This window comes from Artemia franciscana, unplaced genomic scaffold (assembly GCF_032884065.1).
Source record: "Artemia franciscana unplaced genomic scaffold, ASM3288406v1 PGA_scaffold_67, whole genome shotgun sequence".
Taxonomy (NCBI): Eukaryota; Metazoa; Arthropoda; class Branchiopoda; order Anostraca; family Artemiidae; genus Artemia; species Artemia franciscana.
The window spans coordinates 1,184,336-1,314,521 of NW_027062705.1; the positions used below are offsets into that span (position 1 = coordinate 1,184,336).

The 130,186-nt window shown below is 35.7% G+C and overlaps 2 protein-coding genes and 1 long non-coding RNA gene across 5 annotated transcripts in view; all 3 read left to right on the forward strand.

Annotated features, from left to right (window-relative positions):
* The first annotated feature begins 32,961 nt into the window (after window positions 1-32,961).
* LOC136042122 (protein phosphatase inhibitor 2-like) lies at window positions 32,962-65,107 on the forward strand. 2 transcript variants are annotated; one of them, XM_065727025.1, is made up of 4 exons: window positions 32,962-33,099; window positions 51,529-51,699; window positions 52,245-52,342; window positions 60,488-65,107. In XM_065727025.1, the coding sequence occupies exons 1-4, from the start codon at window positions 33,017-33,019 to the stop codon at window positions 60,673-60,675; spliced, it is 540 nt and encodes a 179-aa protein (XP_065583097.1). In that variant the 5' UTR covers window positions 32,962-33,016; the 3' UTR covers window positions 60,676-65,107. The 2 variants fall into 2 exon arrangements, with proteins under 2 accessions (XP_065583097.1, XP_065583098.1); XM_065727026.1 differs by having other exon boundaries at window positions 32,979-33,096.
* A 4,803-nt stretch (window positions 65,108-69,910) lies between these two features.
* Window positions 69,911-107,612, forward strand: LOC136042129 (zinc finger protein 211-like). Of its 2 annotated transcripts, none has more exons than XM_065727040.1 (5): window positions 69,911-69,981; window positions 79,418-79,647; window positions 85,220-85,440; window positions 90,324-90,742; window positions 106,431-107,612. In XM_065727040.1, the coding sequence occupies exons 2-5, from the start codon at window positions 79,531-79,533 to the stop codon at window positions 107,522-107,524; spliced, it is 1,851 nt and encodes a 616-aa protein (XP_065583112.1). In that variant the 5' UTR covers window positions 69,911-69,981; window positions 79,418-79,530; the 3' UTR covers window positions 107,525-107,612. The 2 variants fall into 2 exon arrangements, with proteins under 2 accessions (XP_065583112.1, XP_065583111.1); XM_065727039.1 differs by having other exon boundaries at window positions 69,912-69,995.
* Window positions 107,613-122,477: 14,865 nt separating this feature from the next.
* LOC136042106 (uncharacterized) overlaps window positions 122,478-130,186 on the forward strand; it is a 9,309-nt gene continuing 1,600 nt past the window's right edge. Inside the window, exon 1 of the long non-coding RNA XR_010621175.1 lies at window positions 122,478-123,627. This is a non-coding gene — a long non-coding RNA (uncharacterized LOC136042106). The remainder of the gene's footprint in view (window positions 123,628-130,186) is intronic.

Below are 130,186 nucleotides of genomic sequence, written 5' to 3' on the forward strand. Positions count from 1 at the left end.
CACCATCAAATTTACCGTATTCGAAAACCCTATTGAAGAAGTTTCAAGCTCCCATCTACAAAAGTGTGTAATTTTGTATTTTTTGCCAGAAGAAAGATCACGGATGCGTTTTTTTTTTTTTTTTTTTTTCAGGGATGATCGCATCAAACCAACAGTCCTAAAATATCAGGAAAGGGCTCATTCGAACGTAAATTAATTGTTCTAGTGCCCTTTTTAGACAACCATAAAGATTGGAGGGCTACTATTCCCTCTTCCATCCCTTATTTCCTCAAAGTTGTCCTACCAAAATTTTGATATAACCATTTTGTTCAGCATAGGTTTAAAAGTCCAGTAACTATGCCTTTGGGGATAACTTTACCACTCACAGTCCCTTGCAAAAGGTCTGGGTGTCAACTCGCACATTGTTTACGTACCGTATAGTATTCGTTATTGAGAAGTATACAGATTTTTTCCAGTGGGGGAATTCTTCTAGGGGGAATTTACACGGTGGGATTATCCATGGGAAAGGAAATTTCGTGGTTTAAATTTCCAGGGAAAATTTTACACTGGGGGGGGGGATTTTGCCCGAAATCCCACACGAAATCCTTTTTATTTGTCTTACTAATCTTTGCCGACTCAATTTTACATGTGGAGATGTTAAATGGAATTGTCCGGGGGGGATTTTAACGGATTGGAATTGTCTAGAGTATATTTTCTGTAGAGGGGATTTTCTCCTAGTGGGTTGGGGGGGGGGGTATTTGGGGAAAATTTTTCCACGGAGGATTTCCAGCCTGATTTTAAAAACGATCAGAAATTAAAGTATTGTTCAAATGAAAGTGTGCTTAAAAAAAATTCACACGGAATCTTCCGTAAGAAATTTTCCGGGGGGTTGATTTTCAGCTAGAATGAAATTAATTTGGGGCAATTATCCTGAAGGGGGGAGGTATTCCGCTTGTGAAGATTTCCGTGGAATGATTTTCTGGGGGGAGGAGGTTTCTGTGGAGGGGAGTCGGCTTTCCTGGTATTATTTAAAAACGACCAGAAATTGAATAAAAACAACAATTTTTTTCAACTGAAAGTAAGGAACAACATCAAAAATTAAAACATACAGAACTTATTACGCATATAAGAGGGTTGCCCCTTTCTCAACACGTCACTCTCCACGCTAAAGCTTGACTTTTTGTTTCAATTCTTTCAGAACGACTCCTTAAACTCAAGGGCCGTTGAATTAAAATTGCAAGCTATTTTAAAAGTTTCAAAAACAACTTTAGCGTAAAGAGCAAGATATTGAGCAGATGGGCAAACTTCTCAAATGCATAGTAGTTTCTATTCGTTTTACATTTTAATATCACTACTTACTTTTAGCTGAAAAACTTATATATATATATATATATATATATATATATATATATATATATATATATATATATATATATACATATATATATATATATATATATATTAACTTAGAAACTATCGTATTGAACACCAGTGAGTCTATGGAACAGTTTCAGAAGTTTGTCCCTGAGCCCAAATAAGATTTCTAGGGCTTTTCAGTGAAATAACCGTTCGTAAAATCTGAGTTTTGAACAATTTGATACCGATGTGTAAGTTTTATTCGTGGTATTTGTAACCAGCCTTCTAAAAAAAGGGCTTTGATAAAAATACATCATGGGTAGAGCAAACAACGGCCCATAGTAACCAGCAGTTTGAAATTGCATTTTGAGAAAAAAAATTGTTAAGCTAGCAAAAATTATTAATTGTAGTGGATTCAGGAATGATAGCTATTATTTCGATTAATCCTAGAGGTAAAAATTTATAGTGAGAACAAACTTACGCTAATTTTGAAAAAGATCTTGAAACCCCTCAAAAAGAGTTTCAGGTCAAAATGTAAGATACACACTTCGAACTACCATGGGCACTACCCTGCAGAGGGTAATTAGAGTCCCCACCTTGAGCAACAAGGAATAGAAGTCACTGCTATGGCTCCCTTTTATTACTTCATCTTTTTATTCCCCACATTAATCGTACCGTAAAAGTTGTATAATGTTGGGAGAGGCCTTACTTGAAAAAAAAAATGCAAATAAAAAGATCGTGCCACAGGCAAGTGGCATTTCTGCCATTTTGTGCAATCAAAAATAATTTTTTCTGCGAAAATAAGAGAACGGAAATCTTAACAAGACCAATCAATTTTTACCTGAAGCCCCAAAAATGGCTGTTTAGGCCCCTCCCCTTAATTAAGCCAGCCATAGCAAATTGATATTCGCTGCCATTTTGAGCCACAATACATCAATTTTGACCAAAAGATGTTAAAATCCAAGAGAGTATAAATACTAATAAATCCAATAGGTTTTTCGTCGTCTATATACCGAAACAGGAGGTTTTGAGCCCTATATTTTGACAAATGGTCGCAGTGTATTTTTTTTGTCAGTTTTTGCCACGAAACATGATTTTTTTTTTCCCAGAAAGAGCCTATATACAAGGTAATACAAATTATAATAGAATCAATTGATTTATAAAGAAAAAAATAAAATAAAAATAAAACAATTTTTTTTTTTTTAAGAATCAATGGATTGATCTAAAAGGAAAGTTAGAGGCTTAATGCCGGTTGGATTTGAAGTAAGAGATCTTAAACACGAGGTCCTTCCAAATATCAAAATTCATTAAAATCGGATCACCCACTCAAAAGTTAAAAATGCCTCATTTTTTCTAATTTTTCCTCTCCTTCAGCCCCCCAGATGGTTGAATCCGGGAAAATGACTTTATAAAGTCAATTTGTGCAGGTCCCTGACACGCCTACCAATTGTCATCGTCCTAGCACGTCCAAAAGCACCAAATTCGCCAATGCTTGGGACCCCCCCCCCCCCTAACTCCCCCAAAGAGAGCGGATCCAGTCTGGCTATGACAATGACGTATCTACGACATTTGCTTATTCTACCCACCAAGTTTTTCCAAAGTTTCCCGTTTCCCCTCCAACTCCTCCAAATTTCACCAGATCTGGTAAATATTTAAAAAAAAGAGCTCTGAGACACGAGTCCCTTTTAAATATCAAATTTCGTTGAGATCCGGTCACCCGTTCTTGGGTTAAAAATACCTCAGTTTTTTCAATTTTTTTTAATTAAAGCCCCCCCCCCCCTCAACTCCTCTAAAGAGAGCGAATACTTTCCAATTATGTCAATCACGTATCTAGAACTTGTGCTTATTCTTCCTATCAAGTTTCATCCAATTTCTCCACTCTAAGCGTTTTCCAAGATGTCCGGTTTCCAAGATTTCCGTTTCCCCTTTCCAGCCCCTATATTCCCAGATCATATTCAAATTGAAAATGGAGCATCTGAGACATAAACTCTTTCTATATATCAAGTTTCATTAAGATCCGATCATCCATTCATAAGACAAAGATACATCAGTTTTCACGTTTTCCAAGACTTCCGGTTTCCCCCTCCAACTTCCCCCAATGTCACCGGATCTGATCGAGATTTGAAATAAAAGCTCTGAAGCACAAGATCCTACTAAATATGAAATTTTAGTCAGATCTGATCACCCGTTCGCAAGTTAGAAATACCTCATTTTTTCTAATTTTTCCGGATTACCCCCCCCCATCTCCCCTAAAGAGAGCGGATCCAATCCAGTTGTGTCAGATACGTATTTTGGACTTGTGCTTATTTTTCCACCAAGTTTCATCCCGATCCCTCAACTCTAAGCGTTTTCCAAGATTTTAGGTCTCCCCCTCCAATTCCCCCTAATGTCACCAGATCTATTCGGAATTCAGAGTAACATTTCTGAGACACAATATCCTTCTAAATGTCAAACTTTATTGAGATCCGATCCCACGTTCGTAGGTTAAAAATACCTTATTTTTCCTAGTTTTTCCGAATTAACCGTCTACTACCCCCCCCCCCCAGATGATCAAATCGAAAAGACTATTTCTAATTTAATCTGGTCTTGTCCCTGATACGTCTGCCGAATTTCATCGTCCTAGCTTATCTGGAAGTGCATAAACTAGCATAACCGGGACAGACAGACGGACAAACGGACCGACCGAATTTGCAATCACTATATGTCACTTGGTTAATAACAAGTGCCATTAAAGCGGCTTTAAAGCATAAAATGAATACAAAAGTAAATTTCGTTTTTATTCCTAAATCGTCTGCTTATAATGACATGAAAGGGGCAGTAATTACCAAGCTTTTTGATAAATTGTCTGAAAAGGATGCCTATTAAGGTATTTAATTAAAAAAAAATAAATCCCACGAAACAAGTTTTACAAAAAAAGTAAAGAACTTCATTAGACTAAAAATGAGCAAAAATAAAATCCAATAATTTACCAAGCTTAAAACTACCACGAATCAGCATTGATAAGTAAATGAAACACAAACGGAGCAGAAAGTACAATAAATAACCAAGTCAAACACAAAACGAGCAGAAATTAACATAACTAGGGCTCAAAACCCTTATGCCTTCCTAAGACCAGAACATAATTAACACTTTACTGAAAAAATTCAGTGAATACGCATTGTCAGTTTAATATGCATATGCTAATATTAATTCTTTATAATGTTAATAGTATTTTATTTATCAAATTTATAACAGTGAAAACATTTATTTTTTATTATATTATATTTTATTATATTATATATTATTTGTATTATATTATATTTTTATTATCATGTTTTATTATATTATATTATATCATATTATTATATATATTTATTTATTATAGCTTAGCATCGTCACCCTGAGGCTCTAGTGGCTTGTATCAACCCCAAAAGCCTTGTGATATGATCTTTGGACTATTTGGATAAAAGGACTATCTCAAATTTTCTATTGAAGTTATCTCGAGAACATACAACGTTTTGATGGGTGGGAGGTAACAGGACTATGACCTTGATAAAACTTCTTAGGCCCCAGATAGCTTTTGACGCGGAAAAAGGAACTAGAAGTTCCAATTTTCAACTAAATAAGCCTGTTCTAAAGTTGAACAACCATCCCTTCCATAAAAAACCTAATGCCCCGTGGCATAAATAACAACCCTCGCCTCCTGGCTCTGGTGATTTGTATCAGCCAGAAAAGCCTTGTTATATGATCTTTGGAGTATTTTGAAAAAATGACTGTCTTAAAATTTGTATTGAATGTTTTTCGGGAAAACACGACGGGCGGTGGAAGGGGTAGCTGCGCTATGATCACTTTCACTATTAAAAAGGACACTATAAATTTGGATTACCAATCCAATGAGTTCCCTCCGAAGTATATATGAGCACCCTTTCTTTAAAAACTTATATGCCCTCGGGGCACAACTAATAACCCTTGCCTTGAGACCTGTAAGGGCGGGACTGTCTTCCTCAAAGACATAATTTTCGGACCCTTCAACGACAATCAACAAAATTACTATCGCCAAACTTTGATTGGATGTATTTGGGGAAATGATGAGCGTGGGAGAGGGGGGCTAGTTGCTCTCAAACCACTTTTGACTCTTAAAAGGGCACTGTAAATTCTATTTCAAGTCAAACGAGCCCCATATGAAGCTTATACGACCACTCCACCCTTATACGACCATTCCATAAGAACATTTTATGCCCCCAGGGCATGACTTAAAACCCTATCCATAGGGCACTGGAGGGTTATGTCAACCCTAGAAGCATTATTACATGTTTTTGGACTGTTTTTAGCAAAATTGCAATATCACAATTTTAGCCAGATTCGTTTGGTGAAGAGGGGTAGTGGGTGGGGAGGGGGGTCTAGCTGGCATCCATCACCTTTGAATGTTAAAAGGTAACTAGAACTTCCAATTTTTAACCAAATGAACATCCTCTTAAGTTTATACTGCCACTCCTTCCATAGGAACCTTAAATGCCCCAGGGAAATTACTTACAACCCTGTCCAACGGCTCTGGGAGTTTGTTTCAACCCCAAAAGCCTTGTTATAACATATTTGGATTAGTTTATATAAAATGGCTATCTCAAAACTTTTTTTAGATGCATCACGGGACAATACGACGTGCATGTACGGGGAGGGGTAGGTACCCTCAGATCACTTTGACTCTTCCAAATGGCATTATAACTTCTGATTACCAGTTCAATGAGCCCTCTCCGAAGTTTATATGACCATTCTTTCTATAAGAACCTTATACGCCTCTGGGCATTACTTACAACCCTTGCCCTGAGCGCTGAGTTTGTCATCCTGAAAGACATAGCTTCCCGACCTTTGAACTACGTTGTACAAACTAACTATCTCAAAACTTTGATCAGAAGTGTTTGGGGAAATGATGGGCGTTGCGGGGAGGGGTGTTGGTTGCCCATTTTCCTGCTCCGTAATGTAGAATGGGCATTATTCTCGATAAAAAGCCCTTTTATGTAACGACAAATCTTTTATTCCCATTACATTATTCCGGAAAATTGTAAACATTGCTGCTCTTCCCCGGTTTAACGTTTCCTTTAATTAAGAATTCCATCTTCCATTACTTTGAAAATATATATCTAAAACACTTAATTTTGTACACAACTTGTATATCCTCCCCTTAAACCAAAATTTACTTTCATATTTTTCATTCCTCTTGTTAAATATATTCATTTTTGATTTCGGAACATTTACCTGCAGACACTCCATCTTTAGAAAATCATCTGTTAAATCCAGGAGCTTCTGTAAATTATTTGCGGATCGCTACTAGAGCAACTGATAAATTTTTATTACCTAATCTCACTGTTGGAGCCCATTTTTTTGCCAAAAATTCAACAATGTCATTAATAAAAAGACCAAAAAGTCGAGGTGACAATGCGTTTCCCTGCTTTACTTCTTTCTTAACTTTAAAAGGCCTTGAAATACCCGACCCACATACTCTTACTATTGCACTAGTTTCAAAATATATATTTACAATGAAACGAATGAAACAAGAAGGTAGCACCGGATCAGGTAGGCATTTTAAGCAGAACTCTATTGACATTATCAATCGCTTTTTTTAAGTCCAAAAATCCAACATATGACTTATTTTTTCCTGACCCATACTTTTCAATTAATCCATTTAAAATAAACATTCTATCCGTAGTACTATAACATTTTCTTAAACCTCCCTGTTCTTCTTTCATAACTCCTATTCCTTTAAAAGGCCTTGAAATACCCGACCCACATACTCTTACTATTGCACTAGTTTCAAAATATATATTTACAATGAAACGAATGAAACAAGAAGGTAGCATCGGATCAGGTAGGCTTTTTAAGCAGAACTCTATTGACATTATCAATCGCTTTTTTTAAGTTCAAAAATCCAACATATAACTTATTTTTTCTTGACCCATACTTTTCAATTAATCCATTTAAAATAAACATTCTATCCGTAGTACTATAACCTTTTCTTAAACCTCCCTGTTCTTCTTTCACAATTCCTATTCCCTCTAGCCAATTATTTAACCGGCTATCTAAAATTTTCTCTAGGATTTTGCTAAATATAGGAGCTAAGGCTATTAGCCCATAACTTTCATGATCCCTGGCATTCCCCCTTTAAATATAGGTGCCATAATAGATGCCGTCCACGTAGAAGGCCTTACTCCATCACTAATAATTCTATTAAATATGTAAACTAACACAGGTATTATCACATTAAGTGACCTCTTTATCAAAATTGCTGATGTTCCATCTGCTCCTGGTTCAGACCTTCCTTTCATATTCCTGACAACTTTCCTAATTTCTTCAGAAGAAACTTCTCTTACCAAATCATAATCCTTTTTCTCAATGGGAACAACACAAAATCGCTCCAATTTTCATTACTTAATTCTATACATTCCCCTTCTTTATTCTAAATAACTTGACCAAGTATCGGCAGCTGGAATAACTGATAGGGCCTTTGTTTTATTATAATTTGATTTCATTTTTGACCAGAAATCTTTTGTATTACCTAGATTAAAAGCTTGCTTAAGCTCCTTCTGTTCTTCTCTAAGCTTCTGCCATTTTTTTCTTTTTATCGACCTTTTATATTCTCTTCTTTTTTCTTACTTACAACTTACAGGGGAATTACTTACCGCCCGCCCAACGGCTCTGGGGGTTGTTTCAACCCCAAAAGCCTTGTTGTAATATATTTGGATTAGTTTGAATAAAATGACTATCTATAAACTTCTGTTAGATGCATTACGGGACAATACGACGTGTGTGTGCGGGGAAGGGTAGGTACCCTCAGATCACTTTGACTCTTAAAAAGAGCATTATAATTTCTGATTACCAGTTCAGTGAGCCCTCTCCGAAGTTTATATGACCATTCGTTCTATAAGAACCTTATATGCCTCCGGGCATTACTTACAACCCTTGCCTTGAGGGCTGAGTTTGTCATCCTTAAAGACAAAGTTTCCCGACCTTTGAAATACGTCGTACAAACTAGCTATCTCAAAACTTCGATCGGAAGTGTTTGAGGAAATGATGGGATTTGGGGGGAGGGGTGTTGATTGCCCTCTCAACTAGCCCTCTCAATTTTTAATTGTATGAGCCGTTTTTAAGTTTCTATGATAACTCCTTCTATACGAAGATAACTTAACTAATACAAAGGCACTAGTCGTCTCAATTTCCAATCGAATGAGTCCTTTTTGAAGTTTCTACACCAACACTTACTGTAAAACCTTATGTGTCCCAAGAGCACAGCTTAAAACCCTTGCCCTGAGGGCTGAGGGGGTTCATCCTTAAAGACATAATTTCTGGACCTTTAAGCTACGTTGATCAATACGGCTTTATCAAAATCTTGGTCGGAAGAATTCAGGGAAATGATACGCGTGGCGGGGGGGGGTGGCACTTGTCCTCCCGTCACTTTCAACTATTAAAAACAACACTAGCTCTCACAACATCCGATAGAATGAGCTGGTTTTGAAGTTTCTACGGCAACGCTTTCTATAAAAAACTTTATATGCCCCCGGAGCATAACTGACAACCTTTACCCTGAGGGCTGTGGGTGGGTTGTAATCCTAAAAGAAATAATTTCCGGACATTTCAACTACGTTGAATAAAATGGTCTTCTCAAAATTCTGATCGCAAGGGTTTGGGGAAATGATGGGGATGGGGGATATTTTTCCTCCTATCATTGTTGACTATTAAAAATACACAATCAGTTTTCAATCGAATGATCACTTTTTGAAGTTTCTATGACAGCTCCATATGTACGAAGTGCCCTGGTATAAAACGAACCAAAAATATAAAACAAAATAAATAAATAATACATTGTGTCAACATCGTTCTTTACTTACTCAGCGCAATTGCGCTGCTTATGATAAAAGGGATTGTACCACGTTTGCTGCCATTTCGTGTCGTCGAACAACAACTTTTTCTCTTAGATGGTTATTATGACCAGATTTGCAAATTCTAATATAGCTAATCAATTTATCGCTCTCTAAAACTCTCAATTCGAGGATCTCAGTCCCCTAGTGGGAAAAAGAAGGAAAACCTGTATTTTGCATCGTTAGCAAGCACCTGGTTCTCTTGTTCTGATTTTTTCTACGCCAAGAATTTTTAATTCTTTGTTCTGCCAGGTATAGCATGTTACTGCAAGGTCGAAGAGAATTGTTTAAGGCAGGACGGGCTCTCAAGGAATCTTCCTATACCTCCCGTGTTAAATATTAAATCGCTCTTTACACTTAAATCGCTCTTTACGTTTTAAGTTTTAATGTCGCTCCTTACTTTCAGTTAAGAAAACTTGTTTTTTTTTTTGTTTTTTTTTTTTTTTATTTAATTTCTGAATGTTTTTATTTTGGCTCCCCGCACATAAATAATTAAAACGAAATTTGCATTTTAATTTTTTTGGATAAATGGTTTTCTCATAGTTTCAATCGGAAGATTTTGAGAAACAAGGAGCGGGTGAGGAGGCCTAGTTGCCTTCCAATTTATTGATTACTTAAAAAGGAAACTAGAACTTTAAATTTTTTACGAACGTTTATTAGTAAAAAATATACGTAACTTACGAATTAACTTACGTAACAAACTTCTATATTCGTATGTTTTTATTACGTATATGAGGGGGTTCACCCCCTTGTCAATACCTTGCTCTTTACACTAAAGCTTAAATTTTGTCCCAATTCCTTAAGAATGACCCCCTGAATCACAAAGGCCATAGAATAAATAGTTGAAGGTACAAAGAATACTTTAGCGTAAAGAGCGAAGTATTACGAGGAGGCGAGCCCCTCATATGCGTAATAAATTCTGTTCGTTTTGAGCTTTAATGCTGCTCCTTACTTTCAGTTGAAAAAACTTTTCATATTTATTTTTTCATTGTTTTTCTAAATAATGCTAGAAAATCCTGCGCCCCCTTCATTGAAATTTTCTTCCCCCATGACGAATTACTCCATGGAAAGATCCTCCCACGTAACCCCCACTCTCCTCAACTTCTCCCCCAAAAAAAAACAAAAAATCCTCCTGAAAACGTCTGTACACTTCTCAATAACCATTACTATATGTAAAGACTTGTCAAAGTTTGTAACTTGCAGCCCTTCCCACGGGGATTTTGGGGAAGTAAGTCTTCCCCAAAGACATAGTAATTAGGTTTTTCGACTATGGTGAATAAAATGGCTATCTCAGAAATTTGATCCAGTGACTTTTGGGAAAAATGAGCGTGGGAGGGGGCCTAGGTGCCCTCCAATTTTTTTGGTCACTTAAAAAGGGCACTAGAACTTTTAATTCACATTAGAATAGGCCTTGATGGTTCATTTAAATCCTACTGTCTCTGTACGGATTCTTACGCGGCCTTTCTCGAATGGGAAGACTGGAATTTAGATTTATTATTTTCAATATAAAAGATCTTTAACGGGGTGTTCAAATCCATCCTCTCATATAATCCCCTTTGTGAAAACGGATTATTTTTGTGAAAACGGATAGCAAATTGTATTGTGAAAAAGCAGTTTCAATTCAATTTCATTTCCTTGAAATTTATTGGATTTTCTAGATTCAAATTTCCAAAGATATTGGTGATAAAATACCCCTTGGACGCTTTGTTTGTTTGTTTAGTGTAGTAAGTAAAGTCTATATTTAACATAATATTATAGTAAACAAATAAAATAAAACACATTAACTTAATTCTTCTTATTGCATGTAATAAGTTTCAGCATGTAATTCTTCTTATTGCATGTAAACGAAGATCTTTCTGTACCTTTTTTATTGTGCGTTAAAAAAATTTAAACGAGTGAAAATTGATTTTTTTTTTTTTTTTTTTTTTTTTTTAATCTTACCTAGCTAAATTGCAAAGCTGAAACTTAAAACGAACAAGTTGTATCACTACTGCTTGGGTATGTAGGCGTGCTGTAATTGATGTTAAAGATATAGACCACCATCTAGGAGTGTCTAGGTTTTTTTTTTTTTTCAACTGAAAACTTAGAGGTCATACACCTCCCAGAAAGTTATGATGCTGGTAGACTCCAAGATGAGAATTTGAGAGAAACCTTCCAGGAACATTTGAATTCTAAATTAGAAAGTTCAAAATATGACATCTTGGAAGATGGACGAAATAATTTTAGGAAAACAATTTTCAAAGCTACTGATGGTGTCTTAGGAAAGAAAATTAGGAATGCAGTTAAGGATATTAATGAAAAATCTTTAATTTAATAGAGGGGAGAAGGGGCTTTTAAAAAATTATCTGAGTGATCTATCATTTGAACACAAGAGGAATGTAAATCAAATCGAGAGAGCATCAAAACATTAACTAAAGAGTTGTGAGTTAGACGCTATGGATAAAACTGCCAAGGACTGGAAGATGCAGGTAGACAGCAAAATAGTTAAATATTATAGTGGTATGTTCAAAAATTAAGAGTGATCAGTCAATCATGATGTGTCCCAGTTAAATATAGGAGCGGGGACACGATAAATAATGAAAGAGAGTTAAGAAGAGATGGGGAGAACATTTTGAGAATGACCTGAACCGGCATAGAGTTCTGGATCACCTTATAGCTCTAAATACCTTGTATTATTTGAATAATCTAAATCTACTTCATTTTTTCTTTCCAATTTCATACCTTGATTTCCATCATCTGCCACCCTTTTCCCTTGGACAAGGTCCATTAAATAATTCAAATAATCGGTAAAAGGGCACAATCCTGATTAACTCCTGATAACATGTCGAACCAGCTACTAAATCATATTTCCATCTAAAAGCAGTTATATTAGTAGTGTACGCCAAATTCATTCGCTGACAGCTGTAGCCGCTACTCTTTTCTTCTAGATCGAAGAAAACTTTAACGGAGAGATCTGAATTCAAAGATGAATAATCTAAATCTCTTTCAATGTTGCTCTCCATTCCATACCATGCTTTCCATTAGCCACCACCGTTTTTCCTTGAACGTAGTCCATTAAAATAAACTACATAATATGTGAAAGGACACAATCCTGATTAACTCCTGGTATATAGTGAACCAGCTACTAAATAAAATTTCCACAAAAAAGCAGTAATATTAGTAGTATGGGCCTAATCTATTCGATTACATTCATAGCCGCTACTCTTTTCCTCTAGATTGTTAATAGGGAAGAAATATAACGGCGATTCCCTCAAGACACATGTTTTATTAATTTTCTTCAAGATGCAGGTATTTTTAACGCAATAGGGAATGTTTTTCTTCGATTCTCACGTAATAGGATTTTTTTCTTTAATTGTTACGTAGTAGTACCCAAGTAGTAGTGAGGCACAGATTGGATTAACCATGACCATTAACGCTATTCTTTTCTTTTATACAAGTTTCAGATCCCAAAGAAGTTTAACGGCGACTCTCTCAATTCAATACTTTGGCATTATATATAAGACGCTCCTGTTTGTGGGGTAATAAGAGATTGTATAAAATTGTAAAATCATTGGGGTAAGCTTTCATGTAACTAGTTTCTTTTTAATCTTAAGGTCAGCTTACCTCAATATTATATGCGCATTGGAAAAATAAAAATAATATATATCTTATTTTAAAAAGTGAAGATGGAATATTTCAAGAAGGCATGTGTACATGATAGTGCTGTAGTAGCATTGAATGTTTACAAGGAGACATATTTTAACTATGAAACAAGTGCTAATGATAACACTATGGGATATGTATGCTTGAGTTTTTATAACAGTAAGAGATTAAATTTCTTTTGAGAATCGAAAAAATTCAAGCGGTATAGCGATGGGTATTTGAGAGTGACATCGCCAAAGAAGCGAAAGAGATTGTAAACATATAAATAGTATTTGATAGTAAGGGCCGATTTTTTACTTGTGATGCTGTCGGTAACACGCTACCAGCTAATTAGCCTTCTCACTGTCTTTGGGTATTCGCTTTCAACGAAAAGTAAAAAAATTGTGTACTCCCGCAACAATATCATTCGGCATGCCTTATCAACATGTGAAAATTTCAAACTATTTAAAAATAATTTGGTAATAGACAGAGAAATCACTGACAAAAGAAAAAGGGCACTGGTAGACAACCAAGAAATATAAAGATGAATTGATGAAAAATGAACCCCCCATAAACGTTACTTTACAATTTACCTTCAGATATATTCATTGAACCATGAATAACTATGTAAGGAAAAAAAATATCTTGAAGCCAGGATCTTTTTTATTATTAGATATTATGTTTGGTTACAACTCTTATCTCTAATGCACCAATGGGTGACCAATGGGTGACAATATTTATTTTTGGATGAAGGTTGGCAATAACCTTTTGTTTTGAAGGCACCCAGTGCATACCCCCAGCCTCTACTGCAGAAATATTAAAAGGACTCAGTGAATTCCTACGTAATGGTCTGAATATGTATATGACAACAAAATCCATTACCGAATCACGAAGTTCAATTTCTAAGAAAAAGTCCCTTCGGTCTAGCCTCCTGAAAAGGGGCAATGTCGGGTAAACTTCCAATTTTTCACCAGTGAGTCGTCCAGTCAGGCTAGTCTCCAGGATATGATCTTCGTGGAAAACACACTCTTACCGTGTTGTTCTTTCTATAAATAAATGCTGATCCGTGACAATAATTAACCTTGTTTTCTCTTTAGTTATTTTAAGAATCAAATCCATTACAAAATGAGAAATGGACAAATAACAACCCAAATCCAACCCGAATTCCTAATAAATTGTATCCGTGTTTTTACAAACAATGTACAACAACTTCAATACATGACTTGCCAGGTAAAGTTTGCAGTAATCCTCCTCACTTTTACACCCTCCTTTGGCCCAAACTTTCTTTGAAAATTCATAGTCGGCAGTGGTACATTGACGATCGTGAAGTGAATCATAAGACGCTTTGATGTCTAGTGCAATCGGATGATGGTCAACTTTTCCACACAAAAATGAAATTTTTGAACTTTTATCTCTTGTGTGTAAAGTAAATGAAATTCTACTCTGCAATTAATCATTTAAAATAACCTGTACGACCCTATATAAGTTGTCAATGCAATCTCAGATTAAGACTTGGGACTATTTGAAAATGGTATAACCGAGGCAAAGTTTTCGAAAACTCATGGTATCATTGTACTGGATTTGTCTAGAACTCAAGATATGAGTATTGTCCGAACTGGCACTCTACCTTTCGATTCTATCTTTGCCAAGCTTTTAGCGGAGAGTATAAATGGAAGATAAGGGTAGGAAGGTAATGAAGTAGCAGACTCGGGTAGATTTTACGGAGGAAAACCGTTTGAGAAAATTGTTCGAAAGTGAACAGATGCAGAAAATGGCGGAGGAATGCAGATATACTGGGAGAAGGGAATTTATAAGAAGCCGTGGAAGAAATATCAGAGGAAGTATCTCAGAAATCCAGTGGAATATCAAATAAGAAGGAGATGGTGAGAAATACAAACTAATTATTTGATGAGGATTGTCGGAGGCTGAAAGTAAACCTTGTTCAACTTCTCAGGAAAGTGAAAGGAGCACTAAATGACCAGGAAATGAATAAACACTTATCGGAGTACCGAACAGAGAGAAAAATCTACAAGAGGCTAATAAAAAAGAGAGAAAAACAAGTAGAAGAGATTAGGGCCGTAAAGATCAGCGAGGAATATTTGTCAAAAGACCCAAAACAGTTTTGGAGGGAAGTAAGGCGGGGATTCAAGGCCAACGACAAACACATACCTCCAGCTGAGTCGTGGAAAACATACCTGGAGCGGGACGCTAGCAAAAGGGAGCAATATGGAGACGGTATAGGGAGGTTAGCAGAGGAGCTACGAGAGCAGAATGGTATCCCCTTAAGACAAGAGGATTATAGTCTATTAGAACCGATCAAGGTAGAGGAAGTTTGGGCAAGCCTAAAAGGAATGAGGGATCTTCGGCGCCGGGGGTGGATGGAATACCAGCAAAGATTTGGAAAATAGGGAAAACAGTTCTAGTACCAGCTTTAGCAGCAGTTTTCAGTTTTGTGACTGAAAAAAGGAAATGGCCTGATCAGTGGAATGTGTCAGTAGGAATACCAATTTTTAAAAAAGGTAACAGGCAGGATCATAGTAATTATAGAATAATTAGTTTAGGAAATGTGATGAGTAAGATTTTCTGCAAGGTTATAGAATCAAGATTAGGGAAGTGGTTGGATGTAAAGGAACTGTTATCCCCTTTTCAGGTAGGGTTTAGAAAAATACATAGTGCAGTAGATCATATTTTTACTTTTGGTAGAGAATTTTGGTAGAGAAGTATAGGAAAGGAAAAGGGGGAAGGTTATTTGCAGCTTTCTTAGACCTAAAAGGAGCATATGGTAATGTGGATAGGAACCTGTTAATGTTAAACATGTTATCATTAGGACTACCTCACTATTTTGTATTGTTGCTGTGCGAAATGTATAAGTACGTGAAGTTAGTAGTGAGAGTGGCGGGAAAGTGCTAAACTCCAGTGCAATCTTTATTGGGACTAAAGCAGGGATGTGTGTTGTTACTGAAATTGTTTAGCCTTTATTTAAATGGTGCCAATGAATTTTTCGTTAAGAACAATGCACCAATGATATCGATAGATTTGCTTAAACTGTGCTAACTACTGTTTGCTGACGATATCGTATTACTGGCTGAAACAAAGGAGAAACTGCAACAACTATTAGAGATTACGGAGGTTTATTTGGAAGAGAAGAAGTTAATCCTGAACACATCGAAGTCAGTGGTGATGGTATTTGGTCGTAAAGCCATGGAAAGTGAAGATGTGAATTTTTTCTTTAAAGGTGAAACTATACCAGTGAATAATGAATTTGTTTATCTTGGGGTAAAGTTTGCTAGTAATGGGAAATTCAGTGGGCATCTGGATCTAGTGAATGCAAGGGGGGGTATATTAGCGGTGAAATAGCGAGGAGTAGTCTCAGACGGGTGAGAGATATTAGAGTACATAAGAGGATTTGGACTAGTAAGATAGTACCGGCGATGCATTATGGACCAGAGATCTGGGGCTATCGGAAAGGTCCAAAACTTGAGGTGGTTATGATGAGATCTTATAAGATGATGTTAGGACTATGGGATTCGTTTAGTAATTTGGTAATCCAGGGGGATTTAGGGCTAGTATCGCTGCGATCTATGAGGCAAGTGACCATGGTGAGATATTGGGTTAGGATACTGGGTATGCAGAGATTTACAGTAGCAAAGGCAGCATACTTAGAGGCGTTGAAACAGAATAGTAAAACAGGGTGGCCGGCGGAGATTAAGCATATCTTAGGTAAGTGTGGATTAGGGGAATGGTGGAATGAAGGAAGGGGAATTAAGGGTATGCAGGAAATAGTAATAAGGGAGGTACAAGAGAGGTTGAAGAACCAAGAAATACAGATATGGTGGGCAAGTCTGGATCGTTCAGGGTCGCTAAAATTGTATAGACAGATAAAGGGTAGTTGGGGGGAGGAGGTATTTTGGAAGGCTGGGTTAATTAGAGAGGATTTGAAGGCTTATTTGGATTGGAGGGGAAATGGATTTTTGATTGGGGAGAAAAGAAAGTATCAAGGGAGAAAAGGGGAGAAGGTATAATCTATTGCTTGTCCTATGTGTGGATCTCAGAATGAAAGTTTAATACATTTTTTGGGTGAATATGTCGAATTGAATGATTGGAGGCGAGAGATGTATGGTAAAGAAAAATTGAATGAGATATGGATGGTAGATAGAATGAAAGAGACAAATTTCCTGAGTATTAAAAGGATAGCAAGATTTGTAAGGATTGCTGCGGCACATCGGGAGCGTTTTCTTTAAATAGTATTAATTTAATTTATTTAATTTTTTGTTTGTTTTTTGTTATGTAAATTTCCTATGGCCCCCGGGCTTTTTCTGGAATAAATTATTATTATTATTATTATTATTATAGCATTAACATTGCCAAATCAATTTGAAACCAACTGGGAGCCTATCCCTAATGGCAGTGTTTTATTAGACTTGGCACCATTAGCACAAGTCAAATAATCAGCGTATTCAATTTGGATCCGTACTTCTCCGAGTACAAAACCAATTGCAAACCGTCGGATTTCCTTGCACATATTCAAACAGTGAACAATAATGGAATCATTGTTAAAAGTAGTCCATCAACGATAAAGACCGGCTATTGGCTAAATGTCTTTCAAAAAGAGACAAATTTAGAACATTTCAACCTTTTTGGTAGACTGTGCTTTCGACACACCTCTCATCAAAAACTTTCTTGAGCAAAGTGGAAAATTTATTATTCAAAGTCGGATGCGAGTAAAAGATTGATCGAATCAAAGTTGTGGTTTTTTATATCACTGTATAGAATTTGTCGATTTCAAGGCTATACATTTCTCAGCATTTACGTAGCCAACCCTCAATTGAACGACTTTATATTTAAAAATACCCCTTCCTATCTATTTAATATAGGTTCAAGACCCTGAGAGTAAAACACTTGAATAACATTTGTGAATTCATTGGGATCGAATCACGCTGCAGGAATGCACTGCAGGGCCGACGCAGGGACCTTAGCAGTCAAGAAGCGTCGTTAATTCTTAAATAAATAAATATTATAAAACATGTATATACGATAAAAATTGTCATTCTTTAGAGTTTTTCTTCCAGATATAGGTAACCAACGGCAACGATAAGTGGTAGCAGCTCGTCTCACGATTTGGCTTGACATTAAATATATCATCAATCCTTTATTGATTTAATATTCTCTTCTGAACCAACAATCTTTGAAGAATATCATTTTAAATAAAGCACTTTTCCAAAGTTAAGAGATCTTCAATAAAATTTTGTCCATCAACTGCATTCATATTTTAATCCTGACACTCTCACTGTCTATTATAGACTAACCAAAGCTAAAGAATGAACTTTCTTTCTATCTTCTTGTTATCATCCTATAGTCCGAATACCCGGTAGAGCTGGCCACCCATTGGTGCCTTAGAGATAAGAATGGTAACCAAACATAATATCTAATAACAAAAACGTTTTTGGTTTCGAAATATTTTTTTTATTACACAGTGGTTCATGGTTCAATGATTATATCTGATGGTAAACTATCAATGGCGCTAGTAACGGTTATGGGGGGATTATTTTTCATCAATTGATCTTTATGTTTCTTTGTTGTCTGTCAGTTTCCTTTTCGTTTGCCAGTGATTTCTCTGTCTATTACCAAATTATTTTTAAATAGATTGAAGTTTTGACATGTTGATAAGATATTGTTGTGGGAGTACACAATTCTATTTTTACTTTTTGTTGAATAGGAATACCCAAAGACAGTGAAAAGGTTAAATAGCTGGTAGCGTGTGACCGAGAGCATCACAAGCAAAAAGTTGGCCCTATCTATCAAATACTATTTATATGTTTGCCTTCTCTTTCAGCACTAGATTCTTTGGCGATGTCACTCTCAGATACCCATCGCTATACAACTTGAATTTTTTCGATTCTCAAAGAAACTTAATCTCTTACTGTTATAAAAACACACGCGAACATATCCAATAGTGTTACCATTAGGACTTGTTTCATAGTTAAAATCTTTCTCATTGTAAACATTCAATGCTGCTAAAGCACTATCATGTACACATGCCTTCTTGAAATATTCCAATTTACATTTGAATACAATCTCTTATTACCTCACAAACACCTGCGTCTTATCAATAATACCGATGTCTTGAAGTGAGAGAGTCGCCGTTACACTTTTACGGGATCTGAAATTAGTATAGAAGAAAAGACTAGCGTCTTTGGACATAGTTTCATGGTTAAACCTATCTGTGCCTCACTACTAGTTGGGTACTACTGCACAACAATTAAAAAATAAAACTCCCTATTACGTAACAATCAAAGAAAAACATTCCTTATTACGTTAAAAATACTTGCATCTTGAAGAAAATTAATAACACATATGTCTTAAGGGAATTGCCGTTAGATTTCTTCCCTATTAACAATCTAGAGGAAAAGAGTACCGGCTATGAACGTCATCGAATAGAGTTGGCCTAAACTACTAATATTAATGCTTTTTTGGTGGAAATTCACTTTAGTAGCTGGTTCGCTGTATTACCAGGAGTTAATCAGGATTGTGTCCTTTCACTGATTATGTGGTTTATTTTAATGGACTATGTTCAAGGAAAAACGGTGGCGGCTAATGGAAAGCATGGTATGAAATGGAAAGCAACATTGAACGAGATTTAGATTATTCAGACTTGAATTCAGATCTCACCGTTAAACTTTTTCTTCGATCTAGAAGAAAAGAGCAGTGGCTATGACTGTCATCGAATAGATTTGGCGTACACTACTAATATAACTGCTTTTTAGGTGGAAATATGATTTAGTAACTAGTTCGCCATGTTATCTAGAGTTAATCAGGATTGTATCCTTTCCCCAATCATCTGAATTATTTAATGGACCTTGTCAAGGGAAAAGGGTGGCAGATAATGGGAAGCAAGGTATAAAATGGGAAAGCAACACTGAACTAGATTTAGGTTATTCAAATAATATAAGTGATTTAAACCTAGAAGGTGATCCAGAACTCTATGCCGGCATAGCTCATTCTCAGAATGTTCTCGCCATCTCTCCTTAACACTCTTTTTCTTAATAATCGTGTCCCCGTTTCCATATTTAACTGGGACACACCGTCAAGTTCTCATCCTGAAGTCTACCAGCATCATAATTTACAGGTAGGTGTATGACCTCTAAGGTTTCAGTTTAAAAAACCTAGACACTCCTAGATGGTGGTCTATATCTTTAACATCAATTACTGGACGCCTATATACCCAAGTAGTAGTTAGGTAGGAATGGGTTTAATCAGGCCCAATGTGGCTAGTCTTTTCTTTTGTATTAGTTTCAGATCCCGATGAAGTTTAACGGTGACTCTCAGGGCAAGACGTTGGTACGAGTGGTAAGCTAACATGATATCAAACGAGAAAAACAATTTTTGGTTTCGAAATTTTTTTTTCCTCACATAGTGATTCATGGCTCAATTAATGCATAGGATGGTAAAATATCAATGGCGCTAATAACGTTTGTAGGGGTTTGTTTGTCTTTAATTCATCTTTATATTTATTGGTTGTCTGGCAGTGCCCCTTTTCTTCTGCCAGTAATTTCTCTGTCTATTACCACGTTTTTTACACAGATTTCATTCTTGACATGTAGATAAGATATGCTGCATGATATTGTTGCAGGAGTATACATTTCTTGTTTTTACTTTTCGTAGAATGCTAATACCATATAGGCGATGATTAGATTATCAGCTGGTAACTTGATACCAGCAGCGGCATAAGCCTGAAATTGGCCCTTGCCATCAACTATTATTTTTATGTTTGAGTTCTCTTTCAACACTAACTGTAACACTTGAATTCTTTCGATTATCCTAAAAAATTTAATCTCTCACTGTTAATAAAATACACGCATACATATCCCAAAGCATTACTACTTAGCACTCGCTTCATAGTTAAAATATTTGGTTTTGTCAGCTCTCAAAGATAATACAACGCTATCCTTTTCACAAGCCCTCTTGAATATTCCATCTTCACTTTTCAAAATAAGATGTAGTTGTTTATTCTTCCAATGCGCAAATAAAGCTGAGGTAAGTGAGTTGTAAGATTAAAAAAAAAACAAGTGACGTGAGTTTACGCCATCCTCAATTAACATGCTTAGGTAAACAATCTCTTATTACCTATTAAAGAGGTGCATCATATCAATAATACCAACTTCTTGCCATCAGAGAGTCGCCATTAAAATTCTTCGCGTTGTGAAACCAGTATAGAAGAAAAGACTAGCGGCAATGGGCTTGGTTGTACCAATTTTTGCCTCTACCCCTATAGATAAAACCACGACAGAATCACGAGCATTAAAATATGAACTAAAAAGGTATGAGGTGGAGGCCGTGGATGAAAATGCCAATAATCTGGAAAATGCAGCTAGACGGCAAAATAGTTAAATATTGTAGTGGTATGTTAAAAAATTAAGAGGGAACAGTCAATCTGGGGACAAAATTAATAATAAGGAAACAGTTAAGGAGAGATGGGGCAACATGTTGAGAATGCGATAAACCGGCATACAGTTCTAGATCACTATCTAGGTCTAAATCACTTGTATTATCTGAATAATCTGGATCTAGTTCAATGTTGCTTTCCCATTTCATAACATACTTCTCATAAACCACCACCGTTTTCACTTTGACAATGTCTATTAGATAATCCACATAATCGGTGAAAGGACACAATCGTGATTAACTCCTGACAAAATGGTAAACCAGATACTAAATCCAAATCCCATCCAAAAATTATTTATATTAGCAGTGTATGCCCCATCTATTTAATGACAGCCATAGCCACTACTGTTTTTCTAGATCGAAGAAAACTTTAACGGCAATTCCTTCAAGACGCATATGTTATTTATTTTCTTCAAGATACAAATGTCGGTTATACAATAGGGATTATCAAATTTAAGATAAAGGTCGTTTTTACGTTTTCCTTAATTGTTGCATAGTAGGGAGTGTTTTTCGTTAATTGTTATGTAGTAATACCCAAGTAGCAGTAAGGCATACATTGGTTTAACCAGGCCCATTGCCCCTAGTCATTTCTTCTATACTAGTTTCAGATCCCGAAGACATTTAACGGCAACAGGTAAGACGTCTATCAGGGCAAGGTGTTGGGGTTATTGATAAGACAAATGGTTTGTTAGGTAATAAGAGAAATTGGAGGGCAAGTAGCCTCCCCGTGTTCTCTTTTCCTAAAATTCGTCTGATCAAAATTTAAGATAACTATTTTAATCACGATAACCCAGAGATAATATAAAAAATTACTGTGGGGTTGACTCATCTCCTTCTCTCACAGCCCATGGGTATAGGTTGTAATCTTTGCCCCTCAATCCCAAGGTTTTAATGAAGTGATTATCATAAAAAAAGTTTCTTATGAAATGGTTGATTGATGTTACATAAAGAGGGTTCCAGGTTTTCTCCAAAGAGAACAAACTAAAGAAACAATCATAGCAAACATACATACAACAAATATTAATATAAATTAATAAATAAATATTCAAACGGGTAAAACTTAAAGTGAATATGCAGATCAAGCTTAAAACAAACACAATCACTTTAAACCAAAGTTTAGCTACTGTCTTCTTCCACGACAACAAGAACTTAGAATGTAAAGACGTTAAAAAATAGCTATGGTATCAATATTTTGACTGACAAACTCAGACGATTCGGACTGGACTTATTAGGAGCACACTAACTTATATCCCAAGAGTAGGAAGCACGTAATTAGGTGATATGGAATTTATTTACTTAGGCAGGAAGGATGGGGTACATAGACAGGGAGTAGGGCCAATGATGAATAAGGAAGCTGCCACGTCTTGTTTAGGCTGGGAAGGTATAAATATTACAATAATAATCTCTTATTTTATAGCTAAAATGTTCCGGATATTAGTTATAGTAGTATATGCTCCTGTAGAATCAACTGACAGAAATAATAGTGACTCAGATAAATTTTTCTTAAAGTTAAAGGAGTAAATAAACTGGGTCCAATAAACGCCCACGTCGATAGAAACAGGGGTAGATATTACTCTAAAATAGTTTAATTTGACGTAAGAAAAGAAAGCAGTAATATCTATAGACTGCTGCAATTTTGTAGTTTGACAATCTGTTCAAAAGCACAGAAAAAAAATTTTGGGGGGGGGGGCCAAACACCAAAAAAAAATTGGTGGTTGGGTTGCATTTTAGGGGGTTTAGGATACCAAACTACGACTTTACCCGGTAGAGAAAAAATTCGCAATCAATTTAGAATCCTTAGAAGCTAATTGATTTAAAAGCATCAATAACTATATTTTAGGCTTCCCAGTTACAAAAGAAGTGATGACACAAGGTGACAGTACTGGGCTCAACCAAGTTGATTCGCTTTGTTTTTAGTGAAAGTAAGATAAGTTCTTTGATTTTAATTGCGTATTAGCTATAATGAGTGGGGGGATGATTCATTGTTTAGATGGGTGTAGGGTAATGGACAAACTGCTTAGTTCTCACGAGGCTTCAGATAAATGTTGAAAGAGGTAAGGGGAAGTAGAAATTGATTAAAATGTTTATCTACACTACAGGTGGAAAAGGCAAGACAGGTCATCATCAGCCCCAGTATTAAATTTCTTTAGTGTGGCAAATACTGCTAGGAATTTAGTTTTCAGCATTCGTAAATGGTGAATCTTTTCTTTTTCTATTTATATGAAGTACATCAATGTATTTTAAAAAAATGTATAATGTATTTATCGATGAGAAAATCATTTTATAGAGGTTGTGATCATTTCCAGGGGGGCCCAAGCTTCCATCACAAAGGGCCCTTTGCCGGCCATAATAATCCATTATGTCCAACATAATCCATTATGTCCAATTGATTTGAAATTACGGCACGCCTATTAACCAAAGAGCGTAATTACTTGACGACCCTTGCGGTAATTACGCTATTTGCTATTAATCATTGTTAACTTTGAAAGTAGGTTAGATACATAATAAAATTCTCGAGTTCTTTCAAATTCCCATTTCCTAGATGATTACGCGACACGAAGTGATTCAGGGGGGGGGGTCAAGATGGAGTTCATGCCCACCCCAAGATTCGGTCCAAATGGCGCCTCTGCTTTGTAGAAGGTTTTCACATTAATTACTATTCATCGCCAATTATTTCAGTATATTCAAATTTCATCCAAAATTGAAGTTGCAAATTTAAACGTAGGACAGTAATAATCAAAGTATAATTATTGATTTACACATTTTAAAAACACCTAACAAAGGATTTAAGGGACCTGTGCCTCAAATTATATCTTGGTTGGGCCTGGGCATGATTTGGAAAACATTAGAAATTAAATACAAAAGACCTTTTCCACTGAAAGCAAGAAAGATATTTGAAACCTATTGGAACAGATTATTATTAGTGTGAAGGGGGCTATCCCCTCCTTATCTCCTTACTTTTTACTGTGAAGTTTGGCTTTTTTCCAAATTTTTAAAGAAAATTTGCAATTAGAAAAAAAAACTTCAAAGCACTAGAAAACTTTTATTTACTGAGCAAGGTGTTCAGAAGGGGACAGTCCCCCTTATATGCAGAGTAATTCATATATGTTTTAGGTTTTAAACTTGTTCCTTACATTAGTTGAAAACCCTTTTCTATCTGTTTAATTACATTTCATGAAAATGGAAAGCTTTATGAATAAAATACTTTTGGTAGCGCAAAATAGCGATCAATATTTTAATGATCTCTGTTTATTTTGATGAATAATCAAACAGTTCGTGGTAACGAACTGTAAGTAAAAAGCAACCCGGCTCAATAGTAACCAAAACTCTAACAAAATTGAATTTTGATACAAATTATATATGAAAACAATTGGTTTATTATGCTGATTCTAATATTATAAGTTTAGTTTTACCCATACAAACTACACGCCGTATAAAATTTATCTGATTTTCCAAAATTGAGAGAAAGACCCCTTGAAGTCATAGAATTCATGCCATTAAATTCAGCGTATCAAAGAACCATACGGTTGAGGTAGCTCATATCTCATATCTGCAAAAATCTGAAATTTAGGAATTTTTGACAGAAGAAAAATCAGGGGGCCAGAAGGTACTCATTTAATGAGCTGAAATGGGAAAGGCTTTTTGAAAGAATATACACAGTAAAATATATATGACACGAGAAAAAGATGTTATTATACCTCCGATAAACCTTTTGATGGGGGAGGGTTAAGTTTTTACGAGTATAGCCTCACCTTTTTACTTCTTTTTAGTGGGGTGGGGGGCATCGCTAAATCTGCATAAACCTAATTTGCAAATAGGCTCAGGCAAAATCTTTTCTAAAAATTCGTCTTGTACTAGCCATCTTGAAACCTAGACTGATGAATTTTTACGTTTGTACCCAGATTTTGTACCCCTCGGACAGCAAAGGGAATTACCCTGTCCTTTACCAGTTGTGAGAATAACATTCTCTTGCATAGCGCTGTTGGAAATCAATAGGTGTCTAGACTCTAGACCATATAACGGGACTTCTTTGCTCTTGTTGGAAAAACAATGCATAACAGGATTCCTTTGCTTATGGTAGCAGCATTGAAAATAAAAGACTTGTATAACACCAAAAAAGCTGTGTAAACATAGGACTAAGAACAGTTTCTCCAACCGATGGTTACCCATTGACTGGCGGTAGCCATGAAGGTTTTTCCTGCACCTTTAGGCTTTTAAACCTTTACATAACAACCAAAGTAGGAAACCTTTGCATAAGTAGACAATTATGCAACAAGCACGTGTAGGTAACCAGTACTGGGAATCGCCGTTACAATTATTCGTAATCTTAAACTAGTTTAGAAGAAAAGATAAGTGGCCACGGGGCCTGTTTAAACTAATCAATGCCTAACTACTCTTAGTAGCTTGTATTGAGCCTGACAGTCTTTGGTTTACAGTAATAAAATCTATAAGGTTTGCTGTCTTACCAACACGTGAATACCATGTTAACTTAAGGGCCATTTTATGGCCAAACGCCGCATTAGTTATAACTAGATTATGGGTGCAAGCAAGTTTAAAACCTAAAACAAATATGAATTACTCTGTATATAACGGGTACTGCCCCCTTCTTAACACCTTGCTCATTAAATAAAAGTTTTTTAGTGCTTTGAATTTTTTTTTTTTTAATTACAAATTTTCTTTAAAAATTTGGAAAAAAGCCAAACTTCACAGTAAAAAGTAAGGAGATAAGGAGGAGATAGCCCCCTTCAAACAAATAATAATCAGTTAAAATAGGTTTCAAATATCTTCCTTGCTTTCAGTTGAAAAGGTCTTTTGTATTTAATTTCTGTTATTTTTTAAATCATGCCCAGGCCCAACCAAGGTATAATTTGAGGCACAGGTCCCTTAAATCCCTGGTTAGGTGCTTTTAAAATGTGTAAATCAATAATTATACGTTGATTATTACTGTCCTACGTTTAAATTTGCAACTTCAATTTTGGATGAAATTTTAATATACTGAAATAATTGGCGATGAACAGTAATTGATGTGAAAAGTCCTTGTTAATATTACTACTAAAGAAATTCGGTTGGATGAAAAGGACTATTATATTTTGTATGGATAGAAATTCTGTGAGACTTTTGATCTTCTACATAGCTGAATCATCACAACCTCTATAAAATTATTTTCTTATCGATAAATACATTATACATTTTTTTAAATACATGAAGTACTTCATATAAATAGAAAAAGAAAAACTTCACCATTTAAGAATTCTGAAAACTAAGTTCCTAGCAGCATTTGCCACACCAAAGAAATTTCATGTTGGGGCTGATGATGACCTGTCTTGCCTTTTCCACCTCTGTGCTGGTAGATATGGGAATGTAACATATTAGCTGTGTAGATGAACATTTCAATTAATTTCTACTTCCCCTTACCTCTTTCAAGCTTTTATCTGAAGCCTCGTGAGAACTAAGCAGTTCGTCTATTAAATTGAATTTTTGTAGGAGTCTACCCTATACCCACCCAAACAATGACTCAGCCCCCCCCCCCGCTCATTATAGCTGATACGTAATTAAAATCAAAGAACTTAGCCTACCTTTACTAAAATTAAAGCAAATCAACTTAATTGAGCCCAGTACTGCCACCTTGTGGCATTACTTCTTTTGTAACTGAGAAGCCTAAAACATAGTTAATGATGCTTTTAAATCAATTAGCTTCTAAGGATTCTAAATTGATTGCAAATTCTTTCCCTACCGGGTAAAGTAGTAGTTTGGTGCCCTAAATCTCCTAAACTGTCACCCAACCACCACTGTTATTTTGGCGTTTGTCCCCCACCCCTCGAGAAATTTTCTTTCGGTGCTTTTGAACTAGATTGTCATACTACAAAATTACAGCAGTCTGTAGAAATTACTGTTTTCTTTTCTTAAGTCAAACTAAACTATGCTAGGATACCATCTATCCCAATTTCTATCGACCTGGGCGTTTATTGGACCCTGTTTATTTGCTCCTGTAACTGTGAGAAAAATTTATCTGAGTCACTATTATCTCTGTCAGTTGGTTCTGAAGGAGCATATACTACTATAACTAATATCCTGAATATTTTAGCTATAAAATAAGAGATTAGCATTCTTTTAAACATACCTTCTCAGCCTAAAAAGACTTAGCAGCTTCCTTATTCATGATGAGCCCATCTCCCTGCCTATGTACCGCATCCTTCCTGCCTAAGTAAAAAAATTCCATATCACCTAATTACATGCTTCCTACCCTTCAGATATGAGTTACTAAACTCCTAATAAATCCAGTCCAAATCGTCTGAATGGGTCAGTTAAAATGTTGATACGATAGCTATTTTTTCAACGTCGTTGCATTCTAAGTTCTTGTTTTCATATTCTTTAAATCTCTGAAATTCAAGAAAATCAATCAAACACTTTATCTAGCTTAGAACTGGACACCAAGAGGTCCCTGTGACCTCCAGTATGAATGGGGAAGTTATGTGATCCTGGGGCCCCTCTTGGTCAAAAAATGGTTTTCAGCAATTGGTGATGCTCTTCTATCAACAAGAGTTGGAATCCTGCAGAGATAGTCTCAAGCCCATTACCTCCTACCCATAATATATCCATGACTACAAATGATGTGCTACTATGGGGAGGCAATCCATAGAAGATTAAATATATAGTAAAAAGTTTTCAGTCCAAAAACGCCAGACGAAACAGACCAAACTCTGAAGAATTATCCGTTAATCAAAATTCGTGCCAATACTCTGTGATTTATTAGACTATAATTTCCTCAAGGGGTGTTAATCCTGAAGTGGGAATACTGTTGATCTTAATATCCCCAGTCTTGCAGGTATTCTGAAAAATTCAATCCAGGCCTTTGCAGAGGCCGTTGCCAATATATCTGGACCTTACACCCTGCCGCATTTGTCCTCCTATAGAGGACCCTGCCATGATGGTGTTCTGCGTCACTATGCAATTTAGCCAAATACTAGAAAAAGTTTTGTAACTCATTGGACGGGTGCACAGACCGGTTTGACCTTTCGAGTGTACATTTGAGGGGTCTTCCTCCTCTTCCACCGGTATTTATGACCCCTGGAGAGGGTCCCACTGGTCAAAGTTCCTTCTTGATCCTTGCCTCCTATACTGGTACCCTACGTATATATAAGGTGTTACCCTATCGTAACCTAACCCCTACTAAGAAGTAGACTCATACATCATAAATATAAAATTTTATATAATTACATTCGCATATATATATATATATATATATATATATATATATATATATATATATATATATATATATATATATATATATATATATATATATATATATATATATATATATATATATATATATATATATAAATATATATATATATCTATATATATAAAAATAAGTTGTCTGTGGATCTGTGGATCTGTGGATCAGGTGACGTCATGTTTCGGCTGACGTCATGAAATTAGTTGCCATCATTTTTGCTTTGAAGGTGACGTCATTCAAGTTATATAAGACATATGTTCGCGTAGAATTCTATTAATGTTTAAGTTTACAATGACTGATGAAGATGCTCAAAGAGTCTATGCCAAAAAACTTGCTGCTGATAGAGAAAGTCAGAAAAGAAAGCGTGCCGAGGAACTACCAGAGCAACGCGAAAGCAGACTTGCTGCTAAAAGAGAAAGTGAAAAAAGAAGGCGTGCCGAGGAATCAAAAGACCAGCAGGGAAACAGGCTTGAGGCTGATAGAGAAAGAAAGAACAGAAAGCATGCCGAGGAACTACCAGAGCAACGCAGAAGCAGACTTGCTGCTAAAAGAGAAAGTGAAAAAAGAAGGCGTGCCGAGGAATCAAAAGACCAGCAGGGAAACAGGCTTGAGGCTGATAGAGAAAGAAAGAACAGAAAGCATGCCGAGGAACTACCAGAGCAACGCAGAAGCAGACTTGCTGCTAAAAGAGAAAGTGAAAAAAGAAGGCGTGCCGAGGAATCAAAAGACCAGCAGGGAAACAGGCTTGCTGCTGATAGAGAAAGAAAGAACAGAAAGCATGCCGAGGAATCACAAGAACAGCAAGAAATCAGGCTTGCTGCTGATAGAGAAAGTAAGAAAAGAAAGCGTGCCGAGGAATTACAAGAACAGCAAGAAATCAGGCTTGCTGCTGATAGAGAAAGTAAGAAAAGAAAGCGTGCCGAGGAATCAGAGCAATCTGAAAGTTATCGCCTGGCATTCAGGTACAACCCAGTCGATGATTATAGCTTGAGTAGATGTGTTCAAATCGGGACAATGTCTAAAATTTGTCCCTATTGCAAGGCCTTGAAATTCAATGGTGAAACAATGGGAATGTGTTGCGCCTCAGGAAAAGTTAAACTTCCTCTATTGGCTGCACCACCAGAGCCATTGAAGACTTTCCTTACTGGAACTACGTCAGAATCTAAGCGCTTTTTGTCAAAAATCAGACAATACAACTCATGTTTCCAAATGACGTCGTTTGGAGCCCAAATCGAAAATCCAGATCAATTTATGTCTACTTTCAAAGTAAAAGGGCAAATTTATCATAAAGCAGGGTCCCTTCTACCATTCTCAGGCGAGAATCATAAATTTTTACAATTGTACTTCATCAGTGATAGAAATTCTGAATTGAATGCACGTTGCGAAATTTCTCCCAACGTTGAAAGGACAATCGTTTCCCAATTGCAACATCTTTCCCACGAAAATAATAATTTAGTGCGTCTGTTCAAAACAGCCATCGATTTGATGCCTACTGATACTCATAAAATTGTTATTTCCGCTGACAAAACGCCTCCTGGCCAACATGTGCGTAGATACAATGCTCCGACTATCGACGAAGTGGCAATCGTTATGGTCGGTGATCAGTTTTTACCTCGAGATATTATTCTACATAAGCGAAACGCTCAGTTGTTAAGAATTGCTTATCTATTGCTCTATCTATCTATCTATCTATATAAAAACGAGTTGTGTGTATGCATGTTTGTTTGTTTGTAAAAAGAGCGTTTGCATATGACGTCATTATTAGTACATACGGCTTTGTATATGGACAGACAATGGGAAAGCCAAGAATGTTGTATATTCGCAATTTTTACGTAGTTTGAAACACATATATAAATCTATCTATATTCACAGGTGGGACACAGGGACACAACTACAATGGCGCGTAACTAATATGGCGCGTAACTAATATGGCGCGTAACGACTTACGCGCGCGGGGGGGCTTGGGGCGCGCGAAGCGCCCCACCAACTAGGTGTTGGGGTGGCGCAAAGTGCCACCCCAACAGCTAGTATATATATATATATATATATATATATATATATATATATATATATATATATATATATATATATATATATATATATATATATATATATATATATATATATATATATATATATATATATATATATATATATATATATATATATATATATATATATACATATATATATATAATATATATATATATATATATATATATATATATACTGATTCCCTAACCCACAGCAAGACAGGCAAATGAGAATAAAACGCGAGACCATTAGCTCTCACCAAACCGCAAAAATATATAATATTCGCTAAGTTTAATATTACCCGTCAAATGCCAACATCCTGAAAAGATTAGCCCAATTTCCAAAATTGAGGGGAAACACCCCCAAGGAGTCAAGGAATTGGAAGGAAAACCCACCACCAGAATCAGCTAATCAGACAGCCAAACCGTAGGAGTTTCAAGCTTAGGCAAAAAAAAATTTAACTTCGCACTGCTTGCCACAAAACACGGATGCGTATTTATTTGTTTTTCTTTTGTTTTTCCCGGGGTGACTGTATCAAACCAACAGTGCCAAAAGTCCACGATATTTTTGTTAACATAACTGTACATATTAAATATTCAGCTTAAATTTATTAGTTCTTTCCAATACTGTTCTTCACCAATCTTGTTTTCATTAAAGCATTAATAGCCTAATAGAATTTAGACCCTTACTGTCGTGAAAGAAGACAGTAGCTAAACTTTGGTTTACAGTGATTGTGTTTGTTTTAAGCTTGATCTGCATATTCACTTTAGGTTTTACTCTTTTGAATATTTATTTATTCCTTTATATTAATATTTGTTGTATGTTTATTTGCTAAGATTGTTTCTTTAATTTATTCTCCTTGGAGAAAACCTGGAACCCTTGTTATTTAACAACAATCAACCCTTTTTTATGATAATCACTTCATTAAAACCTTATATGGAGTGGGGGCAAAAATACAACCCATACCCTTGGGCTCTGAGAGAAGGAGATAAGTCAACCCTACAATCATTGTTATTTTATCTCTGGATTATTTTGACCAAAATAGTTATCTTAAACTTGCTACTTGTCATCTACTTGCCCTATAGTTATAGTTATCTACTTGCCCTCCAATTTCTATTGACCCTTATGGGGAAACTAGAATCTTAAATATCCCTTGAAAACACTCCATATTCATCTTCAACGGCCCTTGTGTTTGAGCATCCTTTCTCAAGGGATTGTGAAAAAAGTCAAATTTGGCATGAGAACATGCTAAGGTTTAGAGAAGGGCAGATCCCGATTTATACAGAATAATTTATGTTATTTTTTTTAAGTTTTGACGTTGTTCCATACTCTCAGCTGAAACAATTTGCTTTTATTTAATTTCTAATGTTTTTTTTTAAATCATGCAAGAAAATCTCTCCCCCCCCCCTCTGTGTAAGATCTCCTATGAAAAATTCTCCTCATGAACTTGCCTCCTCAAGTAAAATTTCCGTAGAAAATACCATCCCAGAAAATCTCTGCGTATTTCCTAATAGTAAAGACTTATGTCTTTACAACCTAGCAAACTAGCAAATAAATGAGTAGCTTACAGCCCTTTCCTTAGAGGCGATAAAAGTTCGTGTAATCCCCAAATATATATTTAATGGGATTTTCAACATTGCAGAATGGAAAGGCTATCTCAAAATTTCGATCAGATGTCTTTAAGGAACAAGTGTGTGAGGGCCAGTTATCCTCATGCTTTTTGGTCACATAAAAATGACTCTAGAACTTCTTTTTTCGTTCTAGTGATACCTTTTCCGATCTTTCTTTGGGCAAAAAAATCAAAACTCCACATTTCTGTAAATAGAAGCCTAAAAAGGTCCCTTTTAGGAGTCACTGATATGCCAAAAATAACATTCTGATCTGCACTAAGACCACAACAATTCCAAAATCAGGCAAATCCTCTCAGGTTCGAAGCTTCCGATGGACAACGCAAAACTCAATGAATCTTCTACTTTGGTATCTGTATAAAAGCCATTTTTTATTTAGCCTATAAACTGTTTTCGAAACTTCCTGAAAAATTACATTTTTCAAGATCAAAGTATAAGGTGTAAGATATTACTTACCATCATAGACGGCCATTTTGATTCCATACGTTTTCTTTTTCTTAAAACGTCTAACAATACTGGCCAGCGGTCAAATATGGCTCAGCAGCATGGGCGCTTCGAAAATTGGATGAAAGTTTACTAGATATTTTGCAATCTGTTGCAGAGTCTTTAAATGTTTGACCACAAATACCTAAAAAATCTTGTTATCTTATTTTAAGTTAAAAAATCAGTTTTATTGTGTATTTCATTGGTTGATTTGCTTCGCCTTTTGTTTGGAAAATACAAAATAAGAAAGCGAAATTCCGTATTATCACAAAATTCCGGTAAAAGATGGCAAATACGCCTTGTATTTAAAAATCTTTCCTCGTTAGACTGTTAAAATCAAACAAATGGCAGACAATCTTGGCAAACTTCCTGTGAAAGGAATACTAAAAAACTCAACTTCTTTTGAAATCAAGGAGGCTAAAAAGTGGTAACTTGGTTGCGTTTATCTTCCAGCCTAGATCCTTTTCTGGGCTGATAGGGCTTGTGTTTATTGCTTCATTTAATCTCAACAAACTTTGAAGTGATCCACAGAAAAAGAAATGGTAAAATTACAGCAGTTCATATAACTGGCTTACCAACATAATGAACATATCACTTGATGCCTTTTTGGTAAAATTCTAGTTTTATGAGTTTGGGTTATCTCAGAATGGGGTTAGGGTAGGAAAATGAAACTTTCAGGAAAGGGTCTACAGGCTAAAGTATGTCCTGGGAAGATATTTTGAAGTACCTACCTTCACTCCCTCTCCCTCTAGATGGTCCTGACCCTTGATGACCATTAAAAGTATGTGTGTTATAAAAGTAAAACCTTGTAAAATAGATCTTCTGCTTGTTTAAAGTACAACAAAATTCTTTTCAGCTTCACAACTTTGCTCAATCTCAATTTATAAGGTTTTAAAGATATGCAAGTACATTTCCTACATTTAGAAAATAATATTGATATGGCTCAGAAATCTACTCAAATAATAGGAATTGCATTATCAGAAATAAATGCAGAGAAAAAGCAACTGGTAACTAAAAATTAAGGTAAAATGTTTTGTCAAAATTTTAATTGGTATAGACTTACTTACTTAGACTTAGGTCCTCCCACACCTGAGGTCACATAAGGCAGCAACAGTGGTTCACCATGATGACCTGTCCTGAGCCCTTGACCAAAGCTCCTCCATCAAAGACCTTGTCAGCTTTGACTCCTTCTCTAACATCCTGCCAATGGTCATTTTGGGTCTCCCTGACTTGTGGAGGCCAGGGGGTGTCCAACACTGTATGTCATGAGGTAGCTTTCCATCACCCATTTGCAACATGTGCCCCCAATACATCCATCATTGCATTCTAATTGCATCAAGGATGGAGGTATGATTTGTCATGATATAAATCTCATCATTTCTTGTTCTCTCTGTCCAATGTACATTCAAAATAGATCTTAGGCAGTTATTATCAAATGCCTGTAGTTGTTTTCCTAGTTATGCAGTGATGCTCCAAGTTTCACAGACATATGTAAGGCTAGAGAGGACATTGCTATTATAAATTCTGAGCTTTAGCTTCTGGGAATATTTGTTGTTTCTCAAAACATTTCTAAGACAATTGAAGGTAGAGCCAGCCAATGCTATTTGGCACAAAATTTCTCTTTCAGGATTAGTATCTTGCATAAGAATGCTGCCAAGATATTTGAACTCTTTCACTACTTCAATTTCCTCATTGTTGACCAAAAGTCCCTCAGCTAAGTCAAGAATGACTGCATTTGACATTGATTTAGTCTTGTTAACATTTATGGTGTTATTTCCAACAGCATTTGCCACATGCCCAAGTTCATTTATATTGTATTATATAGCTTCTGATTTGTGAGTAGAGAGTGCAATATCATCCACAAAAACACCATCATGAAGTGCTCTTAGTGGGTTTAATTGTAGACCCCCACTGAAGCTACATCCATGAAGCACAAGGTCTATGACTATAACAAGTAAGAGTGGCAATAGAATGCAGCCCTGCCTTACACCAGACTGAATAGTGAATCAGTCCATTAGGCCACCCTTGGTTTGTACTGTGCACATAATATCAAGGTATAGCACTTTAATTATATTTACAATTTTGATCAGGATCCCATAATGCATTAAAATTTTCCACATGGTCTCATAGTATAGCAAGTTGAAGGCCTTGAGAAAGTTTAGAAAGACAAATTTCAGGGCCAACATTTCAAAATTTTCTAGCTGTAAAGAAATGATACAGAGTATATGCTTTAGTCAATAAAATTAGCCTAGGTAAGACGGCAGGCATCCAGTCATCATCCTACTCTCTAAAATAGGGTAAAGTTGTCAGTTATTGGAACACTAAGCATTTATATGTGATTTCATGTCTTTTAATTACCCTATATGTTACTGAGTTTTGTACAATTCTAGTTTAGCTACTTTTTGTTAACTTGGAAAGGGGTTAGGTTAGAAAAATGAAATTATGAAGAAAAATAAAATTTTTCAATTAGTCATTGATCAATGGCTAAAAACATATTCTACTAAGGTAAGCTATTGCTAAGGTTTTATGTTAACTCTTCTGATTTTCATGTCCTAGATGTTTGCCTACTTGAAAGGTCTATTACATATTGAAGTTTTGGCACTAGGCACTACAACATTTTCCTTTAATTTTCAGTTATCAGTTTTTTCCTCTGGTTGTAGTTGTGAAAATGCAATTCCTGTTATTTAAGAAACATTTTAAGCCATACCAATTGTTTTTTTTTTTTTTTTTTTTTTTTCTAAATTCATAAAATCTATTTACAGATCTTTGAAACCTTATAAATTGGGATTTAGCCAAGTTGTGAAGCTGAAAACAGTTTGGTTGTACTTCATCTAAGCAGAAGATCTATATTGTATGATTTCCTTCTATAACAAAAAATTTTTTTCAAAGGCTCTCAAAAGCTACTGCCCTCTAAAGGGAGAAGAAGTGGAGGTACGTATTTCAAAATGTCTTCCTGAGACATATTTTAGTGTGCAAACCCATCTCTGAAAGTTTCACTTTTGTAACCTAACCCCTTTCAAGATAGTAAAAAGTAGCCAAACTAGAATTTTTGCCCTAATTTTATAATATAAGTAATAACCTCAGTTATTAGACTAATATGAGCCAAGTTCAAAAATGCATCAGTTTCGTTTTCATCATGTAGAGACAATATACCTAATAGTCAGCTAGCTAATCCACTTTTTAAGTGGATTATTAATCCACTTTTCTAGCTAATCCACTAATCCGCGTATTTTAATCTCCATCATACCACCTAGAAATTGAATTGTTTCACCATAGGATATGTTAAAATCTTTATAACAAGTATATGATTAGCTTCAACATTTTAACCATACACAACACTCACAATTTCAAATTTACTAATAGACAATAGGGGGGCCTAATCTTGGCCACACATTTAAAGCTTAATTTCAGAAAATACTGTGAAATCTTTGACACAGGATCTTAAAGTTAGAATAACATATTCTAATGACAGAGATAGTCAACCTTCTATAGAATTAATCTAAGACTAGTGCTGTGCAAATGAACAATTGTATTTGTATATACTAGAGTATAGAGCTAATTTGTTGGAATTCAAATTTTGAAAGACTGAATGTTTTGTAAGATTATAGTCAGCTAATTTCAACTTGTCTAGTCATAATCATCATGCATTTACAATTATGTGTGACTCAGTACACATAATTTCCAAGATTAGGAGTCTGTTGTCTATGTGTAGAAAATATATTCTTTAAATGATAATCTGACAAAGATTAGATACTGGCTGAGCACTGGGGGGTCTCAGAAAATCTGAGATTCAATATTAAAGAGAGCCAGCCATATTGTTATTAAGTTTTACTTATTATGATGCTTATTTTCATGGAATGTAATATATCTCTAATTTGTAATACAATGGTTAGCTTGTAATATATAATGTCCAATAATTTGTTTCTGTTCCCTTGCATGTTTTTCATTATTTTTTAGTTCTCTTTCACTGTTTTTGAAAATTATTTTTATTGATTACTCTATAGTCACTTCTTCAGAGACATTTTGAATACTTAAGTAAACCATGTTTCTCATAAGAAAGGAAAGTCAATGATTGCCTGACTCATATTAATATAAAGGACCTCATAAGAAATTCTGTAAATATGGACCTAAAAATGGACATTATGGGGCATTAGGTGTTAGAAATTAACACAAATCTGGAGATACTTAGCCCAAAAATTTTTGGAGGCTGGTCTTATTTGTGGCTGCCATGGTTTTTCTCTTGAAAAACAATTGCTCAAGCCAGTGGTCACAGAACACAGCCAAGACTGTCACAATTTCTAGTTAAATTGCTAGGTATAAGTGAATAACCTATAATTCAAAACCCAGTATTGTCTGTGAATTCTTTTGTATTAAAGGTTTTTTGCTGTTAAGGATATGTTAAAAAGCAGTTGTTTAGATAATAGAACTTTCATGAAGTATTTTCATGATCTAAATTAAGTCCAAAAAATGTGCTTTTAGGCTCCTCTCTCTTCCTAAATCCTATTTTAATGTCTTAGAATAGTTATCAGCCATTCCACATAAGGAAATACAATAAAAAAAAAAAAAAAAAAAAAACACTTCTTACTTCATAAGATGTCTAAGAAATGTTGTCAACAGATTATTTATGCATGAAACTCTTTCACCACCCCACACCTTCCTAATGTACAAATAAATAGCCTACTCCAAATAATGTATTTCCCATTTGGCCATTAAGGTTAAATGGTTAACCACTTCTAAAGAAAAAATTATCTCATTGTTTTGGTTGGATGTCTAAGGTAATTTTGAAGACCACACTGCCTTTCCATGATGATAAATAACAGTTTAAATGGTTTCAATCTTTTTTTAGACAATGATAGTAAATATGGTTCAAGAATTAACAAAGATGTTACTGCTTCATTTTCAAGTAATTTGAAAACTTTTTAGCACCCGGCAGGTATATATATATATATATATATATATATATATATATATATATATATATATATATATATATATATATATATATATATATATATTTTTATACATATATATATATATATATATATTATATATATATATATATATATATATATATATATTATATATATATATATATATATATATATATATATATATATATATATATATAAGGTAAAGGATACGGCATTAGACTTTACAGTCCGTACCGGCAGTGCTGATCTCCGTTTCTTGGCCCTTCAGCCAGGAAGTGCAATGGGGGGTTGGGGGCCAGCCATCCTGTGCTTTTGCACACCCTTCCTGTTTACCTTCCCCAGATTTCTCCAGGTACCCATTTAGAGCTGGGTCGACTCTGGCTAAGCTTACAGAGTCACGCCACTGACCCCCGTCCCAAACTGAAGAATTGGGTACACCGGGATTCGAACCCGCGTCCTCTCAGACAAGGGATCCCGAATCCAGTGCACCAACCCACTCGGCCAGGACGGCCCGTAAAACTCCAGCACAGATTCTACCTTCAGAGGCTTTCAGGTATAATCACACGGACGTAGCCTCGCACCATTGGCCGTTCGACCAAGTGCAAAACCAAATGTCCGAACCTGCTTGTGAGATGTTTCAAACAGGCTAAATTGGCTACTTAGGTCTACTTTTGTAGTACTAGAATTGTTTCTAGTAAGTATTCTTCTTAATTTAAATTATCAAAGGTGTTGGCTTGTGAGATGTTTCAAACAGGCTAAATTGGCTACTTAGGTCTACTTTTGTAGTACTAGAATTGTTTCTAGTTAGTTTTCTTCTTAATTGAAATTCTCAAAGGTTTTTCTATAAGGTGTTTGCTTGTGAGATGTTTCAAACAGGCTAAATTGGCTGCTTAGGTCTACTTTTGTAGTACTAGAATTGTTTCTAAAAAGTCTTTTTCTTAATTGAAATTCTCAAAGGTGTTTTCTATAAGGTGTTGGCTTGTGAGATGTTTCAAACAGGCTAAATTAGCTACTTAGGTCTACTTTTGCAGTACTAGAATTGTTTCAATAAGTTTTCTTCTAATTTAATTTCTCAAAGGTGTTTCCTATAAGGTGTTGGCTTGTGAGGTGTTTCAAACAGGCTAAATTGGCTACTTAGGTCTACTTTTGTAGTACTTGAATTGTTTCTAATAAGTTCTCTTCTTAATTTAAATTCTCAAAGGTGTTTTTATAAGGTGTAGCTTGTGAGGTGTTGCAATCAGGCCAAATTGGCTATTTATTAGTTAACATGCTAGGTTTTGGTAGAGAACAATAGGGCTTTTTTATGTTTTCTTTATTTTAGGGTATTAATTAACAGGAAAGTTGCACTTTATTACAAATATTAATTACTTGCAATAGTTAGTTAATGATTAGTTTGCATGCTAGGTTTCAGCAGAGGACAACAGAGCTTGTATATGTTATTTTTATCCTCTACTTTATAGTCTAAATTAAAGTTAAGTTGCAATTTAATGCAACTATTTATTAGTTGCATTTATTAGTTAATTATTAGATAATAATTCTAAGTTTTATGCCCTATAGATAGGTAGAGTAGCTCCTCAGAAGGCTTAGACCAAGTAGGACCTTGTCCCAGGGGGGGTCCATAATAGAAACTGGGCACCCTCTCCTGGGGGTCATAAATACAGGTGGAGGAGGAAGAAAGCCCCCTCAAATGTACACTCAACAGGTCCCACTGCTGTGTTCACACGTCACATGAGTTACAAACCTTATCCCAGTAATGGGTTAAGTTGCATGGTGATGCAGAACACCATTTTGGGAGGATCCTCTATAGGAGGACAACTGTGGCATGGCATAAGATCCAGATTTATGGACAACAGCCTCTGTAAAGGGCTGCCTCGACCCTTTCCGGGTACCTGCAAGACTGGGAAACTTGCGGTCAATTTTTCCCACTTGAGGAGTGGCGCCCCTTGAGGAAATTATAGCCTAGTAAACAACACAGCACTTGTACGGGAATCTGATTATTGGATATTTTTCTGGGCTTGGCTTGTTTTGATGTGTGTTTTCGGGCTGAAAAACCTCTTCCTAGCTAATTTATCTACTATGGGTTGCCTCCCCATAGTAGCATAATGTTTGTAGGCATGAATATATAAAGAGTCGGAGGTAATAGTCTATGAACTGTCTGTGAAGGTCTTAGCACTGTCTGTGAAGGAGTTCGATTCTTGTTGATGGAAGAGCATCGCCAAGTGCTGAAAACCATGTTGTGACCAAGATGGGCCCAGGATTGCACAAAGCCTCCAACTTAATGGAGGTCCCAGGGACTTCTTGGTGTCCGCTTCTAAGCCAGCTTAATCGCTTCGGTGTAGACTGGAGAAGATATGTTGGTCTCCATCCTGCACTGGTATCCGAGATCACCGCTTTTCCTGAGGCCAAAATAATTTTAAAGATTTGAAGAACATGAAAATTGGAACTTGGAATGTTACGACGTTAAAAAATGACTATCGTATCGACATTTTGACTGACGAATTCAGACGGTTTGAACTGGATTTATTAAGAGTTTCAGGAACTCATATCCCAGGGGTAGTAAGCATGAAATTAGGTGATGTAGAATTTGTTTACTCAGGCAGGAAGGATGGGGTACATAGACAGGGAGTAGGGCTCATGATGAATAAGGAAGTTGCTAAGTCTTGTTTAGGCTGGGAAGGTATTAATAATAGAATATCATATTCTATTAAGATATTCTATCATATTATGACTTGCTCATTTTATGACTAAAAAGTTCAGGGTATCATTTACAGTAGTATATGCCCCTGTTGAACCAATTGATGGAGATACTAGTGACTCAGATGAATTTTACTTACAGTTACAGGAGCAAATAGACAGGGTACCAGGTAGAAATATGGTGTTTTTGCTAGGAGATTTTTAATACCCAGGTTGGTAGAAATAGGGATAGATGGTATCCTAGCCTAGATAAATTTGGTGTAGGAAAAAAAAACAGTAATGGCTATAGGCTTTTGCAATTTTGTAGGTATAACAACCTAGTTATAACCATTGGTCACAAAATGTCCCATAAGTTGACATGGTATTTACGTGATGGTAAGACAGCAAACCTTATTGATTATGTTATTGTACACAGAAGATTAGCAGGAGCAATTCAAGATATTGATTAACCTTATTGATTATTTTAATTGATTATATCAGTACAAAATTCTATGGTATATAGGAGTGCTGTAATTGATGTTAAAAGTAAAGATCACTATCTAGTAGTGTTTAAGGTTAATTTAAAGCTGAAATTTCGGAAGGGTAACTACCTCCCAGAAAGTTATGATGTTGTTAGACTCCAGGATGAAAATTTGAGAAAAAAAAGTTCCAGGAACAGTTGAATACTAAACTTGAGAGTTTAAAATTTGATAATGTGGAAGATGGATGGAATAATTTCAGAAAAACAATTTTTGAAGTTGCTGATGGTGTCTTAGGGAAGAGTGCTAGGACTGCAACCAGAAATATTAGTGAAAAAGCTTTAGGTTTAATAGAGAGTAGAAGGGGTCTGTATAAGAATTATCTGAGTGATAGGTCGTATGAAAACAAAAGGATTGTAAAGAAAGTGGAGAAAGCATTAAAATATGAACTAAGGAGATGTGAAGTGGAGACCATGGATAAAATTGCTGAGGATCTGGAAGATGCAGCTACACGTTATAATAGTAAAATATTATACTGGCATGTTATTAAATTGAAAGGGAATAGCCAATTCGGACTAGTCCCAGTTAAAGATAGAAATGGGGCCACAATTAGTGATAAGGATAAAGTTAAAGAAAGATGGGTGGAACATTTTGAGAATGTGCTAAACCACGATACAGTTGCAGGAAAAGATTTAGAGGAAAATGAAAAAGTTTGTGATACCTTGGATGTGAAGGAAGATTTGTTTAGTGAGGAAGTATTAGCGACAGTACTGAAAGGATTAAAAAATAATAAGGCTCCAGGGGCTGATAATATGATTAATGAGTTTCTTAAATATGGTGGCTCTGAGGTTAGGAATAAGCTACTGAAGATTATGAACATGATTTTTGAAAAAGGGGAAGTACCTAATGATTTTAGGAAAACCTTAATTAAACCACTGTATAAGAAAGGCGACAAGAGTGAGTGTCGTAATTATCGAGGCATTAGTCTGGTCTCTGTAGGTAGCAAATTACTGATTAATATGATACTTTTTAGACTGAGAGATGCTGTAGACAAAGTTTTAAGGGAAAAACAATGCGGTTTTAGAAAAGGTAGAGAATGTGTCGACCAAGTTTTCACTCTTAGGTTAGTAATTGAGAAGTCCCTTAGTTGTCAAACACCTTTGGTCCTCAGTTTTATCGATTATGAACAAGCTTTCGACTCTGTTGATAGAAGAGCGTTAACAAGGGTCTTATCGTTATATAGTATACCAGAAAAATACACTAAAGGGATTTGTGCTATGTACAAGAATAATACTGCTGTGGTTAAGGTAGAAAATGAGGTTAGCAACTGGTTTTGTATTAAATCACGAGTTAATTAGCGTTGTGTCCTATCCCCATTTATATGAATCATTTTGATGGACTTCGTCCTAAGGAGCACATGAAAGGCGGTTAGAGACCATGGAATCTAATGGAGAGGAAAAAACGCTCCTGGACTTAGATTATGCTGATGATTTAAGCATATTAGATGAAAGTGTGAGCAAAATGAATGAATTTTTAGAGGTTTTGCGAGTTCAGGGTGCTAAAATAGACTTGAAAATTAATGTTAAGAAGACTAAGTCACTAAGGCTAGGAACAAGTGAAGATGAACAGGTGACATAAGGTTACGAAAAGATTGATCAGGTTGGGAGTTTCAGTTACCTTGGTAGTATTATTAGTAAAGATGGCGGGAGCAGTGAAGATGTTAAAAGTAGAATAGCTAAGGCTCAGGGTGTTTTTTTCACGGTTAAATAAGGTTTCGAAGAATAGAAAGATAAGTCTGCAAACCAAGATTAGAATATTGGAAGCTAAAGTGATGACAGTGGTCAAATATGGCTCTGAAGCATGGGCGCTCCGAAAAGCAGATGAAAATTTACTAGATGTTTTCCAGAGAAATTGCCTACGGATTGTTCGAGGTACCCGGCTGACTGACCGTATTTCAAACAGTAGGTTGTATGAAAAATGTTGTTCAATCCCGCTTTCTAGGACTATAATGAAAGAAAGATTGAGATGGCTAGGCCACGTTCTACGGATGAAGGATGACAGATTACCGAAGACTGTCCTTTTTGGCCAACCGTCTGGGGCTACACGGAAAGCAGGTCATCCTTGTCTGGGCTGGGAGGATGTCAGAAATAAAGATTTAAAGGAAATGGGAACTTCCTGGGAGGGTGTAAAGAGGGAGGCTTTTAATAGATTAGGTTGGAGGAGGAGCGTGTGTAGCTGTGTTGGCCTCAGGCGGCTTGGTGCTGCTTTGAGATATTAGTAGTAGTAGTAGTAGTAATATTTCTCTGGAAAGGTAAAAGTCGTAATTGAATACTCAAGACTCAAAGCTTAGAGTAATAAGGCAAAACTTTCTGGAAATACTCAGGGAGATTTTGAACAAAATCAAAACAAACATTGTGCATGCTGGTTGTCAAAGGGGTATATCAGCAGTATCTCAGGAATGGCTTGTGGTATTCTTTTGAAACTTTTGTATATGTTCAGGGAGAAGTATGGAAAAATCAGCAGAATGCATTCCTAGCCTCGGCTTTCTTGGATTCAGTCCCCCCCCCCCGTTTTCAACACTGACCAAAAATTTGCAATAGCTGCTTCGTTCAAAATCGTCAAAATGCCCAATATCCATGCCTTAGGGGATGACAGCCTGCAGGGCAAGGGTTATAAATTATGTAATATGCCCATTTTTAAAACATAACATTTATTATTTGAAAACGGGGGAATTTTTATCTCTGGGGTCCAAAAAGCCTAAGGTTGTTGTAATATCATGCATGTGGGTTATGTTAATGCCGGCTTGCTTTTGCTTGTATATTAATGCTTGTGTGCTTGCTTGCAGTTGCTTTATTAGGCTTTTGTTATAGGTACCTGGGCTCAATAAATTAATGATCTGGTAGAGTTCCACATGGTTTCAGAAGATGGAGACAAAAGCACCAAGCATTGATTGGGATTCAGCCTCCCTTTGTGATGATTGGAAATGCTTTGAACAACATGCCAAACTCATATTTCTGTAACCCCTGTCAGGGAAGACACAGGAAAGCAAATGCACTTACCTCCTAATCTGAGTTGGAGAAAAATGGCATCAGATATTCCACACTTTTACCCTTGCTGAAGCAGAAACCAACAATATAGAGAGTTACCTGCAGAAAATTCCGTGAATATGCTACATCAATCACAAACAGTGTATTTGCTTGATACATATTCAAGAAACGCTACCAGTGTAAGGGAGAAAGCATTGATAAGTAAATCACAGAACTAAAAATACTGGTGAAAGCTTGCAACTATGCAAGTGCTCACAAGATGGTCCAAGACAAAATAGTAAGTGGCATCAGAGACCTGTTAATGAGAGAAAGACATCTTCTAGAGGGTGATACTCTAACACTTAATCAGCTATTGAAAAGTGTCAAACCTATCAAACAACCCAGGCACAGCTAAGAACATTTGAAGAGCAAGAACCCCACCAAATAAAGACAGAGCTATCCACAAATACAAACATCCATACCAAAAGTCTGAAAGTACAGCAACGCCTAGGAAACCTAAGAAGTGCTATTTTTGTGGAGGAATCTACTCACACAGCCACGATTGTGAAGCAAAAGGCAAAACCTGCTCAAAATAAAAAACTAAACCACTTTGCAGGTGTATGCAAAAGCAGCAAATCCGTAAATGAAGTAACTGAGTTCGAGGATAGCTGAACCAACAACAGTGACAAAAATGACAGTGTCTTTTTATATTCTATAGAAAGCAAAATCCATAATGATAAGGACAAAGCCCTCGTCACATTAGAAGTAAACAACTCCTTGTCTGTAAAATTCTAGCCAGACACAGGAGCACAAGCTAACATCTTACCCATTAAAAACTTTGATGCCTTGCCACGTAAAACGCCTCTAACATGTAGAACCCAGAGACTCACAAGTTACCGTGGATTGAGAATCCCTGTCATAGGTGTGTGCGAGCTGAAGTGTAAGCCCCACTCCAACAAAGCTGGAACCTCACTCTTTTTCATTGTTGAATCTGACTCTATGCCAATTCTTGGATTCTAGTCAAGTATTGACTTGAATTAAATAAAAAAAACATGTTTTTTAAATGAAAGTAAGGAGCAACATTAAAACTTAAAACGAACAGAAATTACTCCGTATATGAAAGGGGCTTTTCCTCCTCAACGCCTCGCTCTTTACGCTAAAATGTGACTCTTTCTCTTAACTCTATTTTCAAACAGTAAGAAACTTTAGCGTAAAGAGCGGGGCGCTGAGGAGGAAAAGCCCCTATCATAAACGGAGTAATTCCTGTTCGTTTTAAGTTTTAATTTTGCTCCTTACTTTCATTTAAAAAAACTTGTTTTTTTTATTTAATTTCTGGACGTTTTTGAATTAATGCATGTTTTGATCTTCAAAATTTGCATATTAATTAATTGCAATTAATCGGAAGCTTTTGAGAAAAAAGGAGCGAGGGAGATGGCCTAGTTGCCCTCCAAGTTTTTGATTACTTAAAAAAGCAACTAGAACTTTTAATTTTTTTTACAAAAGTTTTCATTGGTAAAAAATATATGTAACTTACGAATTAACTTACGTAACGAACTTCTATATTCGTATGTTTTTATTGCATATATGAGGGGGTTCAACCTTTGTCGCTCTTTACACTAAAGCTTAGATTTTGTCCCAATTCCTTAAGAATGACCTCTGAATCACAAAGGCCGTAGAATAAACAGTTGAAATTACTAAAAATACTTTAGCGTAAAGAGTGAGGTATAACGAGGAGTTAAAACCCTCGTATGCGTAATAATTTTTGTTTGTTTTAAGTTTTAGTGCTGCTCCTTACTTTCAGTACAAAAAACTTTTCATATTTATTTTTTTATTGTTTTTTCAAATAATGCTAGAAAATCCTGCGCCCCTTCATTGGAATTCTCTTCCCCAATGAGAAGTTTCTTCATGGAAATATCCTCCCACGTAACCCCCTCCTCGACCCTGCCCCCTCAACAAAAAAAATCCCCCTGAAAACGTCTGTACACTTCCTAGTAACCATTACTATATGTAAACACAGGTCAAAGTTTGCAACTTGCAGCCCCTCCCACGGGGACTGCGGGGGAGTAAGTCGTCCCTAAAGACGTAGTTATTAGGTTTTTTGACTACGCTGAATAAAATGGCTATCTCAGAATTTTGATTCGCTGACTTTTGGGGAAAAATGAGCGTGGGAGGGGGCCTTGGTGCCCCCCAATTTTTGGTCACTTAAAAAGGGCACTAGAACTTTTAATTTCCGTTAGAATGAGCCCTCTCGCGACATTTTAGGACTACTCAGTCGCTACGGTCACCCCTGGAAAAAAAAACAAATAAACACGCATCCGTGATCTGTCTTCTGGCAAAAAACGCGAATTTCCACATTTTTGTAGATAGGAGCTTGAAACCTCTACAACAAGGTTCTCTGATACGCTGAATCTGATGGTGTGATTTTCGTTAAGATTGTATGACTTTTAGGGGGTGTTTCTCCCTATTTTCTAAAATGAGGCAAAGTTTCTCAGGTTCATAACTTTTGATGGGTATAAATGATCTTGATGAAAATTATATATTTAAAACAGCATTAAAATGCGATTCTTTTGATGTAACTATTGGTTTCAAAATTCCATTTTTTAGAGTTTTGGTTACTATTGAGCCGGGTCGCTCCTTACTACAGTTCGTTACCACGAACTGTTTGATTTAGTCAAACTAGTTCTGAACGTCAGTAAGGCTGATGAGATTCCATGTAGTCAACAGAACAGAAGTGAATAAAATAATCAACAGCTACAACAACGTCTTTCAAGGAATAGGAAAACTTGATGGAGAATGCCACTCATACCTGAAGGATGGTGCAACCCCAACTGTATACCCAGCAAGAAGACTCCTATCATCACTCCAAGACAAATTGGAAGCCAAACTATATCGCATGGAAGTCGAGTGAATAATCGAAAAGATCTCCAGACCTACTGACTGGGTCAATTCAATGGTAGCAGTAGAAAAAAGGATAACAGTTTACGAATATGCATAGACCCTGTCAATTTGAACAAATCCATCAAAAGACCGTTCTACCCAATCCCTTTCCTTGAAGATATAACATCAAAACTCCATGGAGTGAAGTTTCTGAGCAAATTGGATGCAGTATTTGGGTATTGGTCTTGGATGATGAATCTGCAGACCTAACAACATTCCACACAATTTTCTGGTAAATACCGTTTCAAATGGATGCCATTTGGTATCATATCAGCCTAGGATAAATTTCAAAGACGAATGGAAGAGGCCCTTGAAGGATTAGATAGATTTTCTGTCATCATTGATGGTCTTCCTGTTTTTGGATCATCCCTTGAAGAACATAACAAGAGATTGAAAGCTGTACTGCAGAGAGCAAGAGAAAAGGGTATCGGACTCAACAAACGGAAATATCACTTCTGTGTTCCCAGTGTGACTTATTTTGGACATGTCATCAGGGAACAAGGATTGCAACCGGATCCTGAAAAAATCAAAGCTATTAACAAGATTCCCACACCATCAAACCCAGGAGAGCTTGCAACTCTGTTTGGGATGCTAAATTACCTCACAAAATACATTCCAAACTTGTCAACAAAACACAGAGTCTTTCATGACTTCAGTAAATCTATAAACTTCAAGTGGGCCAAGGACCATGACAAAGCCGCGAGAAGTAACAAAAACTCAACAGTCATAAATCTAGCCTATTTTGACCACTCAAGCAAGTCCATGGATCTCACTGTTGATGCATCATCACATGGTTTAGGAGCATTTATTTCATCAAATGGTAAAGTAATCACTTACGCCTCACGTTCTCTCGGCCAAGCAGAACCGAAATACTTGCAACTGGAGAAGTAGTTATATGCAATAGTTTTTGGTTGCAAGGACTTCCATCACTTCGTATACTGCAGGCATGTAAGAGTAACCACTGTCCACTTGAGACTATCCGCTTGAAAAAGCCCCTACTAGAGCGCAACGATTGATGCTGCAAATTTAACCATATGATCTCGAGTTAGTTTACAGACCAGGGACAGAAATTGCAGTTGCTGACACACTATCAAGACTACACCTCCCTGACATTGATGAGAAGCTTCTTAGAGAGATTGGAGACTTGGGAAATAAAAGACTATACAGAGAAAGATGAACAAGTGGCCCTCCTTAAGGAAGGCATCCGAAGTGGATGGTCTAACATTAGAAAGCAATCTGCTACTGATCTCCTGGCATACTGGAATTGGCAGCATGAACTGTCATATCAGAATGGCATCATTTTTAAGGGTGAAAGGATAGTTATCCCCTTGAAACTGCAATAAAAAATTCTGAAGCAGCTCTGTATCTCTCACCTTGGCATGGAAAAAGCGAAACAGCGCGCCAGGATGTTCTTCTACTGGCCAAGGATGAACAGTGACATTGAAGCTCTTATCACAAACTGCCCCACCTGCCAAAAATTCAGCCACAATAGCCAGAAAGTACCTCTCATCATCTCCCAGATTCCCTTACTTCCATGGCCGCAGGTGGCTTCAGATATTTTTGACTAGAATAAAGGAAAATATCTTATAACAGTCGACTACCACACCCGCTATTTCAAAGTTGACAAGCTATGAAACCTAACTTCCAAGGAAATAATCGTCACACTAAAACCAAACTTTGATCAGCATGGCATTCCTAACAAGTCATGTCAGACTATGGGACACAATACGCATCCTATGAATTTAAACAGTTTGTGGAAGACTGGGGGATAAGTCACAAGACATCCAGTCCTATATACCCCAAATCCAACGGATTGGTAGGAAATGCACTGCAAACATGCAAGAACATATTCTTTAAAGCAACTGAGAGTGGGGACGACCCATATCAAAGTCTCTTGGAATACACCTGTAGACAGCTATGCCTCTCCCGCTCAACTGCTCATGAGCCACCAGCTACATTCCGCCCTACCTTGCACACCAAAAAATCTCCGAAAACAGGTTTTCTCAACTAATACATATCTGTAGAAATGGAAAGAGGCCCAGTCAAGACGAAACAATACTTCGACAATCATGCTAAGCCTCGACCCACACTCCACGCAGGTGACACCATGTGTTACCAGAAGCAACCGCAGAGTCAGTGGGGCACTGCAAACATTAGAGCATCAGCAGGTTACCCAAGATCATTCCATATCACAACTGAAGATGGAACTATACTACAAAGAAATAGAAAGCACCTATCAAATGCATTGCTCTCGACACCTACAGAACAGACAGCATAGAGAACGTGATATATTAACGACACCTACGAACAATCCAAAGTCTATCACACCCTATGCAGATGCATCAGCGCTTACTACATCGTCCAGCACACCTTCACCAAATAAATCCATCATCAGTACCCCTGATGGCCCACCCCAGATGAAGACATCAAGTCAGAAGAAAAGTCGGTGACCAAAACCAGCTATGGGCGGCAAACCAAGCCACCAAATAAGCTAATACTGTGAGCTTCTGAATGTGTGAAAATAGTGTAAATAGTACCCCCCCCCCAGTTTCTCTCAGTTCCATGCTCAAGCAGTGCCACAGTGGAGCCCATCATACACACGTTATTGGCTATGTGGATGATATATTATAGAATGCCGATAAGCAAGCCTAGCACCTTCTTTGTGGGTTCTTTCATAATTAGTAATAATAAGTGACAGTGCTCCAATACAGAAGAAGGAGGATTTAATATCATGCATGTGGGTTATGCTAATGCCGGCTTGCTTTTGTTATAGGTGCCTGGGTTCAATAAATTAATGATGTGGTATAATTTCACAGTTATTAAGTTGAAATTTCACAGAATATTGAACTAAAGCAAAACACACTATGTGCATCCAGGTCATCAAAAGAGTATATCAGCAGTATCTTGAGAACGCTTAGGGGTATTAACTATGAGCTTTCAAGGCTCCTACGAGTAATACTACTGTGACTAGTTGCAATTGTCACTACTTCTGACTGTAATTGCAACTACTTGTGTCTGCAACTGTGACTACTTGTAATCGTGACTTTGACTCTGATTATATGCATCTGCGACTCTGGCTGCAACTACCTAGGAATGCAACTATTTGCAACTGCAACTATTTGTAATTTCAACAGCAACTACTTACAATCATGAAAAGAACTACCTACGGCTTCTGGAGACTGCTTGTGAAAGCAACTGCAGCTACTGAGAGCTGCAATTGCAACTGCTTGGGGTTCTGACTAACACTAATAACAGCTCTAATTTCGACTGCGACTCTGAATTTTACTACAACTGCTACTAAAATTGATCTAAATCGAAAGAGTTAAAGTGCATTCAGGTTGTCGAAGGGGTGTATCTGTAATATCTGAAAAATGGCTTAGGTTACTAAGTCACAAGTTTCAGGGGATTCTGTGCATTTAGATACTCAAAAGGACATGCCTGAAATATATCGGGAATTTCTAAGGTTATTAGGATGGAATATTCATACGGTTTCGATGAGGTTTTGCAAAAATCAAAAGACAATAGGTGCATCCAGATCATCAAAAGGGGATATTTGTTTTGATCTTAGGAATGGCTATGGTCAGGATGTTGAAACTTTCAGGGAAAGTTGATTGGGATTTTGAACTAAATCAAAAGACACCATGGGCATCCAGTTTGTCAAAATGGCATGTCTGTATTATCTCAGGAACAGTTAGGGGTATTGAGTTGAAACTTTCTGAGATAGTTGAGGAGAATGTTTAAACGAACCAAAAGACACTATGTATATCTTGGCTATCAAAAGGGTTATTACCAATATCTCAAGAACAGTTAAAGGTATTTAGTTGAAACTATCAGAGAATGTTGAGGGGGATGTTGAATATAAACAGTAGATACAATGTGTGTCCAGGCTGTCAAAAAGATGTGCACAATATCTCGAGAATAGTAAGGGTCCTTAGTTTGAACTTACAGAAGATGTTAAACTAAAAAAAAATATTTTGGGAACCCAGGTTGTCAGAATGATATCTTTTCCAGTCCAAACTTCAAAAATGCTCATTTTAATTTCATAAATGAAAGATTCTAAAGGGTCAAAAAAAAAGAAAGTTGAGTGACTCCTCTAATCTATATTCAATCTCTTTCCCATTTTAATTCATATACAATATTTGAAAATTTTGAATCAAAATCTTAGTTCAAGAGCTGTTCCAAACCTTGAATTCGAATTGAACCAAATTTTTACAATAAATATAGTGAATATAACTCAATTTAGTGCTCAGATCACCTTATGCAACTTAAGAATTCAAGTTAAAAATCTGATATTTTAATTCTTAAGCCAATAAATTGAAAAACTGCAGAAATATTCATCATATTAATTTAAAATCAGACTTTGGCCATCACAAACAAGCAAAAGTTAATTTAAAAAATACTTCTTGAAAATAATTTTTTTAAAGATTAGTATAGAGCCATATTAAAATTTAAGACCAGCCGAAATAAAGTCCAATGGCAATCTAAACTTAAGATATCAATTTCAAAGCGATCTTGCTTCCTAATAATTCAATTAAGCACATGCATCCACTATCTAGTACATGCTACTGTAACCCATGTAAATGATAGTCGGAGCAGGAAACATGTTCTGTTGGGAATTTCATAATAATTATCGTATGTGTTAAAACATGTGCTGAAAACTATTTTCACCAACCATAGTTTCCCACTATATAGAAACCCAGAGTGTCTTCAATGGCCCTTTAATTGTAGAACCAAATCCTTTCCCATGAAATAATTTTTTCTATAACAAAAATTGTGTTTATCTTCTTTTTTTCTTTTTTTTTAAATATAGCCCAAAAGGAGCCCCTCACTTTGATGAGATGAATATAATAGCCACCCATCATCCTTTAGATAAGGACTATGGTCATATGAAAATTGAAGAACCCAAGACGCCTTATAACTACTCAAATGCAGAATCAGGAGATGAAGCTGAGGGTGTCGATCCTGAAGATTTGGCTGAAAGGTAGGATGAAATTTCAACCAGTCTGGTTAGTCAGTCAAAAATTGTACATGGGCGAAACCTTTACGAGCCTGTCCCGATTCCTTTGGTGCAAACCGCTCAGTTGACTCCTTACCACTCTGTTGACAAACATCAAAAACAAGAAGAACAATAGGGAATTTTTTAAGACAGTGGGAAACAAATTAGAATGACAATTTCGGCCCTATGTCTAAGGGCCGTCCTCAGCAATACAAATAAGAAAAAAAAACAACTTACAAGAGGATAAAATGAAGAAAACTAAAATGAACAGTTTTTCAAAACAGTCCCAGCATCCTTACCTCAGCGAAGAACTTAGCCTGTAAATATCCTGTTTTTGATTAGTTTTGTGTAAAAATAGAAAATTAAATTTTGTCCCTAATTTAAGACCTGTAAATTATGAGAGTTATATAAGTTGGCAAGGATAAGTTAGACCATGACAAACCACGTGGCTTGTAGCATTTCGGCCTACATTACATTTTCGGGTATCTCTTGTGTCCTGCATTTTATCACAGTCTTAATTGTATTTCTAGAATTAAAGCAGAAGCAACACAGCTACCTGCAGTATTGGTCTCCACTGATGAGGATTCTCCTGACGAGGAAGAAATTGAAGAAACTCCTGAAGAGAGGGGTAAGCAATTTTTGATCACTGTTCAACAATCACCTTTATCTGCTCACCTACCACTGTTCATCAATTATTATTATTTATTTAAGAATTAACGACGCTTCTTGACTACTATGGTCCCTGCGTCAGACCTGCAGTGCATTCCTGCAGCGTGATTCGATCTCTGGGTCCCGTATTACCAAGCTAAGGTCAAATCCACTGCGCCACCACAGGACACTGTTCCTCAATAATATTTTTTCCCATTGCTGTCCTGTATCTCAACGGAAAAATGTAAAGGTTGGCCAGCTAAAAGTAATCCACCAATCAGAATCACGCTTTCATTCTTTCTAACCTTCAGTGCAACAGTTTGATAGACCTAATTAGGCAATTTTTGCCTAATTAATTGCCAATTTTTGGCAATTAAATTGGCAATTAATTAGCTGACCTGACATAACCTGTCAGGCTACCTGACATATAACCTGTCAGGTTATGTAACCTGTCACATTACCTGACTGATAACCTGTCAGGTTGGCATAACCTGAGTTATGCAACATAGCATAATGTTCCAAAATAGCTGAGAATTGTTGTCACTAGGAAATATTTTTTGGGGGTAAGAATCAAGCTATATTGTATCTGAACTGTCACTATGAAGGTATGGTCTTTTAAAACTAAGAGCTGTTGTTTGATTGTTTTTTGGAAAATATACAAATGATATTTAATACTAGTCGCCAATTTTTCCTGAGTGAAAACGTTTTTTTTTATATACCGGGCTTATTACTGCTACTAGTGGCAACTAGTAGCAGTAATAAGTGAGGTATTCACTTATTACTGCTACGTAAATAACTCTGGGACTAAATAACTCTGAGCTTTTTTGTCAATGGATAATTGATCCAATGTGACCCAAACTGACAAATGAAGCTGTACGGTCATTAGCAATAATTTTAAATCAGAATTGTGTTCTGGTTGTGGTTAATTAGCAGTAAAAATTACAGCAGTAATTTTTACTGCTGTATAACTTTTCGTATCCTTTTTTCCTTATAGAACTATGCACTAGGATTTTTTTTTCTATCGCATTTTTCGCACAAATTATTGTTTGATGCACAGTCGCTCAAACATGTACCTAAGAACTGTCTCAGTGGATTCTTTGAGCACATTTATAATATCTTCCTCAAGTTTTGTAAACACCTACTTAACATAGGTGTTGGAAATGCTTATTTTACCATTCCACTGAGAAAGATAAGAACTTAGCCCAGTCGGTAGCATTATTAGTACAGAAGGAAGACGCAGTAAAGATGTAGCAGTAAAATAGGCCAAATATTGCAACTGAAAAAATTTGTGAAAAGAAAAATGTGTAGACGCAGTAAAGGTGTAGCAGTAAAATAGGCCAAATATTGCAACTGGAAAAATTTGTGAAAAGAAAAATGTGTAGACGCAGTAAAGGTGTAGCAGTAAAATAGGCTAAATATTGCAACTGAAAAAAATTGTGAAAAGAACAATGTGTAGACGCAGTAAAGGTGTAGCAGTAAAATAGGCCAAATATTGCAACTGAAAAAATTTGTGAAAAGAAAAATGTGTAGACGCAGTAAAGGTGCAGCAGTAAAATAGGCCAAATATTGCAACTGAAAAAAAATTGTGAAAAGAAAAATGTGTAGACGCAGTAAAGGTGTAGCAGTAAAATATGCCAAATATTGCAACTGAAAAAATTTGTGAAAAGAAAAATGTGTAGATGCAGTAAAGGTGTAGCAGTAAAATAGGCCAAATATTGCAACTGAAAAAATTTGTGAAAAGAAAAATGTGTAGACGCAGTAAAGGTGTAGCAGTAAAATAGGCCAAATATTGCAACTGAAAAAATTTGTGAAAAGAAAAATGTGTAGACGCAGTAAAGGTGTAACAGTAAAATGGGCCAAATATTGCAACTGAAAAAAATTGTGAAAAGAAAAATGTGTTTCAAAATGTAGATTAGATTGCTGGAAGCCACGGTTTTTACCTTGGCTAGAAACTAGGAAAAGCCCTAAAACACTGGCTACGTTCTACCTTTTTTGCTCCTAATAGTTCAATTATTTTGTACTTGATTTAACTTACACGATTATTGTCGGCCATCACATTAAAGTCTGTGGAAACCTGCAAATAATTGGTTGTAGGACTGCAGGTGAAAAGACCATCTCTTCTAAAAAAATTTTTCTTTGCAACTTGTGAATTGGTCTTGAAATTGCATGTAAAAAAAAACCCTTATTTGACATCGTTTGACAAAGTGCACATGAGGTAAACCCAATCTTTTTTCATTCTATGCTGTATCCAGGGGGGTTACACGATTTGACTCGTTAAACGTCATGAAAATGTATATAAACAAATTTGTATCTGTTTTGTAAAGTTTTTTCTTATAATTAAAAATAATTATTTGCAATTCTTCATCTATCTTTTATGTTGACCTGGAAATGGCACTTGCAATTTTGGAGTTTTGACGTTGCATTTCTTAGCAGCTCCTTGCATCTTATATTTATTTTATATTAATTCATTATTGGCTCACATCAGCTTAAAGCTGTTGAAGGGAAAAAATTATTCTGTCCTGTTTATATCTGGTAAAGTTCGCTTTAAGATTCTTAGGGAGGTTTTGAGGTTATTTCCTTTTAAGGGAGAGACTTCTATTTAGAATTGTCCATTGAATTTTCCATAGTGGTGAGACGCTCATGTCAGACTTTTTTCCTTTTTTTTTCTTTTTTTTCAACATGATACCGCCCATGAAAACCTTCTGGCCCTTCAATGAGGCCCTTCAATGAGTGGCCCTTCTGGCCACTTCAGCCAGGACTCTCCGAGATGCGGACACTGATTGTGGTATGACCTTTTCTACTCACTCTTACGACTTAAAGAGATGTGATCTAAATCATATAGAAAGTGTTGATGGTAGACAGCAGAACTGCTAGGCGACAACTCTATTTACTAACCACACTTGTGGGTGGCCAGTGTTGCACATGATTCAACTCTGCACAGCTTGAATCATGTGCCTTTTTTGCCAATGATCACCTTCAAAGGGGACTGGGAAAGGCAGCATTCAAGAGTAGGATGTCAAACACCAGTTTAAGGGTTTCCAGCATGGAGATTTAAGTGTCGAACCTTTTGTAGCTTCAACCCTTTACACTCCAGAAATGACACTAAAATAACATTTGGTACCATAATGCATCTTATGATAGTGTTGCCATGATGAAATTATAAAAGGTGCGTAAACATGAGTATTATTTTTAAAATGACCTTAAAAAATCCTCTACGATGTACTAATACCCTATTAGTGCTGGGAAAAAAAAAATCAAACAGTTCGTGGTAACGAACTGTAGTAAGGAGCGACCCGGCTCAATAGTAACCGAAACTCTAAAAAATGGAATTTTGATACCAATAGTTACAATAAAAGAATCGCATTTTAATGCTGATTTTAAATATATAAGTTTCATCAAGGTCAGTTATACCCATCAAAAGTTACGAGCCTGAGAAAATTTGCCTCATTTTAGAAAATAGGGGAAAACACCCCCTAAAAGTCATACAATCTTAACGAAAATCACACCATTAGATTCAGCGTATCAGAGAACCTTATCGTAGAGGTTCCAAGCTCCTATCTACAAAAATGTGGAATTTCGCATTTTTTGCCAGAAGACAGATCACGGATGCGTGTTAATTTGTTTTTTGTTTGTTTTTTCCCAGGGGTGATCGTATCGACTGAGTGGTCCTAGACTGTCGCGAGAGGGCTCATTCTAACGGAAACTAAAAGTTTTAGTGTCCTTTTTAAGTGACCAAAAAATTGAAGGGCACCTAGGCCCCCTCCCACGCTCATTTTTTCCCAAAAGTCACCGAATCAAAATTATGAGATAGCCATTTTATTCACCATAATCGAAAAACCTAATGACCATGTCTTTAGGGACGAATTACTCCCCCGCAGTCCCCGTGGGAGGGGCTGCAAGTTACAAACTTTGACCTGTGTTTACATATAGTAATGGTTATTGGGAAGTGTACAGACGTTTTCAGGGGTATTTTTTTTGTTAAGGGGGAGATTTGAGGGGAGGTTACGTGGGAGGATATTTCCATGGAGAAATTTGTCATTGGGGAAAATAATTTCAATGAAGAGGGCGCAGGATTTTCTAGCATTATTTGAAAAAACAATGAAAAAATAAGTATGAGAAGTTTTTTCTACTGAAAGTAAGGAGCAGCATTAATACTTAAAACAAAACAAAAATTATTACGCATATGAGGGGCTTACCTCCTCGTTATACCTCACTCTTTACGCTAAAGTATTTTTAGTAATTTCAACTATTTATTCTACGGCCTTTGTGATTCAGAGCTCATTCTTAAGGAATTGGGACAAAATTTAAGCTTAAGGGTAAAGAGTGAAGTATCGACGAGGGTTGAACCCCTTCATATACGCAATACAAACATACGAATATAGAGGTTCGTTACGTAAATTAATTTGTAAGTTACGTATATTTTTTACCAGTGAAAACGTTTGTAAAAAATTAAAGTTGTAGTTGCTCTTTTAAGTAATCAAAAAATTGGAGGGCAACTAGGCCTCCTCCCTCGCTCCTTTTTCTCAAAATCTTCCGATTAATTGCAATTAATTAATATGCAAATTTTGTTTTAATTATTTATGTGCGGAGAGCCAAGATCAAAACATGCATTAATTCAAAAACGTCCAGAAACTAAATAAAAAAAACAAGCTTTTTTTAAATGAAAGTAAGGAGCAACATTAAAACTTAAAACGAACAGAAATTACTCCGTGTATGAAAGGGGCTTTTCCTCCTCAACGCCCCGCTCTTTACGCTAAAGTTTCTTACTGTTTTAAAAATAGAGTTAATAGAAAGAGTCAAACTTTAGCGTAAAGAGCGAGGCGTTGAGGAGGAAAAGCCCCTTTCATATACGGAGTATTTCTGTTCGTTTTAAGTTTTAATGTTGCTCCTTACTTTCATTTAAAAAAACTTGTTTTTTTTTCATGTAATAAAAAAGAAAAGGAGACTTAACAGTAATTGCGAATTTGAATTAGAGCAATTTTGTGATGTCATCAAATTTAAGTAATTTTGCTAATTTACAAACATATGGGATAGAAGGATAAATTGTTATTTTTTAGAGGGGGTGTGGAAGGAATTTTTTCGCGTTGAAGCAGTATAACATAAAAACAACAACACTTAGATATGAATTAACCCATGAATAAAGACCATTTCGTTCGAGTCAGCTCTTATCACTTCCGACAGATTGGACTGAATTACTTTTTCTAGTTATTTGATTGGTTTGAGGAAAATTGAGTTCAACAGGATTGATTTACATGAAGGATTGAGCTAAACGACGGTTGAATTTCAAGGGGGTGAGGTAAATGAGCGCTGAGTTGCCCAAGGTCTGAGGGTTATATGAGGGTCGTGTTAAATAGTGTTTAGTTGTACGAATGTTGAGTTTAATGGGGGGTTCAGTTCTTTTAGAATTAAATAAGAAGAACAAGTTTTTTTTAACTGAAAGTAAGGAGCGACATTAAAACTTAAAACGAAAAAGAAATTACCCCGTATAGCAAAGGGGCTGCTCCTTCTTCAACGCCCTGCTCTTTACGCTAAAGTTTGACTCTTTCTCTCAACTCTACTTTTTGAAAACAGTAAAAACTTTAGCGTAAAAAGCAGAGCGTTGAAGAAGGAGCAGCCCTTTCATATACGGGGTAATTTCTGTTCGTTTTAAGTTTTAATGTCGCTCCTTACTTTCAGTTACAAAAACTTGTTTTTTTTATTTAATTTCTGAACGTTTTTTAGTTAATCCATGTTTTGATTTCGGGTCTCCGCAGATGAATAATTAAAGCGAAATTTGCATATTTATTTATTTGGCTAAATGGCTTTCCCATAGTTTTGATAGAATGATTTTGCGAAAAAAGGAGGGGAAGGAGGCCCAGTTGCTCTCCAATTTTTTGGGTACTTAAAAAGGCAACTAGAACTTTTAGTTTTTACGAACGTTTTCATTAGTAAAAGATATACGTAACTTACAAATTAGCTTACGTAACAAACTTCTATGTTCGTATGTTTTTATTACGTATATGAGAAGGTTCGCCCACTCGTCAATACCTCGTCAATAACTCTTTGCATTAAAGTTTAAATTTTGTCCCCTGAATCACAAAGGCCTTAGAATAAATAGTTGAAATTACTAAAAATCCTTTAGCGTAAAGAGTGAGGTATTAGGAGGAGGTGAACCCCTTATATGGGTAATATTTTCTGTTCGTTTTAAGTTTTAATGCTACTCAACACTTCCAGCTGAAAAAAACTTTTTCATATTTATTTTCTCATTGTTTTTTTTTATTAAATAATGCTAGAAAATGCTGCACCCCCTTTATGGAAATCTTCTTCCCCCATGACAAATTCCTCCATGGAAAATTTCCCCCACATAGCCTCCTCTTCTCAACCCCCCTCCCCCTCCCAACCAAAAATCCCCCTGAAAACGTGTCTACATTTCCCAATAACCATTAATATATGCAAACACTGGTCAAAATTTGCAACTTGCAGCCCCTTCCACGGGGACTGTGGGGGAGTAATTCGTCCCCGAAGACATAGTTATAAAGATTTTCGACTATGCTTAATAAAATGGCTATCTCAGAATTTTGATCCGACTACTTTGGGAAAAAATGAGGGTGGGAGGGGGCCTAGGTGCCCTCCGATTTTTTTGGTCACTTAAAAAGGGCACTAGAACTTTTCATTTCCGTTCGAATGAGCCCTCTCGCAAAATTCTAGGACCACTGGGTCGATACGATCACCCCTGGGAAAAAGAAAAAAAAAAAAAAAAAAACAAATAAACACGCATCCGTGATTTGTCTTCTGGCAAAAAATACAAAATTCCACATTTTTGTAGATAGGATCTTGGAACTTGTACAATAGGGTTCTCTGATATGCTGAATCTGATGGTGCGATTTTCATTAAGATTATATGACTTTTAGGGGGTGTTTCACCCTATTTTCTAAAATAGGGCAGATTTTCTCAGGCTCGTAACTTTTGATGGGTAAGTCTAAACTTGATGAAACTTATATATTTAAAATCAGCATTAAAATGCGATTCTTTTGATGTAACTATTGGTATCAAAATTCCGTTTTTTTAGAGTTTTGGTTACTATTGAGCCGAGTCACTCCTTACTATAGTTCGTTATCACGAACTGTTTGATTCAGTAAAACGAAGGTTAAGTTGCACAGGAGTTGAGTTGAATGGGGTTAAGTTAAATGGAGTGGAATCACACTGGGGTTCAGTTAAAGTGTAGTTTGGATGCACGAAGGCTGAGTTAAACAGTTTCAGTTGCACAGGAGCCGTTTTCAAGTTTTGATGGACTGTGTCTTGAGGATCACATTTGATAAAAAAAATCCTTTGTATGTGTGTGTTTTCTTTTTCAGGTTTCGACACTCTTCTTTGTCTATCCACTCTTCTTCTACTCTTCTTCTGTTCTACTTTGTTCTCGTTCTCCTGTTCTAGTAAAGTCGTAAGATATATCGAGATCTAATTTTCTATTAAATTGCACAATGAGATTGTTGATCTCTTGGAGAAATTTAGGAAATAACTAGGAGAGACAAGACATAAATGAAACAAGATAATGAAGCTATAGAAATAGTGTCTTTTCCTTAACGGATTCTGCTGCACATTAAGAAAGTGTTTTAATTGTTAATAAGTCACAAAAACATCAAATTCATGAAGAAAAATCATAACAAACCATAAACCAAACCATTTGAGTCACGTAATTAAAAAAATGCGTGGTCCAAACACGAAAAGAATGTACCAAGAAACACAAAATATCAAATGAGAGAAATGTTTGGAATATATGATAAAAATATATAAAGTATATAATATAAAATATATAAAGTATATAATATAAAATATATAATATATAGTTAGTCAGTATTGCGTTAACAGGGACTTGGTATGGCCAATTCCATTTCCAGTGACTAATTTGTAGTATAGATTGTTACGACTCGTTTATACTTCTCATAATTTTCCTATTCCTGTATTTTTTATGTTATTTATTCCCCCCCCCCCCCCCAAAAAAAAAAGAAATTGTTTTAATTTGTATTTAATCCTTAGAAGTTGAATTCTCCTAGCTTATGGGGGAAAGAAACTGACATTGAGAGCCTTAATTACTTACAATTAGTGAAACGAAAAGTTAAGTTATTAACAAAATTATTTTTTTTAGTTAAAAGATTGGAATTTGAGAAGAAGCGAAAAGCCCATTATAATGAATATACTGCTGTGAAATTAGCGAAACAACTTCTTATGGATGAAGAAGATGAAGACGACGGTGCTGAAAATGGTAAAATGGATGCAAACAAAATGGAAACTGAAGGTGATGATACACGCATGGAAGTGAATACTGTTGATTAAATGAAGTTATAGAAAATTTATAGTTTATGAAATTTTAAGTTTGTATTTTGAATGCCTGCTCCTCCCCTATTGAGGTTTTGACTGGATGGGGTTAATTTTGTCAAGCAAAAACAATTAACCAATGCTGCTCTAAGAGTTAAAATGCTTTCCTCAAAAGGGTACAGTAGGGATATTTGTATACAAAATTTTCAAACCAGTCTATGTTTTAGATGTTAAGACAACCTTAATCATTATAAGTTAGTAAACAACAATATGCCTACTTCTACAATATTTCATTTTAGATCTAAATAAAGTTAGATTTCTAATGAAAAAATTAAAAAAAAGTAAATCAAGTTTCTATTGAATATCACTTCGTTTTCTTGGCGGTACTGTCAGTGGCTCTAATAATTACCTGCACTTAAATAGTATGTAATTTATATTGATATGTTGTAATTTAATTTATATTGTAATTTAAATAGTATGTAATTTTTAAATATCTAATATTTAAAATTTTAAATAATGTCTATAAATCTAAAAAAATTACTATTTAACTAATATTTTACCTGCACTTAAATAGGAAGCTAATTTTTTTTGTTTTGTTTTTTTAAACACATTTTGTCTGCAGGATAGATAGCTTTTTCCACTTCAACGCAAAATAAAAGTGAACTGAATGCTCGCCACAATAAGCCTATCTTTTTCTTCGGGCGAAGGGAAATCTGGAAGCCGAAACCAAATTTGAGCCACAATTATAAGATAACAAGCATTGCGGTTTTTTTCAGTACAACGATTTTTTCTTTATTTCTTTTTCTTTGCATTTATGTGGAAGTTGAAGGCCATGTGTCTTAGCTTCAGGAATATTCCAGAAGCTGTTAAGATACGCTATTCTTGTTTTTTTTTTGTGTAAAAATTGTATGACTTTGCAAACAGATTACTCATTTAACAACTTATTTAGAAATGAAAAATTTAATAAAAACACTATTTCTTTAGCGGGCGAAAAGAAATCCAAATGCGTAGGTAAATTTCACTCCTGTCAGAACTTCGCCAAGCATTCATTCAAAATTAATTCATGATTAGATAGTGGCATTTATGGTAATTTTTCGTGTCAGCCATTTTATTTCCCTTTTTAAAGGCTTAGTGACTGTTCTCGGTCGTTTATCTTGGCAATATTCTATAAACTATTAAAGAGAACTTATTTTTTCATGTTATTTGGGATAAAACACAAAAAAAATGGGCTATAGACACAGTAGTTTTAGCGGCCTAGACCCTCTGGACTTACCATGTGTTGCAGACAAGTGTAAATTCGAATAGAAAATCATTAGTATTGTACATTAGCTTATGATTAGTGTATTCATCTCTGAGTTGTAAGGATCACGTTGTTTATCCACCTCTTAGTAGTAAGGATCACAAAATGGGAAATTGGAATATTTTCTAACAAAATTTCACTATTCTCCCATAATTCGATAAATGAAAAACAAACTATGTAAAAATAGTCTTGGTGATCCTCATCGAGAGGGGGGGGGGATTTCAAGAGGTGCATTTTAACTCATATTTGTGAACCATCAGCTTTGGCCTTGGCATAAATTAAAACCAAATGAACAAAAGGACATATCTGAAGTTTTTAGCGATACAAATGAAGGTTGTTTACTAATTGATTTGAAGTTAAGTATTGCAGTCTAAATACTTATTATTGGTTTCATTTCTTTTCTGAAATTTGAAACAAAATTGCGCTACGAAAATTATTCTGTTGCATGCAGAAAATTTGTTGCTTATCCAATAGAAAGGGCGCGTCTGAATTTTCCAACTTTCTAAAGCTTTTGATAATTTGTGTTTATAAATCTATTTTACCATGGAGAAACTGATCCTATTTTCTAACAATATTTCACTATTCTCCCATAATTCGATAAATACTGATGTGGCAGTTTTGATTATTTCCTATGGAAAACTGTGGCTTTTGATAATTGGCTATGGTGCATTTTGCAATTAGTCTAGGTTGTTGTCAGTATTTCTAGTCAAAATGGCTATAAAACGATTCCAGAATAAAGACTCCTAAGTATCTCCAAAGATATACCTCTAAGCGAGAAATATTTTGCAGTGGTGGAGGGTGGTAACCTGACTTCGTCACATCTCCCCACTTCTAACGAGTAGTCAAACGAGGGCTGACTTTTGCTGTCACCCGCTCTCTGGGAAAAAGTAGGTCACAACAAAGTGCATTCATTAGAAATCTGCCAAAATGAAGAAGTTTATGGCAAAATGTATTAGAATTTGACCAAGAGTTCTTCATTCTGTGCAGCATTACCCAAAATGAATGTTATTGCCCAAAAATTGATATTTAAGCAGCAGTCGGGTACTTTTCGAACCAAATTGTAAGAGGTAGGCTCGAAAATCTTCAGAATGTGCTGAATTTACAGAACGAATCAAACAGAATGTTTCATTTGCTGATATTGAACATAAAAAAGTCGTGTTTTTATTTTAAGAATTCACAATGACTGAATCAATACGCTTCGACTATAAAGTTGACGACAATTCTTAACCTTTAGTTTTGCTTTTTAATGCCGAAAACTCGGTTTATTTGTATTTTCTGGTTACTTTGTTGCCAGAATTATTGTTATTCTAGGTTTGCCTTCTCTAGTGGGAATCGCCTTCACCCAATAATTAGGAATTATCTTTTTTTTCTAATATAACCTATTTATGATTTACCAGTTGACGAAATTAACAATCCTGTTGTACTTTTTTTTAGTATTGTACTTTTTTAAGTATTTGACCAACTAGTATTGCTGGAATTAACTGTGACTTAGTTAAGAATGATGCATCAAGTGTACCCTACACTAGCTGTGCTTTTGCCAATAATGACCTGAATCGAAAATTCTGACAATCGACAGAAAAACTGTGTGGATTCTGAAAAGTACCAAGATTATTAGTTTCATTGAAGAAATTGATAAAAATGACAAATTTGCCCCACTAGAGCTTTACAAATACATAATGAGAATCAATATTCAACTCAATCTCTCATTGAAATTTTAAAGCATTGTGAGAGTATATAAATTGTTATTTTATGTTTGATCTGTTATTTTTTTTCATAAACTGGGGGAAATTTGGATATTGACCTGTCAATGATGCTGCCAGCAGAATTAGACCTTGCATCTACAGAGGTAATAAATATACACAGAAACTCAGAAGGGTAATTTTACCATTAATCGCTTTTTCTTTCCGTTTTTTTTTTTTTTTTTTTTTTTTTTTTTTTTGCATTCTCTGATATCTCATATATTGGATAATTCCTGCTGTTTTTTAGCTATAACGCAACTGTCTACTTTCATTTGAAAATATCTGTTATTTTTATCCAATTTTTGTTACTTTTAAGATAAATATCAGCCTTTTTTCAGATATTTAATTCAACTTTGCGATTTATTCTTTAATTTAAAGTGAAATGAATTTTTCTAGTTTAAAAATTTTCTTTCTTTTTTTTTCTTTTTTTTTGTTCTTTTCTACGCTTCATGCGTGATCGTTGCGGTTTTTTTTCAGAATTCGTTCTTTTTCTCTTAGCACAAGTAATAACACCTTTGGATGCATATTTTTAATATTCTAAACTTAATCTGCAATTTGTCTATGTTGACAACTTTACCTATAACCTTATTAAATTTTAGTGTTTGGAATTATCACAAGACTGATATTCTCTTTATTTATTATTGTTTCTGAACTTCCATGTCTAGAGTTTCTATTTTCAGTATTACGGTAACGTCTTTACTTTAAGTTCCTACCCACAAACTATTTGATTAAGCTAATCGCTATGTAATTGAAGATGGACAAATTGACTAGTATAACTGTAGAAGGCACTATATAGCATCATTAGCAATACCGTGGCTGTAGCTAGGGGCAAATTTGATAAAAACTAGCCTTTAAGTTCATAATTTTCTACCCATATTATGTTCAGTGTTTTGCAGCATAATTGTCCAGGTATTTACTTTTAGCTGTGATACAAGTTTGATATTGTGTAAAATTTATGTTTTATGTATTTAAAGCTTAGTGTAATTTTAGTTTATTCTATCATTCTTATTAGTCTATTAGTTATTCTATTCTTATTCTATTATTCTTATTCTATTAGTCTATCATCATTCTTATTCTATGCTTTTTATTAATTCAGTATCTGAATCTAGAACCACTGAGAAGATGAGGGACTACTTTTCAGAATCTTGTGACGTTTCTTTCTTTATGCTTGCTTATTGTTTCATAGAAAAAGCTTTAGCACCAATTCAAAAAGACGCGGCTATTTATCTATCGAAAGATAAAGAATAAACTGACTGGCTTACCTAAACACAGTACAGATGGTAAGCATTGAAATTAGGATTATACGAAAGTAGTCTCTTTGTTGTTTTGGTGAAACTCATGTCTTCTTTATTATTGTAAGATGTTTATTCGGGATTTTCTGTATTATGTAATAAAAGTTAAATATGTCTTATCTTTTATCTATTAGAGAGTTACAGCTGTTCACTACGTTACTTATCCTTGCCATTTTTCAGCCAGCAAGATTAATCGTAGGAAATATCCAGTTCCTTATGTATCAAATGGCCTTTTGCACAAAAGTAATATTGAAGTAATAGTAATATTTCACAATCATCCTGCCCTCATCAAAGAGATACCATAAAGCCTTTTAAAGATTTTAAATAGTAAGACAGAACTTGCTGACGATGTGAGGTTTTATGAACTGCCGATATAACTTCACCTCCTCCCTTCCATTACAGAATTGGCACACCCCCCCCCCCTAGACAAGATGTTGCCTACGCCCATGGCAAGCGAGTGATCTTCTGATGAGCCCTATCGGAAGATGATCACTTGAGAATATATCATTATTATTTGAGGTATTTTACTTTTAAGTTTATGATGGCTTACATCTACTAATGACAGTGCTGCGTGTCTAGGGACCATTCGTTTTGGTTGTAACATGTCCTAGGGGATTGGATGGCTGAGTAGGGTTAATGCCTCATTAAGGTGCTTATTTGTCTTTGCTACTAAAGTAGGAAAACGGGTTTTATGGCACTTACCTGTCGGCCAAGTACCATGTAGCGATCGCAATCTCTGTCTGTCGGTCCTGGTTTCGCTAGTTCGGGCACTTTCAGATAAGCTAGGACGATGAAAGTTGGCAGGCGTATCAGGGACCGGACGAGATTAAATTAGAAATATTCATTTCCCCTACTGAACCTTTCGGGGGGGGGTGAAGGGACGGTTAATTCGAAAAAAAATCATTTTAAAAATGTCTCCTTGCATGATTGCATAGCGCAGTTGATATGGTCATGGTATTCTACTGTGAAGGTCGTAGGTTCAATTCTGACAGAGGCAATTTTTATAAGTTATTTTCTTGCTTTGCCATTTACAGTATTAATTTTTAATTTCGCAACCATTTTCAAAATGTATGGCCTTGACTAACACTTGTATCAAAAATATCAGATTGGATCACGATTTATGGTGATTAAACCTGGTACTTGCTATAGTATGGGCAGCAAGTGTAGGAGGAGCTACATCAAGCGGTGAATTTAAAGTGATCAAAAATTATAGAAAAAGCAATTAAGCTTCAGAAGCAGAAATAATGCGCAGTGGTGCTTATCATGGTAGCCTCCAAAAAAAAATATCACTGTTACAACATTGCGAAATGTTGGCTCTTCTGACTTCCTCATAAGTGCCATATGAGTTCTTGGCTTTTTTTTCTTTTTTTTTTCTCCGGTTAATTACCTTTAAGACGTTACTGAGATATTCATCGGATTGAATCATAAGCAAAAAAGCCGAACTGTGCTCAGATGATCAACAACTGCTGGTAAATTAAGTTTTAGGTCTTGAACCACTGAAAACTTACCCTTCTAGCCGCTCAATGGACCTAAATCTACAAAAAGGGTAGAACATGTCGATGTTTTGAATAAATATGACATTTTTCTGTCACCTCTCTCCCTCTCTTCGAAAGTTTGTTGCATCATTGCCCCACTCCTAAGAAAATGTGTTGGGGTTGTTCATTTGCCAAAAGACCTTTTGTCTTTTTTAAGTATTTTTTTGTCATATGGCCTCTGTTCGTATTATAAAATATTTGAAATGCTTTTTGCATATCTACGGGGAATTTAGAAAAAAAATGGAGATTTTGATAGATTTATCGCCAAATTTGGAATCCCCTGAGATACCCTCCCTTCCTCTCCCCCCTTTAGAAGTGAATAACTTAGAGTTTCCATGGACGGTAAGAAACTATAGCACACATTTGGAAGGGCCACACTCCTCCCATGTCATAGGATTTTTTTCTCAGTTTCGTCTTTGTCACCTTAAAATAATAGTTTTAATTCTTAGTCCTTTTCTTGCTACTTTTTCTCAATGCTTCACTTTTCCTGTGGGATTTTTTGTTCCCGTGGACTACTAAAGATTGACCTTGAAAATTGTTCGTCAAGGTAGGTAAGGAGCCTTAGACTATGTCTCAAAAGATTATAAGTAGAGTTGTAATCATGAGGTATATATTACGACGATGGGTAGTGTTTGTTTCTTTATAGACATTTTTTTAGCAGCTATTTCATGTGGTTTTTGGGATAGGTCTTTCAGCGCTTAGTTTTGCTTTTTTTTGAACTTCTAGTTCCCACTGCCTCCTAACTGGTAACAAAAAACCTTTTTAAAGCGTATGAAATTCAAAAGTACCATTTTCTTTTTTTAAACGAAAAATGAGCAATGCGAAATCTGAAAATAAAAATTAGTCCGTAGGAGTCATATATAAAACGAAATGACAGCTCATGAATAAGGAAACTGGTATATACATAGACAGGTGTATCATTCAAAGATAGGACCTCTGCTAAATTGGGGCCGGTCCATATTTTTTATTATTATAATTTCATTTTTGCCGCATACGCTTATAGCAACAGCATATTGCGCTGTTTTTCCCTGTACGTTTTAGTTGCATGGTCCTCGTATCAGGAACCACTTTTTGTCAGGGTTAATATACATTATAACATCCAACTATACCACCTTTGTTATAATTTTCACCTGCTTCCAGGATATTTTCCGCGAATAGTTATATTGAGATATACACTTGTCTCTTGCGCTCTGCGTAAATTTTACAAATAATCATATATAACACCTATTACTTGGGTTACAGATGATAACACAGCAGTGCTGATCGTTCCGTAAAAAATAGTACTGTCTAGTCCTTGATTCCCACTGCTGCGTCAATCCCGAATCGATTTTTTTCTGGCGGAACAGACGCACGGCAGAATCGGATGCAAGTTCACAAAGAAATGCAGACTTTTGCGTCGCTACAACAAACTCTAGTAGAATTCCAATCAGCCAAAATTAGTTTTTCAATCAGATCCATGACTTTGATTATGATTTTTTTTATCAGAACAACGCTTGCGATTTGTCGTATGAGTTGAAATTACTCAAGGCATCCGAAATTGCAGCAAAAAAGATGGTTTTGCGTCGTTTGTCGCACGATTTGTGTCATTTGTCGTATGTTGCAGGATTTTGTGCGACATCGCATCAGTGGGAACCAGGGGTAGAAGTTAATCTAGCTGGACATAAGCATGTGTATTTCGACTATGGTTTTATAGTACGGGGAAGAAAGTATTTGATACAGGTGCCTTATCGCCCTATCTTACAATGTTAAAAAGGTTGGGGTGTCCAGGTACTTTTAGAGTATAAATGATGACTTTAATGCGTAGTACTGGAGGCCTGAGAAATAGGTTAGACGAATATAACTACGAAATTGATTGGCACCATAGAAATAATTCAGTTGAATATCTGTGTTTCAAATATTTTGTCTGTGTTATCAATACGACCACAGATACTATGGGTATGCGTAGAGACTTAATTGGTAATTTCTGATCACGCAGCAAGGATGATTAGTAGTTCTCTTCGGTTTGATAAGACAAGTCGAGAATCAAAGTCCTTTAATATGAGAAAAATTAACTACTACTACTGGCAACCCACTGCAGCACCAAGCGGCTGAGGCCAACACAATTACACACGCTCCTCCTCTATCCCAATCTATTTAAAGCCTCCCTCTTCACAACCTCCCAGGAAACTCCCCTTTCCTTTAAGTATTTCTTTACGACAGCTTTCCACCTTCCACTAAACGAGGATGACCGGCTTCCCGTTTAGCTCTACACGATTGGCCAAGAAGGACAATCTGTCATCCACAGAACCTACTCTTTCCAATTTAACCTTCCTCTCATTATATCCTTAAAAAGGGGGTTTGAACCATATTTTTAGTACAACCTACTGTTTGAAATACGGCTTCTCAACCGGGTACCCGTAACAATCCCAAAGCAATTTCTCTTGAAAACATCTAGCAAATCTTCATTCACTTTTCGGAGCACCCATGCTTCAGAGCCATATTTGACCACTGTCATTACTGTAGTTTCTAATATTCTAATCTTGGTTTGCAGACTTGTTTTTCTATTGTTCCAAACTTTTTTTAATTGTGAAAAAGCACCCTGGGCTTTAGCCGTTCTACTTGTAACGTCTTCTCTGCTTCAACCGTCTTTAACAATATTAATACTAAAGTAAGTGAAGCTAACCATCTGATTTTGTTACCAACGTCACATCTTCACTTATTTCTAGCCTTTGTGATTTAGTCTTCTTAAAGTTAATTTTAAAGTCATTCTAGTACCCTGAAGTTGCAAAACCCCAAAAAGTCCATTTATTTTACTCACACTTTCAGCATAATCTGATAACCATCAGCATAATCTGAGTCCAGGAGAATTTTTCCTCACGCTTTCATTCTGTTGTTTCCCATTGCCTCTTCTGTGCTTCTTAAGACAATGTCCATTAAAATGATCCAGATAAGGCGGGATAAAGCCCAATCCTGTTTAACTCCTGGTTTAATGCAAAACCAGCTGCTAGCCTCATTTCCTACCTTAACTGCAGCAGTATATTTCTTGTAAATAGCACGTATCACTTTATTGTATTTATCTAATACACCATATAAGGATAAGACCTTTGCTAAAGCTCTTCAATCAACTGAATCGAATGCTTGTTCATAATCTATAAAACTGACGATCAAAGATGTTTGACAACTCAGACACTTCTCAATTATTAATCTGAGAGGGAACATGCGGTCAACCAACCCTCTACCTTTTCTAAAACCTTACTATTCTTCACTTAAAACTTTGCGTACATGATCTCTCAGTCTAAAGTATCATGTTACTAAGTAAGTTGCTGCCTGTAGAGACCATTACTGCTTCGATCAATTAACGGCATCTATGTTATTTTTAACTTCCAAATTGAACAATAATAGATGCCCACCTAATTCCTTCGAAATTGAAATAGTTTCTGCATGGGAAATCAAGCGTTAGGCTAATCTCAGCCTAAACGGTAAAAACTAAACGGTATTTGGCTAGGTTTCACTCTATTCTTATTCAAAGGACAAATAGAGTAAATTTACTGTATAAGGAATTTTCTCTATCCTAGAAATTAGCTAATTAGGAAAATTTCAGGAACATGTAGCCTAAATTGTGTCCTGGGAAGGGGATTTTGATATACCTACCTCCATCCATTGATACAATGAAGACTGTATAGATTCTTTATTCTTGATTGTACTTACTTTTCAGTTTACTCATGTGCACCCCTCCCTACCTTCATGCAATGAACACTGGAAAAAATTCTTTATTCTTAATGTTACCTACATTAGCCTTTTTTTGTAGCCTGAATAACAATTTTTCTTTATCTGAAAATTTGTCTTGTTATTTATTCCAAAGTTGTATTTATGTTAAACGTAGTAGGATACTAATTGCAGCTGAAAACAACAGTCCTTGTAAAAGCTGATGAACTTTGTTTAAATGTTCTGTTATTGGGGGGAGGGGGATTCAAGGCTACTATAATGTATCTGTATTTTTCAATTTGAAGGTTGGAGCTAATTGAAGGTAAACTTCTAGACAACCTACTTTTTACTAGGCTATTTGGAAAGTTGTTTGGCTAGGAAACTGGAATTTTTAGGGTTGAGGACTAGGGATTAACATGGAAGTTTTTGCTGCTAGAGAATCAGCCATATCATTATATTTGATGCCTTTATGACTTGGAACATATTGAAAATAAACCTCATTGCCTTTGATCTTAAGATTAAGAAGCTGTCTTCTAATATTATATAAATCTTTGTCATTAGCAATTCTATTAATATTTTGGATCAATAGTAATGCTGATTTAGAGTCGGAGAGACTGAGTATATTTTTAGATTCCATGCTATAATTTACAAGTGCATCCAAGGCCAGGCAAATGGCAATTTAGCAGACAAGATAGAAGATCCCAAATAGCTCAAATAATTATAATTATGTTTTCAAAACTAAAAGCAGAGAAAAAGAAATTGAAAATAAAGGTGTGACTCTGTTTTTTCAAAATTCCAATTGGCATAGACCTGTCAAGTAGGTAATTTCTAAGAATTAGAAATAAGAAGAAAGTTAACATGGTAGCTTGGCAATAGCCTTTCTGGAGTAGAGCAAAAAACTTCTTTTTGGGAAAGATTACTTTTCTTATTAGGCTACTCCCTTTTCTAATTTATGTCACTTTTCTTATGGCCCTGGATCCTGGCAAAAAGGGAGAGAGAGGGGGGTGACCTGTCTCTCTCTCTTTCTTCTTATCCCTCCCAGACTTCTCATTCATTTTTTTTTATTTGACCTCCTTTGGGTCAAGTTGGACAAGCACCAGAATAAACAATAAAAGTATATATTTCATCTTGGCAATACTTGGGAAAAAGGGATATGGTATAGCCAGATCCCTCCCCTAGAATGTATTTGAATGATTTAGGCTTGAAAATTGAAAAAGACCAGTCTAAGGTGTGCTTTCTGTTTTAAACCCCATTCCCTAGGAAAAAGTACCTGAAAAGTTAAACTAGTGCACAACCATTGCACATCAGGTATTATGAAGAATGGCTGGTGGCTCTTTGTGAAGGGGGTGGGGGAGCCTGAAGTCTTCAAAATTAAATTTATTATTCATTCTTCATTAAATAGATTTATGCCCAGATTTTTCAACTCTCTGTATGCCTTGAAGTACATGGGTACTATGCCTATCTGGACAATAAACAAGGAAGAGGCAATTTGGCAAAGTAGACTCTATAGCAGATTTATCTGTTACAACACTAGATAAAGAAGATACAGGTTTACCTTGGGCCTTATAAGATAGAAACTCAGTCTTAGCAGCATTGACTTTCAGTCCTAGAAGCTTAAAAAGTGAAATCAAAGAATCAAGGTTTGCCAGTAAAGTAGAAAGAACCAGCATGATAAGCAGGACATCATCTGCGTAGCAAATCAATCTAAGATCACAATAAACTCCACCATTAATCGTCCTAGTCACAGTGGTCATAAAAATATTAAACATAATAGGACTTAAAATTTAACCTTGCCTGAGTCCTCTAATAAGGCGTATAGGCCCAGTTAAAAAATCCTTCTCGTGTTTGACTCTGACATTACTATGGCTATACCAATATGAATGCAACATAACTACAAGGGGCATAACTCCAAAATCTATAGGAGTCAGAAATACTAATGGAATACTAATTGGACTACTGAATTGAAAACTACTTGTACACTACATAAATATACAGGCTTTCTCAAATCCTCAGTTTCATTGTGGATATGCTTAAGCAAGCGATGAGCAAACGCACATTTCAAGTACTTGCAGAAACCAAACTGTCTATAATCTCGCACATGCTGACATATCAATTCAGCCAGGATAGGGCTGTTTAGAACCTTACTTAAGACACTAGAAAAAGCAATAGGGCGGCAACTTCTATAAAAAATAGCATTTTTTCCTTTTTCTAAAATATTCGTCACTGTGCAAGAATAAAATGGATTAGTCTATTGGCCTGTATTGATATGAATTTTATATAAAGATGTCAGATGCTCAATCAGTACTGCAATTGAATTTTGAAGGTGGTTGGGTGTGATACTGTCAAAACTTGGAGCTTTATGGCGCTTCAAAAGTCGTATTACATGCACAACATTGCTTTTAAAAATGAGAAACATGTTATGTTTCTACAATACAGGATCAAGCCAATTTTTTAATAATGCATCATTTCTGTACTTTTTCCCCATCTAGTTTGGACTTTTAAGAGCCTCAGCAGAGGCACGCTCAGATTTCCGAGCATTAAGGTCACTGACTCACTTGTTATATTCTTTTTTTGCCTTTCTGCGAGGTTGGAACCGATTACCAGATTTTGACTTATCACAGTCACGCCAAATGCGATAGCACATTTGTTAAAATCTTTTGGCTGCACTAGGATAAAGACTCTAACCAAACTTACAGGTTTTAACTTTAGCTACCAGAGCAGAGGCTTCCTCCCTAAACTCCCTAAACAATTTCAGCAGTATATATATCAAGACTAATGCTATTGCTTGCACCACGGAGTAACAGCTGGAACAGTACTTTAATTTTCGGTATCTCATCTATCCTTATGAAGAATCCTGTCAACTTTTTTCTACTCTGTCTTAAAGTAACACTGTGGGGACTTTGTCCTATTATTAGACAAATAGCTAATTTTAGATGACAAGCAGATATGATCATTGAATGTTTGCTCTGAATCCAGTGCAGCATCCAAAGCAAGAGTGAAGTTTGGGACAACATGATCTACATTGGATATGGTAATTGAGTTATTTATATATGTAAAACATTGATTGTTCTACAAAACACTGCAGCAATCGTTAGAAATGAGTGCAAGAGATCAGAAAGTTTTCCCTTCTTAGTTAGGTTGTATTGGAAACCTCCACACACTACATAACAAGTATTACCCAAATAAAGCAAAAGTCTACAAAGGCAACCGCATGCCTCTGCAAGACGATTTTCACTTTGTATAGAGTTGTGATTGGTAGAGAAATGAACATCGATGATGGTGAACAGGCTTGGTCTTTCAAATTGTGAAGCTGTGTAGAATTCAAATGATTCAAAATTCTTTAGATACAAATTCTTACCATAATAAATATGAGTTCCGCCACTGGGTCTGCCCGAGCTGCTCTGCTGTATAACCTCGAAATTTTAACATATTTACTTTGGAGACACTCATAAGGACCAAATTAATATGGAGTAAGCAAACGTTCTTAGACACATATTATGTCATACTTGTCACACAACTACTACTACTACTACTAATAACTCACTGCAGCACCAAGCCGCCTGAGGCCAACACAGCTACGCACGCTCCTCCTCCAACCTAATCTATTTAAAGCCTCCCTCTTTACACCCTCCCAGGAAGTTCCCATTTCCTTTAAATCCTTATTTATGACATCCTCCCAACCCAGACAAGGACGACCTGCTTTCCGTGTAGCTCCAGACGGTTGGCCAAAAAGGACAATCTTCGGTAATCTGTCATCCTTCATCCGTAGAACGTGGCCTAGCCATCTCAACCTTTCTTTCATTATAGCCCCAGAAAGCGGGATTGAACCACACTTTTCGTACAACCTACTGTTTGAAATACGGTCAGTCAGCCGGGTACCCAGAACAATCCGTAGGCAATTTCTCTGGAAAACATCTAGTAAATTTTCATCTGCTTTTCGGAGTGTCCATGCTTCAGAGCCATATTTGACCACTGTCATCACTGTAGCTTCCAATATTCTAATCTTGGTTTGTAGGCTTATCTTTCTATTCTTCCAAACTTTTTTTAACTGTGAAAAAACACCCTGAGCTTTAGCTATTCTACTTTTAACATCTTCACTGCTCCCACCATCTTTACTAATAATACTACCAAGGTAACTGAAGCTCCCAACCTGATCAATCTTTTCGTTACCTAAGGTCACCTGTTCATCTTCACTTATTCCTAACCTTAGTGACTTAGTCTTCTTAACATTAATTTTCAAGCCTATTTTAGCACCCTGAACTCGTAAAACCTCTAAAAATTCATTCATTTTGCTCACACTTTCATCTAATATGCTTAAATCATCAGCATAATCTAAGTCCAGGAGCGTTCTTCCTCCCCATTTGATTCCATGGTCTCCAATTGCCTTTCCTGTGCTCCTTAAGACGAAGTCCATCAAAATGATCCATATAAAGGGGGATAGAACACAACCCTGCTTAACTCCTGATTTAATACAAAACCAGTTGCTAACCTCATTTCCTACCTTAACCGCAGCAGTATTATTCTTGTACATAGCGCAAATCACTTTAATGTATTTTTCTGGTATACCATATAACGATAAGACCTTTGTTAACGCTGTTCTATCAACAGAATTGTCACACAAGTCCTGTATATATTCCAGCTTCATAGCATTATGTCCAAAAATGTTTTTGGAAAAGATAGAAATTTCTCTTCCTCACTTCAGTGAAGAAGTTCCTCAGTTCCTTCACTTCATTCCTAGCGTTCCTCACTTCAGGACATGAAAGACTAGAGGTGGTCCCTAAAGCATGTAATGACATCAAATAAAGAGTACATTTTCGATCATTGATTTGAAAAAGGTTTGTTTTCTTTCGTTTAACCGAACTTATATCAAAGAGAAATTGCGTTTAATAAGAAGTCAGACTTTCTCTTTTTTGCCATTACTATAATGTGCAAATTCCGTAGTCACCGCATTGTATTTTTTATTATTAACTTGTTTTTATGTGCATGCTTTTTCATAGTGTATTTGCACCATGCAAAGTTTGCTCTTTGAGTTTGACCAAGCCTTGGAGCTTCCGCTTTACGTTCTAATAAATAAAATAAATTATGACCAAGGTTTCCATTCTCTTTCAGTAATTCAAAATATTGCATCTGATTAAGGCATTTGAAAAAATAAATTCTACTTTTACCTCTGGGTAACCATTCTTACTTAAGATCTTACATGATGGAGCTTCCACAAACCTTATTCAGATGAACTAATTTATGAGAAAGTTACTAAAAAAAAACTTTTTCCATTAAAGATCTTCTCCAAACAAAATAGAGGGTTATATTAAACCAAAGAGGAGCAGAAATATAGTCAAATATCATTTCAAACATAATATGACAGTAAATAACTATCAATAAATAAATGAAACCCAAATCAAACAGAAATTAATACAAATGGGCAAGTAAAACTGAAAACGTAAAGGAACTACCACAAAGAGGAGAAGAGCTGAAATTTTTTCAGAATTCTACAAAAATAGGAAATACCACAAGTCAGTTTATTAAAAAGCTGTCCAAAAATATGTTCCATAAACTCAACAAGAGCTAAGAGCTCATATTGAACTTGTGACGAGGTCTCAAGAGCCGAGAGCTCATATGGTATGAGCTCTAACAATATTCTAAGAATCAACAGATTGATTTAAAAGAAAAATCAGAGGCTTAATGCCGTTAGGGATTTAAAATAAGAGCTGTGAGATACGAGGTCCTTCTAAATATCAAAATTCATTAAGATCTGATCACCCACTCGTAAATTAAAAATACATCTTTTTTTCAAAATTTTTCCTTTCCCTTCAGCCCCCCAGATGGTCGAATCGGCAAAAACGACTTTATCAAGTCAATTTATACAGGTCCCTGACAAACCTACCAATTTCCATCATCCTAGTACGTCCAGAAGTACCAAACTCGCCAAGGCACTGGACCTCCCTTAACTCCCCCGAAGGGAGCGGATCCAGCCCAGTTACGGCAGTCACGAATCTACGACATTTCCTTATTCCACTCAAGGAAATGTCATTTCTACTTTTAACATCTTCACTGCTTCCACCGTCTTTACTAATAGTGCTACCGGAGTAAGTGAGTTTGCCCACCTGATCAATTTTTCGTTACCCAATGACACCTTTTCACCTTCACTTATTCCTAGTCTCTTAGTCTTCTTAATAACCTCTAAATTTATTCAGTTTGCTCACACTTTCACCTAGGATGCTTAAATTATTAGCTTAAGTCCAGGAGAGATTTTTCTCTCCATTTGATTAAGTGGTCTCCCAATACCTTTCCTGTGCTCTTTAAGAGAAACTCCATCAAAATCATCCATATAAAGGAAGATAGAACACGAGAATACAACCCTGCTTAACTCCTGATTTGATACAAAATCAGCTGCTAACTTCATTTCCTTCCTTAACCACAGCAGTGTTATTCTCATACATAGCACTAATCACTTTAATGTATTTGTCTTGTATACCATACAAGGATAAGACCCTTGTTACAGCTCTTCTATCAACAGAATCGGACGCTTGCTCATATTTATAAAACTGAGGACCAAAGGTGTTGACAACTAATGCAATTCTCAATTATTAACCTAAGAGTGAAAATTTTATCGACACATCCTCTACCTTTTCCAAACCCGCGCTGTTCTAATCTTAAAACCTTGTCTACAGCATCTCTCAGTCTAAAAAGTATCATTTTACTAAGTAATTTGCTTTCTACAGAGACCAGACTAATTCCTTGATAATTACGACACTCATTCTCATCACCTTCCTTATACAGTGGTTTATTTAAGGTTTTCCTAGAATCGTTTGGTACTTCTCCTTTTTCAAAAACCTTACAAATATCTTCAGTAGCTTAATTCTAACCTGAGAGCCACCATATTTAAGAAACTCATTTACCACACTATCAGCACCTAAAGCCTTATTTTTTAAAATCATTTCATTACTGTCGCTAATTCTTCCTCACAAAACAAATTTTCCTTCCCATCCAAGGTATCACAAACTTTTTCATTTTCCTCTATATCTTTTACTGAAACTATATCTCGGTTTAGCACATTATAAAAATATTATGCCCATCTCTCTTTAACTCTTTCCTTATCACTAATTGTGGCCCCATTCCTATCTTCAACTGGGACAAGTCCGAATTGACTACGCCCTCTCAATTTATTAACACGCCAGTGCAATGTTTTAGCATTATCTCGTCTTGCTGTATCTCTCCGTGATCCTCGGTAATTTTATCCATGGCCTCCACTTCATACCTCCTTAGTTCATATTTTAATGCTCTCTCCACTTTCATTACCTTCTTTTTGTTTTCAATGATCTATCACTAAGATAATTCTTGTGCAAACCCCTTCTTTTCTCTATTAAATATAAAAAAATTTCACTAGTATACCTTGTTGTAGTCTTAACTTTCTTCCCTAAGACACCATCAGCAACTTTCTAAAATTGTTCTATCATCTTCCACATTGTTAAATTTTAAACTCTCAAGTTTGGTATTCAACTGTTCCTAGAAATTTTCTCTCAAATTCTTATCCTGGAGTCTACCAACATCATAACTTCCCGGGAGGTAGTTACCCTTCCAAAATATCAGCTTTAAATTAACCCTAGACACTACTAGATTGTGATATTTACTTATAACATCAATAATAGCGCTCCTACGTACCCTAGTATCTTTTATTGATCCTGCCAATCTTCGGTTTACTATAAAATAATCAAAAAGGTTTGGTGTCTTACCATCATGTACAAAAAATGCCAACTTAAGGGTCATTCTATGACCAAACATGGTAGCTATACCTACAAAGTTCCAAAAGCCTGTAGTATTGCTGTTTTATTTTCGTACACCAAATTTACCTTGGCTAGAATACCATCCATTCCTATTTCTACCGACCGGGGTGTTAAATTATCCTAGGAAAACACCATATTTCTACCTGGGACCCTGTCTGTTTGCTCCTATAAATGTAAATAAAATTCATCTGAGTCACTACTATATCCGCCAGTCGGTTCAACAGGGGCATATATTACCATAATTCATACCCTGAACTTTTTAGTCACAAAATGAGCAATTAGTATTCTATGATTAATACCTTCCCAGCCTAAACAGGACTTAGCAGCTTCCTTGTTCATCAAGAACTCTACTCCCTGTCTATGTACCTCATCCTTCCTGCCTGAGTAAACAAATTGTATATGATATAATTTCATACTTCCTTCCCCTAGGATAGGAGCTTCTGAAACTTCTAATAATTCCAGTTCAAATCGTCTGAATTCGTCAGTCCATAAGATAGTCAATTTTTACCGTCATACATTCCAAGTTCCAATTGTTATGTTCTTTAAATCATTGAAATTATTTTGGCTTCAGGAAAAGCAATGATCCTGGATACCAGTGCCGGACATATATCAACATTTTTTTCTCCTCACTGAAGCACTTAAGTAGGCCTAGAACTGGACAACAAGAAGTCCCAGGGCATCCAGTATGAATTGAGGCTTTTTGCAATCCTGGGCTCATCTTGGTCACAACATGGTTTTTAGAACTTGGCAATGCCATTCTATCAACAAGAGTTAAAATCATTATTTTTACATTTTTATTGATTTGGGGTTGACCTTCTAATTTTATGAGTTTAATTTGTATTTGTTTCTAACATTTTTACGTATTCGACATTGACCCTTTTATAATCTTTTGTTGTTGTTTTTTTTTCGGTTCTTTTTTGTTTTATTGACGCTAAAGTGTGGATTCGGCCCATTTGGGTTTGTAATAGCAGTTTTTCAGTAACGAATCTTATCTGATATCTTATAAAAAAGAAACAAGTAAATCTATGGTTGTTCATTATACTGGTATATTCTTGTTTAGTTTCTGGGTCAAGAAATGATAACCAGTTCTACTGAAACGTTCTACTGATTCTTTTACCGAAACGTCAGAAAACAAATTGATCTTTTCCCCCATATAAATTATTTGTAATATAACCAGAATTCAATTGGAGATGTTTAACTGTTTTGGGGTAGTAGTGTTTTACATTACTTTCTTGATGAAAATACAGAGATCTTTGTATAGCCATCCATCAAATGCATATTAATATATAATCTCTGCATATGTTAATCATTTCAAACCCAAATATCTTCTACTTTTGCTGTTGCTTTGTCACTAGCCATTTTATTTTGGAAGTTCTTTTTTCCCACAAAAATTTCTACTTGTTTAAATTCTTGCTTATGTTTTTTTTAGGAAAAGTCTGGATCTGAACCCAATAAAAAGTACAACAAAAACCATGATAAAGCTTGTCATAATTTAAGCCCTGAGGAAATTTGTCGAAGCCATGATGAGATGAACGTGACAAAATGGATAAGTGTGAGAACATAGCTTCTGTTGCTGGCAATACCTTCAGGAATCGTAGAAGTCCGATGAGGGATCAGACTGTGCAGCAACAAAATAATTTTGGAAGAAAAGCTCTTAACGTAAGTCTCAGTTATTACCCGTTCATTGTAGGTACGCCTAATTTGGACCTGTTGGGAGGGGATGGTATCAGAAGCTTTTCTTTGGGGAGGGGAGGCAATATAAAACATACATAAAGGGCGTTTTTAGTTGGTAGGTCATTCAAATTTCTGTATTTTGCTCTTTCCAGGGTAAAAAAAAGGAAGAAAAGGTTAAAATTTTGGGTGGAATTAAGCAATGTCAAGGATGCGAAGCAAATTTGTCTATCAACGCATTTTTATATACAATTAGAGCAGAAGTAGACCATAGCTAAAATTTCTGTTCGATAATTTTGGAGAAAAAAAACATAAATCATTAATTTAAACAAAATAGCCATAGAACGAGCATAGAAAAATCAAAGAAACTGACAACGAGTTCTTTGCGAGGTGGTTCTAGAAAATAAACAAACATGCCATGAATCTTTTCGATAGACCTTCAAAATGCTTTGCGAAAGAGTTATTTGGTGCCTTTTTTTGGCCCTATTTATGAGCAAACTCATCATACGCTTTCTTCTTTTTTTGTATGTTTGGGGTCGACATGGAAAAAAGATGTAAAGATATAAGTTTTAAAGAAATTAGAAGAAAAAGTTTTGGCCCATTTTCAGGAGGCCTATGGAGTCCATTTTTTTTTTTACATTAAAGTCCCCTTGGTGTGGTGACAGATCAGTTTACGATTTATTGGGTCTTCTAATACCCACCCCATACCGCAGAAAACCAAAATACCTGAAGAAGTCGCCTGGGAAAAGTGGGAGAAGTCTCCTTCTTCACCTGAAGAAGTCTCCTGGGAGAAGATGCCTGGGAAAAGTGGCACATCCCCTCGAAATAATCAGAAAAAGTTCCAGCCCATCCCCATGCTTCCCACAAGGGGGCAAATGCACCTGCCTCTCGACCCGCCTTCACAGTATCACTTCCAGTGTCCTCTATGCAATGACACACTATTCGTTTGCACCCAAAACCAACACTTAAAGAGTCCTAGTCTCAAATAGTAAGTAATTACTAGTAAATACCAGTCTCAGTAGGTCCAGTCTCAAATAAAACTCCTCACCGTATACTACTTTGATCCGTTTGTAAAAACGCAGGGTACTAGACTTCTCTGCACCAATAAGCCAAATCCGAATCTCCTGGTTCTGAAGGCGGGATTCTAGATTATCAAGGAAATCGTCAGGTTTACATTGGGGACCGTGACCCTCATTCTATGCCCACAATTAAGCCAGTGTGATCCAGCAAGGCTTTAACCTGTTTTGGCCACGTTGCCTTTTCAGAAAAACTAAACATCACATTGTTAGCCGCCTTCGCTAGACGGCTGTTAGGCCGGTAACACACATTTAATCTTCTGGACAGTTCTGGAATGACGTAAATTCAGTAAACCTTGATCGCCTTTAAGAAATAAACTATTAAAACTTTTTTTTAGGCTTAAAACTTTTTAGAATAAATAAACTGCAGAAACTTCAATTGTCTCACCGCAATGGTCCTCCACAACTAACAACCATAACGGGAAACTGGTACGACCTTAGGCCGTACTTACTTGCTTTAGGCGTTACTTACGTACGACCTTAGGTTTATACTTGAGCATATTCATATTGTTAATTTTCATTATATATTTTTGTCAGAGTAAAACACAAATGGCTTTCTACGTGAAATCTTCAATTTAATGTGCTAGGTCCAGTTCTTGTTTGCTGCGACCACGAATCCCAAATGCTTATATTTGGAACCTTCTTTTATTGACTCATCTTTACAAATAAACTAGAAATCATGGTGTCCGTCGAGCTCCTCACTATGGAAGATGATATTCTCTGTCTTGGATGCGTTTAACTTCAATTTTCTCGACTCTAACTAGGCTTCAGCTGAATTCAGGAGAGTTTGGAGTTCCTCGGCTGACTCAGCCACCAAAGCTTTGTTGACGACAAGTAGTAAACCAGAAAACATGGCATATACTAGCAAGAAAACGGGGGCCTATCTCTGTTTCAGAAACTCCGCAAAATTATTAATATACAAATTGAAGAGCGTTGGTAAGAGTGTACCTCCTTTGACGAACTTCTCTGAAAGTTTTGAATGGCCTAGATGTCGTACGCCTTGTTTGGCAATGATGCCTACAGATAAAGTAATTTCAGACGTACTTATTAAAAATTCATTAAAGGGATTAGGTAAAATAACGTAAACCTTTTGCCCTCTAAGGCTTGGGCTGTGCAGCTAAGATGGGTAGAAAAGTAATATTAAAGTACCTACTAATGTGGAGTGAAAGTTTTATCTGAAAATGGTTTGAATCCAAAATACAAGACGCAAGCAGCGAACATAGTGTCTACCAAAGTTCTAGTGCCCTTTTTAAGCAACCAAAAAAATTGTAGGGCATATAACCCTCTTCCCTCACCATTTTTCTCTGAGTTTCTTCAGTCAAAATTTTGATATAGCCATTTTGTTCAGCATATTTCAAAGGTATAAACTCTTGCCCCTAAGGCTTGGGCTGTGCAGCTGAGATGGGGAGAGAAGTAATATTTAATAGCCTACTAACTTGGAGAGAAAGTTTGATAGGAAAATGATATGGATCCAAAATACAAGACACAAGCAGCGAACACCGCGTCTACCAAAGCGTAATCGATGACGCTAGGATTCACTCTCGAGCAGTAAGTGTACTCGCCTCTACCTCTGTCCTTGCCAAATCTTCCATTAGAAATTGCTAGTCAATTTTCTTCCTCCTAGACTGATGGTCGCTGTTTGTGGCGCTCTGAAGACCTGCAACAGGATTTCAGAGTTTTCATCTAAAATAATTCAGGAGTTACATCTAAAGAATTTGAAGTATTTGCATTAAAATCGCCTGCCACAACCTTACGATCTCTTGGAAACTTCTGTTGTATAAACCCTGTTTCTTCCTGTAGCATAATTCACGTATCTTCAGACGAGTACGAACTATTTTGCTGGGCAAGATGTGCAGAACCAACAATGAAAAAAGGTATTATTCACACTTAAATCTACTCCACACTATATTCTCCGATCGGCTGGCAAGTCTTACTGCGGAAAAAATGACATCTGGCTAAAAAAAAATAATCACACCATCATAATACCTGTTATTCTTAGGGACTATTCAGGTCTATTAACTACAAAATTGAATAATTATTTAAGGATGGGTTCTGTACATTATCGTAAAAATTATACCAAGACTCAATCAAACAAACCATATTTAACTCCCTAAATGTTGTCAGTAATATATTTTTTTTCACTTATAACCTTGAATATTCCAGCACCTAATTCTACGCACTGACAAAAAGGGGTATGTGATCACGCGGATACTAATTTTTGCCACTCATATTCTGAGGGGAATCCCTGCCCTTGCCTTTTGAAGATGAATTCAAAGTGTTTAAGTGATCAGCTTGTGTACTTCTACCATAGCTTTCAAAAGTGGTGTTTTTAAGGATGCTGTGAATTCCAGTTTTGTGTGTATTTTCGGGACCAATGATTGTTTCTAATCTTCTCTTTGATTTCCTGTAGGAAATCACATGCATTTTTCATGTGTAGCACAGTACCAGGTTTCTACCCTATCGGTAATTAGGTCATAATAAAATGTTTGCTCTTCAATGAAAGGCCTATTCCTGTTAGTTCGGCGTCTTGCCCACGTGACAAAGCCTCATTCAGCTTCCATTTGAGTTTTTGAACTAAGAAGGATTATATTACGAAGTTTCTGATTATCAAGTTTTAGTAAGATAGGAGGTGCTATGCCTGGCTTACTTGTTCCGAGGTCAAAACACCTTTAAAATCGTTCCTGGTCAGACCAAATTGAGGTAGATGGCGTCTTGTCCCCAAAATCTCTTCTACGATATTTCTTAGAGGTGGGTTAGTTGGTTTCATGTTATGAATGATCAAGTTTTGGAGCTCAATCGTTTTTTCGGGTTGTTCTCATCTTTTCTTTTCTTCGGATAACTGGTTTTAAAGTCAGACAATTTTAGATCTTAATGTCTCATCACGGCTCTTTGGTTTGGCTTTGAGGGTCTCTGATTCCGATTCGATTGCTAAGACACTGGTGGAGACTTTGTGGAACTAAGTCTAGAATCCAATTCTAGAGTCTAGAATCCTAGAATCCAATTGAGAATGATCGAAAATGGATTCAGGAAATGCTCATTCAAGAATTTATCAAGAATCGCTGCGATCCCAGTCGGCTTAGCCATTTTTATATTTGTCCTTAGACTCTTCCAAAGAATATTACGAAAATATAAGAAAAAACTTACTGGCAAGGGGGTAACTACGTGCCTTGCAAAAGTCACGTTTGCTAACTCAATATGGCTTATCCAGCTAAATTACATTGAACTTGGCGCGGTACTACTCTATAAACGGGTTTTACTGTTCATTGGTTAGAATCTACACTCTTACTGATATTTTTTACAATTATTTACTTTTTTCACATTGGCCCTTTGTCCAAGGTTTCTTTCTTTTTATTGTATCGTTGCTGTTGCATTGACACTGACCCATAAATTCACTAGAATTTTACCCAAGCTTATCCAATATGGCTTATCCAACTAAATTACATTGAACTTGGCGCGGTACTACTCTATAAACGGGTTTTACTGTTCATTGGTTAGAATCTACACTCTTACTGATATTTTTTACAATTATTTACTTTTTTCACATTGGCCCTTTGCCCAAGGTTTCTTTCTTTTTATTGTATCGTTGCTGTTGCATTGACACTGACCCATAAATCCAGTAGAATTTTACCCAAGCTTAATTTCGGAATTGGTGCTCTACTTAAATGTTTTTGATTTTATTGTAATAGTATCTTTCACCTGTATGATGCACAAAATTCCGTAGTATCAAGGAAATGAAGTGTGTGACGATTATGCTTCAATCCTTCAAAATGGGTCTAAAACTTTGAATGACTATTCTTAATGATTAAAATAAATGAAGAAAGAGATCAACACAATAGTTTACTAAGAGGTGTATGCATAAGATGCTTTTGAGTTTCAGTGAAGTAAGGTGTGCGTGTTTCAGTTGGAAGCTTGAATGTTAGGGGGCGGAGAATGAAGTTGGATGGATTTTTGTACTGAGTGTAATTGAATAGTTGGTTGGATGTAGGTTGGGTGTCAAGTACTTTGAACGTTTATTAGTCTCTTTCATGGGATTTATTTTGGTGATTTGGGTATGAGGAGAGAAAATAGGATGAAATCTTTAATGTAACTTCGAGAGGAATTTTTTTAATATTATCTTCTTTAATAACTTTGCTCATAAGGTTAAGATTTGAAGAAATAGTGCCTAATAAGGTTGTTTTAATTCATTTTTGCAGGCTCAGAAAGCCTTTTTGTTCTTTTTTACGTGATTTAATAATAAAGTTTCCCCTCCTCCCTCCCTAAAATCTTCTATATTAATCTGAAGACTTGTTGGAGAGTTAGGATGGTTATAGAAGACCCAATTCGGGGTTTGCCTTTTAGTGATTCGAATGTTACTCTGTATTGTTTAGCATTAGCTGTTGTTTATTTTTTATTTCCTTGTTGATTGTATTAAAAATAATTTTATCTATATATAGATCTGTTAAATTTTGTTTCTGATTTGATTATATATTTTGTTTTTCTTCAAGGTAAATGGAGGTGACATTATAAGAATCACGCTACGAGACCAAAAACAGTGGCTTACTCAGATAGAAAACAGTTTCTGTGACCTTCTCCTCTACTGTGCGAAAAACAGGGAGCCTCTTCAAGCTCATCGTGCCGTCTTGTCAGTCTATAGTAAATTTTTCCGAGAGCTTCTTAAAAATGAAAATATTTGGATTTGCAGTACTGTCTTCATTATCGACTACATGTAAGTGGCATATACATTGTCCTAGTTTTTATTCATAGGTGGGAGGAGGTTATACCGCATAGATTAGATGCTTTTTCGCAATTTTCTTAAGCCCCCCACAGCTCTTCCACACATAAACAATTATAAGATTTTCATGAATTTTTCTGTAATTTTTTTCTCTCCCTCTGTCTCTCTCTTTGTCTCTCTACCACTCTGCCTTTTGCGCTCGCTCATTATCAAACTGTGGTTTAAACAATGCTTAGTTGCGAAATGAAACTTAGAAAGTAAAATATGGCTGAATGGGGTAAGGATTGTATGTTTAATTCAATGCAAGTTATATCTGTGTGACCTTTAGCTGCATTCATTGAATCATACTTATATATTAATTCACCTGCAATCTGCAACCAGGCTCTATGGTTGAAAAAGCAGGGGGAAAAAATGAGCAAACTGCTCAGCGTCCAATACATTTCAGTACAGAGATTGTATGCAGCCAATATTTTTCATTGAAATGTGAAGATATTTGTACGTGGTTCGATGAGAGAATCACTGTATGTGTTTAGTTCATATCGTGTAAATGGCTAAAATAATACTAACTAAAACATTTTTTTATGATTATGACTTTGCCAAATTATTTTGGGTGAAGGGGTTAAGCTATTTTTCTCCTGTCTCCTCAAACCAGCAGGTAGTACAGTTTTTTCTACTTTATTCCTGCTTTCGGACGAGCCCTTTGACTATCATATACATTTACGTGGTTTCGAATAGCATATTACTGTCCTAAGAACCATAATGCCTTTAGAGATTTCTTAAAGAAAACAGCAAAAAAATGAAAGGATTTGTGTCAGGAATTCAAATTAACACCAAAAGATAGGTATCAAAGACGGATGGTGCTTCTTCCCTTGATTGTTTCAAAAGCCCACTAAACATTCAAAGAATTCTTATGATTTCTGAAACTTTAAAAACAAAAATAATTCAAAAAGTACAGGTGAACCAAAGCCTTGCTTTCAGGCCATCCACTTCCGACATGGAGTTTGACACGAGTTGTGCAGATTATTGTTTTAAGTGCCGTGTTTAACACGGGTGAGTGTCTTCTCAGAACCCGTGTTCGACCTTGCTATTCTGATGCGCTGTAATTTTGAGGAACTCATGTAAGATGAAAACCCTTTAAAGTTTTGCTGGGTTGAACACGGAGAACCTGAAAGCCATTTTTCGTCAAACCCACTCAAAATAGGCTTCAAACCCGATGCCTGAAAACACAACCAAAGTCAAATAACTGCGCAAAGGATATTATTCCAATTGAATATTCGATTACGTATTGAATAGACAACTCAGAACAAGCACAATAAACAACACACACAATTAACAACACACACAATAAACAACACACAATGTGAAATAAAAAAAAAAATCAATCGTTTGTTAGCTAAACATAAGTTTATCAGTAACAACAGAATTCAGTAGTTAAACAAATATAATCCTTATCATTATAATGGAACCAAGCGTTCGAACAACCCTTAATATTAAGGGTAACTTTCATCAATCTTGCTATCAGTTCGTTCTTTGGTTTGAAGAATTTTCCATGTCAGCAGGGAAAGATCTGCCTATCGCTCTTGTTCTTCGGGGTTTGGACTTTCTCTCCACTGTTAATAGACAGCCCGGCTTTATTTACTTCATAGCTAAATTCAAATACGTTTCAAACCAAATAAATATAAAGGGTAAAGTAAAGCCTAACTAAGGCAAAGTATTCCAGGCAGCATGAAAAGTGGCAAGGGAGGTTAGTTTAAGTGAAAAGTGGTAAGGGATTGAAATGAATATTACCAGAATTTTAGCTGACTAGGATAAGGGTTGTATATCTAACGCAAGCTATTTTTGTGTGGCCTTTAGCTGTATTCGTTGAATGATTAATTCACTTACAATCTATAAATAATAATAATAAGCAGTAAACAATAAGAGCAGGTGCAACATCATATATCCACCCACCAAGCTCTACGGCCGAGGATTATGCCGATATAATATGTAGAATTGTCCCAGACTAGGGATGGACTAACTCTTAGGGCAACAGAAAATCGCTGTGTAATTGAAGATAAACGAAAGATGCACATGAAAAAATACGAAGCAACTTCATTTTAAGCAACTGCTATTAATAAGGCTCCTTGCTATTTCATATAATCTATTGAGCGATATCAGAAGGGAAAATAAAGTTGACATCCATATAATAGGGTAGTAAGAGACGTAGGATTGAAGTAAACAATGAAACAAAATCTTTAGGATCAACACAGAAAAAAATGTGTTTGAGCCTTCTCAGAATCAGGAGGATCCACGATAACCTCGTTTTTATTACACAAATGTGATCCATTATTGGAGAGATTTATATTTGCAAGAATATCTAGCAACAGGACTTCCGGATTACTAGGTCTTCGAGCAAATTCCTTGTAACATGAATTTCTGATAGTTAGAGAAAATCCTGGAAAGTTTGCGAGAAGACAGGAAGCTTAACATGGTAGCATTTAGGGCCAGGAAATTAGGTTGGAGCTATAGAACTATTCCCTCGAATAATACAATCACTTTGGTACGGATCTCAGGCTCCGTACAAACAACACAAGGTTATGGGCATTGCAAAGATTCAGGGTGATATAAAACGACGGCAAATTGTTACTTTTTGGTTTGTAATCAAAACAGTAAGATCATTAACATAAATTAGTGATTGTTCTTAGAACTGAACCTTGCTGGACGCCAAACTGAACTTGCGAATCAACTGCCTCCATGTCTTGTGGACATGGTCAGTCATAAATCTTTGGATCATTTTTCGGTTTGAGCCAATTGCCTTCAAGTAGTTCACATAACTGATAGTTTATTTGAATTACACTTACTTTATGCCTATCTACCTTAGTTGTGCCCTAGGATGGATGATAGACTATCATCAAGAAGCGAAATTATCATTTTTTATGCAACTATGAAAAAGTCAAGCCAGTTTTATCTCACACAGGCTATCTGTCTTGCTTTACTCTCAATAGCCATGGTCTATTTCAAGTCTTTCATCACTTCCATCAATGTGATTATTCAAAGTTAGCAATTTCTGTTGATTTTGAATTATTGACTTGGTGGAAGTGATGGAAGATTTGAGAGCCAAGTTGGGTTAGGTTAAAACCAAGCCAACCAGACAAAGATTGTAAAAGATGATCCATGGAGATAACCCTTTCTGAAAAATAGTAATCAGATCAAGTGCTAGCTTTCAATCCTACGGTGTAATAAGACACTTTGGAAAGCAGAATTTTTGGGTCAATAAACAGAAAGGTTTTCGTTCGTCCGAAAGCTTTGCGACAAGAGTCAGATAGGAATCAAGAGCAAAAAGGAAAATTTAATAAGCGTATTATGTGCATCTCCAATTGAATATTTTGCTTGGAAGGCAAACGAAAAATAAAAAAAAAAATTAATAAAAAAATTAATTTAAAAAATTAAAATAAAAAAATTAAAATTAATCACTTTTTAAAACGAAAGTTGACGAAATAGAGAAGTGGTTTCAAAATTTTGCTAAATTAGACAGTAAAGATGTCGGCTTATAAACAGCTGAATCACTCCGAGGTGACCCTTTACTATGGACAATCTTTTGATTTTTCTTAAATGGACTGGAAAGTTTTCACTCTCGAAAGATAGATTTACACGTCTTGTCAAAGGAGAAATAACTGAAGGAAGAATGAATTTCAGTGCCTTGGGGGATATACAATCCGTACCAGAAGATGGCTGAATCATTCAATCCATTAACAAATCTACCTATCTCAACCTAAAAATATGGCCCTAGTGCTATGAACTTCAAGCAAGTTGGGCCCAGGTACGATTTGAATTCAGGTTTAGAAGAAGGGGAGCGCTGAAGAAGCGGTTTTGTTCAACATTATCAAAATAAGAGGTAAATGCCTCTTGAACGTTAAGTTTATTCCGAGCAATGAAGTCGTTAACCATCAAACTCCAAGGGAAACAAGTAGGTGCGGAAAAGGTGTCATGACAGGATTGATGACTTGCACGGATTTCCGAATAAGTTTTCCGCATTTAGAAGACCTGGTGTCATCAGTAGATTCAAGGAATAAATATTTTAAATCTGGAACCATAAGTAAACACAAGACATACACTGACAATAAATACTAATAAAAAGAGTCAAACTGTAAGCGAAAAATCTTCAAAGCTTTCATCAAAATTTGCTGATGAAAAATTTGCCGGAATTTGAGATGAAATATCATATGAGATCAAGTTGAAATCAACAATTAGGATGAAGTCAGACGGACAAATTTGTATTACTTCGAATAGCATTCGATTATCTGACGAAATGAAGGGATGGATCCACGAGCAATGAAGTCGTTAACCATCAAACTCGAAGGGAAAAAGTAGGTGCGGAAAAGGTGTCATGACAGGATTGATGACTTGCACGGATTTCCGAATAAGCTTTCCGCATTTAGAAGACCTGGTGTCATCAGTATATTCAAGGGAATAAATATTTTAAATCTGGAACCATAAGTAAACACAAGACATACACTGACAATAAATACTAATAAAAAAGTCAAACTGTAAGCGAAAAATCTTCAAAGCTTTCATCAAAATTTGCTGATGAAAAATTTGCCGTAATTTGAGATGAAATATCATATGAGCTCAAGTTGAAATCACCAATTAGGATGAAGTCAGACGGACAAATTTGTATTACTTCGAATAGCATTCGATTATCTGAAGAAATGAAGGGATGGATCCACACGGAGATCGGTATGTATTGTCTAATGCAAGGGCTTCTCCTAAAAGTAATATCAATGAAAAGGGATTCAAAGATCAAAGATCACTTCTTACAGTGCACGCAAAGTCAGATAATTCAGTTAGCTTATCAATCCACAAATTGTTCTCATTATTTAGAGCAATTTTTTTTGCAGGTATGAAGATATCTCAAATTTGATAAGGTTGTTGTACTTTGGTTCAGTAAATCTAACACGAAGAGAAGCAATAAACCTGCGGATAATCATTGAAGACTTCCAATTCGGTATGAATTTGGCCTACAGCTCGATAAGTGGCACGTTGATGAGCTTAGGCTTCGTTCAATCAGAAAGCACCACAAATACTAATGGTGATAAAACCCTGAATGGACCAGAATCTATACAATCGGAAAATGAATTAAAGCATCGTAAAGGGTCCAATAGGGCTTGGGATCATTACTCAACTACAAGCAAAGGTTTTGAAGTAATACCGCTGAGCTACTCTCCGCCGTCGGAATACTCACCTGTTTCAGTCCACGCTCTTTCTGAAAATAGTGAGATGCAAAATGTTTCTCCAAAAACTTATCCGAGATCAAAAAGTATGTCCCATCTTATATTACTTTAACTATTTTCTACGATATTATTTTGTTTATTTAATCTTTATCAGCAGTAGGAAATGAGGTTAGCTGCTGGTTTTGTTTTAAATCAAGGTAAGCAGGGTTGTGTTCTATCCCCCTTTATATGGATCATTTTGATGGACTTTGTCTTAAGGAGCACAGGAAAGGCAATGGGAGACAATGGAATCAATTGAAGAAGAGGAAACAATTCGCCTGGACTTAGATTATGCTGATGATTTAAGCATCCTAGATGAAAGTCTGAGCAAAATGAATGAATTTTTAGAGGTTTTGCGGGTTCAGTGTGCTAGAATAGGTTTCAAAATCAATGTAAAGAAGACTAAGTCAATAAGGCTAGGAATAAGTGAAGATGAAAAGGTGACGTTGGATAACGAAAAGATTGATCAGGGCTGCAGCTTCATTTACCCTGGCAGTATTATTAGTAGAGACGGTGGGAGCAATGAAGATGTTAAAAGTAGGACAGTCAAGGCTTAGGGTGTTTTTCACAGTTAAAGAAATAAATTTGGAAGAATATTAAGAGAAGTTTGAAAAGTGAAAGATTTTTCTAGATGATTTCTAGAGAAAGTGACTACAGATTGTGCTGGGTACCTGGCTGACTAACCCTATTTCAAACTGTCGGCTGTACGAAAAATGTGGTTTAATCCCGCTTTCTATGGCTACAAACAGAGAAAGGTTGAGATGGCTAGGGCAAGTTCTGCGGATGAAGGATGGCAAATTACCGAAGATTGTCCTTTTTGGCCAAATGTCTAGGGCTAAGCGGAAAGCAGGTTGTCCTCGTTTGGGGTGGGAGGATGTCATAAAGAAAGATTTAAAGGAAAGGGGAATTTCCTGGGAGGGTGTAAAGAGGGAGGGTTTGAATAGATTGGGATGAATGAAGAGCGTGCGTAGCTGTGTTGGCCTCAGATGGCTTGGTGCTCCGGTGAGTTGTTACTAGTAGTAGTTATTGCTTATTTCATTTGTTCTTACAAGGGAGTATTTAATGTTTGTTCATATGTTTAGGGATATCTGGCTGTGAAATATTGTGTATTGGTTTCTTTGAGTTATGCAGAGAATCAGGCTCATAAGCAGGGGGTTTTGTTTCCAGAGTGGGAAGGAAACCTGTTAAAGCCGTAAAATCGTATGAAAATTATGCCAAAATATAGAAAACAATAAAAATCAGCAATGTTAGTTATGCATATATTTTATACACATTGCATATACTCTTTAATGCATGACTCACTACTGACAGATTAGCTTTTCAAGAGCTTTCTGTCTTTTATGACGCTTACAAAGATTGGCTAAAGTTTCTTTTTTAAATCTGTCTGAATAAGCTAATTTTATATTCAACCTATGCTTTGGTGCTATTGGTGTTAGTGGCGTAGGGTTCTTTTTTTCTCCAAATTCAACTTTTGGCTGAGATTGTTTATCTGCTCATGTATTGCAATGGGTTTTCTATATATTCTGGTCAGCCATGAGTAAAATGCTTTTAAAATATACCTAATTATAAATACAAAATACTCTGTTGGTAATATATTTAAATAGTATTTCCAAATGCTTCACTAAATATGTACTTTGGATTTAAACACTAAAATATATACTTGAATACCCAAATACATTGGAGCTAAAACATTTTGGTTTTAAATACCGAAATACATATTTAAACCCAAATTCATTGGAACTAAAACATGTAAAAGACAATATATAAAAGATGATCAGTAAGGTAACCGCATATGTTTTACTTCGGGAATTAAATCTGATGAAATTAAAATGGTACAAAAATATTGATACAAAAAATAGTAGGTTATAAAAACCAACCCGCCTTAAAAAATTAAAAATAAAAAGTTGTTCACCATCTATAAAAAAAAATATGATATTTAATATTTTTGCCTTTTAACTTCTGACCACTACAGTGAGTGAGCTAAGCTTTTTATTGTAAAAAAAAAATTTAATGAAAAGCTGGTCTTGAACCATCTTTTTGAGTTATGCATTCTTTGTCACAATATGTATTGGCCAAACATTTAGTATATCGCTTAACTTTATAGCATCGCCTAGTAACTATGATAGTAATGAAGAGTTGGAAATAAGGATAAAGATACAACTTTCGTAAAAGATATATTAAACATTAAATGCTAGCTCTTTTAGGGGTGTAACAAGAAAAACAAAACGAGAGATAGAAATGCATAGAAGACATTAAAACGAGTGTTTTAAGTATAGGTAATAAAGCATCAAATAATCACTGTTTCTTTTTAAAAATAGTGTTTTAATAAACAGTGTTAACTTCAACAAAATCTCAAAAATTTACTAATCAAAATTTTACTTTTCATTAAAACGTGGCGCAGCTTTCTACTTTTTAAAGTTCGAAATATTTCGCTTGAATTAAAGAATCCACAATTCTACAAGAAAAAGTCTATCTCTCTATTTCCTCTCCCGCCGTATATATTTATTACATGGTTGATGTCTACCTCAATATTTTGGCTCCTGCCAGTTTAGAGCTCTTCGTTAGAATTTCCTCTTTTAGAATTTCCCGAAAAAATTTGAATTGTCAGATCAAAATCGTCAGAAAAATCTGAAATTTAATAAAGATGCATGCAGATATGTGCTTCAAACTAAGTATTTGAGTCGAAATAATCCTTAAAAAACAATAATTAAGTGTTTGTTATCTTTGTATTTGATAGGTATAGGTTGGTGATTTAAATTCTTAGAGTGACTGGTTGGTATTCAGAAGGTGGAAAATTCTAAAGTAATATTTTAGTTGCATTCCGTTTCTGTGTTTAACTCAGGTTGTGTGGATTTCCACTTTATATCAACATTTTATTAGTAAATGCTTGAAAAAATCGATGCCATTCCACTGATTCAAGCTCAAAATTCAAAGATCAATCTATACAAGCTAGATAAAAAAAAAAAATAAATAAACGCATAGCTATTTGCCTTCATTAATAAAAAAAAAAATTAAAATCTATTTTTCTTAAATGATCACTCCGACCTTTGAAGAAGTATTTCGACTCATATACGTAGTTTTAGGTATATATTTTTGTACAAACCTTTATGAAAGTTCTAAAGAGTTTGGCCTTTATTTTAAAGTTTTAGGATGAACAGAGGAGGTGATATGTCATATAATGCAGAGTTTTAATTAGATGAAAATAGGCAGTGAAGTCGCCACCATTCGCTCACCAAAAAACTTAAATTAATAATTTTCGCACTTCTCATACATTCAATTTATATTGTACAAGTCCCCTAAAATGACAATGTTGTAAAAACCGCCCCTGTTCACAAAAAAGCAAGCCCCCCAAAAAAAAACAGACATCCAAAAAAGTAGAGATATCAATTTCTTCACCTCAGTGCCACAGCAAGACTCGAAAACAAATTTTTGACAGTAAAAAGAAGTAAATATTTTGCTTTTCCCATTGCGATAGTGCAATCATGAAATATCTTTCAACTACCTAAAGAAGTTAGGATTTTAAATATCCTCTCCTTGTTATTTCGAAATGAAGATGTTCGCCTCCAAGTTGGCTTTTGTGATAATACGGACAGATTCCCTTGATAAAAGGTAAAAAAAGGTAAAGGATACGGCATTAGACTTTACAGTCCCTACCGGCGGTGCTGATTTCCGTTTCTTGGCCCTTCATCCAGGAAGTGCAATGGGGGGTTGGAAGCCAACCATCCTGTGCTTTCGCACACCCTTCCTTTTTACCTTCTCCAGATTTCTCCAGGTACCCGTTTAGAGTTGGGTCGACTCTGGCTAAGCTTACAGAGTCACGCCACTGACCCCCGTCCCAAACTGAACAATTGGATACACTGGGATTTGAACCCGCGTCCTTTCAGACACCCCTTCCCCCACCTCCTGGATCCGCCGCTGTATAGGTAGCACTCATAGAAACATGAGACAAAAAAAGAAAGCCAAATATCAAAACCAAGTCAATGCGCTTTACTCATATTCAAATATGCTTGTTTACTTTCGACATTTACAATATTGTGGATCTACGATCTTCAACTTTATTCTTCTTGCATATCAAAATAGCAGTCCCAGCTGATTCGCTTAACAAGAGCAGACTTAGTGATTGGCGTGATATATATAAGACTAATTGTAATAATACTGGTTAAGTATTATTATAAATAATACTTAAGTATTATAAGAAGAACCATTGTATTAATATTTAAGTATTATATGAAGAACCAAGAGGATGATTGTTAGATAAGAAGAACGAAAAAAAAATTTTTCATCATGTCACAAAATCCTTAGAGTTTTTTGTAGAATTCAGTAGGAAGGAGACTGGGAAAATGTCTCTTCTGCCCTTAGAGAATTGTAATAGCTAGCAGAGTGGTGTGTAGTAATACTTCATATTATTGTCATTATTTTTCAATCTTATGAGGTCTTGCAGCACTAAACCTAGAGAGAATCTCTTCCCACCTTGTAGGATACCTGAGGTTTTGGTTAGTGGATCAGTAACCTGTACATGTTCATTAAGAAATTCAATATTTACGTTCCCTGCTCAAGTTACGTTAAGATCAGTACAAGATTTTTGTAGCCTTTGTTTCTTAAATCTCAAGAGCCTACTAAGCAGCGTTGCAAATAAATTTCCAAAGTGTTGTGCTTGTGATCTTAGGCTGTTTTCTGTCGCTTCCTCGAATTTATCCAATTCCTTTTTGCTGTCCCTTGTGAAATTCTACAATGCCTGGGACTTAGGGCGTGCAGCTCTGTAAATCTTTTTGGAGGTATTGCATGTAAAGATATGCTTATTAGTTTTAGTAGTTACTAAGTTGAGCGTATGGCTGGAGCAGCGCAGATTGTTGGAAAGACAGTAATTTTCGTCTGCATCATTTTCATTCTGTTAATCAAGCATCACAGAAACTGACGAAATGCAAACTGTTTCTGGAAAATCAGTATTATTTTTCTCTTTTTTCTCTGATTCATATGCCAGAACGTTTTTGATTCATCTGACAGAACGCTTTTGATTCATCTGACAGAACGTTTTTGATTCATATGACGTTTCTGATTCACCTGACAGAACGTTTTTGATTCATCTGACGTTTTGGATTCATGTGACAACGCTTTTGATTCATCTGATGTTTTGATTCATCTGATAGAAAGTTTTCGATTCATCTGACGTTTTTTTTTTTGATTCATCATACAGAACGTTTTTGATTCATCTGACAGATAGTTTTTGATTCATCTGACGTTTTTGATTCACCTGACAGAACGTTTTTGATTCATCATACAGAACGGTTTTGATTCATCTGACAGAACCTCTTTGATTCATCTGACGTTTTTGATTCACCTGACAGAACGTTTTGATTCATCTGACGTTTTGGATTCATGTGATAGAACGTTTTCGATTCAGCTGACATTTTTTGATTCATCATACATAACGTTTTTGATTCATCTGACAGAACGTTTTTGATTCATCTGACGTTTTTGATTCACCTGACAGAACGTTTTTGATTCATCTGACGTTTTTGATTCATCATACAGAACGTTTTTAATTCATCTGACAGAACGTTTTTGATTCATCTGACGTTTTTGATTCACCTGACAGAACGTTTTTGATTCATCTGACGTTTTGGATTCATGTGACAACGCTTTTGATTCATCTGATGTTTTGATTCATCTGATAGAACGTTTTCGATTCATCTGACGTTTTTGATTCATCATACAGAACGTTTTTGATTCATCTGACAGAACCTTTTCATCCTCTATTTTTGCTTCAACACTCACACTTGTAGTACAACTGCGGGCTGCACTTTTTTTGTGCGGGCAAATTTTCATCCAATGTATGTTATCATCTTTACTGTTGATTTGTAAACCAGGCTAAAATATTCATTTGTCTTCCTCGTGCTAGCAGCACAGGTGCTGTTTTCATACGTTCTCATGAACCACCAGCGTGTAATTTGCATTAATCAATTTGCAGTTACATCAAGATAACTGTTGTAGCTTGCACTGCAGATGTCTGTCATTTAACAAAATAGTTCAAATTTTGAAAGGTTTCAAGAAGGCTCTCTTATATTAATAAATTGCTTGTTTATTTTGGATCCAAGAGTCTTCTTATTCATGATTGCAACTTTTGGAGGTAAGCCATAATAAGATCATGGAACGGTTTATTTTTACCCGTTATCAAAGCTCATGGTTTCTTGATTATATACTTCATAATTAGGGGGTCTACTTGTGTCTTTTGTAGCTTTACCACCATTTTCTTAGAAAGGACGACCATTAGTGTTTCTGTTTTCTTGGTGTAATGTGAAAAAGTGATATCATGTCCTACCAAATATGCAGTTGTAGTTACTGTCTTGATTTAAGTCGAGTTTCCTACTTTTGTTGCCTCCTACGTTTGGAGCTTTGAGTTGATGATGGAGTTCTTGCAATATGTGTAGGTCTAAAGATTGGAGAGAACTCCCCACTTAGGAAAAGGAGATTATTTTTTCATCTCGTTACAGAGGGAGATAAATTCAAAGTAGATTAAGGAGTTCTATCGAAGGTTTGTCTTCAGAAAATGTGTAATTTTCTGAGTGACAAACCTTTTTTAAAGTGTGTAATTTTCTGAAGAGAGAAAAAAACATCAGGATTTTCTGATTTGTTTAAGGGTATCATTGACTTAATGCACCATATGGTTGAGATTGTTTTACTAGAAATATACAGATACCTGGAAAGGGCTGCAAAACACAGATGATGTACATAAAACCAAGTTAATAAAAGCTTTGATGATCTTATTCACCTCAGGAAATGATTGTCCAGTTTCACTGAAAATTATGTGATATAGCATTTTGTCAAGTCTTTTCCTTACGGAGTGTCTTAAAAAGACTCTTCATTTCAGAAAAGTAGTGCTTTTAAAGCCTAAAATTTAATCGTAATATTCTTGAGGTTCAAAGGGTAATGTTGAATTCGAATATTGAGCATCAAAGGCTAAAAAATGGCCTTTCTTTCCTGATCTTAGTCAGCTAATATTGAACTGCATAATCTCTACCTATAGTTCTTATGCTATCCGAACCTACCTCAAGTTCCCCTTTTTCAACTATTCTGGATTTGAAGACAGGATTGCAATTCTGGTAATAAGGATTCAGGTAATAAATTTATCTAAGTAGCCTTCTCGAAATGGTTAAGTAAAAGATGTCATTCATTTGGCCCCTTCAATGAATGACAAAAACAGATTTTGGTTTCACTTTGATATCCTTTTCTCTCTTTCTTTTTTCTTCTGTGATTTTTTTTCTTTCCTCCCTGTTTACAAATAGTTAGCTCTAATCGACCCAGCTCTAAATGGGTACCTGGAGAAATCTGGGGAAGGTAAACAGGAAGGGTGTGCGAAAGCACAGGATGGCTGCCCCCCCCCCCCATTGCACTTCCTGGCTGAAGGGCTAAGAAACGGAGATCAGCACCGCCGGTACGGACTATAAAGTCTAATGCCGTATCTTTACCTCTTTACCTTTTCTTTTACAAATAGTTAAATGTGTCTTGCAGCGATGGCGTTGCAGCGGTGTTGAAACTGATATGCGCTGATCCCAATTTTAGCTTTTTGCGCATCCTTTACGACGATTTTCTGTGAAACAGTGCAAGAAATATAAGAAATAACCCCCCTAACTTCATTAAATGCATTAATAACGACAATCCCATAAAAAAGACACATTATAGAAGGCAAATTCATTGGCCTGGTCAAGCGCCATCTATCTTAGTTAAACTCAACACTCACCTACTTAAAAGCTCAGATGGCATTGCCTGCTTGACGCCAAAGTCTAGACATACATGTTCAGCAATCACCGGAAAGCGAGTCGTTTATTCCGTTTTGTGACACTAATCACCCTTAGTATTTTGTTTTTCCTGTGTTGTTTAATCATGCTTAGTTTTCTTTTCTGTGTTGCAAGAAATAGCGCGATTTAGTTGAGGCCAATATCATGAAAGCTGCTTTAAATAAATGAATCTTGAATCTAGTTTTTTCATCTCTTTTCTATTGAAAATATTGAATCTAATTGTTTTCTTTAAGGTCTCCATTGCGTACGTGTATGAAAAAGTTAAATGTTTGATGAAAATGTCAAATTTTGTCATAGAAAAGACTGACAAACACTTACAGTTGAACCACCAGTATTCTAGTCACATCCTGGTTAGATGCCCTGGGCATCGCGAATGGGGGATTGCCCACTTTGATCAAATTTTTCATGTTAAGTCGGTTGCTTTGCTTATATTTCAGTCAGGAGGGTGCGCTCTAATTAATTTTTTTCCCTAGCACCACCAACCCCAGGAACGGCTCCGGTAGAAGGCAAGGGAAGCTAAATACTGATCCCAAGGTCTCTGGCGTCAGCTGAGAACCTGCTAAATCTTTTTGTTTTAACTCAATAGATTCGTAGGTAAAATGGCTATCCAAAATATCGTTATTTTTGCGCTTTTTCCTGTAATATTTTAAATTTTCCATCTACCCTCCATTTTTTTTTTTTTTAATCAAAACTGCGTCTCCCCTTCATCCCTAAAAAAAAATCTGTCTGGGGGTAAAATGTGTGCAAGGGGGAACTTTCCCCGGAATCTCAAACTCACAATGATTTTCCTTACGATGACCGTATACTTAGGCCTGTTTATTTTGTTGTTCTCCTTGATTTTTCCTCTTCAAAATGGGCCTGCTTCATAATACACTCCTGTGAATATGCTTGGTACAGGTAGAAATTTACCAGTAACATATTTACCAGTAACATATTTACCAGGGTAACATATTTACCAGTAGCAGCCTATGAAAAACTTGATGCTGTGATGCTTTAAATGTAGTCAGAAAATAGACCTCCGTTGCCTGTGCAACGGGAAGTGTTGCAGCAACTGTGCCCTGTTCCTTAGGGCACAGTTGCGGAGCAACACGTGCAACTGTGCCCTACGGGACACAGTTGCGGAGCAACAGTCTCCATTATGTCCTTCAGAGGACATTTTTCTAATGCGGCTTCGATTGTTATCTTGAAGCATCTTTGATATGGTTTTATTTCGAGCTCCTACTAAACTGAGTTTGGTAAAATGTTTAGCTGGTCCAGAAATAAACGAGAAACATCAATAAAAGTTCTATATGAGTTCATAATTATTTTATCTCTAAAACGTTTACTTCCGGAACTAGGGCCGTCTTAACTTGACGCCAATTCGAAGTATTATGTTTCGAGACGCACATTTCGGGAATTATTTCCGGGAAATCTGAAAGAGATACGGAAATAACGTTTTATAGTTTTCTGCTTAACTTTTGATGGTCTAAGCTAGGAAAATATAAAACAAACCAAATTCACCAAAAAATTTAAATTGCCCCCAGGGCATGACAAAACTTCCAAATAGAAAAACCCACAGAAGGAATTTTATTTCGGAGAAACTATTGTAAGCTCCAGTTGTTAGGAGATCGAGACCTGTCGAACCGCGTTGGAAAAAAAATTCTAGCTGGTCCAGAACAGAAGTTACCTCTAGAACGTCGAAACTTTGGAAATTATTTCTTAGAGAACGAAGCAACTTGGTATATAGAACACTTCACTTCTTCTTGCATACTTTTCATAGCACTACTCGATAAAAATATAAGAAACATCAAAATCGAAAATTTGAGAAAATTCCAAAAAAAATTGGAACGAGATGGACTTTTCCGGAATTATTTCCGGGAAATCTGTAAGAGCTACGGAATTTTGTGCTCCAGTTCTCGAAGAGACAAATGAAAGTTCTACATGAGTTCAGCATAACTGTATTTCTAACAAGTTTATTTCCGAAGCTAGGGTCGTCTTAACTTGACGTCTAACATCGAACGCAGAGTTTCTAAGAAAAAAACGGTTTTATTTTTTTTGGAAAACTGTTAGAAATTTTAGGAACTTCTCTGGAACTTTTTTACTCTGTTTCACGTTTCCCTTCCCTCTGAAAAATCTCAAATTTTTAACTCTTACCACTTCGGAGCTACAGGTCGCTGATCACGGTGAAAAAAACAAAAACAAAAAAAAACTACGAGAGCAGTAGTGTTGCTCCGCAACACAAATAGAAATTCATCTGATTTCAATAATAGCAATTATGAAGTCTGGAACTTCAAATTCTAATACAAAGGATTTCTAGAATTAAATATTTACATATCTTTTGTGATTTTTCTATACATGTGGTTTACTCAGTTTTCTTTTGACTGGAATATAGGAAAAGAAGCAAACTGCTTTAACGAGTCTAGTATAATTATCAAATCTACGCATTTAAAAAAGGGAGGAGTCTGGGGGGAAGGGTGTAAAAGACTACGGATCTTATTGTGGTTAGTGATTCAAGATTAAAACGACCTCCAAATACCAAACTTTTTGCATCCAGTATTAAATTTTGTTCGTCAACCATAAATCAGGTACTATAAGTATTTTCAAACTATGTATTACTTTTTCTCATAAGAAAATTAGGTAGTAATCCTGGGGGCCTTTGGGCTCCTACCTCTTTCTGAAATTTCTAGTAGACAATTTGCTATATTTTCTAAATAATCCCCATATTCTCTTTCAAAATCAATTGGTGCTCGGTAAATTTTAAAGCCATGAATTTTGAAAACCCATGATTTTTAATGAGAATAAGGTTTTCTCGTGATTTTGCTATTTTTGGATGATAGTGCATCCCGCCTTTTATGTACCGAGAATTTATTTGTTTCAATCCATTTAATTATTATTTTTTTTTTTTTTACCAAGGAAATCTATCAACTGAATGTCTGTTTTTTCCAAAAGTTTTACAGAAAACAGAAATAGACTGTTTACAAAAAAGAATTTTTCATTTTAAAGAATCTAACCCCTCCAACTTGACAGTAACATGTTTGATGATGCCCCACTAATTATAAAACACCTGCGTCTTTTTGTTTCTTCTTTTTTTATTGTGGGCCTATTTTTACAAAAATGAGAAAAAAGAACAATTTTTGTGACAAAACGGATTTTTGAAGTAAATATGTTGGAGGGGTAGGGGGGCTGTTCAACCAAATAAACTGATTGAGTTTTTGCATTAATCAATGCAGCAGGATCGTTTGCTTCTTATGGTTTTTAGTTGTCTAGTTAATATAATTCATTTTAATATAATTCATATAATTCATTTGCGTCAGATGACGCAAGTCATCTGACTTGCGTGCGGAGAGGTGCTGTCAAAATTATATTTTCAATTTTATTTACACGCAGTGGCGTTGTTTGACATTTGTGTATCTAATCTATGATTTTCGTTTTAAAAATATGAACTTGAGGATTATTTTGGATATTGAATCTCCGCACAGCAGGTAGAGAATTTCTGTGGTTTTTACCCCGGGTGAAGACGAGTTGGTCGGGTTCGAGGTAGTCCTCCTCCCAATCAGCCTAGTACACAGCACCTAGTTTTTTCCAAGTTAGTTATGACTAAATATTACTGCCCTGAGTGTAGAAACCCAGCAACTAGTGGGATTGCTCAGTGCACCAAATGCAGTCAATGGTGGCATCCTAAGTGTGCAAGGATCACGCTTGGAGCAAGAGAAAAACTACAGGTATGGTTGTGCTTAAATTGTGACTTCCCCACTTCACCTTCATTTACTAGCGGTATGAAAATTCCGTGCAAAGTTACGCCACAAGCGTGCCCTAGACCTAGATCCTTTGGCAAAAACACACCCATAGTCACACCAAGGAATTCTAATCCCAAAACTAAGACAGTAACTAGGCCCAGCAGTGAGGATAAAACTCCATGCACGAATTGTTCTGAATATGTTAATGAAGTCTCAGCTTTAACTAACAGATGTTCCGTTCTTGAGAATCAACTCTCAGCTATTCAAAATGAACTATTACCCTTAAGAAATGCTCACGAATCACTCCAATCTGATTTACGTAACCTTCAGAACTTAACTGACGAAAAAACAACAACTATTGACACCCTAATGATGCAGTTAAATCAGTTGGGAATCCTTTCACCCATGCCACCCGTGAAATTACGCTCGTCTCCCTTTAGCTCTGAAATGAATAATTCTATACAAGGCCCGAGCAATCAGATTTGTAACTCATTAAGTGATGTAAAAAGTGCATGCAGTGTGAGAATGATCCTCGATAACGAGATTCAGGAAAGTGTTAAATTAGCTGACGTAAGGTTAACTGACGAGAATAATTTTCGTAACATTCAACCGACTGAAGATGAACCGTTAATTGTTTTCGAGAAAATAGTGCAACAAAAAGTTAAGCGCAAGCCCTTAACCAGTAAAGGATGTAATATTATATGCAGGTTTTTTGTGGAAGAGGCTCCCAAATTTAACAAGATATGTCGGTATTTTAATGAAAATGGTTTCTGTAAGCACAGAAAAAAGTGTCGTTTTTTACATATATGTCCGCGCTTTATTTCGAAAACTTGCAGTAATAATGAGTGTAATTTTGACCACGTTGATTTATGTTGTGTTTTATCATGTACGGAAAAAGAATGTGTTTTCGCGCATGCGTGTTGCGGTACATCAAAAAGACGTAGCTCCAGTCACACCAATCGACAGGAAAATACTTTTCTGGATCCGAACCCGGCATCAAAAAACTTAATTGGACGGGGGTTACGAATTCAAAAACATCGCGATTACACCTTTTGTGGACCTCCGTGGCCCCCCTTACCAACAATCCCTCCCGTACATCAACATACCCCCAACCAAGCGTGTGTTGCGCCTTCTCGGTCGGTCGGGATGTTTTTCCCGGATCCGCTACCTCAGCAGCATCAACTTTTCTACCCCCCACAAAAGATAACGTCCCCGAGCCCCCCGACAGTGTTTCAAATCCCCGTACCTCCCCCCTCCTGTCCACCCTCACAGCCCCCAATGGCGAGGACACAATTTCTTTCGTTTCAGCCGAAATTCCAGTACTGAATAAATTCGAGCCCCTGGTTGGTATGGGTAATCCTGATGACAGCCTCACCCACCAGGGAAATAACATATTCTTACAAAGACCTACAACAAAAACATCAAACACCACTAAGGTAAAGTATTATAATTCTGATGTTTTTTCCTTCCCTAGGTTTATTTACGCAAATGCTGAAAGTTTAAATTTTGATAAAGTGGCTGAGTTAGAAAGTCTAGCTCAGGCAACAAAGGCATCTGTCCTAATGGTTTCTGAAGTTCATCGGCAAAACCCAGAACTCCTGAAAATAGGTGGTTTTGATGAGTTTATAAAAATACGACCTGATGACCATCCACTGGGGAAAAAAGGTGGCGGAGTTCTTATTTATGCCCATGAAATTTTTAAAGCAGCTAGACTTGATGTCCCTTTTTTAACTGAGTACGACGAAATAATGTGGGTCATTCTAAAACCACGACGTCTCCCCCGGAAATTCACTGGTATTGCTCTCTGCGTGTATTATTACTCGCCGGGTCAGACGAGTGAATACCGCCAAGCATTCGTAGAAAAGCTACAGCTCAGTTCGGATTTTGTTTTGGGCAAATACCCATCATGCGGAATTTTCATGATGGGCGATGCCAATGAATTAAAGCTCCATCACCTGGACGCCGGAATCGGCCTGAAGCAGCTCGTCAATTTTCCCACAACCAAAGGTGGCACCTCCCTTGACCGAATTTCCACAAATATGCACGAATTTTACAACATACCTACGACCGGGGCTCCAATTGGAGGAAGTTACCACTTTTCTCTTGAACTTAACCCCACCTGTTCCATTAAAATCGATTACACTACAACTGTAACTATCAGTCGACCAATCACAAGTGAGGGACTTCTGACTTTTGGCCAATGGTTAAGCTGCGAGAAATGGGAAAAATTCCAAGATGCTAAAAGTAGCAACGAAAAAGCTACTATTTTCCAAGAAGCTTTGCTTCATAATTACAAGGCCTGTTTTCCTGAGAAGTCAACAAAACGTTTCTCGTCAGATCGACCATATATTACACAAGAAGTTAAGAAAATGGTAATGGAAAAGAGATGGCTTTTCCGTCAAGGTAATACCCAACAAGCCAACAGGTTGAAAAACAAACTAAGAAAAGTCACTCGAAAACACGCGAACAAATATGTAGAACGTAAAGTTAATCATCTGTTCGAGTCCAAACCAAGCCAGTGGTACAACCGAATCAAAAGGATGACGGGCAAGGTGGAAAAAGGAGTCGATTTTGGCATTGATGAAGATGACGTCGTAACAGCCAACTCCCTTAATAAACATCTGGGTAACATTGTGCAATCCCTCCCGCCTTTGCTGAGCGTGGGAATACCCACCCCTCCTCCTGAGTCTTTTGATTTCCCTTTGATATCAGAGTCCCAGGTGTTTTTCAAATTAAAAAGGCTTAAAAGAACAAGCATTACCCCTGTAGATATTCCCATTGATCTCATCAAAGCATTTCCAGATTATCTTAGTCGAAATATCCTTCCTCCCCAACATCAACCGGCACGGGTAAGGCCACTCAGGGCCGTTGCAGAGCCTGTACCAAAACTTCAACCTGTGACTGTGTCACATGCTCGTTATGAGCTTAGTTTTGTGCCCTCGTTTGTTAAGTTGTTTAATGCTGGATCGACTTTTTAATCCGGATTATTGTTGTTAATTGTATTATTATAATTTTGTGTATATTTGTTGACTTATTTTCGTGTGTATGTGACAATTATTATTGTTAATTGTATATATTATTAATTTTGTGAATGTTAATTTTGACTTGTCGACGAATTTTTGTGTGTGTATGACAATAAAAACTAATAATCGGCTCTGTCCGTCGAATGTTTTTTAAATAAAATGAATTTGAATTGAATTTGAATTTAACCATTGTAGAGGATACCGGCCGATTTTTTAATAGGGTTTGTTCTAAAATGTAGGCCTACTAAGTCTATTTACACATAAATCCTTAAATATTTTTTGTATTATTATTATTACTGCCATTAAGCCTTACAAAAGCCCAGCGTATTTACCAATGCTGTTTCTTTTTGATATTCAATTTTTTATAGGATATTTTTATCAATTGGTGTTTTGTTGGTGTATTTATTTTTAAGTACGTTTAAGTACGCCTGTCACTGTTTTATTGAGACTAAACCCGTTATTTTTTCCTTTGTACTCTCTCTTCTAAAGGGAAAAGCAGTGTGGGCTAAGAAATTATTTATGAAATTATTCAGAAAATCAAAGAATGTTCAGGGACTGTTGAATTAAAGGCTGTTGTTTGTTGTTTTTTTTTTTTTTTACATTTTAACGAAGTGGTATGTATATGAAGTTTAAGATTTAAATGTTAGTGGGGTCAGGTAGGGTCCTAGAAGCCCCTATTTTTATATTTCAAAAATTTCAGGAAAATATTCAATTCCGAAAAACTTGGAACATCATATTGGAGACTATTGTCAGGGCTAATTGAGCAGCAAAAGATCCACTAATTTAACATTAGTGTTTAACCTTCTTATTTTTAGTATTTATTATTTCCCCACTTTTTTTGCTTTTTATGTGTCCATAGTTCGGTTATTTTCAAATAATTATATATTTGCTTATTCTTGATGCTTGGCAGTCATATTTTTACCTTCATATTTTTAGTATTCATTATTTCCCCACTATTTATTATTATTTCCCCACTTCTTGATGCTTGGCAGTTAAGTAAATCCATTTATGTGAATAGGTTTTGTCGTGATATCAATTGTCGAATTTTTTTCTATAATTAACTAAATTTAGTGCCGTGTCTTGGCAGACACTTTTTATTAGTATAATTAAAAAAAAAACATTCAAATAATAGGCTTTTTTAACATCAGGAGGCTGTGGTCTAACCTTGAATGTCTTTTTCTATGTTTTCTTTTCTTGAAGGCAGTGCGTCAACAGCGGTGGCAGATCCTAAACTTGCAGATCCTCTTTGGTTTTCAGAACAAGCAGTAGTAAATTGTGGTGAGATTCCAAAAACCAACTTCAACAATACTGAGGACTTTCAACTAGATAATCTAGAAAACAATGATAATGCCTGCTATAACAGCTCCATTCCTCTCCCACATAGTAAAACCAAACGAAGAAGTACTTGCTCTGGTAATAGTGGTGAGGTACCTTTATTAGATTATTTTGACCAAACAGACATATCGGAACATTTACCTTTGAAACTAGCCAGAAAAAGTGAAGTCCGACAGGGTAAAAATGAATCAATAGTTTTGTGTAGTAAGTGTGGGGCAATAACTTCTGATAATAAAAAGAATTTGCATATATGTCCTGGAAAGCGTGTTCTGAGTACCACTCGTCAAGAAAAACTGGCAAGTGAGCTTGAATTGTTGATGAACTTTGACTGCATCTATTGTAAAAAACGATTTTTCTCTGAGGGTGCTCTCCATAAGCATATGAAACTTCACCACATACCAGGAGGCATGGTATGTGTAAAGTGCAAGATATTGTTTGATAATAAACAGAAATTTGTGGCTCATAATTCATTTCACAGAAAAGGAAAATTAGTGGAATGCAGTTTGTGTGGTAAAGAAGAATTGAGTACAATAATTGATATTCATTTGAAAAAGCATGCGGCTGAACGTTTAAATCATTGCGGGGATCGCCGAGTGTGCCCTGTTTGTAGTAGAACATTTAAGGAAGAAGCACATGTAGTCAATCATTTGCTATTTCATTTTGATGAAGAAAGAGAGCATGAGTGTAAGATATGCTACTTTGTAACAGAAACTGACGATGCTCTAAAAGTGCATCATAAAATTGAGCATGAGCTTTCAAAAGCTTTGCCAGTAAATAAGAAAATTGAGAAAACCCAGTTGCCTCAAATTAACAGAGTAACAAGAAAGGCGTGGAAATCTAAGGACAAAGAGGTAGAAATAGATGTTTCTCAAATGGGATGGATGTGCTCTACTTGTGGGATGCTGTTTACAAATTCAAGTGACTGTCAAAACCATATCGTATCGTTTCATACAGAATAACTCCTTGTGTAAAAGAATAATCTGACCACCTGCTGTAAAATAAAAAAAAATTGGTTTGAAACACATTCCAATTATTTATAGAAACTTACTTTTTTGTATTTTAGAAATGCACATACGTAGGGTTTTGTTTTTTGGACTGAGCGTTTTGGATGAGGGGGGGGGGGCAACTTTCAAAAGAAAGCAAAAATAGACGAATTAACAAAAAATATGATCATTTTGGTGTTTCAGGGGGGGGGGGGGTCACAGGTCACAGGCCATTAGGGGGGGGGGGGGTGTCAAGTGCTTTTATTATTTTTTTTTAGCATGAAAAAAATAAAGTGTCTTCTTTTTTGAAGTGTCTTCAAAGTCATGAAAGTGTCTTCTTTTTTCTTAGAGGACCACTCCCCAGTGGTTCATTCACGTGGTTCAATTCACGAAAAATTACGGTGTAGGGGGGAGGGTTAAATGTATTTTTCAAATCTAGGGGGGTGACGATTTCTCTGTTTTCTACTTTTTATCCAATTAATATACCAAACCAAGGTATTTTTCAAATATAGAGGAGAAGCTCCTATTTTGCGCTCGAGCCTTGCGTAAAAACCTGCTTATCATGGTTGAGAATCTTACTGCACCCTATCTAGAACGACTGGGACTCAAATTTTGAAATGAATATATAATTTTAAGGTCACCCTCCAATATAACTAAGATAACATGTGGTCCATGCGATAGCAATTTTTTGTTATTATTTTGTCCCAAACCTGCTTATAATTAGTGTAGGAGGAACTAAGGGATTAACCATTTTTACTTATTACGCAAATGTAAGGGGCTCATTTGGCTGCTATTTGCTTATTGGGGATAAAAAAGTTTATGAATCTTAGACATTGTTAATGACAATTGATTTCTATGGTGTCCACTAAAATTGGTTTAGTGGAAGTAACTAGGAGGTAACAAAACAAGAAATTAAACAGTATGAGCGTCGGCTGAATGAGTCCTGGCCTGGAAAAAAAGACACGCTTTCTGTCAACTTCTTTTTTCCTAAACACAATCTCTAGAAACTCTAATAGCTTTTCACTTCAATGACTATTTCAATTAGACAGACTTTATAAGATCATGCGCCGAGTCTCAATAATAGCTATTCACGTTATTTTGTTTCCTTTTAAGGGTTGTGTGGTCAATCCGTGTTTCTTCATCCAACAAAACACATCATCCTAAGATTTCACATCAGATAAAATCAAAATGCCACAAAATTCACTGGGAGTTTTTATCGTAGATTGAAAATGTGTAAACAAAAAAAAAGGCTTTTTGTTAAATTTTGATTTTGTTGGGTTTCAGCAAACATGGCACCCATCCAACAGAGAAAAGGTTAAAGCGCTAGGTAGTATTTAAAAAATTGCTCACACGTTTAACAGCTCTTTCTGTTTCAAGGAGTTATAATCAAGTGCTCTTTAAGCACATTCGATCAACTGTTCGTACTTTGAAAGAATTAAACTAAATTAAAAATTGAGAAGATGAGACGAAGATTCTTTTGACTTATTACTCACCCATGTTCAGTATTGCATCATAGAGGTACTTTAGGAATCGTAGTAAGCATGACAACCGCACTTAGAGGCGTTTTTTTTTTTTTTTTTTTTTTTTTTTTTTTTTTTTTTTTTTTTTTTTTCACATTGTATTTGTAATAATATGTTCACTGAAATTGAATTTCTATTTGGCTATAGGCTTTTATAGGGCTAAAACTCTTAAAATATGCAAAAAATCAAAATTTTTATTAATTTTCGGGTGCTTACTATTCAAAATATTACTGAATAAGATTATTCTTTCTATTCTCACCCCCCCCCCCCCCTTCGAATTTTATTTTTATTGGCCCTTATCTGAAGCTGGATAATGGGGCCAGAGTGGTGCTGAGGCTACTCCTTTGCTATCTAAGTAAAATAACCTAAATAAATTACGTCTAGTACGGATATGTCAGTAAGTAATACAGTAATAGACCCATAAGGTCAAACTGGTGGTGCTGATCGCTGTTTCATGGCCCGTCAGCCAGGAAGTGCAATGGGGGGCTGGGGGCCAGCCATCCCCTGCTTTCTCACACCCTTCTTGCTTACCTCCCCCAGGTTTCTCCAGGTACCCATGAAGAGATGGGTCGCCTCACACTGAGCTTACAGAGTCACGCCACTGACCCCCGTCCCAAACTAAATAACTAGTTACAATTGGAATTGAACTCGTGCCCCTTGGGAAAAGAATTTTCAGACCACCGTGCCAACCACTTATGAATATGTCCCTATAACTGACCAAATCATCTCTAGGGTAAGAGAAACCATCGCTTGGGAGTCTCTCTTAAAAGTCGCTCTTTTTAGGCCACTTCAGATCCTTGCGCTCAGGGGCTGGAGTGGAGGTAGAAGCTTTCCGGTATTGCTGAACCATACTGTTGTCTATGCTCAAATATCTTCTCTCATAGAAGATACATTACCAGCGTAGGAATTACTTTCTATACGAAACCTATAACCTAGGTGATACTTTTAAATTATATGCACTTGATAAACGGTAAAAAACTTAACGTGAGCTAATGAAACGTTGAAACAGAACTAATTTCAAAAATTGAAGAAAAGGGCCCAATTCACTGGCGCAATTCACCAATGACCCAATGGTCCAATTCACCCGAGATCTGACCAATGGCCCAATTCACCCGAGATCTTTTATTACTTATGACTAAGCACTTTGTCAGATACAGTTCAAGAATCAATGGATCTTGATTCATTCTGAACCTTGTCTGGCAACATGGCTTTGTAACCATATGACTTGCCTAGATGAGTCACTATCTATTTGCGAAACCGTTTTATATGCTGGATCTTTTTTCCTGTTCATTTTTGGATCTTTTTGCTCACCGGTAGATGGTAGAAAACACTGAAAATGGTCAAACATATGTAAGTATCGTTCTTATATCGATTAAATAAAAAATAAACAAGTTTTTTTTAGCTGAAAGTAAGAAGCGACATTAAAACTTAAAACGAACAGAAATTATTTTGTATATGAAAGGGGCTGCTTCCTCATCAACGCCCCGCTCTTTACGCCAAAGTTTGACTTTTTCTCTCAACTCTGCTTTTTAACACAGTAAAAAAAAATTAGCGTAAAGAGCGGGGCGTTGATGAGGAAGTAACCCCTTTCATATACGAAGTAATTTCTGTTCGTTTTAAGTTTTGATGTAACTCCATACTTTCAGTTGAAAAAACTTGTTTTTTTTATTTAATTTCTGAACGTTTTTGAATCAATGCATGTTTTGATTTTGGCTCTCCGTAGAGGAATAATCAAAACGAAATTTGCAAGTTTTTTTTTGTTTTTTTTGGCTAAATGGCTTTCTCATAGTTTTGATCGAATGATTTTGAGAAAAAAGAGAACGGTGGAGGAAGCCTAGTTGCCCTGCAATTTTTTGGTTACTTAAAAACGGTGGAGGAAGCCTAGTTTCCCTGCGATTTTTTGGTTACTTAATCTGTATTCAGATCTATACCTCATTATTCTAATGATTGCCCTTGAGCTTTGTTGATGGTGATTGCTAATCGAACATTCCCTGTGTCCCTGTCGTCATTTATATATCCCCCTTTGCCCCTCGGCGTCCCCGTTTTTGTTGTTTCCCTGTGTCCTGGTCGACATTGTGTTCCGGTGTCCCAGTCTGTAATTTCTCTTTGAGTGTCGCGGTCGTCATTTATATTCCCTGTGTCGCGGTGTCCCGGTCGTCATTTTTGTCCCGGTCGTCATTTGTGTTTCGGTGTCCCGGTCTGTAATTTCTCTTTGAGTGTCCTGGTCGTCATTTATATTCCCTGTGCCCCGGTCGTCATTTGTGTCCCGGTGCTTTGTTGATGGTAATTGCTAATCGAACATTCCTTGTGTCCCGGTCGCTTTCTCTTTGAGTGTCCCGGTCGTCATTTATATTCCCTATGTCCCGGTGTCCCGGTCGTCATTTGTGTCCCGATGTCCCGGTGTGTAATTCGTCAATCAACAAACATGACGTCAGTCGACACACAAACATGACGTCACTCGACACACACACACAGACAACTTATTTTTATATATATAGATGTCCCGGTGTCCCGGTCGTCATTTGTGTCCCGATGTCCCGGTGTGTAATTTCGTCAATCAACAAACATGACGTCAGTCGACCCATAAACACGACGTCACTCGACACACACACACACACAGACAACTTATTTTTATATATATACTAGCTGTTGGGGTGGCGCTTCGCGCCACCCCAACACCTAGTTGGTGGGGGCGCTTCGCGCCCCCCAAGCCCCCCCCCCCCGCGCGCGTAAGTCGTTACGCGACATATTAGTTGCGCGCCATTGTAGTTGTGTCCCTATGTCCCACCTGTGAATATAGATATATATATATATATATATATATATATATATGTATATATATATATATATATATATATATATATATATATATATATATATATATATATATATATATATATATATATATATATATGTATATATGTTTTTAACTACGTAAAACTTGCGAATATACAACATTCTTTGCTGTCCCATTGTCTGTGCATGGTGGGGGCGCTTCGCGCCCCCCCCCCCCCCCCCCGCGCGCGTAAGTCGTTACGCGACATATTAGTTGCGCGCCATTGTAGTTGTGTCCCTATGTCCCACCTGTGAATATATATATATATATATATATATATATATATATATATATATATATATATATATATATATATATATATATATATATATATATATATATATATATATATATATATATATATATATATATATATATATATATATATATGTATATATGTTTTTAACTACGTAAAACTTGCGAATATACAACATTCTTTGCTGTCCCATTGTCTGTGCATATAAATAGATTGTCAGGTCTACCGACTCTTGAACATGCAACATATAATGGTCCATGGGAAAACAATTCGTATTCAGATCTATACCTCATGATTCTAATGATTGCCCTTGAGCTTTGTTGATGGTGATTGCTAATCGACGATTCCCTGTGTCGCCGTCGTCATTTATGTATCCCCCTGTGCCTTCCGGCGTCCCCGTTGTAGTTGTGTCCCTGTGTCCCGGTCGTCATTTATATTCCATGTGTCCCGGTCGTCATTTGTGTCCCGGTGTCCCAGTCTGTGATTTCTCTTTGAGGGTCCCGGGCGTCATTTATATTCCTTGTGTCCCGGTGTCCTGGTCGTCATTTGTGTCCCGGTGTCCCGGTCTGTATATACATTTGTTTTTGAATTGGTCTTTTTTTCAGGTTTTAGTTTTTTACCTTTTTTTAGTTTTTTTAGTTATACCTCATGATTCTAATGATTGCCCTTGAGCTTTGTTGATGGTGATTGCTAATCGAACATTCCCTGTGTCCCGTCGTCATTTATATATCCCCCTGTGCCCCCCGGCGTCCCCGTTGTAGTTGTGTCCCTGTGTCCCGGTCGTCATTTATATTCCCTATGTCCCGGTCGTCATTTGTATCCAGGTGTCCCGGTCTGTATATACATTCGTTTTTGAAATGGTATATGATGAAATAAATTTTTTTATTTTTCCCCTATTTTTCTTTTTAGTTTTTTTGGTTTTTACTTTTTTTTAGTTTTTTTAGTCTTTTTTCTTTTTCTTTTTTTTTTCTTTTTTTTTAGTTTTGTTTTTCTCCTTTATTTTTAATTTTTTTTCCTTTTTTCTTTTTTTTCTTTTTTGGTTTTTTTAGTTTTTTAGCTTTTTTAGTTTTTTTATTAGTTTTTAGTTTTTTTCTTTTTAGTTTTTTTGTAGTTTTTACCTTTTTTTAGTTTTTTTAGTTTTTTTTTTACTTATTTCCTGGTCGTCATTTATACTCCCTGTGTTCCGGTCGTCATTTGTGTCCCGGTGCTTTGTTGATGGTGATTGCTAATCGAACATTCCTTGTGTCCCAGTCGCTTTCTCTTTGAGTGTCCCGTTCGTCATTTATATTCCCTATGTGCTGGTGTCCCGGTCGTCATTTATGTCCCGATGTCCCGGTCTGTAATTTCGTCAGTCGAAAACATGACGTCAGTCAACACACAAACATGACGTCACCTGACAGACCCACACACACACAGACAACTTATTTTTATATATATACTAGCTGTTGGGGTGGCGCTTCGCGCCATCCCAACACCTAGTTGGTGGGGGCGCTTCGCGCCCCCCTAAGCCCCCCCGCGCGCGTAAGTCGTTACGCGCCATATTAGTTACGCGCCATTGTAGTTGTGTCCCTATGTCCCACCTGTGAATATAGATAGATATATATATATATATATATATATATATATATATATATATATATATATATATATATATATATATATATATATATATATATTATATATATATATATATATATATACTAGCTGTTGGGGTGGCGCTTCGCGCCACCCCAACACCTAGTTGGTGGGGGCGCTTCGCGCCCCCCCCAAGCCCCCCCGCGCGCGTAAGTCGTTACGCGCCATATTAGTTACGCGCCATATTAGTTACGCGCCATATTAGTTACGCGCCATTGTAGTCGTGTCCCTGTGTCCCACCTGTGAATATAGATAGATTTATATATGTGTTTCAAACTACGTAAAAATTGCGAATATACAACATTCTTGGCTTTCCCATTGTCTGTCCATATACAAAGCCGTATGTACTAATAATGACGTCATATGCAAACGTTCTTTTTACAAACAAACAAACATGCATACACACAACTCGTTTTTATATAGATAGATAGATAGATAGATACAATACAAATTAACTACGTAAAACTTGTGAATATACAACAGTCTGTTCCGAAATACAACTAACTTCGTAAAACTTGAGAATATACAACATTCTTCGCTGTCCAATTCTCGCTGCATATAAATAGATTGTCAGGTTTACCGACCCTCGAACATGCAACGTACAATTGTCCATGGGAAAAACAATCAGTATTAAGATCAATACCACATTTTTCTAATGATTGACCTTGAGCTTTGTTAATGGTGATTGCAAATGCTAATCGAATTGGGAATTGCAATCTTTTAAATTGAAAAGGCAGATCTGTTGGAATCATGGGAATGCGAGGAATAAGAACAGCCTCACCCTCAAAAGGCCCTGTTAGGATTGTGGCCTCTATTAGGTTTTCCATTGTTTTTTTTACGGCAAGTCGAGTGCCATTGCAAAGCTTTGGTGGGTTTATGTTACGTAACAATATTATTGGTACGCCTATTTTTAGTTGTAGCACGTGTGGTGGAAACCCTGAAAGATCTATGGAATTTAAAAATTCAGATGGATAATTAACCGCTTCATTTGGTTCCAAAACTGTGTCGACTGACTTGTAAAGGACTGCCTGGTCTTGAATCTTGGTCAAAACAATATTGTTGATTTCGTGGACGTCTATATTCTTGGGTGCGAGAATCGCTCTTTCACTTAGCCATTTATTATTTTTATAATTTTTTAGAATATTCGGAAATATATTTTCAATCAATTCATTTTTGGACGTCACTAAATTACAGAAATCAGCAGGTAGTTGTATACGTCCTGAAATTGAGTCTACTGGGAGCTTTCCGTTTCCCATTGCTAGCAATTGATCTGAAAATGTTTGACCAGAGTCATCGTTTTGCAATCGGACACGCATATTTGTAGTTAATTTTAATGTTTTTACGTGTGCCCATAAATTAGTATTTTTCAGGCAAGCATTCATTTCGTCTGCAGGAGTTGATCTAGGTATTATAGGTAATGTTTGCCTGAAATCTCCTGCAAGCAATATTAATGTGCTGCCAAAGGGTTTCGAATTCCCTCTTAAATCTTTCAAGCATTGATCCAGAGCCTCGAGCGATTTTTTGTGTGCCATTGTGCACTCATCCCAAATAATAAGTTTGCATTGCTGCAATACTTTACCCATCCCAGATGATTTGGAAATATTGCACGTGGGAGTTTCTGTAGAATGCAAGTTCAGAGGCAATTTCAAAGCGGAATGAGCAGTTCTTCCACCAGGCAGCAATGTTGCGGCTATTCCGGACGACGCAATTGCCAACGCTATATCATTTTTAGATCGAATTGATGCCAGAATCAGTTTTATCACAAACGTTTTACTAGTACCTCCTGGCGCATCCAAAAAGAAAATTTCTCCAACGTTGTTATCGACACAATGCATTATCGTATCATAAATGTCTTTTTGTTCCGACGTTAACTTGGAAATGTTATTTTGTACATACGACAATAGATCACTCGTACTGTAACTTTGTTCACGATCCAATTCTACACATGTCGAAACAGCAGCGATACGGTTAGGTGAAGGCATTCCCAAACCCTGAAGAGGTTTGTTTGCCATACTTATGCAAATATCTTCTATAACAACTAAAGTGTAGTTATAAATTTCTGGTGTAAAATCAAAAGTCATGTCTGACGTCTCTAACTGTTTTCGATGAAGTATATCTTCGGACATTTTTGACTTATATTTTTCCCATAACTCTGTAGGAGCTGATGGAGAGCAAGTTGTTAAAATGATGCCAAACAATGCACGAATTTGACTTGGGGTTGACGTTTCGCACGCGTCATTGATGCAGTTATCCCAGTGTTGGTCATTCTCCAATAAATTCAGAGCTTGGCATGCACTACGGTAAGTGTCATGTATAGTACCATTTACAGTCCTCAAATACTCAAAGGATGTCGGACCGGGTACATTCACCAAAAGCAGGCGTAGAAAGAAGCATTCATGTTGATTGGGGTGAACGGTGTAGAGTCTTCCTATCGTGGTATCTTTGAAGATGGTAGGTTGGCCGTCGACTGACTTACCCTGTTTTCGACGTTCAAATACTTTATTTTTAGTATTCCACGTGTAATACGAAGGCACTTCAGTATACAGCAGTTTTTTCGCAAAAGAATCATTTTTGCAAAGCGAAAAAAAAGCTGTTAATGTTGTATCCGGTGGATTCAGGACTCTTTGTTGCACGTTGGTTTCCGTGAAATAAACACGTTGACCATTCTGTAAATGTACCGCTAAGTGAACAACAGCTGGACTACGTTCATGTATCGGAAATGAAAGAATTCGCCAAACAGCTTCATTACTGCTTATGTATCTTCCAGCCTGATATTCTACGATTTCATCGAAATCTTTGATTTCGGACTTCAAGCCAAAAACTGCCATGTCACTGCCTTTGTTGACGTATTTACATATATATTTTATTGCCTTTACGGAGTTACAGTATTCAACGTTTATATGTGCATTAAATGTTTTGGATAATAAAGGGGAATATGGAACAACCCACTGGTTATCTACTTCGATGGTGGTACCGTTACGCTTCTTTATTATTGCTGTTTTACCGCCATCTTCAGTAGATCTTCTTCTATATTGTGGGTAACCATCATTGCCAGTAATTGTTGTGGGTACTAAAAGTCGAGGATATTGCTTTGTGCACCTTCCTTTGGCCATGCATGGTGAATTTTCGGTCAGTGCACCGCAAGGTCCATGTATCATATTTTTTACAATAATATCATGTAACCCCTTATCGACATTTTTATCAGGTATTTCAGCGGAAATCACATCATCAATTTCGTTTGAAGTAATTTTTTTATGTAGCCAGATTAGTATATGTGCGTGTGGCAAACCTCGTTTTTGCCATTCCACTGAGTACATCCAGCATCGCACTGACCCAAACACTTCATGTTTTACAAGGTAGTTTATCAGTGATTTCAACTTTTGCCGGAAGACACGTGCCGTAATGTCATGCCTATGAACCGCCGATTGTCCTTGAAGTAAAAGCTGCAGTATCTCGTCCCAAGATTGATTACATGTAAATGTAATAAATAAATCTGGACGACCATAGAGACGAACATACGCAATAGCATCTTGAGCATATTCATGCATATGACGTGGACTGCCAGCATATGACGAAGGTAAAATTGTTAATCTTCCAACGTTTGTGGTATTACCGTCATTTATAACTGCATCTCGCAAATGAATGTATTGTTCAGAGCGGAGCTTGGTCTGATTCAGGCGGATATATAGCAAACGTTCTGATTCAATTTTTGCATACATATCCACGACAAATTGGTGAAACAATTCACGGCATTTTAAAATATAATTTTCTTCATCCTGCCGAATCATTAGTCTATAGGAATAATAATGCATTGCACTGCATTTCTTATTCATTTCTTTGTTAGTGGCTGGATTCATCAATTTAATATTAAAGTGATAGCCGTCGGCTCCATCCCAAAAAATGATAGGATATTGTAGGGCATCGTAGCATCGATGAGTTTCAGCAATTCTTAACAACTGGGCGTTTCGCTTATGTAGAATAATATCTCGAGGTAAAAACTGATCACCGACCATAACGATTGCCACTTCGTCGATAGTCGGAGCATTGTATCTACGCACATGTTGGCCAGGAGGCGTTTTGTCAGCGGAAATAACAATTTTATGAGTATCAGTAGGCATCAAATCGATGGCTGTTTTGAACAGACGCACTAAATTATTATTTTCGTGGAAAAGATGTTGCAATTGGGAAACGATTGTCCTTTCAACGTTGGGAGAAATTTCGCAACGTGCATTCAATTCAGAATTTCTATCACTGATGAAGTACAATTGTAAAAATTTATGATTCTCGCCTAATAATGGTAGAAGGGACCCTGCTTTATGATAAATTTGCCCTTTTACTTTGAAAGTAGACATAAATTGATCTGGATTTTCGATTTGGGCTCCAAACGACGTCATTTGGAAACATGAGTTGTATTGTCTGATTTTTGACAAAAAACGCTTAGATTCTGACGTAGTTCCAGTAAGGAAAGTCTTCAATGGCTCTGGTGGTGCAGCCAATAGAGGAAGTTTAACTTTTCCTGAGGCGCAACACATTCCCATTGTTTCACCATTGAATTTCAAGGCCTTGCAATAGGGACAAATTTTAGACATTGTCCCGATTTGAACACAGCTACTCAAGCTATAATCATCGACTGGGTTGTACCTGAATGCCAGGCGATAACTTTCAGATTGCTCTGATTCCTCGGCACGCTTTCTTTTCTTACTTTCTCTATCAGCAGCAAGCCTGATTTCTTGCTGGTCTTTTGATTCCTCGGCCCGCCTTCTTTTTTCACATTCTCTTTTAGCAGCAAGTCTGCTTCTGCGTTGCTCTGGTAGTTCCTCGGCATGCTTTCTTTTTTCACTTTCTCTTTTAGCAGCAAGTCTGCTTTCGCGTTGCTCTGGTAGTTCCTCGGCATGCTTTCTTTTTTCACATTCTCTTTTAGCAGCAAGTCTGCTTCTGCGTTGCTCTGGTAGTTCCTCGGCATGCTTTCTTTTTTCACATTCTCTTTTAGCAGCAAGTCTGCTTCTGCGTTGCTCTGGTAGTTCCTCGGCATGCTTTCTTTTTTCACTTTCTCTTTTAGCAGCAAGTCTGCTTTCGCGTTGCTCTGGTAGTTCCTCGGCACGCTTTCTTTTCTGACTTTCTCTATCACCAGCAAGTTTTCTGGCATAGACTCTTTGAGCATCTTCATCAGTCATTATAAACTTAAGCATTAATAGAATTCTACACGAACATCCGTCTTATATAACTTGAATGACGTCACGCCTTCAAAGCAAAAATGATGCCTTCAAAGCAAAAATGATGGCAGCTAATTTCATGACGTCAGCCGAAACATGACGGCGAACATATGTCTTATATAACTTGAATGACGTCACCTTCAAAGCAAAAATTACGGCAACTAATTTCATGACGTCAGCCGAAACATGACGTCACCTGACACATCCATCCATCCATCCACAGACAACTTATTTTTATATATATAGAAGATATATATATATATATATGTTTTTAACTACGTAAAACTTGCGAATATACAACATTCTTTGCTGTCCCATTGTCTGTGCATATAAATAGATTGTCAGGTTTACCGACTCTTGAACATGCAACATATAATGGTCCATGGGAAAACAATCCGTATTCAGATCTTTACCTCATGATTCTAATGATTGCCCTTGAGCTTTGTTGATGGTGATTGCTAATCGACCATTCCCTGAGTCGCCATCGTCATTTATATATCCCCCTGTGCACCCCGGCGTCCCCTTTGTAGTTATGTCACTGTGTCCCGGTCGTCATTTATATTCCCTGTGTCCCGGTCGTCATTTGTGTCCCGGTGTTCCAGTCTGTGATTTCTCTTTGAGTGTCCCGGGCGTCATTTATATTCCTTGTGTCCCGGTGTCCCGGTCGTCATTTATATCCCCCTGTGCCCCCCGGCGTCCCCATTGTAGTTGTGTCCCTGTGTCCCGGTCGTCATTTATATTCCCTGTGTCCCGGTCGTCATTTGTATCACGGTGTCCCGGTCTGTATATACATTCGTTTTTTAGTTTTGTTTTTCTCCTTTATTTTTTTCCTTTTTTCTTTTTTTTCTTTTTTAGTTTATTTAGATTTTTAGATTTTTTAGTTTTTTTATTAGTTTTTAGTTTTTTTGTAGTTTTTACCATTTTTTTAGTTTTTTTAGTTTTTTTTTTTACTTATGTCCTGGTCGTCATTTATACTCCCTGTGTCCCGGTCGTCATTTGTGTCTCGGTGCTTTGTTGACTGCTAATTTATATTATATTTATATTTATATTTTTTATATTTATTAATATTTTTTTAGTTTTCTTTTTCTCTTATTTTTCAGTTTTTTCCTTTTTTTTAGTTTTTCCTTTTTTAGTTTTTAGTTTTTTTTGTTTTTTACCTTTTTTTAGTTTTTTTAGTTTTTTTAGTTTTTTAGCTTTTTTAGTTTTTTTATTAGTTTTTAGTTTTTTTTTAGTTTTTGCCTTTTTTTAGTTTTTTCAGTTTTTTTTAGTTTTTAGTTTTTTACCTTTTTTTAGTTTTTTTTAGTTTTTTAGTTTTTTTAGTTTTTTTTCTTTTTAGTTTTTTTTTTGTAGTTTTTACCTTTTTTAGTTTTTTTTCTTCTTTTGTATTAGTGTGAAATAATTCAGACGTCATATGCGGACAAACACGACGTCACTCGACAGACAGACAGACAGACATAACCCACAAACAACTTATTTTTATATATATTTATTCATATTTTTTTAGTTTTCTTTTTCTCTTTTATTTTTCAGTTTTTTCCTTTTTTTTTAGTTTTTTTCTTTTTTAGTTTTTAGTTTTTTTTAGTTTTTTACCTTTTTTTTAGTTTTTTTTAGTTTTTTTAGTTTTTTAGCTTTTTTAGTTTTTTTATTAGTTTTTATTTTTTTTGTAGTTTTTGCCTTTTTTTATTTTTTTCAGTTTTTTTTTAGTTATTAGATTTTTACCTTTTTTTAGTTTTTTTTAGTTTTTTAGCTTTTTTAGTTTTTTTTTCTTTTTAGTTTTTTTTGTAGTTTTTACCTTTTTTAGTTTTTTTCTTCTTTTGTATTAGTGTGAAATAATTCAGACGTCATATGCGGACAAACATGACGTCACCTGATCCACAGATCCACACACAGACAACTTATTTTTATATATATAGATAGATAGAAGATAGATAGATAGATGTGCCGGTGTCCCGGTCGTGATTTGTGTCCCGATGTCCCGGTCTGTAATTTCGTCAGTCGAAAACATGACGTCAGTCGACACACAAACATGACGTCACCCGACACACACACAGAGACAACTTATTTATATATATATATATAGATAGATATATCTATAGATATAAAAATAAGTTGTCTGTCTATGTGTGTGTGTGTGTGTCGAGTGACGTAATGTTTGTGTGTCGACTGACGTCATGTTTGTCGACTGACGAGATTAAAGACCGGGACATCGGGACACAAATGACGACCGGGACATAGGGAATATAAATGACGACCAGGACACTCAAAGAGAAAGCGACCGGGACATAAGGAATGTTCGAATAGCAATCACCATCAACAAAGCACCGGGACATCTATATATATCTATATATATAAAAATAAGTTGTCTGTGTGTGTATGTGTGTCGAGTGACGTAATGTTTGTGTGTCGACTGACGTCATGTTTGCCGACTGACGAGATTAAAGACCGGGACATCGGGTCACAAATGACGACCGGGACATCTATCTATATATATAAAAATAAGTTGTATGTGTGTGTGTATGTCGAGTGACGTAATGTTTGTGTGTCGACTGACGAGATTAAAGACCGGGACATCGGGACACAAATGACGACCAGGACACCGGGGCATAGGGAATATAAATGACGACCGGGACACTCAAAGAGAAAGCAACCGGGACACAAGGAATGTTCGATTAGCAATCAGCATCAGCAAAGCACCGGGACACAAATGAAGACCGGGACACAGGGAATATAAATGGCGACCAGGACACTCAAAGAGAAATTACAGACCGGGACACAAATGACGACCGGGACACAGGGAATATAAATGACGACCGCGACAGTCAAAGAGAAATTACAGACTGGGACACCGGGACACAAATGACGACCGGGACACAGGGAAACAACTACAACGGGGACGCCGGGGGGCACAGGGGGATATATAAATGACGACACAGGGAATGTTCGATTAGCAATCATCATCAACAAAGCTCAAGGGTAATCATTAGAATAATGAGGTATAGATCTGAATACAGATTGTTTTTCCCATGGACAATTATATGTTGCATGTTCAAGAGTAGGTAAACCTGACAATCTATTTATTTGCACAGACAATGGGACGGCCAAGAATGTTGTATATTCGCAACTTTTACGTAGTTAAAAATATATATATATATATATATATATATATATATATATATATATATATATATATATATATATATATATCTATATATATAAAAATAAGTTGTCTGTGTGTGGATCTGTGGATGGATCAGGTGACGTCACCTGAAAAAACTGGATCAGGTGACAAAACTGAAAACTGAAAAAACTAAAAAAAGGCAAAAACTACAAAAAAAACTAAAAACTGATAAAAAAAATAAAAAAGCTAAAAAACTAAAAAAACTAAAAAAAGCAAAAACTACAAAAAAAAACTAAAAACTAATAAAAAAGCTAAAAAAAAAAAATAAAAAAAGGCAAAAACTACAAAAAAACTAAAAACTAATAAAAAAAATAAAAAAGCTAAAAAACTAAAAAAACTAAAAAAACTAAAAAAAGGTAAAAAACTAAAAAAACTAAAAACTAAAAAAAAAACTAAAAAAAAGGAAAAAACTGAAAAATAAGCTAAAATAAAGGTAAAAACCAATAAAAAACTAAAAAAAAACTGAAAAAACTAAAAAAAGGCAAAAACTACAAAAAAAACTAAAAACTAATAAAAAAAGTAAAAAAGCTAAAAAACTAAAAAAACTAAAAAAACTAAAAAAAGGTAAAAAACTAAAAAAAAATAAAAAATAAAGAAAACTAAAAAAAAGGAAAAAACTGAAAAATGAGCTAAAATAAAGGTAAAAACCAATAAAAAACTAAAAAGAAAAAAAGGAAAAAACTAAAAAAAATTTTCATCTAAAAAACTAAAAAAAACTAAAAAAGGTAAAAACTAAAAGAACTAAAAAAGAAAAAAATAAATGACGACACTCAAAGAGAAAGCGACCAGGACAAAAGGAATGTTCGATTAGCAATCAACAAAGCACCGGGACACAGGGAGTATAAATGACGACTAGGACATAAGTAAAAAAAAAACTAACAAAACTAAAAAGAAGGTAAAAACTACAAAAAAACTAAAAAGAAAAAAACTAAAAAAAGGCAAAAACTACAAAAAAACTAAAAACTAATAAAAAAGCTAAAAAACTAAAAAAACTAAAAAAAGGCAAAAACTACAAAAAAAACTAAAAACTAATAAAAAAATAAAAAAGCTAAAAAACTAAAAAAACTAAAAAAACTAAAAAAAGGTAAAAAACTAAAAAAACTAAAAACTAAAAAAAACTAAAAAAAAGGAAAAAACTGAAAAATAAGCTAAAATAAAGGTAAAAACCAATAAAAAACTAAAAAAAAACTGAAAAAACTAAAAAAAGGCAAAAACTACAAAAAAACTAAAAACTAATAAAAAAAGTAAAAAAGCTAAAAAACTAAAAAAACTAAAAAAACTAAAAAAAGGTAAAAAACTAAAAAAAAATAAAAAATAAAAAAAAACTAAAAAAAAGGAAAAAACTGAAAAATAAGCTAAAATAAAGGTAAAAACCAATAAAAAACTAAAAAGAAAAAAAGGAAAAAACTAAAAAAAATTTTCATCTAAAAAACTAAAAAAGGTAAAAACTAAAAGAACTAAAAAAGAAAAAAATAAATGACGACACTCAAAGAGAAAGCGACCAGGACAAAAGGAATGTTCGATTAGCAATCAACAAAGCACCGGGACACAGGGAGTATAAATGACGACCAGGACATAAGTAAAAAAAAAAAAACTAACAAAACTAAAAAGAAGGTAAAAACTACAAAAAAACTAAAAAGAAAAAAAAAACTAAAAACTAATAAAAAAACTAAAAAATCTAAAAATCTAAATAAACTAAAAAAGAAAAAAAAAGGAAAAAAATAAAGGAGAAAAACAAAACTAAAAAACGAATGTATATACAGACCGGGACACCGGGATACAAATGACGACCGGGACACAGGGAATATAAATGACGACCGGGACACAGGGACACAACTACAACGGGGACACCGGGGGAAACAGGGGGATATAAATGACGACCGGGACAGGGAATGGTCGATTAGCAATCACCATCAACAAAGCTCAAGGGCAATCATTAGAATCATGAGGTTTATATGCAAAGACAATGGGACAGCAAAGAATGTTGTATATTCGCAAGTTTTACGTAGTTAAAACCATATATATATATATATATATATATATATATATATATATATATATATATATATATATATATATATATATATATATATATCTATATTCACAGGTGGGACATAGGGACACAACTACAATGGCGCGTAACTATTATGGCGCGTAACGACTTACGCGCGCGGGGGGGCATAGGGACACAACTACAATGGCGCGTAACTATTATGGCGCGTAACGACTTACGCGCGCGGGGGGGGCTTGGGGGGGGGGCGCCCCCACCAACTAGGTGTTGGGGTGGCGCGAAGCGCCACCCCAACAGCTAGTATATATTATATATATATATATATATATATATATATATATATATATATATATATATATATATATATATATATATCTATATTCACAGGTTGGACACAGGGACACAACTATCTTTTAAAAAATTAAAAAGATTAAAAAAAGAAAAAACCTAAAAAGAAAAAACGTAAAAAGAAAACTTTCTTTTTACGTTTTTTCTTTTTAGGTTTTTACTTTTTTTAATCTTTTTAATTTTTTAGTTTTTTAGTTTTTCTTTTTAGTTTTTTACCATTTTTCTTTTTTCAGTTTCCTTTTTCTTCTTTATTTTTCAGCGTCACTATGAGAACCTTTGTTTTTTTAACTAAAAGCTGGTAGGCATTGATGACCTTATCCAAGTCAAAATCCCAAACACAATCATCATCGCTAACATTTTCAGTTTTGACTCTCGCTGTCCAGGTGGATTTTCATCTAACTGCGCGGTTTTGCGTTCTTTAGCCACAAGCCTTTTGGCATTAACCCTTTGAGCAGATTCCTCGGCTGTTTCTTCTGCCATTGTAGGATTTATACTAAAATTTCTCTTTGAATTAACTATTTGAGCAGCTTCCTCGGCTGTTTCTTCTGTCATTTTAAGATCTGTACTAAAAATTCCTCTTTACGTGCCAAGCTTGCTAAAGCTCAACAATTTAAAATAAACCTCAAATTTTAAGTATCTGTTTTAAGGTTTTCAAATTACTTTAATCTATTGTCAATATATTTCTAAATATTTATGCAGTTCCCAGTTTTTACATTTTAGTTTGTTTTCTTTTTCTTCTTTATTTTTCAGACGTCATATGCAAACCCTCAACACAAAAATACATACAACTTATTTTTATATATATAGAAGATATAATCTGGCGTAACAGACATAGTGTAACAGACATAACACACAAACAACTTATATATATATATATCTATATATATAAAAATAAGTTGTCTGTCTGTGGATGGATGGATGGATGTGTGGATGGATGTGTCAGGTGACGTCACCTGAAAAAACTGGATTAGGTGACGTCAAAACTGAAAAAACTAAAAAAAGGCAAAAACTACAAAAAAAACTAAAAACTAATAAAAAAAATAAAAAAGCTAAAAAACTAAAAAAACTATAAAGGTAAAAACCAATAAAAAACTAAAAAAAAAAACTGAAAAAACTAAAAAAAGGCAAAAACTACAAAAAAAAACTAAAAACTAATAAAAAAAGTAAAAAAGCTAAAAAACTAAAAAAACTAAAAAAACTAAAAAAAGGTAAAAAACTAAAAAAAATAAAAAATAAAAAAAAACTAAAAAAAAGGAAAAAACTGAAAAATAAGCTAAAATAAAGGTAAAAACCAATAAAAAACTAAAAAAAAAAAGGAAAAAACTAATAAATGACGACACTCAAAGAGAAAGCGACCAGGACAAAAAACTAAAAAAAAAGGCAAAAACTACAAAAAAACTAAAAACTAATAAAAAAAATAAAAAAGCTAAAAAACTAAAAAAACTAAAAAAAGGTAAAAAACTAAAAAAACTAAAAACTAAAAAAAAACTAAAAAAGGTAAAAACTAAAAGAACTAAAAAAGAAAAAAATAAATGACGACACTCAAAGAGAAAGCGACCAGGACAAAAGGAATGTTCGATTAGCAATCAACAAAGCACCGGGACACAGGGAGTATAAATGACGACCAGGACACAAGTAAAAAAAAAAAATTAACAAAACTAAAAAGAAGGTAAAAACTACAAAAAAACTAAAAAGAAAAAAAAACTAAAAACTAATAAAAAAACTAAAAAATCTAAAAATCTAAATAAACTAAAAAAGAAAAAAAAAGGAAAAAAATAAAGGAGAAAAACAAAACTAAAAAACGAATGTATATACAGACCGGTACACCGGGATACAAATGACGACCGGGACACAGGGAATATAAATAACGACCGGGACACAGGGACACAACTACAACGGGGACACCGGGGGAAACAGGGGGATATAAATGACGACCGGGACAAAAAAACTAAAAAGAAATAAAAACTAAAAACTAATAAAAAAAACTAAAAAATCTAAAAATCTAAATAAGCTAAAAAAGAAAAAAAAAGGAAAAAAATAAAGGAGAAAAACAAAACTAAAAAACGAATGTATATACAGACCGGGACACCGGGATACAAATGATGACCGGGACCCGGGACACAGGGAATATAAATGACGACCGGGACACAGGGACACAACTACAACGGGGACACCGGGGGAAACAGGGGGATAACCTGACAATCTATTTATATGCAAAGACAATGGGACAGCAAAGAATGTTGTATATTCGCAAGTTTTACGTAGTTAAAACCATATATATATATATATATATATCTATATTCACAGGTGGGACATAGGGACACAACTACAATGGCGCGTAACTATTATGGCGCGTAACGACTTACGCGCGCGGGGGGGCTTGGGGGGGGCGCGAAGCGCCCCCACCAACTAGGTGTTGGGGTGGCGCGAAGCGCCACCCCAACAGCTAGTATATATATATATATATATCTATCTATATAAAAATAAGTTGTCTGTGGATGGATGGATGGATGGATGTGTGGATGGATGTGTCAGGTGACGTCACCTGAAAAAACTGGATTAGGTGACGTCAAAACTGAAAAAACTAAAAAAAGGCAAAAACTACAAAAAAAAACTAAAAACTAATAAAAAAAATAAAAAAGCTAAAAAACTAAAAAAACTATAAAGGTAAAAACCAATAAAAAACTAAAAAAAAAACTGAAAAAACTAAAAAAAGGCAAAAACTACAAAAAAAAACTAAAAACTAATAAAAAAAGTAAAAAAGCTAAAAAACTAAAAAAACTAAAAAAACTAAAAAAAGGTAAAAAACTAAAAAAAATAAAAAATAAAAAAAAACTAAAAAAAAGGAAAAAACTGAAAAATAAGCTAAAATAAAGGTAAAAACCAATAAAAAACTAAAAAAAAAAAGGAAAAAACTAATAAATGACGACACTCAAAGAGAAAGCGACCAGGACAAAAAACTAAAAAAAAAGGCAAAAACTACAAAAAAACTAAAAACTAATAAAAAAAATAAAAAAGCTAAAAAACTAAAAAAACTAAAAAAAGGTAAAAAACTAAAAAAACTAAAAACTAAAAAAAAACTAAAAAAGGTAAAACTAAAAGAACTAAAAAAGAAAAAAATAAATGACGACACTCAAAGAGAAAGCGACCAGGACAAAAGGAATGTTCGATTAGCAATCAACAAAGCAACGGGACACAGGGAGTATAAATGACGACCAGGACACAAGTAAAAAAAAAAATTAACAAAACTAAAAAGAAGGTAAAAACTACAAAAAAACTAAAAAGAAAAAAAAACTAAAAACTAATAAAAAAACTAAAAAATCTAAAAATCTAAATAAACTAAAAAAGAAAAAAAAAGGAAAAAAATAAAGGAGAAAAACAAAACTAAAAAACGAATGTATACACAGACCGGTACACCGGGATACAAATGACGACCGGGACACAGGGAATATAAATAACGACCGGGACACAGGGACACAACTACAACGGGGACACCGGGGGAAACAGGGGGATATAAATGACGACCGGGACAAAAAAACTAAAAAGAAATAAAAACTAAAAACTAATAAAAAAAACTAAAAAATCTAAAAATCTAAATAAGCTAAAAAAGAAAAAAAAAGGAAAAAATAAAGGAGAAAAACAAAACTAAAAAACGAATGTATATACAGACCGGGACACCGGGATACAAATGATGACCGGGACGCGGGACACAGGGAATATAAATGACGACCGGGACACAGGGACACAACTACAACGGGGACACCGGGGGAAACAGGGGGATAACCTGACAATCTATTTATATGCAAAGACAATGGGACAGCAAAGAATGTTGTATATTCGCAAGTTTTACGTAGTTAAAACCATATATATATATATCTATCTATATTCACAGGTGGGACACAGGGACACAACTACAAAGGCGCGTAACTATTATGGCGCGTAACGACTTACGCGCGCGGGGGGGCTTGGGGGGGGGCGCGAAGCGCCCCCACCAACTAGGTGTTGGGGTGGCGCGAAGCGCCACCCCAACAGCTAGTATATATATATATATATACTAGCTGTTGGGGTGGCGCTTCGCGCCACCCCAACACCTAGTTGGTGGGGGCGCTTCGCGCCCCCCCCAAGCCCCCCCGCGCGCGTAAGTCGTTACGCGCCATAATAGTTACGCGCCATTGTAGTTGTGTCCCTATGTCCCACCTGTGAATATAGATAGATATATATATATGGTTTTAACTACGTAAAACTTGCGAATATACAACATTCTTTGCTGTCCCATTGTCTTTGCATATAAATAGATTGTCAGGTTTACCGACTCTTGAACATGCAACATATAATGGTCCATGGGAAAACAATCTGTATTCAGATCTATACCTCATGATTCTAATGATTGCCCTTGAGCTTTGTTGATGGTGATTGCTAATCGACCATTCCCTGTCCCGGTGTCCCGGTCGTCATTTACATCCCCCTGTTTCCCCCGGTGTCCCCGTTGTAGTTGTGTCCCTGTGTCCGGTCGTCATTTATATTCCCTGTGTCCCGGGTCCCGGTCGTCATTTGTATCCCGGTGTCCCGGTCTGTATATACATTCGTTTTTTAGTTTTGTTTTTCTCCTTTATTTTTTTCCTTTTTTTTTCTTTTTTAGCTTATTTAGATTTTTAGATTTTTTAGTTTTTTTATTAGTTTTTAGTTTTTTTTTCTTTTTAGTTTTTTTGTCCCGGTCGTCATTTATATCCCCCTGTTTCCCCCGGTGTCCCCGTTGTAGTTGTGTCCCTGTGTCCCGGTCGTCATTTATATTCCCTGTGTCCCGGTCGTCATTTGTATCCCGTGTACCGGTCTGTATATACATTCGTTTTTTAGTTTTGTTTTTCTCCTTTATTTTTTTCCTTTTTTTTTCTTTTTTTTATACTCCCTGTGTCCCCGGTGCTTTGTTGATTGCTAATCGAACATTCCTTTTGTCCTGGTCGCTTTCTCTTTGAGTGTCGTCATTTATTTTTTTCTTTTTAGTTCTTTTAGTTTTTACCTTTTTTAGTTTTTTTTAGTTTTTAGTTTTTTTAGTTTTTTACCTTTTTTTAGTTTTTTTAGTTTTTTTAGTTTTTTAGCTTTTTTATTTTTTTTATTAGTTTTTAGTTTTTTTGTAGTTTTTGCCTTTTTTTTAGTTTTTTTAGTTTTTTAGCTTTTTTATTAGTTTTTAGTTTTTTTTGTAGTTTTTGCCTTTTTTTAGTTTTTTTTAGTTTTTTAGCTTTTTTATTTTTTTTATTAGTTTTTAGTTTTTTTTTGTAGTTTTTGCCTTTTTTTCTCTTTGAGTGTCGTCATTTATTAGTTTTTGCCTTTTTTTCTCTTTGAGTGTCGTCATTTATTAGTTTTTTCCTTTTTTTTTTTAGTTTTTTATTGGTTTTTACCTTTATTTTAGCTTATTTTTCAGTTTTTTCCTTTTTTTTAGTTTTTTTTTTATTTTTTATTTTTTTTAGTTTTTTACCTTTTTTTAGTTTTTTTAGTTTTTTTAGTTTTTTAGCTTTTTTACTTTTTTTATTAGTTTTTAGTTTTTTTTTGTAGTTTTTGCCTTTTTTTAGTTTTTTCAGTTTTTTTTTAGTTTTTTTTTTGTAGTTTTTGCCTTTTTTTAGTTTTTTTAGTTTTTTAGCTTTTT

Coding starts and splice junctions, on each gene's coding strand:
- LOC136042129 (XM_065727040.1), top strand. CDS start 79,531: ATGGATAAGTGTGAGAACATAGCTTCTGTTGCTGGCAATACCTTCAGG. Junction 79,648..85,219: donor TTGGAAGAAAAGCTCTTAAC/GTAAGTCTCAGT, acceptor TTTTTCTTCAAG/GTAAATGGAGGTGACATTAT. Junction 85,441..90,323: donor GTCTTCATTATCGACTACAT/GTAAGTGGCATA, acceptor TTTTTTTTGCAG/GTATGAAGATATCTCAAATT.
- LOC136042122 (XM_065727025.1), top strand. CDS start 33,017: ATGGCAGACAATCTTGGCAAACTTCCTGTGAAAGGAATACTAAAAAAC. Junction 33,100..51,528: donor ATCAAGGAGGCTAAAAAGTG/GTAACTTGGTTG, acceptor TTTTAAATATAG/CCCAAAAGGAGCCCCTCACT. Junction 51,700..52,244: donor CCTGAAGATTTGGCTGAAAG/GTAGGATGAAAT, acceptor TTGTATTTCTAG/AATTAAAGCAGAAGCAACAC.